Source organism: Aquarana catesbeiana, linkage group LG04, assembly GCF_042186555.1.
Source record: "Aquarana catesbeiana isolate 2022-GZ linkage group LG04, ASM4218655v1, whole genome shotgun sequence".
NCBI classification, from domain to species: Eukaryota; Metazoa; Chordata; class Amphibia; order Anura; family Ranidae; genus Aquarana; species Aquarana catesbeiana.
In genome coordinates this window covers 387,200,528-387,344,706 of record NC_133327.1, presented here as the reverse complement: position 1 = coordinate 387,344,706, position 144,179 = coordinate 387,200,528, and the positions used below count along the sequence as shown (strand labels likewise).

The 144,179-nt window shown below is 42.8% G+C and overlaps 1 long non-coding RNA gene across 1 annotated transcript; it reads left to right on the top strand.

Annotated features, from left to right (window-relative positions):
* Window positions 1–50,332: 50,332 nt before the first annotated feature.
* On the top strand, window positions 50,333–116,328 carry LOC141141524 (uncharacterized). Its single transcript, XR_012244116.1, has 4 exons — window positions 50,333–50,493; window positions 55,309–55,423; window positions 115,402–115,427; window positions 115,615–116,328. It is a non-coding gene; the product is annotated as an uncharacterized lncRNA (long non-coding RNA).
* Window positions 116,329–144,179: the final 27,851 nt, after the last annotated feature.

The window sequence follows — 144,179 nt, the reverse complement described above, 5'->3', positions numbered from 1 at the left end:
CTCTCTGTCCAAGGATCCACTCAAAGAGAGACTACGTCGAGAGGGACCCGGAGTCTCAGGGTCGGCCCCTTCAGTGACTAGAGGATTGAATGTATTGTCGGAATCTGTTTGTTCAGAGATTCTTGAATCACCTTTCTGACCAGAGCTTCCACTTGCTGGTCCCCAGCTCCTCTTTCTTTTACAGCTCGAGAATAACATATCTCGCAGAGGGATTTACTCTCTGGGACCTGAGCTCTACATCCCCAGCAAGCTTTTTTCTCAGAGTGGCTGAAATAGCAGTAAGAATGGTGTCCAGAATCAGATTTTGACCCTTCTTTGTGGTGTCTGGAGGATGATCTAGGACGTCTAGAACTTGACGTTGAATGATGGCATTGCGACCTAGACTTGTCAATATCTTCGCGTGCCAAAAATTGAGGTTCAGACCTAGAAGGGCTGAGGGAAAGAAAAGGGTTAACCTGCTCCTGAAAAAAAAATCGATCCTACCTGCGGCATAAGGGTTGGCCACTGGGGGGCGGTGACACATCCATAGCAGCAGAATCAAAAAAAACGAAAACAAACAATTAAATCAAGGCAATGAGCAAGCAGGTTTGAGGAGCACAAAGAAAAACCCAATCCACTAAACAGATAAGCAGCATAACCCGTACCTTATACAGCAGAGACACGAACATGGGGAAGTAGCTGCCTAAACCTGCAAAAACAACCCAAGGAATAGCTGTTTCTGACAGCTATTTAAATCTGCCTCCCGTTGATGATGTCATCGCGTCTACAGCACACCCACGCTGTGTCTGGCCCTGCTCTACGGTGCTTGCGCGCATGTGCGACCACCGCCATCTTGTCCCGACCACGCACGCGCAAACCAAGCCTCGCTCTCGATCGAGGCTTTGCAGATGCACAGACAGGACGTGAAGCTGCGGACTGGAACGCAGATGCGTCCCAGCCGCCATGGCCAGAAACCAGAGCAGATCTAGCAGACAAACAGACACAAAAATACAGCTGCCATGTAAAGAATGAATACATACATTACCACCACGGCACGAATGCGATCCGTCCTGGGACTGGGAGCTTGTAAAAACGCCCACTGCACGACCGGGGCATTTTAAGAAGGGGCCTCCTGCTAATAGCTGGGACATTTGGCCATGTTGCCGCTGGCTGGTTAGTAAGATCTTCAAGGCATCACTTTTTATCATCCGTGTATGCCCTGCTAATAGCTGGGGAAGCTGGACTCCAGAAAGAACACCGCCATCACTATTATTCATGTGCAAACCACCAGGACTGGATCAAGAACTTTGTAAGGTAAGACTACACCTTGGTCCTAGGAGGAGGACAAAAAAGAACACGGTCTCAGACTAGAAGCAAAGATTTATGGGAGTAGGTTCCTATGAGGTATGAGAGGCGGGATTAACCCATACGTAGGCTGCCATTGAGTCTGTCAGGAAAAGGGATTTTCCCTCACTTCTCTTTGTGTCTCCAGCACTGGAAGTAATTGGAAATTTTCCCAATGCACAGACAGCAAAAGAAATGATAGAGATCTAAATAATTCCCTATTATATCCAAAAATATCTGGCATTAGAAACACTGTTTTGCAGTGCTGCAATATTTTTTGGGTTTATTGACAGAGGTTTTTTTGAAGGATGTACTGTATGTATTTTTAAGAGTAACAAAGCTTTCATGGAGACTGCAATGTGACAATGAAACTACACCCAACACACACCCTTTATGTGGTGTTGTATAGCATAAAACACAATCACTTCATTGTTTAATCATAGTGTGGGTTTAGCTGTATTGTTTATAGTTTTTTATGCTGATAATAAATCCTGCAAATGGACCCCAGCTTTCCAATAAGAGGGGTTTGCTGTTCCTTCTGCAAAACACAGGCTCCCTTGTCCCTCCCATATGATTTGCTGGTGTTCCATTAGCCCTTTTCACAGGTTGCAAATCCCTTATTTCGTTAAAAAAGCATAAAAAAAGGCTTTTCACAATTACAATACAGTAACATTCAAACATTCTGTATTTTCAAAGAAATATCTCATTTTTGGTTTCAAAAATCTATATAAATGAAAATATATAGCACTTCTGATCCTAATCTCTTAGGGTGAGATTTGTGCCTAAGAGTTTTAATGCACCTGCGGAGGAATTGTATTTAAGAAATCTGACAGCATTCTGTGAACTGAAGCAGAAGAAAGAAAATATGGCTGACATTCTTGGGCAAACAGATGGATCGGCACCTGTCTATTATTCTCTAACAAACAAAAATATCCCTCAACAATTTAGTAAATTCATACACAGAACTGCCGACTGCTCTCGCATGAATAGCATCTGTGATTTTTTTCAAAGCACAGAAGCATATGAGCAACATCCATATTCTTTTATGTATGGGTAAACATGCATCTGAATGTGTAGACAGCATGGCTGGAAGTGAAAATACACATTACTCTTATTTTATTATTCATGAAAGCCATAAACACGAAGATTTTCTGCAGCTTTGTGTGCACGGGTTAACAAACATGCAGAATGAAATCATAAAAAGATATTTGGATATAAAATTTACACTGAACAGAAGGACTTTTAAATGTAAATCCCATATGTGAAAATAAGTCAAAGCATTGCCTTACAGTATATGTTATCTGTATCATACTGCAGCAAAATATGAATGCCCCAAGCAGCCTGGTGACTTTTACAGGTTTGCAAAATATTAAACAGTATTTAAAGGGACATCGTTTTTCATGCCTAGCGTCACATTTTTTGGGTTCCATTAACATAATATTGAAAAATGAAAGCTGAACTTTAGCACCACCCCGCCTATTCATCTTGTCCAATCAGAGAACAGCTTGCATTCAATGACCAAATCTAAAGTGTTACCTGAATGGTGCCCATGCCAACAAGCAACCTCCTGTGTTCACAATGCAGCAACGTAGCCATTCAGCACAGGGTCAGTGAAGTCAGTGAAGTTCACTGCAGTAGTAGTACCTACTACACCGATTTACAGCTTCCACGGAGATCCTACAAGAATGGCATATACAGTACTTTATACATACTTATGTAGCGGGCACCTACTTTTAGGTAGGTGACCTTTCTTGGTAAATTTAGACAGGCTGATGCCATTACAACAGGTCTGTTTTGTTAATTTCCATATTTGAGTGACAGGTAGTTTATGTGTTGGTCTCGGCCAATCATTAATCTGCTTGGTAATCCTGGGACTCTCATATAAATGCGGGTTACATGGTACCCGGGAGAGAGTTCGAGTCCAGTCCTGCTCTGAGAAGGGGGAGAGCCAGCCTGGCTCCCGGAGGGGAGGTTGGAGGTTTTCCCCTCCGGGGAGCCAACGGAGCTTCACCTTAGCGAGAAGGGTGGAGGTCCAATCCTCATGGAGGAACAGACGAAATCTTTCAGCATGTAGCCGTGGATGTCGTAGGCCGCCCCTGCGGGGAGGGAAGCGGGCCACAAAGAGGAACTAAGAATCATTGTGGGTGAAGTAGCAACAAAACGGAAGGAAACTGGGTGATCGATCGTTTATGAGTGGCACATGGACTATTGATCACGTGAGTGAAAGCCCAAGGGAAGGGTACTACCAGAGACTGAGGGTTGTTGGTGCACAAGTCAGTGAGATGGGCAGTAATGGCCTATGACTTTGAGTTCAGCGTTGCCCCGGGATTCCAATCAGTCAAGCGGGAGGAGTTATTCAGAGTGGTTCTCCTTTAGCTTAATTTGGAAGTACCATGTCGGTGGGAAGTAGTAGTAAAGAGGTAGCGGTGAAGCTGCAAGTACACATATAGAGATATGGATCGTTCCTTTTAAAGTCATCCAGATGAAAAAATTATTCAGAGTGAATCTTTATCAACTCATTCTCTATCAAATCTACTTCCATCTTCCCTGATCAAAGAGATCGTTTAAAATGATTTCCTGTCTATCCGCAATTGTTCATTGATTTTCCTGTAAGAGCCATTGAAAGATGACAATGTAACAAAAGAGCATCTCAAAGGAAGTCCTTCTCCCATCCCAGTTTATGTTGATGAATAAAGCATTAAGAAAAAGCACTAAGGACTGTGACTTTTAAATCTATGGGCTGAGAGGATTGAGTAGTAAACGTGAATTACGGATATAGCAAATATTCACCCACTCCTTCGGGGGTAAACGCTACACTTACATTGTTCCAGGCTACACCAATGTAAAAATTGCCATACCTAAAATACATTTAACAACGAAACAACATTTAAAGAACAAAAATGTATTATTATTACTGTAGATGTGGTGGTTGCTCTGAGTTTTTTATTTTTTAAGGCTTTTTTCCAGTAACACACTTATTTTCCTAGGCAACAGTCACTCACTGTACTGTAAGCAGTGTTATCACCCTAGGAAAGTGTATAAGGACTACAGAACAACTCCATGATCAAAAGAGCTGGCACCTTGATGTAGTGCAGTAAAAAAAAGCTTTTTAACTACTTATGCCGCAAACCGCTGTAGCTGTACGCTGGTACTTTGACGCTATATACCGTTGTTATGCAGTGCTGTGTTTTGGCCTAGGCCAACAAGGCCCAGGCCTAAGGTGGCACATTGCAGGGGGGGTGGCAAAAAGGTCGCCCCCCCCCCACGAAAAAGGGAATCATACCCTGCTCCTGACTCCCACATGCAGGGCCACCATCAGGGGAGTACAGCTGAAGAGAGCAGTGGCGTTGCGGGTGCGGAGGGGGCCAAGAAGCAGTTTTAGTAGGTACTGACAAGCCCCCCCCTTGGCAAAGCGGTGACTCTCTCTGCTGTGCCCAATCATGGGGAGAAAAACAGCAGGCAGGAAGCTGGGCGGAGGCACCGCAAGCCCAATTACAGCCGATCTCTCTCTTCTCCCTTTGGCTGACAGAAGAAAGGGGAGGGGGGGTGAACAAGGGAGATACACAGACAGCCTGCAGCTCACCTCTCCCTGTCACAGCTCTGCTGCTCCATTTGCCAGAGAACTCAGCAGCAGCACTGTGACAGGGAGAGGCAAGCTGCAGGCTGTCTGTGTATCTCGTCTGCTCGCACCCCTCCCCTTTCTCCTGTCAGCCGAAGGGAGAAGAGGGAGAGCGGCTCTAATTAGGTTTGCCACGCCGCCCAGCTTCATGCCTGTTTTTTCCCTCCCCATGATTGGCCACAGCAGAGGGCCAATCAGAAGACACTGGGGGGGCGGCATCATGGGAAATGTAGTCCCTGAAGATTTGCAGCCCCAGTGTGCCCGCAGACACCATGCTACAGCCCCCTGCATGCATGCACTCAGCTGTGAGGGGGGAGGGCCCAAACCCGGAAAAAAGCAGAGGAGTTGAGTGTTACAGGAGGAGAAAAAGAGAGCACTGTGCTGGGGGAAGCCAGAGAGGGAGCCACACTGTACCCCTGTTCCTGTACCACCAGAGAGCCACGCTGTACCCGCACCACCAGAGAGGGAGCCACGCTGTACCCGCACCACCAGAGAGCCATGCTGTACCCGCACCACCAGAGAGGGAGCCACACTGTACCCGCACCACCAGAGAGAGAGCCACGCTGTACCCGCACCACCAGAGAGGGAGCCACGCTATACCCACACCATCAGAGAGGGAGCCACGCTGTACCCGCACCACCAGAGAGGGACCCACGCTGTACCTGCACCACCAGAGAGGGAGCCACGCTATACCCGCACCACCAAAGGTTCCAGTTTCAAACGGCCCCACTGGAAATTTGGCTATATATATATATATATATATATATATATATATATATATATATATATATATATATCTTTTGTGGCCCCCAACGAATCCCTGAACACAGTGGGGGCCACAAAAGATATATACTCGTATTTATATGTATTTATATGTGCCTTGGAGGGAGCAGGATAGAATACATACAGTGAGAATTTACTATTTCCTGTTTATATGGCGGCCTCTGTAATAGGAAGTCCTGTCTCCTGGGCTGCCATTGGACAACTGTTCTGTCTATCATGGGAGGAGGGACTTTGTATTAAAGAGGCCACTGAGAAAACAGGAGATTCTCTGTATGTAATCTGTTGATGCTCGTTCCACCCCCCTCCCTGTCCCCTCCGAGGCTGCAGATGGGCATTGATCAGGCTGCACTGATGGCAATAGTATTCATGGCAATGGTAAGGCTGCATTCATGCAATTGTGAGGCTGCATTCATGCAATGGTGAGGCTGCATTTATGCAATGGTGTGGCTGCATTCATTTCAATGGTGAGGCTGCATTCATGCAATGGTGAAGCTGCATTCATGCAATGGTGAGGCTGCATTCGTGCAATGGTAAGGCTTCATTCATGTCAATGGTGAGGCTACATTCATTCAATAGTGAGGCTGCATTCATGCAATGGTGAGGCTGCATTTGAGGCTGCATTCATGTCAATAGTGAGGCTGCATTCATGCAATGATGAGGCTGCATTCATGTCAATGGTGAGGCTGCATTCATGCAATGGTGAGGCTGTATTCATGTAATGGTGAGGCTGCATTTGAGGCTGAATTCATGGCAATGGTGAGGCTGCATTCATGGTAAGGCTGCATTCATGGCAATGGTGAGGCTAAAGATGCATTCATGTCAATGGTGAGGCTGCATTCATGCAATGTTGAGCCTGCATTATATGCAGATATATCCAAATAACATGCCTGAGCTCATCTCTTCACCACATATAGCCACAAAGGCAAGAGAATTCTTGTTGGGCAGTCTATTAGTGCTCGGATGAACATACTTAGACCGAATTTTAATGTTTCAAAGAATGTCAGGCAAAATGGCTGGCCCTCACGCATGTTCACTTCATCAAATATGGCCCTCTTTGAAAAACATTTGGACACCCCTGCCCTAGGCCTTATTGACCACCACAATGAGCTCCAACGCTGGGCCTCCGGTTCCCCCCAAAAATAGAGGGGGTGACACCATTTTTTCCGCATCAGGTGACACCAACCCTAGTGACGCCACTTTTTCAGAGCCCAGTGCCACAACAAATTCTGTCACTGAGCTTCGTTAACTGGCCAGACAGGGGTGCGCTAGCATGGGCACCCAGGACATCTGCTGCCTGGGGTCCCACAAGCGGCGATCGGCTTTCCATAGCAGCCGCACTTCTCTCCCCACTGTCAGCCACACACACTGCTTGGCTCCTCCTCCTGCTTGGCTCCAATGTTCTAGTGTACACAGCCAGGAGGAGGAGCCACAGAGGAGGGACATTCAGTGCAAGAGCCGCGCTGCTGCTCTGAGGTCTGTGTATAGTTTACAGTGGAGGGAAACAGAGTAATCGGGAAGGGGGTGGCAGAAAACAGATGCACACATGAAGTGATTGGGGGAGGTAAGGGGATATGTGCTGGGTGCTTTGAGAGGGGAGAGGATATTGTTGTAATATGTTCACCGATTTATGTGGGATATTATATTATTATATATATGTACACATACAGTACAATATTGACCTAGCAGAAACTCCCTCCCAGGGTACTAGTATATCAAAGGGAACTTGTTGATGTTAATATGCAAGAATACAGATTAGGAATGTAGGCATTCCAGGACTCAAAAGGGTGTTCAGGTGGTATATGTTATCCAATTACACTTATCAAAGGGGACTTGTTGATGTTGATATGCGGGAGTGCAGATTGGGGCGGTTTATGACTGCAGCTGTTCACGGCTGGGGGTTGTTGTCTGTCTGAAAGACTAAAGCATATCAAAGGCCTGAATGGAAACGGCCAATCAAATTGCTCAGCCATTCAGTGTCTAGTGAATATAACATGGCGTTCAGTCTATAGTTTATTCATGTCTGTGTGTGACTATGAAGGCACAAATCTAGGAAAAATGGGACTCTAAATTATATTTACTCTGTTGGATTTTTGTCATCTGTGGACTTTGGACTTTGTTCTGTGTTGGAAGTCAATGAAGTGCATCTCTCTGGAAGAATTGGGTTGCTGCGGAAGAGTACTTACATCATCATATAACTACTAATTAATCATCTACCCACGATACCCACTAAATATAATATATCACTACATTGGTGCCGTTCAAGGGACCAGAAGAGCATTTTCGGACTTAGTAACAGAAGTCGGTGGTGACAACAATCCTGTGAGGTGGACAGAAGTCTGATAAAGAACCAAGAGCTGTGCTGTGACTCTAATGTCTGGTTGTGACATAAGAGAGTCTGATCTACAAAATTAAACAGGTTGGGAACCCCAGAATTATTCACTGGAGACTGGAAATGACAACAAAAAAAGGACTGTGTCGTGTACCAGAAGACCTGAACTGGAAGCTGAAGGAGTAACTAATGCGGAAAGTAAAATATTTCTTTTTTTTTTAATTATTAGTAATATAGTCAAAATGCTTACTCAGTGTGAAGCTAGTGTCAGTTCTGATAAGGTTAACAGAGAGTCTGATCTACAAAATTAAACAGGTTGGGAACCCCAGAATTATTCACTGGAGACTGGAAATGACAACAAAAAAAGGACTGTGTCGTGTACCAGAAGACCTGAACTGGAAGCTGAAGGAGTAACTAATGCGGAAAGTAAAATATTTCTTTTTTTTTAAATTATTAGTAATATAGTCAAAATGCTTACTCAGTGTGAAGCTAGTGTCAGTTCTGATAAGGTTAACAGATGAGTATTAAAACGTATTAAGCGCCATGGCGGTCCATATGAAATTCCAGAAAAAATGTAAGCAGACGTGGACTATGATGAAGGGATTTTTAGAGAAAAATGTTTTTGATAGCAAAATTTCAGAAAGTAAAAGAAAAGGTTGTATTGTGCAGGGCTTGTTATCTTGCTGTTTAACAATGGAAAGTTCTTTGAATGGTAAGGTTGAGGAAACTGCGCAGTTAGAGAGTGCAGTTGATAATAGCAACAATGTTTGTCAGAGGTTACAAAATCAATCAGAAACTGAGACAGTAAATTTAAAATTGCATGCAGTTACCATTGGGGGAGGTTTGCTTGAGAAATCGAAACGTTGTGATGAATTATTAGAGGAAAATAAGAGATTAAAATTAAGAATTATGGAATTAGAGAAGAGATCTCAAGAATGCAGATATGCATCAAATCTTGGATTCAGCAATCTGCAGCAAAATACAAACACAAGCTTTCTATCAAATGAAACAGAACCTCATATTAAATTTGATAATTCATTGCCAGCTGCACCCACTGTGACCACCATAGTTTCTAACAATAAAAATAATACAGGTGAAGTTCAGCTTGTAATGAAGCCTTTGAAACCAAAAGAATTACACGCAATTCTTAAAGGAATAGGAATGGTTCCATGCCATGATTTAAACAGATTTTTAAAATGGTTTTGCGATGTGCAGCAGGTCAGAGATATGTACAATCTCAACCCATCTGACTTAGAAAGAGTTTTGCAACATTCTATAGGAAGTGGTCTTTGGATGAGAATTAAACAAATCTGTATTCAGCCTCTGAGGACAAGGGACATATTACTGGCATTATTATGTGTTTCGTATGGTGTACGTTCTGATGTTACAATTCATGGGAGGATCCAACAAATGCAAAGTGAATCCCCCTATGAATTGTCACACAGGATAGCAATTATTATGGAATTATTGGTCGGTAATAATCTTGCATTTGAGCGTGGGGGCTTGATACATATGAGTATGTTTCTAGATGCGTTGCATGAAGATATCAAACAAAATATTTTATTAGTTACCCCAAATCCTCATGATTTAAAAGACGTATTGTTGAGAGCAGACCATTTATGGAGAAAGTCAAATGAGCAGGCTGTCAAAATTGATTTAGCCACATTGTTTAGGACAAATACTGAACATAAAGATCAGAAGATAATATCCTATGATAACACCCAGAGAGGAGACACCGGGTCAAATATAGGTGATAATTATATGAAAAACAGAGCTGACCAAAATAATAATAAGAAAAGGTCCAAGACCTGGATACTGTTTTCTCAGTTAAAACAGAAATATGACCACCTGAAGATTAAGTATGACAAGATGAGAGGGGAACGTGATAAATTATTAGAGCAGTTGAGGGGGGTACAAGATGTACATTCTACAGATCTGTTTTTGATTGCAAATGACACTTCTCTAGCAGTGGGGGTGAATTAGCTTTAAACTGTAAACGTGTAAATAGTGCTTTGCTTTAACTTCAAACAACGTTTAAGGACCTCACTAAGGAATTTTTGTTGGAGAGTTTTTTGTCTGTCAGATATTTGTCCGGAGATGCTCGTTTGCACTAGAAGTATCTGACATTGCTGGCTAGTGGGGGAGAAACGCTGAATAGACAATATATCACTATTCAAGGAATTATAAAGAATTCATGGACTCTCTCAATATTCATCAAGCAATGGACCCTTTTTTTTAATATTCAAAATTTTTTTTAAATTTTTTTTTATTTTCTTTTTCTCTTAATTTTTTATTTTCATTATGTTTTATTTCTTGAACTTTATCTTAAAACCAAAGAGAAGCATTTAAACCTAAAATAATTTTCATAACATCTGTACATATTACATAATGTGTATTGATAAATATATTTGGGATCTAAGGTGAGATGCTGCACAATGGCTTGGCATAGCATAAATTATAGTATGTTGGGTGGTTTTCCTAAATTTATAAGAGGGGTGAGTGAAATTCATCACTCCAGTCATGATTTGAAACTTTGTTGAATCAGTTGTTTAAAATATGCTAAAGGCTATGACATATATGGATGAAAAAGACCTTTCTACCTTTCATGGTGAGGATTCTGGCAAGAATTTCCACTGCCGCTTTGTCTGGACAGAAGATCTGATAAACACTGATGTCAAGCTGATTTTATCTGAACCATCATGTGGGGGTATATGTATATGTTGGTATACCATTCAGGTGGAATTATTGGAATTATGGACTGAATGATCCAAGTAACTGCTCTATTGAAGGCAATGAGGAGTCGGCCTACAGCAAATTACAAAAGAAAATTGTGACTGGCAATCAACAAATTCAGGTACTTGACAGGTACACAACAGGTCATCATTATTCAAATACGAAATGGAAAGAAGCAGATGTGAATTGTAAAATGCTTGTAAGATGGACTCATGAATGTCAAGTGCAAGGAAATAGTTTGCAGCACAGTTTTTTACTGCCGTATCCAAACCTTTTGATGGTTCTTCTTACCATAAAGATGTAAGTAGAATGTTTGTGTAAAAGCATATTTAAAAATGAAAAGTTTGAGCCTGGAGATGAGAGAATCCTGGACTTATGTGAATTGGAGCTCCCAGAGCATACCAAGTTTACTTTCGGGGAGATGGTGAGAGATGTGAAGAAGTCAGACCGAAGAATGGACTGTGACATCAGCTTGTCTTTGTGCAATATTCAAGATCTTGATGTGATATAATAAGGCCTAACAGCTATATGGGCCACTGATGTTTACCAAATCCTTTTCCAGTCATGGTCTAAAAGTTATATTATCTAATATTATCTAATAACTTTGTGGGGATATTGTAAAGGCTGTTGAAGAGAGATGTAACCAGTTTCAACTTCATATTTTATATGAGCCATTGTAAAGCATTCAGTACCTTAAATCTTAATGATATTTTTTGTTGTTTGATTTATGGGTCAGTTCTAGTAGTTAGAACCGACCCAAGTAGGGGTATATGTTGTAATATGTTCACCGATTTATGTGGGATATTATATTATTATATATGTACACATACAGTACAATATTGATCTAGAAGAAAGTCCCTCCCAGGGTACTAATATATCGAAGGGGACTTGTTGATGTTAATATGCAAGAATACAGATTCGGAATGTAGGCATTCCAGGACTCAAAAGGGTGTTCAGGTAGTATTAATCTAATTACACTTATCAAAGGGGACTTGTTGATGTTAATATGCGGGAGTGCAGATTGGGGCGGTTTATGACTGCAGCTGTTCACGGCTGGGGGTTGTTGTCTGTCTAAAAGACTAAAGCATATCAAAGGCCTGAATGGAAAGGGCTAACCAAATTGCTCAGCCATTCAGTGTCTAGTGAATATAACATGGCGTTCAATCTCTAGTTTAGTCTTGTCTGTGTGTGACTATGAAGGCACAAATGTAGGAAAAATGGGACTCTAAATTATATTTACTCTGTTGGATTTTTGTCATCTGTGGACTTTGGACTTTGTTCTGTGTTGGAAGTCAATAAAGTGCATCTCTCTGGAAGAACTGGGTTGCTGCGGAAGAGTACTGACATCATCATTATAATAACTACTAATTAATTATCCACCCAATATCATATATCACTACAGGTATATGCTAGTGGGGGGGTCTGATCCTCCCCCCCACCACTAGCCCATGTCTTCTCCCCTCCCAAAGCACCCACTACATATCCCCTTACCCCCCTCTCTCCCCCCAAATGAAAAGATGCCGCATCCCTCTCTGTGCTCCTCCTGCGGTGTCCCTCTCTATCCTCCTCCGCTGCATCCCTCTGTCCTCTTTCCGTGGCGTCCCTCTGTCCTCCTTCCATGAAGATGACAGGGCGGATCTTAAAAAGAAAGGGGTGTGTCCTTGACAGAAAGGGGTGCGCGGGTTTAGTCAGGCCTAGGGCTGCACAAAACCTGAATACACCACTGTTGTTATGCCAGCAGCTAGCTACCATAATCCCTGAATTTTCAGAAACAGCAGGCAGTCCTCTTTAAGATAAAAGTGGTCTCTGTGGTGGATTCGCTGCAAGATTACTTTTATCGGGGCGGGAGAGGGGTGTCCTCTCCCCTGACAGGCCTGGAGCCGAGAGAGGGCAGATGGCCCCCACTCGGCTCCATAACATTGGATGATGGAAGCGTCATCAAACATCACTTAAAGGGGAATTTTTTTTGTTTTTGAAAAAAAATTAAAAATGTATTTTTTTATTTGAAGGGACCCCCACAAGTGTCCTGAAACGCGTCGGGCTGAATGTCTACAATTGCCATGCACTAACGATCTCGTTTTTGTAAACTTGTTGTTTTTAACCTACTTTATTTCTGGTGATGTTTGCACCCAAATAATTTTATATTTTCTTCTACATATCAATAAATAAATTATTATTAATACAATTTTTGTTTAGACCCCCTTTTCCTTGTTAGCTTCAAAGTCCTTATCACTTACCTGGGGGGATATTTGCTCCTTTACATATTGAATTTGGGATTGGCAACCTCCAGCCCCCTTTTTGGTGGATCTATATAGCTATTTATTAAGTATTGCAACGACCGCCATTTGATTCTCTAGGGTGTCTGAGAAAATATATATATAATGTTTGGGGGTTCTAAGTCATTTTAATGTCTGAGATTTGAGTGTAGCATTTTTAGCTCACTGCAGAAAATGAAAAACTCACTGGACCACTTCACCCCTGGAAGATTTACCCCCTTTCCTGACCAAGCCATTTTTTGCAATACAGTCATGCGTTATTTAATAGAGAATTGCACAGTCATGCAACGGTGTACCCAAACAAAATTTATGTCCTTTTTTATCCCCCATAAATAGAGCTTTCTTTTGGTGGTATTTGACCATCTCTGCGGTTTTTATTTTATGCGCTATAAATGTAAAAAGTCCAACAATTTTGAAAAAAAAACTATATTTTTGACTTTCTGCTCTAATTATTTCCAATAAAAAAAAATGTAAAAAATTGAATATATTCATCAATTTAGGCCAATATGTATTCTGCTTCATATTTTTGGTAAATAAAATCCCAATAAGGGTATATTGATTGATTTGCACAAAAGTTCTAGTGTCTAAAACTATGAGATATATTTATGCAACCTTTATTTATTTATTTAGTTTTTACCAGTAATGGGGGCAATTAGCGATTTATAGCAGGACTGCGATATTGCGGCGGACAAATCTGACACCTAACTGACACTTTTTTGGGAACCAGTGACATTATTACAGTGATCAGTGCTAAAAATATGCACTGTCACTGTACTAATTACACTGGCTGGGAAAGGGTTAACATCACTGGGAATCACAGGGTTAACTGTGTGCCTAAAATCTGTTTTCTTACTGTGGGGAAGGTGTTTTTACTAGTGGAAGGCATGGATCAGGGTTCCTGCTTTACAAGGATCCATGCCTTCTGTACTGACAGAATGGCAATCCGCCTTGTTTGTATAGGCAGACTGCCATTCTGCCTTAGTACAGAATAATCAGCGGGTGCTCCGCTGTGTAGAATGACAGCGGAAGCGAGCCGCCGACACTGCGCACTCGCGCCCATTACCTGGAAGTGCAGGATCATGTATATATACACGTGATCCTGCGCAGCGTGGCCACCCTGTAGCAGTAAATGTGCTATGGAGCGGTCAGCAAGTGGTTAAATATATTTCAACAAAGGGAGAAAATACGAGAAGTTTATTGTTAGAATTTACATACACTTTAAGCAGTCTTTTTGCAGCTACTAACATCACTGACTACTGATTGCTAAAATGTAATGTCAAAGATGTTGCTTCCTGAAGCCTCATTTTTGATATTTTGCAGAGTTTGAAAGCAGCACAAACAACAAAGAAAAAGCAAAGTTTCACAATCATTGCATAGCTCTTACATTCTTATTTATGTTTTCTACTAACACTGCTAAAATTTCATTCTGAAGTCACGTACAGAGAAATGGTGACTTTCATCTTTTCAGAACTTTGAAACTCATGATGTGGAATTTACCAAAAGCACTTTCCAAATGTCAAGTGACCAGAATGATTATATCTGGGTTCGCCAATATATAAACAGCTTTGTCAGCTTTAATGCCAGGATAGTTTTCTTCCAGCATACCCATCATTTAATTCTCTGATTTACCTGTGTATTGATGAGCTGTAATAACTATGTTCATACAGAATCTACTTATGATCTTGACCATCATACAATGATGTAATAACATACATAATAACATATGTCATGTTTATACATTCAACCTGTGAATCTCTGTGTTTCTTTTGTGTTTAGCTTGGTGCCATTAGCATGCCTTAAGCACATGCCGACCAGCGCATGACGATATACGTTGGTATACGTACAATATATGTTGGCACAATGGCACGGCTGAGCAAATGGGCGTACAGGTACGTCCCATTTAAATCGCGGCATTGTTGGCATGCCCACCGCGCACTCCGTGACCGTGTCCACGGGCCCCGCAGACTCAGTGTCCGCTGGGGGCCTGCGATCGTGTCGCGGAGCAGAAGAATGGGGAGATGCCTATGTAAACAAGGCATTGGTGATGGTGGTTAAATGCAAATGTTAGGTCTTTTATGTCACCTATAGTCCCAGGGCTTTTTGCGTGTTACAGTAATGAAAAAAACTAGTGGTCAACTTGCCACATATCAGAGGCAAGTAGAACAGCTTTTCTCAGCTGCTTGGCAGCAGAAGATGATGTATAAGATCACATACATAAGTACAACAGAGGTCAATGCTGTTTCCACTTATGGGAAAACAGTTACTGAAGAGCAGGAAGATCAATGAACTACAGGAGCACTCACCAGAGCCATCACAATTCAGAACTACAAGATATCTGCCATGGTGGGATATGGTAGTCAGAGGTAATTCATTCACAGATAGCAGGGCCGCGCTCTTCTTAAATTGTGCAGCGAAGATCCCCTGCCCGCTGTCACAGAGAGGGATTAGAAGGGTGCAGGCAGGTTTTCTTTGGTGACATGTTACATGTTACACCCTACAGGTAACATGTAACATGTTACCAAAGGTGAACTTATCCTTAAGTGCTGGGTCACACTGATGGCCGTGGAGGAAATCGAATGTGATTCAGACAGGAATCGCATTGGATTAAAGTTCCAATCAAATGCGATTCTTTGCGGTGTGTATTGAGCTCATTCATTTTGTATGCCTCAAATCATACCGCAACCACATGAAAAAAGGTGCATGCACCTTTTTTTACTGCACTGAAATCAGATTGCATGGGTGCTCACAGTCAATGATCGCCGCCATTACTAGTAAAAATAAATAAATAAAAATATCCCATAGTTTGTAGACACTATAACTTTTGCGCAAACCAATCAACATACACTTATTGGGATTTTTTTTAACAAAAATATGTAGCAGAATACATATTGGCCTAAATTGATGAAGAAATTTGATATTTTCAATTTTTTTATTGGATGTGTTTTATAGCAGAAAGTAAAAAAAATTGTTTTTTTTCAAATTAGTCGGCCTTTTTTTGTTTATAGTACAAAAAACAAAAACACCGCAGAGATGATAAAATATCACCAAAGGAAAGCTGTATTTGTGGGGAAAAAAATTACGTAAGTTTTATTTGGGCACAGTGTCGCACGACCGCGCAATTGTCATTTAAAGTAACGCAGTGCCATATCACAAAAAATGGCCTGGTCCGGAAGGGGGTAAATCTTCCGGAGGTCAAGTGGTAACTTAACATTGGCGCCCGCAGCGGTTTGCATGAGCAGAGTGTGATTGTGAAACGCACAAGAATTGCTATGAATTTCACACGGCATCACTGTGAGACGAGAATTAATGTTGCAAATGCAGCATCCCTTGGGATGCCTGTTTTGATCGTTCGGAGACACTTTCCCTGCTAAAACAGGCTTTAACCCTATTCACTTAATGTGACGGACTAAATCCAAAGTAAAACTGGATTTCCACCACTGTTCTAGACCTTGAAACAGGAGAGGTTAAAAATAAAAGAACAATATGTTGTGTAGTTGGGTAACATTTGAAAGTATTAGTATAGTGGATTATAATATGGCACACTTTGGGGGTTATTTACTAAAGGCAAATCCACTTTGCACTGCAAGTGCACTTGAAAGTGCACGAAGTGCAGTCGCTGTAGATCCGAGGGGGACGTGCAAGGAAAATAAAAAACAGCATTTTAGCTTTCACATGATTGGATGATAAAATCAGCAGAGCTTCCACTCATTTCAGATCTACCCCTTAGATTTAGAGCGACTGCACCTCCAAGTGCACTTTCAGTGCAAAGTGGATTTGCCTTTCGTAAATAACCCCCTTTGTCTATGTTTACAACAGAGAAAGATGTGTTTGTGAACATTTGCTAGTGCCATCTTGCTAACTATTCAGATGCAGTTACGTCATTTTACTTAATTATTAGGAAGAATTCCTGGTAAAGCTGCCAGTATTGTAATTTGTGTTTTTCTACCAAAGTGGTACTTAAATCTAGCCAATATTTTGGCAGGACATCTGTCTTCTGTAAGTCTGAAGATGGACATTTTAATCTTCTGCTATCCCTTTGCAACAATTATGCTATTTCATTAGCTGCTTTCTGTTTTAGCTGTTGTAATAAAAAAAAAAATGCTAAATAACATTGACAAGGTTTTCTGGCAAAGTTAGATCACCACAATGCCAAATGCCATCCAGATATACAACACCTAATCAGCTGCCAAACTGGCACTCTTAAATCTTATGTTGAAGTACTGTATATATGAATATTTTCCTAGAATTATTAGTGCTATTAAATTGCTTTCAGTATATACAGTTATAAGATCAATATACTGTAAAACACTCACTACATGATGAATTTTATGCATGTTTATAAAAAGACATCTGCTCAGTACAAACTGAGAAAGGCTTTCCTGTTTAAAAATATAACTTATTTCAAATCATTGATTTTTTTTAAACAAATATCATGTTAGCTGCTGATTTGCATTAATAATGTCTTCCTGCATTAGAGAAATCAATTGACCACAAAATACCACTAAATATAATGCCTCTGATTTTAGGCATTGTAAAAGTATTTTCTGTAAATTTAAAGCAGAACTAAACCCTCCTACCCTCCTATCCTTTTCAGCAAAGGAAGCTGCCATCTTGGCTTTGACTGATTTGCAATTGCAATGATGCTGCACATGTGATCAGTAAAGCAGCCATTTGATGGTTTGGCAGTTTAGATTAAAACACAAGCAAATTATTATTATTATTATTATACAGGATCTGTATATATATATATATATATATATATATATATATATATATATATATATATATATATACATATATAACAGTAACAGTGTTATATATATATAACAGTACAGTTACAATACAATTCAATACAGGAGGGATCAGAGAGCCCTGTTAGTTAGAGCTTTGACAGTTAGCATCCCCAGTATGCCAGGATTATACAGAAACTGTTTTTTTAAACTGTTAGGCCCCTTTCACATGGGGTGGACACCGGCAGCAGATCCACCAGCTGATGGAGAGCAGACAAGGACACAGCTCACTGTTCTCTATGGGCGATCAGACTGCCTGTCTCTTTCCATGCAAATGTCACCTGATCTGAACAACTAGACATATGGGGAAATGGATCCCCATCCATCTGTTTTTAGCAGACCGGATCAGATCGGATGCCTGCGGGTGTCAGCGGACACATGTTTGCTGACATTCACCGCTCCATAGAGAAGAACAGAAGTTCCAATCGGGTCTGCCTGAAAATCTGACAGGCAGACCCTATCGGAACGTCCATGTGAAAGGGGCCTTAAATTGATGAGTTTAGTTCCTCTTTTAAAAAAGTGACTGCTTATTAGGGATGAGCCGAACACCCCCGGTTCAGTTTGCAGCAGAACATGCGAACAGGCAAAAAATTTGTGCAAACATTGTTAAAGTCTATGGGGATGCGAACGTGAAAAATCAAAAGTGCTAATTTTAAAGGCTTATATGCAAATTATTGCCATAAAAAAGTGTTTGGGGACCCGGGTCCTGCCGCAGGGGACATGTATCAATGAAAAAAAAAGTTTTAAAATTGGTCATTTGTTCGGGAGCAGTGATTTTAATAATGCTTAAAGTGAAACATGTCAGGTCACCTAGAGGCTAGGTGACAGATGCACACCGTTGGGATCAGGAGTGCACCGCAAGGTAGTAGACCCTACGGCTGACTGCTGCAGACTGAACCCTGGGAGGTCCAGGAAGCAGGTCTACTGGATCACTGACACAGATCCCACTGGGAGCTAAAGCATAGATTCCCCAGGGCACGGAATCTAAGAGCCAGCAGGTGTTCACCAGAACCTTTGATGGTAAGGATGGACTGTGCTGCAGTCTGGCTCCAGGTCGCGGCCCCCAGGGTCTCACAGCTCACGCTCACGGTAGACTACAGGAGAAGAGGAAGGAGGCAGCAGGCTGGAACAACAAGGAAAGTAAGGGACAAACCAAGGTTGGGGCCACAAGCAGACAAGGACAACAGAGTACACGCAAAGGTTCAGGGTCACAGGCAAACAGGGATGGTCGGGAACACGCCAAAGGTCAGGGTCAGGAGCAGACAGGAATAGTTAAGAACAGGCCAAAGTCGGTAACAGGAATCAGATGTAGGAAACACAGCAAGTACACACAGTGGCTAACACACAATGGTTGATCAGCACTGCTGGCTTGCAGTGCACAGGTTAATATAGGGTTCCCTGATAGGGCCTGGGGTGGGGCCATGCTTAGAGGAGAGGTTACAAAAGCAGTCAGGTGAGGGTCAGCTGGTCTCTAGAGATGAACACATGGAGACAGGTATGCTGATCAACAAGCTCTATTGCATAACCATGACAAAACAATAAAAATGAAATATTCCTTTATATATCGTGCCTGGGGGTGTCCTTAGTATGCCTGTAAAGTAGCGCATCTTTCCCATGTTTATAACAGTACCACAGCAAAATTACATTTCTAAAGGAAAAAATGTCATTTAAAACTGCTGTTAAAACGGCTGTAATGTATTATTTGATCCTGGCAAAATAGATAAAAACACCAAAAATACCAAAAAAAATGGTGTGGATGTTCCCCCCCCCCCTCCAAATCAATACCAGGCCCTCCAGGTTTGGTATGGATATTAAGGAGAACCCCGCACCAAAATTTTTTAAAAAATGGTGTGAGGGTCCCCCAGGCCCCCCAGGCACTATATACTCTGAACAGCAGTATATATACTGTACGGCCTGCCCTATATACTCTACAGAAAAACTGGGCCTTAGGTGTTGGTGGTACCAGAACTTTGTAACCCCTCACAGTTACTCTTGTTGGGGCAGGAAAGGGCCCTGCTGTAAAATACTATATCAAAAATTGAAATGACATGGCCCTGTTAAATAGGGGCAGAAAAACTGGGCCTTTGGTTTTGGTGGCACCAGCACACTGTAACCACTCACAGTTACTCTTGTTGGGTGCAGAAACGGGCCCTGCTTAACTATTATTTCAAAAATAGTAATTACATGCCCCTGTTAAACAGGGGAATACAAATTGGGCCTTTGGTTTTGGTGGGGCCAGAACACTGTAAGCCCTCACAGTTAATCTTGTTGGGCACAGGAACGGGCCCTGCTGTGAAATGTTATATCAAAAATTGTAATTACGTGCCCCTGTTAAACAGGGGCAGAAAATTTGGGCCTTGGTTTTAGTGGTGCCAGAACACTGAAACCCCTCACAGTAATGCCCCGTACACACGGTCGGATTTTCCGATGGACAATGTCCGATCGGAGCGCGTTGTTGGAAATTCTGACCGTGTGTGGGCTCCATCGGACATTTTCCATCGGATTTTCCGACACACAAAGTTTGAGAGCAGGCTATAAAATTTTCCGACAACAAAATGCAATCGCGTCAATTCCGACCGTGTGTGGCCTGTTCCGACGCACAAAGTGCCACGCATGCTCAGAAGAAATTCCGAGAGGGAGCAGCTCGGTCTGGTAAACTTAGCGTTCGCAATGGATACAGCACTTTCGTCACGGTGCAATGTCAAAAATGGTTTAATACAGCGCACTCTCTTCTTCTTTATAATGTGAGAAGAATTAAGTAGTTTTGCTGCTCATATTCACACAGACTTCTCACAAACTTATTTCTTTATTATTTATCGGGATTCCCTTAATATATTTTGATTTGTCACATCTGACAAAAATCTGTTTGTGTTGTTTTTTTTTTGTTTTTTGTTTTTTAAAGGCAGATTTATTTTTTATTTTAGGTTTGTATTTTTTCAAAGGCTGATCTTTGTTTTATTTTATTTTTAGTTTTACTCCAGAATATTTTTGTGTGTTTTGTGTGTCAAGTTACCACAACACCATTATCTTGTATTATTTAATCTCAAGGAGATTGTTTGGTGTTGGTGTCCCTTGTTAATTTCACATTGTATTTTTGAAATGTACCTGAATCCTCACAAACTGTCCTTTTAGAAGGAAAACACACATAGGCAAGTATAATTGAAACCAAAAATCCTTTATTAAGGGATCAGAACCAAACAAAGAGGGAGGCAACGCTGGATAAACAGGAGAAATTAGCGAAGCCTTGGACCCCAGGGCAGACATCAATTCTTGAACATCAAAATTGGTGGCCTGAGGAGTCCATATGTAAGGGAGTGCAGTCTGGTCCAGTCTGGTCCAGAAGTCCAGAAGTCCCAGAGATCCGGAAAGCAGCAGATGACATCTGTGTCCCCAGGCTGTGGTACTACAAGAGGCTGCATCGTTTGGCCGACCAGACTGAACCCAGGGCCATCACTTTCTGGTCTTCCTTCCACACTTCCTTCCTGGCTGTGGCTCTGCTGCTGGAGATGTGGCAGGAGGAGGAGTAGGACCTGGAGGAGGAGGAGGACTAGTAGGACCTGGAGGAGAAGGAGGAGGAGGACCTGGAGGAGGAGGAGGACCATGTGTGAGGTCACAAAGGTGGGTATCAGATGTTATTTGGGCCCTCAACCCCTTATTGAGAGCCTCCAAAATTAATGACTCACACAGTCACACAGTGAGTTGTTGGTCCTCCTCCATCCGCTGCATTTTACAGGCAATTATGCCAGCAAAGTCCTCCTCCACAGTGTGTGGTGCTCCCAGGGCCTCTGTAGCCTTCCAAAAGAGGCCTATGGCAGCCTCCTCTAGGATACTCCTCCTCCTGGCACTTTCTCTTTGCGGGTGTAGGGGAGGGACCTGCATATCAGGCAGCCTACTCGGCCCGGCCACCTCCTGGCTGAGACTTCCCTGAGTATGAAAAAGGGACATGGTTGTAATATTTTGCATCATCAATCACAATCATAAATTAGTACTCCAAACTAACATCTAGTTAACATCATTGATTGGACAACCTGAAATATTTAGAGGAATGCTATACCTGGCTCAGTCTGGGCTCCTCCACATGTTGTTACCTGGAAGGCCCAGGTTGGGCGTCAGAAGCCTCAGCTGGAGGGGAAGGAAGCGTGGAAGGAAGACTGGAGAGTGATGACCTGGGTTCAGTCTGACCTGCCAGAAAATGCAGCCTGTCATAGTACCACATCCTGGGGACATAGATGTCATCTGCTGCTCCGGATCTCTGAGAATCCTGGACTTTCTGGCGCTCCCTTACATATGTGCTCCTCAGGCCATCAATTAGGATCTTCAAATATGTGATGTCTGCCGTGGGGATCACCTGCTTCACAATTTCCAACAATTGAACCAGCGCTGCCTTCCTCTTTGTTTGGTTCCTATAATGTGGGTGGTTGATCTCCCACAGACAAGGAAGCTCCCTGAACATGTCAATGAATATTGCCATGAAGTCTGTATCATTCAAGATATCCATTTTAACTGCAAGACACAACACAAGACAAACCCTAATGTCAGCCAAAACTCTCCTAATCTTGTTACAATATAGGCCTCAATCTAGAAGCAGTATAGGCCCAAGTTTGTCTCTTACCTTCGTTATTACGATCGGCACCTCCAATGCTCCTTCCTCCGCTCACAGATCGTACGTAACACGCACGCGTGTTACGCTTTATACACACTGCGCATGCGTGTAACTCCGCCCGCCCCTGACATTCTTTCTAGTCTATTCCCCGCCCCTTTTTGTTCCGTGCAGTGGGTAAAGAGCACATGGCGGAGTCAGAGCAGGTGCGTGCTAATTATAGCAACGAGGAGGAGGAAAGCCCGGATCCGGAAACGTTCCGATCCAGAAGGAGACGATTTAAGGCCACAAATATGTCCTTTGAGGAGATGTTGGAGATGGTCGACATCCTGAAGAAGGCCAACTATGACGGGAAGTATGGACCTTACCCCAACCCCAATATCAGAAAGGCCAAGATCATGGCGAAAGTGGTCAAAAGTATGCACCTGAATTTCGGGGTACGACGATCGAAAGATCAGCTCAGGAAGCGGTGGTCGGACCTAAAATTAAGAGAGCCCGAGCTGTACAGAAAGGTCCGGAGAGTGCTGCAAAAAAGTAAGTAGTTGTCCTGTGTTCCTATTCTTTTTGTCTTTATTACGTTCGTGCTGCTCCATATGCTTTTCTTAAGTGTTGTACAGTTTAAAATGGCAACTTTAATGTTCATGGGCCCATTATTCGTTCGTATCAAACATTTTTCTTTCGGCCTATAAAACACCATTGTTTAGGCCATATGCATTTGCCAACATTTTTTAGGGCCTACTTGTATGAAAAATATTTGGTTGTGTAGATGGATTTGTTACTAGAATGAAATGCAAACTAGATTCTGTGTAAGGAGAGGACACTCAGCAGCTGCTTAGACATCTGGACGCTGGAGCACTAGTGTGGGACACAAGAACACCCTTTTTATTAGGGGGCCCACACAGGTGCTCCAGTGTATACTATAGGGGGGTCTCCATCTGTGAAGCTTGTACAAAACAGGTAAAGTATTGAAGCTTGACAAAGGACAATAAAAATGCTACATCTTGGAACTCTGCCCAAATAGACAATTGTACCCCACTTCCAAGCAATGTTTCATCTTTAGATTTCGGCCATCAAATATCTGTGTGCTAATTATACCATTTTTGTTTTACATAGGGGAGAAAAGACTCGGAGGACACCCCTCATCCGAGGAGACCACAGACCCCCCACCTCGGGAAGAAGGGGAAATACCCCCAACCCAAGATGTGCAGGAGGAGGAAGAAGACGTGGTGGAAATTGACACCACAACAGGTGAGTGTCTGTGACCACAGGCTCAGGTAAGAGATGGATGCCGGCAGATTTTTAAAACCTGTTTTTGTTTGGTTTCTCTCTTTTTAGGTGATCGTGATGTTGTAGATCGAGATCCTTTCACATCAGAAAGTGCCCAGATCCTGATCGGGGAGATCATGGGGTGTAATTTAGAATTGGAAAACCTCAAGAAAAAAATCAATGATGTTATTCAAGAAAATAATAACATCATTGATGTTTTGGGGCTAATTTAAAACCCCTCAAAATCACTTTTTTTTTGTGTGCTACAATCTTAAAAATGTTTTAGCGATGTTTAGAAAAGCCAAATTTGGAGGATGCACACAGTGTGCCAACATGTGCTATCTGCCATCACGGGAGATCAATGGATGCATTTTGGGGGTGCAACCCCTTCCTCAATAATAAAGTAGCTGTGAGGAAGGGGTTGCTCCCCCAAAACATGTCCCTTGATCCCCGTGATGGCAGCTAGCACATGTTGACATTCGTAAATTGGTGTGCATCTTCCAAATTTGGCTTTTCAAGGGGTGACTTCACCCCATCTGAACGCAATATCAAACACAGTTCCTAAATACTCATGTCTGATATTGCCTTCAAGTTTTACCATATGTGAACTTTGTAAGTTCAAGATTTTTGTCTTTCTTGTTGGTTTTACACATGCCTGTTTTATCTTAAATGGACATTTCTATTTTTGATAATGCCACCCCAAAAATTGTTATACAAGGTTTTAAAAACCTTTTCTAAATGCACGTGTGATTGTGCAGGTATTAAAAAGATTGTTATCAAGAATGTGTGGATTATTGTCTCAACGCTCCAACACTTTTGTGGTGATGTAATTGCTGTTTTCTGTGAAAATGGGGGTTATTTCCTAAGGGCAAATCCTCTTTGCACTACAAGTGCAGTTTCAAGTGCACTTGTAGTGCAAAGTGTCTACGCCTTTAGTAAATAACAGCCAACAGTGCTTTGTATAAGGTTACACAATCACGCCATTTTCAGGACTCCCCACATTGCTGTCAGGGTCAGCTAAAACAAACACAAGCAGTAAATGTCACCAAAGATTAGCTTTTTTTTTTTATTTGATAAAGGCTTCACAAATTGTCTGGCATATTGATGGCCCCCCTACCCGCAAAGAACTCAAGGTATCTTAACCGGACATCACGGGCACTCAGGGAGGGCAAGCCAGGACGGCCACTTTCAAGCACCGTCAGGGTTGTTTCATGTAGAATTCCGGCCTCAGGCCCAACTGAGCCAGCATAGTTGGCAGAATGTTGGCATAAAAAGTTATGTAGAACACAGCACGCCAGGATTAGATGATTAAGTTTATACTCCGCCATATGGATGGGTGTCAGAAATAGGCGGAACCGGCTGGCCATGATTCCAAATGTGTTCTCCACCACTCTTCTGGCTCTGGCCAGCCGGTAATTAAAAAACCTCTGTTCCGGGGTGAGGGTCCTCATCGGGAATGGCCACATAAGATGGTCCCCCAGCTCAAATGCTTCATCCGCAACAAAGTCGAATGGGAGTCCTTCCACATTGTCTTCTGGAGGTGGCAAGTCCAAGCTGCCATTCTGGAGACGCCTGTAAAACTCCGTCTGGGCGATGACTCCACTATCGGACATCCGGCCATTCTTCCCCACGTCCACATACAGGAAATCGTAATTAGCCGACACCACCGCCAACATCACAATACTATTGAACCCCTTGTAATTATAATAGTACGACCCCGAGTTGGGTGGTGGGACGATGTTGACGTGTTTCCCATGAATTGCCCCTCCGCAGTTAGGAAAGTCCCACCGCTGGGCAAAGTGGGAGGCCACAGTCTGCCATTCCTGTGGCGTGGAAGGAAACTGTTGAGGAAAACAAAAAAAATTAGTATTTTTGCACATAAACATGGCAAGCAGATTAGACACAAACATTCTTGGCCAACCTCCAGATAACATTTATTAAGGGGAATTTTACAACACCAAAGTATAAGGTACACCTATCATATTCCCCCTCCCCCCCGTCTCATGGGCCATTTCTAACATTATAGGGGGGGGGATCTTGGACTGGTAACCCTCTCCACTTCATTGAGAGATGATTGCCTAAATACAGGGTATTACTTGGAACAGCCCCTCCTTAGTTACATTATTGGCAGCCCACTGGACAGGTAAGAAGTGTCATACTACAACGATATAAATACACACTGTACACATTTGAGCACATTTGGACATTCTGCTATTACCTATCAAGATAATAATAGGATACAAAAACTTTAAACAGTACCATTTGAAAGTACTACATGCTTTGGGTAATTCATCCATACATCTGACCACAAAAGAGGTGGGTATAGTGTGTATGGGTTTGGCAAAGTCAGCAGATAGATGATTGAGGATAGATAGAGAATTGGTATCAGCTGACTTAGCAGTTGGGGGGAGGGAGGGTTAATAAAAATGATTTGGGGACACTACAAAAAAAGCCTCTGGCACTCTGCCTGAATTTAAAGCACAAATCACATTTCAAAACATTTTAGGGGGTGTTTGGGGTAAAGCACTACTATGGAGCTGACAAAATACATTGTTAAGTGACTACATGAGGTGAATATAGGGCAGGAGAGCATGCTGGGGAGGTAAGTGAAGGCAAATATGTATGAAGAACTAAAAAAATAATTACATAAAATTCCAGCATGCATGAGGACAAAGGGGACATTCACAGCATATTACAATCATGGTAATTTGGGAATGAGGAGAGAAATACAATATATTAGCAAACATTATATACAATAACATGTGATATTAAAGGATAAAAATCTTACTTTCATATATTCCTTCTGTAGGACCTGGATGATGGCAGAACAGGTCTCCGGGATAATGATACCCAGAGCCTGGGGGGAGATGCCTGTCGAGAACTTGAGGTCCTGCAGGCTTCTCCGTGTCACCAAGTACCGCAGGGTAGTGACGAGCCTCTGCTCCGCAGTGTTGGCTTGCCTCATGCAGGTATCCTGCCTGCTGATATAGGGGGTCAGCAAAGCAAGCAGACGGTGAAATACGGGGTCCTTCATCCTGAGAAAGTTCCTGAAATCATCAGGATTATTCTCACGGATCTCACGGAGCAAAGGCATATGAGAGAACTGGTAGCGCTGAAGCAACCAATTCTTGGTCCATGAACTCCTCCCCACCCTGTTCATGGACTGGACTTGTGTCAAGGTCAGGACCCCAACACCAAGCCCCCACACAGCACAAACTCTACGAGGAGTACGTATACGCAACATGGCTAAAAAACGGTCGGCTGCTCAGAACGAAGTAACAGAACGCACTGAAGAACAGCAAGGCCTGTGAAGAGCGACCTGAAAAACAGTAACGAACGAACAAGAACACAATGACTAAGTCACGCGGAACTTGCTTGCACGCACTGAAGAGCAGATACAAACCCACAAGCACAAACTGAACCGCAGAAAACGTTCTGAAAGCCACGAGTCTGAAAAAGCACGAATCGTCTCTCACCACACTTTTACTAACACGAGATTAGCAAAAGGAGCCCAAAGGGTGCCGCGCTTGGTTCTGAACTGGCCTTTTCTAGTCTCGTCGTACGTGGTTGACGTCACTGCGTTGTTGGCGATCGGAAATTCTGACAACTTTGTGCGACCGTGTGTACGTAAAACAAGTTTGAGCCAACATCCGTCGGAAAAAATCCTAGGATTTTGTTGTCGGAATGTCCGATCAATGTCCGACCGTGTGCACGGGGCATTACTCTTGTTGGGCCCAGGAACGGGCCCTGCTTAACTATTATTTAAAAAATAGTAATTACATGCCCTTGTTAAACAGGGGCAGAAAAAATTGCGCCTTGGGTGGTGGTGCCACAACACTGTAACCCCTCACAGATACTCTTGTTACGCGCAGGAACAGGCCCTGCCGTGAAATATTATATCAAAAATTGTAATTACATGCCCCTGTTAAACAGGGGCAGAAAAATTGGGCCTTTGGTTTTGGTGGCAGCAGAGCACTGTATCACCTCACAGTTACTCTTGTTGGGTGCAGGAATGGGCCTTGCTGTGAAATATTAGATCAAAAATTGTAATTACATGCCCCTGTTAAACAGGGGCAGAAAAATTGGGCCTTGGGTGGTGATGGTGGTGGCACAACACTGTACACCTCACAGATACTCTTGTTGGGCACAGGAACAGGCCCCGCTGTGAAATATTACATCAAAAATTGTAATCACATGCCCCTGTTAACCACTTCAATACAAGGTACTTATACACCTTCCTGCCCAAGTCAATTTTCAGCTTTCAGCGCTGTTGCAATTTGAATGACAATTGCACAGTCATGCTACACTGTACCCAAACAAATTTTTTATCATTTTGTTCCCACAAATAGAGCTTTCTTTTGGTGGTATTTGATCACCTCTGCGATTTTTATTTGTTGCGCCACAAATTAAAAAAGACTTAAAATTTTGAAAAAAAATCAAGGTTTTCCTAGTTTCTGTTAAAAAAAAATTGTAAATAAGTAAATTTTCTCCTTCAATTATGGGCACTGATATGGTTGCACTGACAGGCACTGATAAGGTGGCACCGATGAGGTGGCACTGATGAAGTGGCACTGATGTTAGGCACTGGGATGCGGCACTGATGGGCACTGATAGGCGGCCCAGATGGGCACTCATAGGTGGCACTGATGGGCACTCATAGGCAGCACTAATGGATACTTATGGGTGGCACTGATGGGTACTTATGGGTGGCACTGATGGGTGGCACAGAGGTGCACTGATGGTCACTGATAGGTGGGCACTGATGGGCATGGATGGGCACTGAGAGATGGCACCAATGGGCACTGATGGGTGGCACTGATGACACTGATGGGTGGCATTACTGGGCATCACTTGTCTGATCTGCTGCATAATGTTGCCAGTCAGTGCCCATTTGTGAGTACTGATTGGCATATATTTGGCATATTTTTGTATATGTGGATGGCCATGGGGTACGTACCTGGCCTAGTTTCTGTTAAAAAAAATTGTAAATAAGTAAGTTTTCTCCTTCAATGATGGGCACTGATATGGCTGCACTGATGGGCACTGATAAGGCAGCACCGATGGGCACCGATGAGGTGGCACTGATGAGGTGGCACTGATGATAGGCACTGAAAGGCGGCACTGATGGGCACTGATAGGTGGCACTGGGATGCGGCACTGATGGGCACTCATAGGTGGCACAGATGGGCACTCATAGGCGGCACTGATGGGCACTCATAGGCAGCACTAATGGATACTTATGGGTGGCACTGATGGGTACTTATGGGTGGCACTGATGGGTGGCACAGATGTGCACTGATGGTCACTGATAGGTGGGCACTGATGGGCATGGATGGGCACTGAGAGATGGCACCAATGGGCACTGATGGGTGGCACTGATGACACTGATGGGTGGCATTACTGGGCATCACTTGTCTGATCTGCTGCATAATGTTGCCAGTCAGTGCCCATTTGTGAGTACTGATTGGCATATATTTGGCATATTTTTGTATATGTGGATGGCCATGCGATACGTACCTGGCCTAGTTTCTGTTAAAAAAAAAATTGTAAATAAGTAAGTTTTCTCCTTCAATGATGGGCACTGATATGGCTGCACTGATGGGCACTGATAAGGCAGCACCGATGGGCACCGATGAGGTGGCACTGATGAAGTGGCACTGATGATAGGCACTGAAAGGTGGCACTGATGGGCACTGATAGGTGGCACTGGGATACGGCACTGATGGGCACTCATAGGTGGCACAGGTGGGCACTCATAGGTGGCACTGATGGGCACTCATAGGCGGCACTGATGGATACTTATGGGTGGCACTGATGGGTACTTATGGGTGGCACTGATGGGTGGCACGGATGGGCACTGATGGTCACTGATAGGCGGGCACTGATGAGCATGGATGGGCACTGAGAGATGGCACTAATGGACACTGATGGGTAGCACTGATGACACTGATGGCTGGCATTACTGGGCATCACTTGTCTGATCTGCTGCATAATGTTGCCAGTCAGTGCCCATTTGTGAGCACTGATTGGCATATATTTGGCATATTTTTGTATATGTGGATGGCCATGGGGTATGTACCTTGCCATCCACATGTTGGGGCTTCCCTGGTGGTCCTGGTGGCTTCCCTGGTAGTCCAGTGTAAACAATAAAAAATCAGCACAGACCCCCCTGTCAGGAGAGCCACTGATCGGCTCTCCTCTACTCGCGTCAATTAAACAGGGGCAGAAAAATTGGGCCTTGGGTGGTGGTGGTGGTGGCACAACACTGTAACCCCTCACAGATACTCTTTTTGGGCACAGGAACGGGCCCTGCTATGAAATATTACATCAAAAATTGTAACTACATGCCCCTGTTAAACAGGGGCAGAAAAATTGGGCCTTTGGTTTTAGTGGCGCCAGAACACTGTAACCACTCACAGTTACTTGTGTTAGCGCAGGAACGGGCCCTGCTTAACTATTATTTCAAAAATAGTAATTACATGCCCCTATTAAACAGGGGCAGGAAAATTGGGCCTTCGGTGGTGGTGCCACAACACTGTAAACCCTCAGAGACAATCTTATTGGGTGCAGGAATAGGCCCTGCTGTGAAATATTACATCAAAAATTGTAATTACATGTCCCTGTTAAACAGGGGCAGGAAAATTGGGCCTTGGGTGGTGGTGGGGGTTTCACAACACTGTAACCCCTCACAGATACTCTTGTTGGGGGCAAGAACGGGCCCTGCTGTGAAATATTACATCGAAAATTGTAAATTACATGCCCCTGTTAAACAGAGGCAGACAAATTAGGCCTCGGGTGGTAGTGGTGGTGCCACAACACTGTAACCCCTCAGATACTCTTATTGGGCGCAGGAATGGCCCCTGGTGTGAAATATTACATCAAAAATTGTAATTACATGCCCCTGTTAAACAGGGGCAGAATAATTGGGCCTTGGGTGGTGGTAGTGGTGCCCTAAACCAAAAATATTGTTGGAAGCTAGCATCATCAAGATTGAGGAGGAATAGTATAGTCAGCATAGGCATTCTTCAAGGGATACTACATCCATAGCAAATTCAATCAGTTATATCAGCATCAAGTGCTTGGTAGCTGCTGATCCAAGACTGATTCATTTTTATGAGCCTATCAACGGAGTCTGTGGACAGGCGCACTCTTTGATCCATTACAATCCCTCCAGCAGCACTGAATGTGCGTTCAGAAAGCACTCTGGATGCAACACAGGCCAGTAGCTCAATTGCATATTGAGCAAGTTCTGGCCAGTGGTCCATCCTCAAGACCCAGTAACCCAGTTGATGCTCTGTTGGAAATGTCTCCAAGTCTGCTCTTGCTCCTAGATATTCCTGCACCATATAATGCAGACACTGGCAATGGTTGCTTGAACCAATCAGACCTTGGCGCTGAGGACTGAAAAATTGTTTAAAGGCATCGGTCAGCCGGCCACCTTCTCCACCACTCTTCGTCTGACTGAACGAAAGCCTCGGCAACACGTTGTCCAGCACAAGGAAATGGTAACCTCCCAGGAAATGCATTACACAAACCTTTCTTCAAGGCCTCCTGAAGATGTTTCATCCTCTGCTCCCTCTGCGAAGGCAGGATGAGTTCTGAAACTTTACCCTTGTAACGTGGATGAAGAAGGGTTGCCAGCCAGTAATGATCCCTCTCCTTCATACCACAAATCCTAGGATCCTTTCACAGGCTTTGCAGAATCAATGAGGCCTCTGAGTTCTCTGGGTCACTAAGGATCACATTATCTGTAACTACCTCCTCCCAGCCACATACAACTCCTTGGGTTTCTGGGGACTGAAAACCATCCCTTGAAAACTGCTGCTGAGTGTTATCCTCTATATCCATGCTGTCACAATCTTCCTCTTCTTCCTGTGTGTTTTGCTGGCCCGCAAGAATGCTTTCCTCTTCCTCACGCCTTTTTGCCTCAAGTGCCCTGTCCATGATTCCACGAAGTGTGTGCTCCAGCAGGAAGACCAGCAGGACAGTGTCACTGATGCATGCATTGTCACTGTTCACCATCCTTATGGCCTCCTCAAATGGTGACAGGACAGTGCATGCATCCTTGATCAGTAACCACTGGCGTGGCGAAAAGAAGCCAAGCTCCCCTGACCCTGTCCTGTGCCATACTCGCTCAGGTACTCATTGATGGCCCTCTGCTGTGTGTGCAACTGCTGCAGCATAGCCAACATTGAGTTCCACCTGGTGGGCATATCACAAATGAGGCGGTTGGTGGGCAGGTTGCATTCCCTTTGAATGTCAACCAGCCGAGCACTGGCATTGTATGACCGGCAGAAATGACCTCAGACTTTTCTGGCCTGCCTCAGGAGATGTTGTAAGCCTGGGTACCTGCTCAAGAACCGCTGCACCACCAAATTTAGGACGTGTGCCAAACAGGAAACATGGTTTAAGTGTCCCTGTCGGAGGGCGGAGAGAAGGTTGGTGCCATAGTCGCATACAACCATTCCTGGCTGAAGTTGGCATGGCATCAACCACCTCTGAGCCTGCCCCTGAGGAGCTGATATAATCTCTACCCCAGTGTAGCTCCTGTCCCCTAGGCAGACCAACTCAAATACTGCAAGGCATCTTTTAGCCTGACTGCTTGCGTAGCCAAACGAGGCCAAAACATTGCCTTCCACATGCCGGTAGAAAGCTGAATTGGCTTTCCGTGAAAAGAAATGGCGTTTTGGAACCTGCCACTGAGGTACAGCACATTCCACAAATTCACAAAAGGGGGCAGAGTCTACCAGCTGAAAAGGCAGCAGTTGCAGTGCTAGAAATTTGGCCAAGCTAGCATTTAGATGCTGAGTAGGGATGAGCCGAACACCCCCCTGTTCGGTTCGCACCAGAACATGCGAACAGGAAAAAAGTTTGTTCGAACACGAGAAAACCGTTAAAGTCTATGGGACACGAACATGAATAATCAAAAGTGCTCATTTTAAAGGCTAATATGCAAGTTATTGTCATAAAAAGTATTTGGGGACCTGGGTCCTGCCCCAGGGGACATGGATCAATGCAAAAAAAAGTTTTAAAAACGGCCGTTTTTTCAGGAGCAGTGATTTTAATAATGCTTAAAGTCAAACAATAAAAGTGTAATATCCCTTTAAATTTCGTACCTGGGGGGTGTCTATAGTATGCCTGTAAAGGGGCGCATGTTTCCTGTGTTTAGAACAGTCTGACAGCAAAATGACATTTTGAAGGAAAAAACTCATTTAAAACTACCCGCGGCTATTGCATTGCCGACAATACACATAGAAGTTCATTGATAAAAACAGCATGGGAATTCCCCAAAGGGGAACCCCGAACCAAAATTTAAAAAAAAAATGACGTGGGAGTCCCCCTAAATTCCATACCAGGCCCTTCAGGTCTGGTATGGATATTAAGGGGAACCCCGGCCAAAATTTAAAAAAAAAATACGTGGGGTTCCCCCTAAATTCCATACCAGACCCTTCAGGTCTGGTATGGATTTTAAGGGGAACCCCGCGCCAAAAAAAAAAAAAAAAAAAGGCGTGGGGTCCCCCCAAAAATCCATACCAGATCCCTTATCTGAGCACGCAACCTGGCAGGCCGCAGGAAAAGAGGGGGGGATGAGAGTGCGGCCCCCCCCTCCTGAACCGTACCAGGCCACATGCCCTCAACATTGGGAGGGTGCTTTGGGGTAGCCCCCAAAACACCTTGTCCCCATGTTGATGAGGACAAGGGCCTCATCCCCACAACCCTGGCCGGTGGTTGTGGGGGTCTGCGGGCGGGGGGCTTATCGGAATCTGGAAGCCCCCTTTAACAAGGGGACCCCCAGATCCCGGCCCCCCCCTGTGTGAAATGGTAAGGGGGTACAAAAGTACCCCTACCATTTCACTAAAAAACTGTCAAAAATGTTAAAAATGACAAGAGACAGTTTTTGACAATTCCTTTATTTAAATACTTCTTCTTTCTTCTATCTTCCTTCATCTTCTGGTTCTTCTGGTTCTTCTGGCTCTTCTGGTTCTTCCTCCGGCGTTCTCGTCCAGCATCTCCTCCGCGGCGTCTTCTATCTTCTTCTCCTCGGGCCGCTCCGCACCCATGGCATGGGGGGAGGCTCCCGCTCTTCTCTTCATCTTCTTCATCTTCTTCTCTTCTTCTTTTCTTCTCTTCTGTGCCCCTTTACAGGCATACTATAGACACCACCCAGCTACGAAATTTAAAGGGATATTACACTTTTATTGTTTGACTTTAAGCATTATTAAAATCACTGCTCCTGAAAAAATGGCCGTTTTTAAAACTTTTTTTTGCATTGATCCATGTCCCCTGGGGCAGGACCCAGGACCCCAAACACTTTTTATGACAATAACTTGCATATTAGCCTTTAAAATTAGCACTTTTGATTTCTCCCATAGACTTTTAAAGGGTGTTCCGCGGCATTCGAATTTGCCGCGAACACCCCAAATTGTTCGCTGTTCGGCGAACTTGCGAACAGCCAATGTTCGAGTCGAACATGAGTTCGACTCGAACTCGAAGCTCATCCCTAATGCTGAGCATGTGAATGGCTGGGACCAAATTTCTTTTTACGGTTCAGCAACTGGGGTAGTGAAATTTGCCTGCTAAAATCAATTGGTGGTGTACTGCTAGCAGATTGGCTGCAAGTACTTGGGGCACCTATTGCTATAACTTCATTCCTCTCAGTGTTAGATCCCAGATGAGGAGCAAAAAGTAGTCTGCCTTTTTCTTTGATGTGGGTCTTTCAAGTGCTGTTGCCAATGGACTGCATGGCAGGTCGTCATATGTCTAGTCAAGCTTGTGTTTCCCAAGCAGCTGGTGTTCTGGCCATGCTTGATCCGCTTCAGACAAAGGTTGCAAACAGCAACGGTGTGATCTGCTGCACACGTGTCGAAAAAGGCCCACACCAAGGAACTTTTAAAAGTCAGCAGGGAGTCAGCAGCGCCCTGCACCTGCGGAGCTCTGCGGTGTGCTGCAATAGGATGGCTTCCCTTAAGCTGCCCCCTAGAGGACATCTTGCCTCGTTGGAGTTGTGCCTCCTCCTCCTCCCTTTCCTTCTCTCTTCTCTCAGGCACCCAAGTACAGTCAGCGACCTCATCATCCCCTCCCTCCTCATCACTGGAGCAAACTTGGCAGTATGGGAGTGACAGTTTCTTGCCCTTATGTGGCACCCCCTCTCTCTAGGCTCATGTTACTCCCTTTCTCAACCTGGGAACCAACATCAGAGACTTCAAATCTCTGCACATCCTCCAGCAGCATGTACCCGACACTGTGGTAGAATATTTCTGGGGACTCCTCCGTGCATGGTGGTGGAGCTATGGAAGGAGTGACTGTGGACAAGGAGCCGGTGGAATAGGCCACTTTGGCAGCTGCATTGGAAGGCAAACTACTCTGAGCCTGGGTGACAGAGGATAAAGAGGATGAGGACGGCTTTGTTATCCACTCCACCAACTCTTATGCATGTTGTGGCTCAATAACACGGCCAGCAGCAGCAAAAAAAGGACATGCGTGCCCCACGGCCACCTGCAGAGGATGCACCATGTCCATGACCACCACTGTTTACTGTAGACACAGAGGCTGCTTGCCCTCTTTTAGTGGCCTGTGAGTGTCTGCCTCTCCTTGGTGGCCTTCCGGACATGATGTATTTTTTGTTTTGCAACACCACACTATACTGTATTATATACTGTGTACACCACCAAAAGTGTATTAGAAACTGTACACACTGTATTAGATACTGTGAACATCACCTGAACTGTATTAGAAACTGTACTACGGCTTCACTGTATTGTATACTGTGTACACCACCAGAAATGTAGTAGAAACTGTACACACTGTATTAGATACCGTGTACACCGCCTGAAGTGTATTAGAAACTGTACAACAGCTGTACTGTACTGTATACTGTGTACACCACCAGAAGTGTAGTAGAAACTGTACACACTGTATTAGATACTGTGTACACCGCCTGAAGTGTATTAGAAACAGTACACCACCGAATGCACTGGGCTACAAAGAATGCAGAATATATATATATTGTATATATATATATATATATATCAAATACAATGGCACTAACTAAATAAGCTGCCTGCTTAATCTAACTCAAGCTATCTCTCTGTCCACGCCAATAACAATACACACTGCCACCATTTAAGCAGCCTTCTATAGTGTGGGGCGTGGACGTAGTCCCCCTGAGCCATAATTGGCCAAAGGCACCCTGCCTTTGGCCAATCAAGGCTCTCTCAGCAGAGCCTGCTGTGATTGGCCAAAGCATGCAGGTCAGGTGCATGCTTTGGCCAATCATCATAAAGCAATGCACTGCGATCTCACAGTGCATTATGGGGCGCTTGAATTTCCCGCAAATGCCCCATAATGCTCGCTGTTCTGCGAACGGGTGAACACACGATGTTCGAGTTGAACTTATATGTGTAATCATGAACCATGATAAACCATCATTTACAGCAGCTCTAGTGCACCCACCTCTCTGTCAACAAAAAAAACCCTGAAGAAGCTACCATGCGAAACGCATTGGCCTGTGTCTCTTTTCTCATACCTTGGTCCTGAGTGTTTATCGTGGCTCATGATTACACATATATGTGACTATGGAGGAAATTGTTCACCTTGTTGTAGGGGCTGTTTACGGGTGTATACAGAGTTTGCTGTTTTTGTTACACATGTCTTAAATGATATAAGACATTGTTATGTATTTAATAAAAGCTTGGTATTTTTATACATCACTGTGTCAGATAGTATTCCATTAGGAGGTTTCAGCATTTAAAAAGTCCCATTACTCTATTCTCTTTGTTCTATTTACCCCGGGATGTGGTGCTGTATTTTGCCTGATATACATTATTTTAACAAATCTGTTCTTAGTGACACTTTTTGGGAACCAGTGACATCAATACAGTAATCAGTGCTAAAAAAAATCCACTGATCACTGTATAAATGACACTGGCAGGGAAGGGGTTAACACTAGGGGCGATCAAAGGGTTAACTGTGTCCCCTGGGTGTGTTTTCTAACTGTGTGGGGGATGGACTGACTGGGACAACACAGAGATCGCTGTTCCTGATTACTAGGGAACAGACGATCTCAGTGTTCTCCCCTGTCAGAACAGGGATCTGCCTTGTTTACATATGCAGATCCCTGTTCTGCCCCTCTGTGGAGCGATCGCAGGTGGCTGGCACCCACAGTATCTCATGCACAAAACAACATACAGGTACGTTGTTTCACGCAATAGAGCCGCCCTGCCGCAGTATATATGCGGTGGGTGGTCTCTACGTGGTTAAAATGGAACTTTAGTCAGAAAATGAAGTCCTGCTAGATTACTTCAAGCTGGCCCTTTTTGCAAGTATAGTTATGTAAAACATTAGAAATAAGTGTCTATACTGTTTAAAATCCAGTAATACACCGTCTCACCCTGCTCTGCACATGCTCAGTTGCTCTCCATTTTTAGGCACTTTTAGGCACTGCTGAGTTTGTAGAGGCCCATCTGCTGACAGACCTAAAGTTGAATTAAACCCTCCTATCCTTTACAGTCAGTGAAGCTGCTTCTGTTTGATCTGCAACTGCCATGACGGTGCTGCACACGTGATCAGTTATGACTCCAGCCATTTGATGGTTTGACAGTTTGGTTGAGGACACAAGTGACAGTTAGCAATCTCAGCATTCCAGAAATGGAACTGTTTTTTATAAAATCGTTAAATCAATAGGTTGAGTTCCCCTATGATTTATTGCTGTTCAGGGGCTCTAGTCTTCAGCAAAATGGCAGCCTTCGGCAAGAAGAAACAGGAGCAATGCTGGAGGCAATTTACAGCACACACTCATTTTGGTAGCACATATAATAATGTGGAATGTATGTTCCTTGCTAAAGAACATTATTTTTTCTAATAAGTTGCTATGGGTAAAAATCCTCTTTAAATATTTTTTTTCCCCTCAGTAATTAGAATAATGTTTACAAATGCAAAGTCAGATATAAGAAATGTATTTATATGTGCTGATGTACATGTCCGTGTACCTACCAACTACTGAAATTTCTCCTAATAAAAATGGACACTTACAAAGACTGGATCCTTATCAAACATGTTATGGTGTAGACAGACGATAATCATGTAAAATAGATGTAAACCCAGTCACTAAAATCTCATATAATAGTTAACATGTTAAATTATTCAACCTGTCGTCAACCTGTTACAAACGCATCAATTGGAGGCTATAAGCATTTGAGTACTGCCATTGTACAGACATGTTTTACTTGTAGTCATCATGATAGCCTGCCAAAAGCAATGGTATGCATCTACTGGAGTGCATACATGTAGTTGTAGATAGGAAGTGGTGATCAGCAGCACTGTAGTTTAAAAAAGGATGCAAATACTGTGTTATGAAAACAGTATTAACTATGAGAATAAATATGGCAATTGCTAATCACATACAGTGCTTGTAAAAATCATCCAGTCAGTATTTACATTTGATGCGTCATTGAGCATCATAGCAGGCGAGACATCTGCTTCTCCTCAGATAAGCTGCTGGCACTTACTGCAATCTTCTTAAGGCCTCATGCGCACAAGTGTATTAAAGTACTCCTATCTATGCTGGATCTTTCTTTTGAAAATCAAGTGTAAAAAAAAAAGAAAAATGCTCATTAGGGGCATTTATGTGCATTTACAGGTGTATTGCATTTTGCATAGATTCATTCTACTTGCCAGAATAATAATTTATCCTGGCCACTGGAATAAATTTAAATGTACACATGTAAATTAAACTCATAAGCTCCTTTTCAAAAGCAACCTATGGGCATTTTTTTGTTTATACCTCTAAACGTTGCCCTTAAAATACTGATCTAAATGGCTAATGTGCATGGCCACTCAGGCTAATATAGAACTGTGTTTTAGCCCGCGTTCACATCGGGCCATTTTGACATGCGATTTGACATGTCAAATCACATGTGAAATCGCTGGCTACTGCCGGCAATGATACCGCTTGGATCGGTGCGATGTAGATTTTGCAGCGCTGCATCGATTCCCAAAAGTAGTTCCTGTACTACTTTTGACGTCTTCGGGGGTGATTTGAACAGACATCGGTGCATGTATCCGCACAGATGTCTGTCAAATCGCCCCCGAAGTCGGACTGTATTGCCAGTTTGAAATTGTGCGAGTTCAGCTGAACGATTTCAAACCCGCCCTCAATGTGAACCTGGGCTCAAGGTATAAAGAAATATTCCATATGCCTGTACAAATGAAGATAAAGGTGATTGAATTCTGTGATATGCCAGATCCCTAGGACATAAAGACAGTCAGGGGTTCCCCTATTGTTGGGACTTTTCAGGCACTAATTTGTATACCAAGTTATAGGGTGGAGGAAGCTATATTTTTTTAATATCATTCTCGCAGTTGGTGTAATCTATGGCTGTTCATACCATGCTGTTTTTGCTTCTTTTATCCAGTAATTAAAAGTGCAAATGTTGCTGCGCCTATACCCTCTGTGCTGTATGTATTAAACCATTAACATAGAAACTTTATACCATGATTTGTATATCATTAAAGTGCTTTTGCATGTATAACTTCCTTAAAAAAAAAGCAAATTAGTGCCTTAAAAGTCCCAAAAATAGGGGAACCCCCACTGTCTTCATATGCCTGTGCAGATGCTGTTTTTTATGCCTGTGTGCATAAGGCCTATGTCTCTGTAGGTGGGTGTTAGGGGTGCGTACACAGTCAAATATATCTGAAATGGTGTTATTGGTCATTAGTAATGAGATGTTTATAGAGCCTATTAAACCAAATGTGATGTCACGTTTGCAACACCAAGGGTAACATGAGCCTGCTAGTGCTAGAACATCAGCAAAATATTGCCTTGAGCCCCAACATCACATACAGTATGAAATAAATAGGGGGGGGGGGTTCTTTGTATTCCTCCTACTTAAAAAATAAATATGTACTATCCTGTCTGTTCCTATACTGGGTCATTCTGTTAAAACTCTGATAATATTAATGGTGATATTATGAATAGCTATAATAATAAATACAATGCTCACGGAAGCAATGGTCTTATTGGTTTACAAAGAGAGTAAAACACTAATAAAGAAATCTAAAAGAATATTACAGAATATATAGAAATAAAAGAGAGAGGATATGTTATGGAAGTCTGTCCTCAAAGAAGAAGAGAGCGATTGTAGTTGACCCTCACATTTTTATACCCCGAAAATGCGTTGTTAAGACAACAGCCACATTCTCTCCTTGTTCTTCTCGGCTTGCTCTCCACCATCTTGAGCTCCAAGCCTCGTTTTGGATTTGGTCTCCCTGAGCGGTTGACGTCACGCCCGGGAGTCCTATGCTCACTGATTCCTATTGTAGGTTGTTCCGGCTGTCTTCCGACCCCTTCTCCACCTACAGCTGGCTAGCCGTGCTGCTGCACCTCTGGTTAGTACCGGAGACTCAGTTGAGGCTACACATCGTCTCCCAGTCCCTACATGAGTTGGCTTAACCTTCCCCCTTCTTCGCTTTTGTGGATCTTGTAGGGGTGCATGAGGGTTTCACCACTGCAGCAAATCTTCAATAAGCTAGTCCATCTCTGGCCGCCACCATAAGGTACCACCGCAACAGTGAGCAAGTTGATTGTGATCTATTTAAGCGTGGAGAATTTTAACTGTTTTTTTAAATCAACTTCAAATCAAATCAATATATGGTTTATCTTATTGAATTTTGCCTGGCTATCTGTCCGCACTAGACTGGCTCGACCAGTGCTCTCTTCTATGGTTGCCATTGACTGTTTGTATTTACATTCACACCTCTCCTGGTGTGCTCACCCATATGGCTGCTTATTGAGCACAAATAGGACACTGAAATTGTTCCCAATGCCACAAATGTCCCAATTTCCACGCCTTTTTTGTTGTTTTCAAGATGATTTCAAGCAGATGGGCTCATTACTGTGCTGCTTCTCCTTTTGCTGTCCAGTTACAAACTGGGGTAGGTTCAAGGAAAGTGGGTTGAATAATGTTGGCCATCAGACTGAGGACATCTAGCTGCAGTAAAATGCACTGCAGGGGAAATCTCTAGATTAATATTTACAGTTGCAGCTAAAGCTGAATTTGTTATGTTATCACTTAATGGACTGATCATTTTATCCTGTTATTTTTTAGGGGATTTAGTGTCAGTTGCTTATGTACAGTTTTGCGCTCCTGCCACACAATTTTCAAAGGTACACATATTTTTTCACAAATTAAGATATACGCCTAGGTTAATTCCCCCTGGAGATAGACCAAGGGTGCTCCAAAGCTCACAGTGTCTTCCTGGCACTTAAAACAGCTTGAGAGCATAATATGAAGAGCTGGCAACTCGTCCTCCCACTAAAAGTACTTTATTAATAGAGGGTACAGTGTGCAAGTTACAGCAGCTTACGCTTTTTGGTAAAACCTAAACTCATATGCTGCTGTAACTTGCCCACTGTGCCATCTATTAAAAGTAATTTTATTGGGAGGATGATTTGCCAACTCTTCATCTTATATACTCTCACACATATTTGTTATCTGTTCACTTAATACTTTTACATTATAAACATCCGGTAGGAATTCTTATGCCGCGTACACACGGTCGGACTTTTCGTCTACAAAAGTCCGACAGCCTGTCCGACAGACTTCCGACGTACTTTCGGCGGACTTGCGGCAGACTTTCTTACGAACGGACTTGCACACACACGACCACACAAAAGTACGACAGCCTAGTACGCGGTGACGTACACCAAGTCCGACGAGACTATAAAACGGAAGTTCAATAGCCCGTACGACACCCTTTGGGCTCCTTCTGCTAATCTCGTGTTTATCTCGTGTTAGTAGAAGTTTGGTGAGAGACGATTCGCGCTTGTGAGACTCGTATTTTTCAGTTCGTTTTAACTGTTGTTCAGTCTGTGCTTGTGAGGTTTGTATCTGCTTTTCAGTGCGTTTGGTCAGTTGGCATTGAGAAATCTTTGTTTTATTGGCCGCTCGTTCCTGATTTTCAGGTCGTTCTTCACAGGCCTTGCTGTTCTTCAGTGCGTTCTGTTTAGTGCGTTCTGACCAGCCGACCGTTTTGAAGCCATGTTACCTGTACGTAATCGTCGTAGAGCTCGTGCATTGTATGTGCTTGGTGCTGTAGTTTATTCTTCAGCCCAAGACCAGTCCATGAACAGGGCGAGGAGGAGTTCATGGACCAAGAATTGGTTGCTTCAGCGTGACCAGTTCTGTCACATGCCTTTGCTCCGTGAGATCCGTGAGAATAATCCTGAGGATTTCAGGAACTTTCTCCGGATGACGGACCCCGTTTTTGACCGTTTGTTGGCTTTGCTGACCCCCTATATCAGCAGGCAGGATACCTGCATGAGGCAAGCCATCACTCCGGAGCAGAGGCTGGTCGCTACCTTGCGGTATTTGGCCACAGGGAGAAGCCTGCAGGACCTTAAGTTCTCGACAGGCATCTCCCCCCAGGCTCTGGGGATCATTATCCCAGAGACCTGTTCTGCCATCATACAGGTCCTGCAGAAGGACTATATTAAGGTAAGATATTTTTCTTTTATTAGCATCACATGTTCTTTTATGTAATCTTTGATAATGTGATGTATTTCTTGCTTCAAACACTACTTACCATCATTGCAATATAGTGTGAATGTCCCCTTTTTATCCTCACACGCTGGAATTTTTTACTGTTATTTTTTGTCATGCATGTATATTTTCCTTCAATAACCTTCCCAGCATGAAGTGATGGGAACATATCCACCTAGTCTACTCATTTGGAATGTATTTTGTTTGAGTGTATTTAGTGTGCTGCTAATGAGCAATTATCTAGATTTCACAACCCCCCACCCCCCCCCCCCCCACCACCTAAACTCACTCCAAATAGTGTGCTGCTAATGAGCAATTATCTAGATTTCACAACCCCCCCACCTAAAATCACTCCAAATAGTGTGCTGCTAATGAGCAATTATCTAGATTTCACAACCCCCCCCCCCCCCCCACCTAAACTCACTCCAAATAGTGTGCTGCTAATGAGCAATTATCTAGATTTCACAACCCCCCCACCTAAAATCACTCCAAATAGTGTGCTGCTAATGAGCAATTATCTAGATTTCACAACCCCCCCACCCCCCCCCCCCACCTAAACTCACTCCAAATAGTGTGCTGCTAATGAGCAATTATCTAGATTTCACAACCCCCCCACCCCCACCCTCGTTAAAATTTGCTGGAATGTTCTGTGGTGTTGATTTGTCTAAAGCAAATATATGTTGCACTTTGCAAAATGCATGTGCACTCTACAAGTGCATTTGTTCCAGTGCTTTAGTAAATGAGCAGAAGCTCTGCTGATTTCCATCATCAAATCATATGCAAGCCTCAAAGTGTTTTCATTAATTGCCCTTGCATGTGATTGTGTACTCCTTGCAACATGAATGCCTTTTTACATTACCTCATTTACTGTAAGCTGGTTAGCAACTGCACCTGCAGAGTGCGACAACTGCAGTCTTGTAGCCTTTTTAGTCCCTAAATTCCTGCGTGTCCTAAAAGTAATTTTTTTTAGGGATTTCACAACCCCCTAAAATGTAATCAATGTTCCATCAGAGGGGGTGAGCAATCTTATAAGTGTGCCTTTCCATATTAGTTATTCCAGAACAATTAAATTATTGAATGTTATACTGATGCTGGGGAATAATGTTTTTAATTGTCTAATTTTCTTGCAATGTTAGCTTCCAAATTAATTGATTTTGGTTTTCTTGTTTGATTTCCCAGTTTCCTTCAACGCCACAGGAATGGCAGACTGTGGCATCCCATTTTGCCAGCCGTTGGGACTTTCCCAATTGTGGAGGGGCTATAGATGGGAAACATGTCCACATTGTGCCACCACCCCATTCGGGGTCATATTATTTTAATTATAAGGGGTTCCACAGTATTGTTTTAATGGCGGTGGTGTCGGCACACTATGATTTTTTATATGTGGACGTGGGGAAGAATGGCCGGATGTCGGATGGAGGAGTATTTGCCCAGACGGAGTTCTGCCAGCGTCTCCAGAGTGGTGGCCTGGGATTGCCACCTGATGAGGATAACGTGGAAGGACTCCCCTTTGTCTTCATTGCCGATGAAGCCTTCGCTCTCAGCAAGCACCTCATGAGGCCATTCCCCCAAAGAACCCTCACCCCGGAGAGGAGGGTTTTTAATTACCGGCTGGCCAGAGCTAGAAGAGTGGTTGAGAATGCGTTTGGAATTCTGGCCAGCTGGTTCCGCCTGTTTCAAACAGCCATTAATTTGGCGGAATACAAACTTAATTTTATCGTTTTATCGTGCTGCATTCTGCACAACTTTTTAAATAAGCATTCTCCAAATTATATAGGCACAGTTGGGCCTGAGGCCGGACAAATAGAAGCCAACCTTACAGGCCTGGATACTGTCCGTACTGGCTTGGCCCCCCAAAGTGCCCGTCAAGTTAGACAGCAATATGTTAATTATTTTATGGGTAGGGGGGCCATTGCAATGGGCCAGGATATATAATTTTTGACAATAAAAAAATTATTGATGAAATCTTGCATTATATTTATTGCTTGCCTTTCTTTTGGGCTGTCTCCTAGGTTATGGTCGAGCAGTTGTAGTGCCAACTGTATTGTAATTTTAAATGTCTAAATAAGCTCCATTGCCACTGTAAACAACTTTTTTACAATTATAACTAAAATGATACTGAGCCTTGAAATAACAAACCACACATTTATTTAATTCCTATAAGGAGATGTTTTTATTAATGGTTGTTATGCATTCCGTTCTGCATTTAGTATAAAATGTTCATAGACAAAAATAGAATGATATCTTAATAATGTAGCAAAATATAATTATATCTAAATATTTATACCTAATCCACAAAAAAATATTTTTGGCTTTTTGATTTTCACAAACAGGCTTTTTTTTTTGTTTTGGGAAAATCAAGTTTTGTTTTTTTTTTTTTTTTTTTTTTTTAAAGCAATTTTTTGGTTTATGTTTTTTTTTTTTATCAAGTTATTTTTGTTTTTATTATTTTTTTTTAATAAAGTTTGTATATTAATTTTTTTTGGTTTTTTAAAATCACGTTTTTTAATTTTTTTGGTTTTTTAAAATCAAGTTTTTTAATTTTTTTGGTTTTTTAAAATCAAGTTTTTTATTTTTTTTGGTTTTTTAAAATCAAGTTTTTTATTTTTTTTGGTTTTTTAAAATCAAGTTTTTTATTTTTTTTGGTTTTTTAAAATCAATTTTTTTTTTTTTTTTTTTTTGTGTTTTTTTGAAAATCAATTTTTATTTTTTTGTGGATTTTTGAGGTATTTACGAGAAACAGCCCTCCTTTTTTACATTAGGTTAAACAGCCATTTATGTTCTGCCAAAAAAAAAAAAGAGAAGGCCCAGAATGGGGTCAGCAAAACAGGAAATGAAGGACATGATTGATGTTTTGGGGTTTAAAAAAGGGCATTTATATTCGACCCAAAACATCAATCATGTCCTTCATTTCCTGCTGCATACGATCCAGCCGATTCCGCATTTGATCGATCTCCCCATTCCAGGCCATGATTTGAGCAATTAGCCGTTGGGCACTGTCTGTGGTGAAATAGTCACTTGGACCTAAAGTGGAATGAAAAAAAAAATATGTTTAGAAATATGCACACATAAGTTTACCTTACCATAAAGCTGGTGTCTCAAACACTGACCTGGTGGGGTGCCCATGTCGCATACTTCATGAACATCCTCGGGGGTGGCGCTGTTGCTTGACTCAAGCACAACCAGATCACCTAAAATAGAGTAGAAAAATTACATAAAATAAAAGGCAGCCATGCATAGATTACCGTAAGCTGGTGTGTCAGACACTCACCTGGTGGGGTGCCCATGTCGCCCACCTCTCCTTCCTCCACATCCTCAATGGGACTTGGGCTTATTTCCCAATCATGTTTTGCTTGGGGTGGACTGTCTTCTGGTTGTTGGCTGAGTGATTTTTCCCCTATGTGAAACAAAAAATTAATAATCTAATTAGCACACAGATATTTTAGTACATAGTAATTTTCCAACATTTGTAATGAAGTGGTTTGTGTAGAGTTCCTATTTTACCTCAATATTTAAAATTAGAAAGACATATCGGATAGATAGATATCAATATCTCAAAATATAGTTAATAATCTTTTGATCTCTCTCTATATCTGGAACAAAATCTCTAAATATCTAACTAAATGTAAAGCCAAAAAATTAAGATAACTTCAAATCTTCAAAAAGAATGTTTTACATTTCTATATCTATCTATCTACCTATCTCTATATTTCTCTCTCTCTCTATATATTTCTCTCTCTCTCTCTCTCTCTCTCTCTCTCTATATCTCTATATCTATATCTATCTCTCAATATATATATATATATATATATATATATATATATATATATATATATATATATATATATCTCTCTATAGTTATATATATATATATATATATATATATAGTTATATATATATAGTTATATATATAGTTATATATATATATATGTATATATATATATATATATATAGTTATATATATATGTATATATATATATATATGTGTGTATATATATATATGTATATATATATATATGTGTATATATATGTATATATATATATATATATATATGTATATATATATGTATATGTATATATATATGTATATATATATGTATATGTATATATATATGTATATATATATATATGTATGTATATATATGTATATATGTATATATAGATATATATCTATAGATATGTAACGAGGTTTCTTAAAAGATCGTTTAAAACGATGAACAAAAAATCGGATAGGAAGGAAAAGCACATGGAGCAGTATACAAGGTAATAAACACAAGAGAAAAACACGACAAGTACTTACTTTTTTTAAGAACTTTCCGGATACGTCGGTATTGATCCGGCTCCCTGAGTTTCAGGTCAGACCATCTTTTTCGCAGTTGATCTTTGGAGCGCTGGACCCCAAAAGATGCCTGCAAAGTCTCCACGACCTTCGCCATTATTTTGGCCTTGCGCAAATTTGGCCGTGCGTACGGCCCATAATTGCCATCATAGTCGTCTTTGTGAAGAATGGCCACCATCTCCACCATCTCTTTAAAACTCATATTAGAGGCCTTAAATCTAGGCCTCATAGATTTCGCAGACGTTCCAGCCTCCGGGCTGTCTCCACTACCTGAGGTCGTCAACATTTCAGGTGTCTCCGCCATTCTTTAACTCCACTACGCGCCGTAACAAAAAATGGGCGGAGAACATGAGTTAAAATCGAACGTCAGGGGCGGGCGACGCAGGCGGAGTTTCACACATGCGTAGTGTATAAAGAGGGGCCTTGCGCACGTGTCGTACGTACGTTCTGTGCGTCGAATTAGGGGGCGGAGAACATGAGTTAATTTCGAACGTCAGGGGCGGGCGACGCAGGCGGAGTTTCACACATGCGTAGTGTATGACGAGGGCCCTTGCGCACGTGTCGTACGTACGTTCTGTGCGTCGAATTAGGGGGCGGAGAACATGAGTTAATTTCGAACGTCAGGGGCGGGCGACGCAGGCGGAGTTTCACACATGCGTAGTGTATGACGAGGGCCCTTGCGCACGTGTCGTACGAACGTTCTGTGCGTAGGTGATAGTGGACCAGGACGTTACAAAACGAAGGTAATTTTAAATATTTTTTTGGGGTTTTATGGTCATGACTTTGTAGCAAGCGGCCTATATGGCTTGATAGATTGATGAGGCCTACATAGGGAGAAGATGATGAGGGGTTAGCCGAAACCTATAATAAAAGTGTTTTTTGTCTTGTGACTTCATCTTTTCCAGATATAATGAATCCCCTATTTAAGGATCCAGAGTTCCTTACATCTTTTATTTCCAAATATCGAGAGATGAGGAATTTGTGGGAGGTGAAACACCCTCAGTATTATGCTAAGCATGTGAGGAAGTCAACGCTGGAGAGACTTCTGGCCTTTGTCCAGGCGACCATCCCGGAAGCAACAATGGAGACATTGCTCAAGAAAATTGGGGGCTTGAGGAACATGTATAAGAGGGAGCATAAGAAGATCCAGGAATCAAGGAGATCAGGAGCATCAGCAGATGATGTTTATGTACCCAGGCTGTGGTACTATAATCAACTACGTTTTCTGGATGACCAGAATGAAGCCAGGCCATCACTTTCAACCCTTCCCTCCACCCTTCCCTCCACCCCAGCAGAGGCTGATGAGGAGCAAGCTGGGTCTTCCATCCTGGATGAACCAGATATGACCATCTGGAGTCAGGTAAATTATTTTAACAAATATTTACTGTACTAATATTAATGATGTTAACTGGATGTTATAATTGTCTAAAATAATTTGGCACTCAAAATTGGGTATACATATCAATTGACAGTAGTGGCTAAATATGTTTGGCACCTGCTTGAAATAATTAGGGTGTCTGATTAGACTCTTTTATTAAAGAGAAGTATTCACATTGAATTTGCTATTCATGAGAAGCAAACTGTGTGTCATTGATGAACCCCAAAAAATATACTCAAACTATTGTCCTTTTTTTATACACAGGATGAGTCCATCCAGGAGGAATGTGGGGAAAGTGGCAGGCAGGAGGAGACCAGGCCCATGGACAGCCTGGAGGAGGCCGGATTCACCATCATCCTGGAGGAGGCTGGGCCCAGTGTCAGGCAGGAGGTGGCTGCTCCCAGTGAGGTGGCTGCTCCCAGTGAGGTGGCTGGGCCAAGTGAGGTGGCTGGGCCAAGTGAGGTGGCTGGGCCCAGTAGGAGCCTGACCGAATCCCAAGTGCCTCCCCTCCACCTTCCCAAAAAAAGGGCCAGGAAGGGGATGGTCACACAGGACGCATCCCTGCGCCTCATGCAAGAGGCCACCCGTTTTTTAAGGAGCCCCCCCGAAGCGGAAGAATCCTATGGCTGCTACTTAGCCAGCAGGCTTCTTCAGATGAATAGGGAGCAGCGCCTCATTTGTGAGCGCCTATTTGGGGAAACAATCCATAAGGGGCTGCAGGGCACGCTAACACAAAACACCCAACTACATGAGGCAGCCCCCCCTCCTCCTCCTCCTCCTCCTCCTCCTGCCACAACTGAAACACCAGAGCCACAGCCTCAAAAGAAGGCTACAGGGAAGGCTGCAGGGCAGCGTGGAGGAAAGGCTGCAGGGAAGAGAAGAAAATGATGACCTGGGTTCAGTCTGGTCTGACAGAAGACGCAGGCTGTTGTAGGACCACAGTCTGGGGACATCTAGATCATCTGCTGGTGCTGTTGATCTCTGGGATTCTTGGACCAGATTGTGCTCCCTCTTATATGGACTCCGCAAGATCCCAATTTTCTGGTACACCGACTTTTTCCAGCGTTGACTTCCTCTTTATTTTATTTTGACCATGAATAAATGGATCATTTTTTGAGTTTAGCAAAAGACTTTTTATGTTTTTTCTTTGAAATCATTGATTTTACACACAATGTTAAATTAACAAGGGACAACAATCTCATTGAGTTAGAAAAAAAACACACCAAAAATACATTACTAATGTTAATAATGTTCAAGTGGTAAGTCTTGAAAATCCAAAAATTTACGTAACCAAAAACGGTGCTTTGGGTTAACTTTATCTAAAAACTAAAAAATAATCACTATAAAAAAAAAAAAACAGAATAATGGGTTCTTTGTGGTAACTTTACAAACCTAAAAAAAAAAAAGGGGAAAAAGTATTATTAGTATGGAAACATTGTTTTTAAAATGCATACTATATCATTCATGAGATCAAAGAGAAAAAGAATCCAGAAATCAGTTTGGGAGAACTCTGATTATGAACAGCAAAACACCTTCGTTCTTTATAGAGCCTTCGTAAAGAAGAAATAAAATGCGCTGCATTCAACGATCACAGATTTTGCAGCGTGATGAATGTGCTACCTACAATACGAACACTAGTTTTACTAGACCGAGTGCTTCCGTTTAGTTTTTGCTTATGAGCATGCGTCGTTTTTTTGTCCGTCGGACTAGCATACAGACGAGCGGACTTCGGGGTCCGTCGTACTTACGACGTAAAGATTTGAAGCATGCTTCAAATCTAAAGTCCGTCGGATTTGAGGCTAAAAAAGTCCGTTGAAAGTCCGGAGAAGCCCACACACGATCGGATTACCAGCCAGCTTTAGTCCGTCAGCGTCCGTTGGACTTTTGTAGACGAAAAGTCCGACCGTGTGTACGCGGCATTATGCTTACATTGTATCTGTGTGTAGGTAATTACTTTACTATATTATTGTAAAAATTGTTGCTTTGACAAACATTTGTGCAACTATCATGCGATGTAAAAATTAACATTACAACAGCAAAATCCTTTAATTCCATAGGTCAAGATCTGCTGCTTGAGGCAGTGTCTGGCAGTTAAATGGTTAATTTACTCGGTAGAAAAGGCATGCAGCTATACTGGAGGCTCAACATTTTTTTTTCTGTTTATTCTTTTTTTTCTCAAAGAATAGTACCAGCAAAACAAAAGATCGCACCTAGGAATTCAATAAATGAAACAATGTATGGCAGCTCGGTATTCAGTTCCACCCTACATTTATTTTTATTTACTTTTTTAAACTCAAGCAGTGTAAAAACTCAGATTTGACTTGGTATCAGCCTTTTTCAATCCTTTGTATGACAGAGTGCAGACTGAAAGAGAGAAAAGCAGCACAGTCTATTACAAGTATCATGTGCTAGCAGAGAACATGCTGATATGTATGGGGAGAAAGTAGAGTCTCGTCTCAGAACAAAATGGAAAGCAAAACAGATTTTTTTGGGGGCAGGTATAACAGCTCCCATATATGTAAGTAGCTGTTTGTCTGGAGATAAGCTTTAATGTACAACTATCATTTTGTAGCACCTGGCATCAAAAAACAGGGCATGTGGCCCTAATATTTACCTGCTTTGAGTCATTTTTAAGTTTAGAAATATATCAAACAACAGATTAGTCAAACAGGGTATAGAGTCTAAAGTAGGATCATGGCATGCAGTTAGTAAGTAGGGTTTTCATGTACCTAGTATATACTCTGCACAGTTGCTATACATGATCAATGCTTACATTTGTATGCATTTGGCCAATATACACATTAAAAAAAAGGCATTTTAAAACTTGCATTTTCTATGCTTTTGTACCAAACTTCTATTTGAAGTCTTATTGCATTGCATTATTTAGATGTTAATATATTTTAAGAAATATCTTGTGCATGCTCCATTTACGCTTTATTAACTAGAAATCATTCAGCCGTCCAGGTTTCTTGTTACATGCCACTGCAGTGATCATTGATCTAACCAGTGTGCTGCAAGACTAGCAGTGCAGTAATAGAATATTGATCAAACCACTCTCCATGCTTTCATTTCCCATTGGGTGCCATGTTACAATTATTGATTTTTTCTTTTTACTGAGCTGATTTGTAGGTTTGTAAAATACTGTATATGGAATACATATTAGGAAAGTAAGAGTATGATCATTGGAAAATAGATCATTTGAAGCAATCCATTCAAGAAAAAAATGTTCATACCAAATATTAGGAAGGTAAGGATGCTCCATTCCAAAAGTAAAAAGATTAATTGTACCACTTCATTGGTAATCTAACTGTTACAGAACAGTTTATACACACTAGAGAAAAATAGAATAATTTCACAGATTGCCTGGAATATGACAATAATTATTTAATAATTATACTTTATTCATGATGACAAATATGACCTGGTCTGCAAGTATAAAAAAAAAAGTATATTGTATCCGAACCACACAGTTAAAAATGAATGTATTAAATAAAATTTTGTATGACTGGGATTACTTTTCTGCACCCTAAAGTGTTTAAAGTGATTGTAAACTCTCTAAGAAAAAAAAACCTGTAAGACAAAGGCATAATGAGCTAGTATGCATCGCATACTAGCTCATTAAAAAATACTTACATCAAAATGAAGCTGTTGCAGCGGTCCCCATACACCGCTGTGAGCGGCGACATGGTTCCCGGAGTTATTTCTGGTGTTGTGATTGGCCAGACGCGGCGAAGATGTCATGCACGCAGATGCAACCAGTCACGGCACAGCTACTGAAGAAACAGCACGGGCGAGCCATTTCTTTAGTGCATGCCGATGACGTCAGCACATGCGCCTACAGTGAATATCTCCTAAACAGTGCAAGTTTAGGAGATATTCACGGTACCTACAGGTAAGCCATATTATAGGCTTACCTATAGGTAAAAGTGGTAGTAAAGGGTTTACAATCAATTTAAGCTAAATAGAATATTATCTGCAGATTCACCACTCATCCTACAGCAGTGACTAATCTTAAAACAGGAAGCTCTTCCACAGAGGCAAATTTTCACATTATTGCACAGAGCTGGAAGAAATACACAAGGTCCAGGAAGATTCAAGTAAGAATATGCATGTCTCTTGTATTTAGAAAATATTTGCCTATCCCGAAGTTCAGTTTTAAAGCATAATATGCAAAAAGAGATGAGAAACTTGAGGCTTCGGCACTTAGAAATTGCGGGAACGCCAGCCATTCAAACCACATGCATCAAGGCCATTGTACAACCTAGGCTGGATGGATCAATCAGTGCAGAACTCCTCAGGTTCCATTAAAAAAAACTGAAAGCTGATAGCATAGGGAATAGAAAAGCCCAAAGAATGTTGTGTTTGTTTCCGATTTGTATGTCCTTTATATCTTTGGGCAGTACGTTTAACTGAGCAGTTCTATAAAAACAATACTATCTCATGTTAAATTGTTATGCAAAAGACAAAGGACTTTAATTTGCTGGAAAACCAAAGTGTTTCAAAGTATGTCACAAAGTATGTCACAAAGGTGGCATTAGTCCACATGGTTGAATACTTTGTGAACGTCAAGGGATCTTAAAAACATTAGTTTTAGTTTTAGCCTACTGAATGAAGTTAAGGGCTCTTCTAATATTTTCTTGTGCCTGGAGTGTCATTATAAGCCCCAGCTTTTCAGAACATATCAAGTAAGGCAAGAATAAAGATAATTAAATAAACTTATATCTTTGAGCAAAAGATCCAAATTAATTAATGATATTGATCTACAGCTTATTTTTAGGAGAGTATAGTATTCTGACAGCTGTGATATTATATTGAGCTCTAATATATGCCAGTGTTTTTTGCTAATAAAGAAATAGGTTTATTATGGGAAATTTTGGAAGCACTAGCTGCCTTTTCATCTAATAAATAAGCCATGGAGACTCCAGTTTGCATGCATGATATTTGGAGAGGAGTTAGGCTGTTTTCACACTGAGGCGCTTTACAGGTGCTATATCGCTAAAAACAGCGCTTGCAAAGCGCCTGTAAAGAGCCTCTCCTCTCACTCCAGTGTGAAAGCCTGAGTGCTTTCACACTGGAGTGGTGCTCTGGCAAGACGCTAAAAAAGTCCTGCAAGCCACATCTTTGAGGCGCTGTAGAAATGGTGTATACACTGCTCCTAAAGCACCCCTGCCCATTGAAATCAAGCTGCAGGGGCACTTTGAGGGCGCTTTTAACCCTTTTTTGGCCGTTAGCAGGGGTTAAAAGCACCCCAATAGCGGCCAAAAAGTGCCGCAAAAACTACGGTAAAGCACCACTAAAAATAGCCGCCGACGCTTCCAACGCCCCAGTGTGAAAGTAGCCTTACAGAGACTTTTCTCCATTCCAATATTACTTAGATTAGAAAACATGCTTCTTGTGAAGTAGCGGATACACTAGGTACTTAGAGCTGATCACCTGTTGGTAACCAAGCACATGACATTATCCACTTGCTTACTGGGCACTTCCTGCCCAGGCCAATTTTCATCCTTCAGCACTTTCACACTTTGAATGACAGTCATGCAGCACTGTATCCATTTTAAATTTTTATCATTTTTTTCACACAAATAGAGCTTTCTTTTGGTGGTATTTAATCACCACTGGGTTTTTTATTTTTTGTTAAACAAACAAATTGAAAATATTTTTTTTTTCATATTTTGTTATAAAATTTTTCAAAAAGGTAATTTTTCACCTTCATTAATGGGCACTGATGAGGTGGCACTGATGGGCACTGATAGGCTGCACTGATAGGTTGCACTGATAGGTGACACTGATGGGCACTGATCAGGAGGCACTGATCAGGCTGTACTGATGGGTGGAACTGATGGGCCACTGATGAGGCGGCACTGATGGGCACTGATAGGTGCCACTGATGGGCACTGATAGGTGGCACTGGTGGGCACTGATAGGCAGCACAGAGAGTTGGCACTGATAGGCGAAACTGATGGGCTCTGATAAGTGGCACTGATGGACACTGATAGGTGGCACTGATGGGCACTGATAGGCACTGGTAGGCAGCACTGATAAGTGACACTGATGATGAGGCACTGATGGGCAATGATTGGCAGCACTGATGGGCACTGATAGGTAGCATTGGTGGGCACTGATTAGCAGTACTGATGGGCACTGATAGATGGCACTGGTGGGCACGGATTAGCAGCAACGAAGGGCACTGATTAGCAGCACTGGTTGGCACTAAGGGGACTGATGTCCCTCTAACAGAAGCCGGTTAACAACTTTCTTCTTTTTTTCACGATGACAGCGTGAGGGAAAAAAAAGGCCGATAACCGGCTTCCGTTTACTTCCGCGATCAGCTATCATTGGCTGACAGCTGATCATGTGGTAAAGGGCCCGTTGTGAAAGGCCCTTTACCTCAATCAGTAATCAGCCGAGTCCCAGGGGGGCGCCGGAAGCACAAGAATGGGAGGACGTACATGGACACCCTAACAGTATTTTAAGCCCACGCTGTAGCTGTCTTTCGGCTATAGTGTGGGCACCAAGTGGTTAAAGGATAAATTCACCATTTAACAAAAAATAATAAATGCGTTTTTTTTGCAGGTTTTTTGTTTTGGGAGCCTGTAAAGCAGTGGTCATCGACCCTGTCCTCAGGGCCCACTAACAGGCCAGGTTTTATGTATTACCCTGGGGAGATGCAGACTAGAATACTGCAATCACTGATATCACCTGTGATGTATTTCCGTTATCTTGCAAACCTGGCCTGTTAGTGGTCCCTGAGGACAGGGTTGATGACCACTGCTGTAAAGCATTGCACCAGCAATCAGCAGACCGCTGATGCCATGCAGGTCTGCTGCAGACAGTCAGCGTTTCTGTTTGCTTGTACCTCTTACAAGCAAGCAGATACTTACTGACAGGAAGAATTTATGAACTACCACGGCGCTTAACAGCGCCGTGGTAGTTCATTGAAAACTACAAGCCAACAGCCACAAAGGCAACAAAAAAGTAAAAATCACCACTGCAATAGCCACATACTGAAACAGAGGATCACCAAATACATGGAATTATCCCCACTCCTTAATCCCTATACCTCCTGATTACATCAGGTGTGGTCTCTTTGAAGGAAAAGCATTTGGAAAAAAGTTGAGGATGGCAGATCCTCACAGTAACCTTCTATAGAGACACCAGGATTAAAGGAAAAATAAATACTTTATTCAAAACAATGTAGCAAAAAGTAACATTAAGATAAATATACCACACTACCACCAGTGCAAAAGATAAAAAAGACAACATTATCAATGTGGATACATGGAGCTGTTAGCAGCACACCGCAATCATGCATGTCTTTCATTCACACCACCAGGATATGTCTCTTGGATCGGGGAATGAACGGGCAGATCAGGTGTCAGGTGCCAGTAGGTCCACTCAATGAACACAGGAGGAGGTATAAGAAAACCATCATTGCCAAACCTTGAAAGGTAAGATCTTTACTCACTGTTGGTGAAATGGCACATTTGCTTTCACTGTGTCTGTCAGTCCCATATTAATGCAGATAGTTCAGGCAAATAAACAGTTTGTTGTTTCCCAGCTAGTGTAGATCCATATCTAACGGCTATAATATCAGCACGGGTGTCTGTATAAGCAGCTCTCCGACCACGGAGATTATGTCACACTGACATGTTTCGCCCGCCAATGAGCGCAAGCTTCTTCAGAGCAAGAAGGGGCTGGGGGAGGGTGCCTTAAATACCCATTCATATAATGTTGTACTTGCGTATGACATCCAGATGTCCTCAGCACACACTCCTCAAATGAACACTCATCACATCTGTAACATACAGACACAGTATTTCCTGAAATAAAAAAAATAAATTGACTATCCACTTTGTAATTGTGTGTATATATATATATATATATATATATATATATATATATATATATATATATATATATATATATATATAAAAGGACACACAACTATACCAAAAAATAATATACACATATATAATATAGTGCAAATGGATCAAATGTACTAGGGGACAATGATCAAACAGATAGAAAGAACCATTCCTCGATGTACCCCGGCCATAGTCTTCTGTGGCTGGAGGTACATCGATGATGTCCTCATGGTATGGGATGGGACTGATGTTCAGCTGTCCCTATTTATGGAAGAACTCAATACTAAAAACAGGAACATCTATCTAACCTTCCCATGCCATACCAGTACGCTGTCCTTCCTTGATTTACAGGTTCCTTTGAAGGAGAATAAACTTGATACTAAAACCTTTTGAAAAAAGACAGCCTCAAACACTTTGCTTCAGGCCAAAAGCCATCATCCCCCCCTCCCTGATCAGAGAAATACCTGTTGGGCAGTTTCTTCGTATTAGACGTAACTGCTCTACAAATGACAATTTCCGTCAGGGATCTCAGGAGATGTATACAAGGTTCAGGGAGAGGGGATACTCTCATCAATGTATTAGGAAGGCCAGAAAAAGGGCATTTTCTTGTGATTGATTGGAGCTTCTCCAAACGACACAGGCACAGGACCAGAAGCAGACATACATCAATTCACCAGAAAGAATGATCAGTGGAACCAGGTGAAAACTATTTTGAACCAACATTGGCATGTGCTTACCAAATCACCACGCTTGGGTGAGATTGTGGGCCCATACCCTCTGGTGGTAGCTAAACGTGCCAAAAATCTGAAAGATAGCTTGGTCCATTCAGAGTTAAGATGGACACAGACTACTAATTGGCTTACTGAACTTCCGCCATTGTGTGGAATGTATCCATGTGGTCAATGTGCTATCTGTGGTTATGTAGATAGGATGAATGTTTTCGCCAGTTCGGCTGGGGAAAAACTATTTAAGATCCGTGATTTTTTAAATTGATCTACTACATGAGTGGTTTATATGCTCACTTGCCCGTGTGGAGAGGCCCATATCGGCAAGACTATGTGTCAGGAGGCACAGGCCGCCTCCGTCCGCCGGGATCCAGGGCGCATGCACGGTGGACTCGCACTACGCCGTACACCCGTTCGCGGCCCGATGGTGCGGCGCGCGCAGGTGCACGGCGGTCCCCGTGTGCGCGCCGTGGCCGTGTGGGTGCCCGGCAGCACGTCACGCTGACGCGCTCGCCAGAGGGCTACATCTGACGGCTCCAGCACCCAGTCGGGTTGCTGGTTTGTCGTCAGCTGTGCCCTGTTCCCTGTACCTGCTGTTGTCCCTATTATACTTAGTGAACCTGTGCTGAACCTCTGCCTGATAAATGGACTATACTCTGCCTGCCTGATACCCCTGACCTCTGCCTGATAAACGGATACTCTGCCTGCCTGATACCCCTGACCTCTGCTTGATAAACGGATACTCTGCCTGCCTGATACCCCTGACCTCTGCTTGATAAACGGATACTCTGCCTGCCTGATACCCCTGACCTCTGCTTGATTAACGGACTTTGCCCTGCCTGATATCCCGGTTCTGACCTCTGCCTGATTAACGGACTCTGCTCTGCCTGATACCCCGGTTCTGACCTCTGCCTGAATTACGGACTCTGCCCTGCCTGAAACCCCGGTTCGGATCTAACTTCTTGTATTTGCAGTTTCTCAGTACCCAACGGCTACCCGGACCTCCCTCCGGCCTTTCGGGAATCCTGCTACTACCGGAAGCCCTTGCCTCCGCGTGCCCCCAACTCCCTGTATCACTTCCAGGGGTTCGGGTGCGCGTGGTCGTAAGGGCGAGCCGCTCTCGGCATCTTGGCCTCGGTGAGTATAGTCTTGACAGTACAAACCAGCCAGATGTCCGAGGCCGACAGAGCGCGCTCTCCTTTGGAGATCCTGTGTCAGCAGGTTTCCACTCTGGCCGACTCCGTTCAGGAACTACAGGAGGGGTATACTCAGATTGACAACCGCCTCCAACAAATTACTGGGGTACTCCCTCCTGCCGCTGCAGCTCCCGCACCCAGCAGTGAAGGTCCGCTTCCTCAGGCCACCACCAAACCTACAGTTGTCATGGCGCTTCCTGAACCTAGGGTCCCTACACCTGAACGGTTCTCAGGGGACCGTAAAAAATTCAGGGCTTTTAAGAACGCATGCTCTCTCTACTTTGCCCTTCAGCCCCAGACGTTGGCATCGGAGATCGTCAAGGTAGGATTCGCAATCTCACTACTGTCAGAAGAACCTCAGGCCTGGGCCCAAGGCTTAATGGAACAGGGAAGTCCTGCGTTAAACTCCATAGATACCTTCTTCGAGAGTATGTCCAAACTCTATGATGACCTACAGCGGATGGCCACAGCTGAAGCCATCTTACACCACCTGTCCCAAGGGAAGAGACCAATTGAAGACTATACGGTAGAATTCCGTAAATGGGCGGCCGACACAAATTGGAACGAGCCGGCTCTGCGCTACCAGTACCGTCAAGGCTTGTCCGAACTCCTCAAGGATGAACTAGCCAGAATGGAGACTCCTGATTCCTTGGAAGAGTTAATTCAGGCAGCTACAAAATTGGACAGGCGCCTGCGGGAACGTCGCTCGGAGCGGTTCCAGGGTCCACGCCCTACGTGGACGCCATTCAGAGCCTCACTCATGCCGTCACCATCTCCTACAACACCTCCCGAGGCCGAGCCCATGCAGCTTGGCCTGGTCCGAGCTCCACTAACCTCAGAAGAGAGGCAACGCAGACGGCAGTCCAACTTGTGTCTCTATTGCGGGGGAGCTGGACACTTCCTGCGCAGCTGTCCAATAAGGCCCAGTAAGTTTCTTCAGCCAAAATTGATGAATTTCCAAGACAATAATGCTCCAAAATCTTACGTGATGTTGTTTGTTTCTCTGCAGCTACCGGAAGGGGAGTCTCACCTACCCGCCATCATTGATTCGGGAGCTTGTAGCTGCTTCATGGATGCAGCCCTGGCCCGCAGCCTACGTATTCCCTTGCAAACGAAAGCTCAAGGTCTACAAGTGCATCTGGCTGACGGGTCTCTTCCTAGTTCGGGCCCAATCACCCAGGAGACTCGGCCTATTCTAGTAACCACTGACTCCGGGCATCAAGAGCTCCTACGGCTTGACCTCATTCACTCTCCCATTTTTCCAGTCATCTTAGGCCTGCCCTGGTTACAGGCTCATGATCCACAGATCCAATGGAGCACTAAGGCGGTATCCTTCTCCTGTCCGTATTGCTCTGAGCATTGCCTCCCTTCGATTCCAAAAGTTTGTGCTACGGTTACTGTTCCGTCAGACAAGCTCCAGCAGATTCCCCCCGAATATCTTGAGTTCCAAGAGGTCTTCAATAAACAGATGGCCGACCGCCTACCACCTCATCGGCCTTATGACTGTCCGATCGATCTGCTGCCGGGATCAGTGATTCCGTTCGGTCGTATTTTTCCCCTCTCAGAGACTGAACTGGAGGCTCTCAAACAATACATCAATGAGAACCTAGAAAAAGGTTTTATACGTCCCTCGTCCTCACCTGCCGGAGCAGGGATATTCTTTGTCGGGAAGAAGGATGGATCCCTTAGACCATGTGTGGACTACCGGCAGCTTAATAATATCACCATCAAGAACAGGTATCCACTGCCGCTTATCCCGGAGCTTTTCCAACGATTCAGATCCGCCAAGGTCTTTTCCAAATTAGACCTCCGGGGTGCCTATAACCTTGTTAGAATCAGAGCCGGGGATGAATGGAAGACGGCCTTCAGGTCCAGGTTTGGATACTTCGAGTACTTGGTGATGCCATTCAGGCTGTGTAATGCTCCAGCCACTTTTCAGCACTTAGTCAATGATATATTCCCGAGAATACCTGGATGACTTCCTTGTTGTCTATCTAGACGATATACTCATTTTTTCCTCCACGATTGAGCTACACAAGGGGCACGTCAAAAAGGTCCTTACCATATTGAAGCAGCACAAGCTTTATTTGAAAGTGGAGAAGTGCGAATTCGAGAGATCAGTGGTACAATTCCTGGGGTTCATCATATCAGCAGACGGGATCGCAATGGATCCCCAAAAGATACAAGCCATTCAGGAGTGGCAAGCTCCGTCCGATAAAAAAGGGGTCCAACGGTTCATAGGATTCGCCAACTTTTACCGGAAATTCATTATCGGATTCTCGGCCATAGTGGCACCCATCACCCAGCTAACCCGCCAGCACGGTTCCTTCCGGTGGTCCGAGGCCGCACAAGTGGCCTTTCTAAAATTGAAAACCCTGTTTAGTTCTGCTCCAATTCTTCGCCACCCCGATCCTTCTCAGCCATTTGTACTGGAGGTGGACGCCTCGGAAATTGCAACAGGAGCAATTCTTTCCCAAAGACAAGGGCCCAAAGCCATCCTTCACCCCGTTGCATTTGCATCCCGGAGACTCAGCCCACCGGAATTAAACTACGACGTGGGTGACAGGGAGCTGCTGGCCATAAAATTCGCTCTAGAAGAATGGAGGTATTTGCTTGAAGGCGCATTACACCCAGTGATGATCTTTACAGATCATAAGAACCTTGAGTACTTACGGACAGCAAAGCGGCTAAAACCTAGACAAGCTCGTTGGGCTCTCTTTTTCTCGCGCTTCAACTTTCACATATCCTACAGACCTGGCACAAAGAATGGAAAGGCAGACGCACTCTCGCGGATGTTCTCAGCAGATTCCCAGACTCCAGAACCTAGTACAATCCTCTCTTCTCAAAACTTCCTTGGGATGGCACAGGTGGACTTGATGTCATCCATCAAATCATCGTCTAACTCTTGTATGGAACCAGAGATACAATCCTTGAAAAGAAATGGAAATTTTTTTTGGATCTGTGGGAAAATTTTTGTTCCTCGGGAGACACGGTCACTAACCCTTAAAATGTGCCATGACCATAAACTCGCAGGGCACTTTGGAATAAGGAAGACGTCCGAGCTGGTCTCTCGCTCTTTTTGGTGGCCAGGGTGGAGACGGGATTGCAAGGAATATGTGGCTTCTTGTCCTCTATGCCAGCGGAACAAAGGTCAAAACGCCAAGTCTTGGGGTCTACTAAAACCCCTGCCCATTCCAGAACGGCCACGGTCTGACGTATCCATGGATTTCATAGTGGACTTGCCCGCCTCGGGGGGTTTTACCACCATTTTTGTCGTGGTCGACCGTCTCTCCAAGATGGCCCATTTTCTGCCCATGAAGGGCACTCCTTCGGCCTTGGAGACGGCCAATATTTTTCTGAAGGAAATCATCAGGCTCCATGGTGTACCAAAGAGTATTGTGTCAGACAGGGGTGTACAATTTACGTCCAAATTCTGGAGGGAGCTCTGCAAAGCCCTAGATATCAAGGTCTGCCTCTCATCAGCTTACCACCCTCAGAGCAATGGCCAAACGGAGAGGACGAACCAGACCCTAGAGCAATACCTGCGGTGTTTCTGCTCAGGATCCCAAGATGATTGGGCAAGTCTTCTACCATACGCGGAGTTCGCTTATAACAATTCCGTCCACGCTACTACCAACCAAACGCCTTTCTGGGCAAATTGCGGATTCCACCCCACGTTTCTGTCCAACGATGTTCCTGAGATAGCAGTCCCTGCAGTGCATGACAGAATAACCTCTTTACAAGTTAATTTCCAGAGGATTCAAGACATGTTGCAAAAAGCCCAAGCGGATTACAAGGAACAGTATGACCGGGGCAGGAGGGAGAACCCAACCTTTAATATAGGAGAGGAGGTCTGGTTGTCCACCACCAACCTTAAACTATCCGTGCCTTCTCGGAAACTGGGGCCCAAGTTCATTGGTCCTTTTCCCATCAAGAGGATTATCAACCCTGTGGCTATGGAGTTAGCGTTACCAAGAACGTATAGGATCCATCCTGTCTTCCATGTGTCCTTGCTGAAGCCCGTGGTGGACAGCACTTTTCCAGAAAGAGGAGAACTTCCTACTCCACCAATTAGGGTGGATGGGGAGAATGAGTTCGAGGTGGAGTCCATCCTTAATTGTAGGAAGAAGGGCAGACAACTGCAGTATTTGATCCAGTGGAAGGGATACCCACCTGAGGACAATTCTTGGGAACCCGCAAAGAATCTGCATGCACCACGCTTAATTCAAGCTTTCCATCGAGACCATCCGGAATTGATGTCCAGCCTGGGCGTCCAGTGTCCGCCCTTAGGAGGGGGGCACTGTCAGGAGGCACAGGCCGCCTCCGTCCGCCGGGCTCCAGGGCGCATGCGCGGTGGACTCGCACTACGCCGTACACCCGTTCGCGGCCCGATGGAGGGCTACATCTGACGGCTCCAGCACCCAGTCGGGTTGCTGGTTTGTCGTCAGCTGTGCCCTGTTCCCTGTACCTGCAGTTGTTCCTATTATACTTAGTGAACCTGTGCTGAACCTCTGCCTGATAAACGCACTATACTCTGCCTGCCTGATACCCCTGTCCTCTGCCTGATAAACGGACTATACTCTGCCTGCCTGATACCCCTGACCTCTGCCTGATAAACGGACTATACTCTGCCTGCCTGATACCCCTGACCTCTGCCTGATAAATGAACTATACTCTGCCTGCCTGATACCCCTGACCTCTGCCTGATAAACGGATACTCTGCCTGCCTGATACCCCAGACCTCTGCTTGATAAACGAATACTCTGCCTGCCTGATACCCCTGACCTCTGCTTGATTAACGGACTTTGCCCTGCCTGATATCCCGGTTCTGACCTCTGCCTGATTAACGGACTCTGCTCTGCCTGATACCCCGGTTCTGACCTCTGCCTGAATTACGGACTCTGCCCTGCCTGAAACCCCGGTTCGGATCTAACTTCTTGTCTTTACAGTTTCTCAGTAACCAACGGCTACCCGGACCTCCCTCCGGCCTTTCGGGAATCCTGCTACTACCGGAAGCCCGTGCCTCCACGTGCCCCCAACTCCCTGTATCACTTCCAGGGGTTCGGGTGCGCGTGGTCGTAAGGGCGAGCCGCTCTCGGCATCTTGGCCTCGGTGAGTATAGTCTTGACACTATGCGTTAAAAATAGGAAAACACATTGGCAGTATTAGAAAGAAGGACAATTAGAAAATACTCTATCTATATGCTACAGATGTATCTCACCGACAGTGAGTAAAGATCTTACCTTTCAAGGTTTGGCAATGATGGTTTTCTTATATCTCCTCCTGTCTTCATTGAGTGGACCTACTGACACCTGACACCTGATCTGCCCGTACATTCCCCAATCCAAGAGACAGTTGAGTTTCTCTGGGGAGGATTTCATTGTTTGTATCATCTACCTGAGTGCAGTTCCAGCCTTTTCATTGCACAATTACATCGCTGATCCTGCAACAGTGATCCATCCAGGCTTTCATTTTCTGTGACACCCACCTTGACAGGCATTTCCTGTCCTTGGGGTGACCATTTAATGACAGATCCATGAACAGCAACCTATACACAGTTTTTCAGCAGTGATAACCTATTTGCAATCTTCACTGTGCAATCTGTGCTTTACATCGTTCAGCTCAATTGAAATTCAATCCCCATCCTGGTGAAATACATGCATGATTCAGGTGTGCTGCTAGCAGCTCCATATATCCACATTGACAATGTTGTCTTTTTTATCTTTTGCACTGGTGGTAGTGTGGTATTTTTATCTTAATGTTACTTTTTACTACATTGTTTTTGAGTATTTATTTTTCCTTTAACCCTGGTGTCTCTATAGAAGGCTACTGTGAGGATCTGCCATCCTCAACTTTTTTCTGCTGGGACTCATAGTTTCCAATTCACAGAGGACTGTGAATGAGTGATGCGGGTGGGCGGAGCCCCGCACGGCCCTGAACGTTTTTTTTCAAGATGCCTGTCCACTGTCACTGGGGAGGGGGGGAGAGGGGAAATGGCTGCAGCTGCTGGAACATGTAATACGGGTGGAACATGTAACTTATTCTTTAAGTCTTACTGTTGCACAGTAAGGTTAGATAGGCTCGTGCCTGTGTGCTATCTCCAAAGCTCCAGTGTCAAATGTTACTAGTCTTTTTAGGGGTACAGTTAGCTTATAAGTTATTTAGTGTAGTGCTGGTAGATTTTCAATCTACTGCTTATAGGTAAATTTAGTGGGCTATCTGTTTATACATAGTCAGATTTGCCTCTGTTCCAGCTTGGCTGAGTTGCATATAGTTTCACACTGTGCCTGTGGTTGTCATTGTCACCATGGGAAAGGTAACACGCTGAAGTGTATGAGTGCTCCTCTGTCCCAGAGATAACTCGGTGAAGGTGGTCCTCCGAGTTGCATTCTGGGAGAGGGTATTTATGGGACAGATGCCATGTTTTAGGGTTCGTTTCGTTCCACCTGCTGGCCCTCCAGGCCGACAGGTATGTGCTAGGAGTACTACCTGGTGGTCCTCCGTCCAGGTGACCCACGTTGCTGCAGTGTGTGGGTGGGCCTAGAAGCCTGTCTGGGGCCTACCACAGCAGCAAAGGAATGGTCCTGGGCTGTCTGTCCTAGATGGAAGAAGCTGGACAACTGAGAAGATCCCGGGGGGGACCTGTCATGGAAGGATCATGCAGAGTGCTGGTCTGGAGAGGGGCCTGGTGACTCAGTTGGAGGACGCATCCTAAAGTAATCCTACCACATAGTACTGCCGGGTTGGCTTAAAGGTTCTAGTGCTATTGTTGCTGTTCATCGTAAACCATTACATCCTGTGGCAGAGGATCGTACGGGTTTTGTTCCAATCAAGTCTGTGGCAGAGACTTTTGTTCGTGCTGCGTACTGGCTGCTAGGTTAGTGAGAGAAACTGATAAGAAATATGCAAAGAATTACAGGTGATATCGACATTTGCCTTGTTCCTTATATGCTCTTTTTCTAGCTAAAATGGCGCTGACTTATTGTTTATGCAACCTGCTTTGTTCCGACCAACACCTACAACAATATTTAAAGAACTAGCAAAAGTTTACCACAATAGGAAGTATTGTGAAAGACACGCTGGATTTGACAATAAAGCTGACAATGCACCATAAGTCACCAGTGTGCCTTAGCCAATGGCAGCTTGCCAAATACTGCTATAAAATAGCATGTGTAAAGGGTTCCTGTATGACTCTGCACGGAACTCCTTGCTGTGAGAGTTCATCCATATGTATCGATACATTTGTAATAAATCTGTCTTCTAATCAACATGACCAGAGTTGACTGATCAGTGAGAGAATGGAATTTTACAGACATTATGGTCCTTTGAGCCGGAAGTAAGGATTAGGCGGTGGATCGAATGGTTCCGTCCAAAATATCGGTGAGTATCAGACTCCCTCTCGCCGAAACCTAGGTCCTCCCACCTAAGTTAAGTGGTAAAAAGAGGCTGGTCGGCTCTGGGATCCACACCTGACTTCTACTCCTGGACTTCTGATCCAGTCCTCCGGGTCTGTGAAAGGTAAGACAGATCTTTTCTTTTCTCTTCTTTTCTCTTCTACTCGAGGTGATTTGGGTTTTTATTGAGTATGCCGACACTGTAGTTGATTGTATAAGATCTAGGTGACACAGGGGCCGAAGACAGAGGGACTTGGAGACGTTGCCTATGGTATATAGACGTAGCCCGCTGTCTGAGACAGATTACAAAAAATGTAAGGTACCGAAAGATGATAGATGATAGATGGTTGATAATTGTTGTGAATAGTGACTACAAGTAATCTGGATAGATTACAGAGAGTTACAGTGGCCATTTCAGGTTTTCTTTCTAACTGAGTGGTGGTTGGGACAAAAGAGGAAGTGAATGTACGAGCAGGAATCAATCTAACTTGATCAGAAACACTTCCCCCATAGATCGATTGTTTTTCTCTTTTTCTCTCGAGAGCAATATTTCCTGCACTGTTCCTTTTGCTGCATTTGTTAAATCATGAGACTAACTCTCGCTCTTTCTTCCTCATGTTTAACCTTACTGCTAACTTTATGTGTGGGGAGTCTTGATATTTTTGCTTTTCTTATATTCTTATTGTTACCGTGATCCAAGGGTTGCTAGTCTGGTGGTTTACAGGTTGATAAAAGCCCCACTTTATGATCTGTCTGGCTGCAAACTTGTGATTAACAAAAAAAAAACTGGACTCGCCCACTCCTCCCCAGCCCCCTCACAGACACCTAAGTGCACTTCCTCTTTTGTATGTGTGTGTGTGCAAAAAAAAAAAATTTCTGATCAGAAGACTAATAATACTGTTCGTTTTGACCAACTGTACTTTGTAGTAAATAATATATATATATATATATATATATATATATATATATATATATATATATATATATATATATATATATATATATATATATATATATATATTTGTTTCCTGTTTGGAGAGTTTGGACTTTGTTTGCTGTTTTATATGGATTTTGGCAAAGTTTGAGAGTAGAATTACCAGTCTTGTATTCTAAACTCAAGGAAAAAAAAACAGAGACATGGGGAATAGTTTCTGTAAAAGAATGTCTTGTGCCTTATGCTGCTGTTGTGTTCCTAATGTGCCATTAGAAGGAGATAAGAAATGTATGCATAGCAAATAACCAAAGTCTGTTAAATATTGTGCTAAGTGGGAAAGGAAGTTGGGATTCAATAATAAACTAACTGTGAAAGGTTGTCAGGAGTTGGTGGATAAGCTTAAATTGTTAGGACCCAAAGATAAAAATAAATAAATACATAAATGAAAAAAAGAAGTATGGATTAGAAATGGCAGAATACTGCTTGGAGCACGATAGAATTAGAGTAGAAGGAAGGAGAACAAAAGAGAAATGCCAAGCCCAACTGCCCCTAGTGGGCAAAGAGGTAGACAAAATGGTCAGCCCCTAACTATGACTGTTTTTAGACCATGGACTGAGAGTGACGTGCAGAAGGCTACCGAGCATATTAAATATCCTAAGTTTGGGGCCCCAGAAATCATTGAAAATATGGAAGGTCTCTGGAACAGTTATAGGCTAAACGGGGTCAAAGTAGAAAGGGCCTTAAAGCGGGGTTCCACCCATATTTTGAACAATATCTGTATGTATTCTCTTCCTTGCCTAGATGCTGACATGCCGTTTAAAAAAATTTAAATCGCCGCAATTACCTTTTATTTTTCTATTCTTCTTTGCACTTCCTGGTTCTCCTCCCGTGGGAGTAGGCATGTTACTAGCCGATCCCAGACTCCTGGAAGCTAGTCTCAGGCTTCCCAGGATGCCACTGAGCATGTGCGGGAACGAGAGGTGAATGCTGGGAGCACAGCATTCACCACATCCAGGAAATAAATGCTTGTGGGCTTCAAATGCCCACAATGAAGATGGAAACCGCCTGCAGTGAATAATATAAGTCATTCTTTCTGACGAAATCTGACACAGGCGGACATATTACACACAATATGTGAGTATGTAATGCTGAGAAGAAAAGTTTGTGAATGAACTCAAAAAAAAAAAAAACGATAGATAGGTGGACCCCCGCTTTAAGAAGGGTTCTAGGATCAGATTGGGCATCAGTAAAGGGAAATTGGGACCCCTGTGTAGCCAAAGTGCCCCCTCGACAAAGAGGGGAACCACTGGCCCTTGATAGCCAAGATTTGACAGACAGATTGACTGCCTTCTATCGGAGATGCAATAATGAACTGACTGGCAAAAGATTAATATGACTGTACAGGAAGACAAGGAAAGTGTCAGTGATTATCTAAATAAACTACGAGAAGTTTTTAAAGTGTTCTCTGGGCGCCCCGAAGCTGAGGATGTGAATAGTGCATATCAACAACAGCTAAAGATAGCTTTTGTTAATGGATTAAAACAGGATCATAAGGATTACATTGTTAAAAACATGGTTACTTACCAAACTGCATCAGTTTTAGATGTTTTGCAATATGTTAAGCATTCTGAGAAGTATTTGAAAGCGATGGAAAAAAAAATGTGAAAGTAAAGCTTTTTGTGCAAGGTGATGAAGGAGATACCCCCTTAAGCCCCTGCAATACCCCTCTTTTTCCTGTTAAGAAGGCTCCGCCTTCCACAGGCTGGAGAATGGTACAGGATTTACAAGCTGTTAACCAGGCAGTTATACCAAGGGCATAAGGTAAAAAAAAACTAAACTCCAGTTGTGGAAACAGCAGGTCAAATATTAAGGGTATAATATCTCAAAAGAAGGTCAACACCTGGATGAGGAGAGAATTTGAGTCCTCCTCCAGGTGCTGAAGCCAGAAACAAAGAAATAAATGATGTCTTTTTTGGGCATGACAAATTTTTGTAGAGCTTGGATCCCCGGGTATTCAATACTGACCTAAAACAAGTCCTTTCTAGCTCATCAATACTAGCCTTACAAAACTATGACAATACTTTTGACACAACCTCACTTAACAATACAGAGATGTACTACATTAAACCCATCCACACTAATACCACTTCCTACTGATGGTCATAAACATGACTGTACTGCTGTACTGCTGAAAAGGTACTGCCATGAAGCGTGTACTGCTGTACTGCTGAAAAGGTACTGCCATGAAGCGTTTAGAAAGATGTACCGTTATCTAACCCTGACATGACACTTTTTGTTGATGGCTCCAGTACGAAAAATCCAGATGGCACAAGTGTAACTGGATATGCAGGAGTGACACATGACAGAACAGGAAATCATAGAGATAGATCATACAGTCCTTACTGATATACAGCAGAATGTATCCCCTTTGGAGAAACAATATTGGAAAACAAAAGGTTGCACAATAATAGATAACACATCACCTGAAGGAAAGCTGGAATTGCCAAAATCCTTATTTAGGTATGCAGCAGTATTGACACATGGAGTAACTCATGTGTCAAACAAGGATGACTGAGATGTCAAATAAGGTATGTACAGCCTATGGCTTCACTAACTACTAAAAAAAACTTTTTGCTCTCAATGGATTATATGTGCAAGAGACAATGCTCAGGGAGGCATAAGACCACAGAAAGGGAAGTTCCCCACACCGCAATATTCATTCCAACACATTTGCATGGATTTTATTGAATTAGACAAATGTGAAAAGGAAGAAATATTGTTTGGAAATCATTGATGCATTGACCAAATGAGTAGAGATATTCCAGGAAGTGCTGACGCCTTAACAGTATCCAAAGCCTTACTAAAAGATATCACGATTTGGGATACCAGAGAAGATTTATAGTGATAATGGTCCACATTTTGAAAATCAGACCATAAAACACCTAACAGAAGTGATGGGTATAGAAGTAAAGAATCACTGTGCATATCACCCTCAGTCAGCAGGGCTCGTAGAAAGACATAATGGGATATAAAAGAGCAAGCTAAAAAAGGCTATGGAGGAGACAGGGAAAAATTGGATGTACTGTCTCCCACTAGCTATTTTAAGCATGCACATCACCCCCACTAAAGAGGGGCTGAGTCCATTTGAAATGATGTATGGTAGACCTCATAAAAGACCTTTATTACCAAATGAAACCCACACAGAGGAAGGGGAGAGAACCTTAGCAGAATATTAAGGTTATTAAAACAGAAACAAAGTAACCAAGAGTGTTCCATTCCAGAAGGAGAGCCCATAGGAGAAGACAAAGTACAAATCAGAGACTGGGTCCTCATCAAGGTGATCAGAAAGAAGCATTGACACTCCCCTAAGTGGGACGGGCCATATCAAGTACTGCAGTAAGAATTGCTGAAAGGACTATCTGGATTCACCAATCACACTGTAAAAAGGTAAACATAGGCAGAGTAGGGACAGAAAGATTGAAGGAGGGGGAAAGTCCAACTACAAAGGGAGGCAGATAAAAGGTCTGCTTGTCTCAACCTTGGTGAAGAAAAGGCCCTATTTAGGCCCCCCTCACTTCACATAGGATGGTAGGGATTTTGTTCCTCGTGGGAGCATTGGTGACTCTAGGAGAGGCCTCTATATGTGGAGGTAGGAGACACGGGAGGATAGTGGAACCAATCAATTGGGAAGAGACAGGAAAAGCATTGAACCTCACCTTTGTTGAAGGACCACCAGTACTATACAGGTGGATTTCTGCCAGATGACAGATTGTGGAGATAAGGTAGAAGCAAGCAAGTTAACCTGGGCAGACAAATACTTGTGCTACCTGGCTGGAACTACCGGGTGTACTACTTGGGATTCAGTCATGTGGACAACTGCAGCCCAGGATTGGGGATATGAGATCCCAGCAGCAGGAGATTTAAAGAATAGATTAACCATATCTAAAAGCAGCCCACTCTCCCTGTACAGAACCAAAGAATTGCAATATATTATTGATTTCCCTGAAGGACCCCAAACTAGAAGATCAGAGGTTATACCATGTAGGAGCTTGGATATCAGGAACTGACCCTTTGGGAAAATTCTTCCTTGAAGTCAAACCAAAGAATGAGACAAATAAGAAGAAAGAATTAGATAATGAGGACCGACTTACAGTAGAGGTATTAGGACCCACAGCGAGATTCACCAATCTCATAGTGGAAGAAGCTATAACATTAGAAACAGGATACCAGGATTAGAATGAATGGCTTGAATGGTTAATCTATACTGCTAACATCCTTAAAAAAAAAGAACTGCTTGGTCTGTGCAGGGGCCAGACCCCAGCTGGCTACAGTGCCTTTTCCCTTAAATAACAATACAGATCCAGATGGTTTAGGGTGTATGCTAAAGCTATATCAAAAAACATACAAACCTGACACCAACACTCCCTGTCACACGTTAAGTTTGTTGTTTCCCCAGGTTCAGAAACTTCAGATACCCCCTGCTCTCACGGAATACCCTGACAACTTTACTTGTTTTGCACTTCCGGGGAATGAGAGTGGCACAGATTTGGGGTCTTTATTGGTTGACTACTGCATGGATAGGATTAACAACATTGTAAAAGGAGAGGGTGACGACTGGGTTGAGCATGACACCCAGAGGGCAGACGTCTGATGGTTATGTGGAGATAAGAGGCTCAGAGCGAGAATCCCAGCCAATTCCCGAGGGGATTGTACCTTGGTACAGCTGGCAATGCCTCTGCGCTTACTGTCAGAGTCCCCTTGGAAGAAGGGTCACCGAAGGAGCAGAAGGGACACCTCTCCTGCAGGGTATTTTGACCCCCAGATCTACATAGATGAGATTGGGGTTCCGCGTGAAGTGCCAAGCAAGTTTAAGGCTAGGAACCAAGTGGCAGCTGGATTTGAGTCTCTTCTCTGGTGGGTGACAGTAAACAAAAATGTTGACTGGATTAACTATATATACTATAACCAACAAAGGTTTGTAAACTACACCAGGGATGCAGTTAAGGGATTGGCAGAGCAATTAGCCCCTACCTCTCTGACGGCATGGCAGAATAGGATGGCATTAGATATGGTCCTAGCAGAAAGAGGAGGGGTCTGTAAAATGTTTGGTGGTATGTGTTGCACCTTTATTTTTAACATTACAGCTCCTGGAGGAACCGTGACTAGAGCCCTCGAAGGATTGACAGCTTTATCGAATGAATTAGCGAAAAACTCGGGTATTAATGATCCATTCACAAATTGGCTTGAAGGTTGGTTTGGGAAATGGACTGGACTTGCCACCTCATGTTTGATCTCTATTGCCGTGGTTTTAGCCATCTTAGTCATTTGTGGATGTTGTTGTATTCCCTGTATCTGAGGACTCTCTCAAAGATTATTTGAGACAGCCATGACCAGGATAATGTACCACACAGTTCCCCAAGGAGAAGATATCTATGAAGATGCGAGTACTCCTCTCAATGAAGTAAGGTCTGAAAACCCAGTTGTGGAACGGACCTGCACTGAAGTAATAAATTGAGAAAGCAAATATAGATATCAGAGGAGGGAATGATAAGAAATATGCAAAGAATTACAGGTGATATCGACATTTGCCTTGTTCCTTATATGCTCTTTTTCTAGCTAAAATGGCGCTAACTTATTGTTTATGCAACCTGCTTAGTATCCAACCAAACCTACAACAATATTTAAAGAACTAGCAAAAGTTTACCATAATAGAAAATATTGTGAAAGACACGCTGGATTTGACAATAAATCTGACAATGCACCATGAGTCACCAGTGTGCCTTAGCCAATGGCAGCTTGCCAAATACTGCTATAAAATAGCATTCGTAAAGGGTTCCTGTATGACTCTACACAGAACTCCTTGCTGTGAGAGTTCATCCCTATGTGTCGATACATTTGTAATAAATCTGTCTTCTAATCAACATGACCGGAGTTGACTGATCAGTGGGAGAATGGAATTTTACAGACAGAAACCTATCCAGGTGGGCAAAGATTCAACTCTAAAGAGAGAGTACATTCATCTACAAGCTTTCAATTCCTAATACTACACTAAGAAAAGGTATTTGAGCTTCCCTGCAACTCTTCTTCTACCTCTTTCCTGCTACTTCCTTCAATTTACGTTTATTAAAGCATTGGAAAACATACTCACGTGTCCGGTGCCTACAGTGTCTGGTATTAAACTCAACGGGACCCTAGACCCGGTTCTGGTGAAATAGAGGTAACGAAGGTGATGGTAACAGCCCGCTTTAAACCAGCAGCTCCACCGAGAGTTATTGCTACATGTGGGGGCTCGTCCGGGATTGTTAGCCGTCAACCTCCCGCAACCCTGAGAAGTATTTCACTGGGAGTTTACATTGGAATATGTTTCTGGACTTTGTCAATTTTTGGAGAGAAGGAGGGGTTAAAGTGCAGGACTTTATTTCTGACTGCGTAGGCTGTGGGTGAGAAGTAAAAGCCTGGGAGCTACGTGATCAGAAGAACAAGTGGGAGGAGCCTAACTTACTTGTTGCCGCGTGGGACGCATGTGTGTGTGTTTGGCGCTAGAGGAGAAGAGAGGCCTCGTGATCGTGCTGAGAAGATCAGAGTACAGCTTTGTCTTCTTTTCCGTTGATACTGCCAACTATGGGACCTAAGATGTTCCCTACAAGTAACGCTGCAGGTGCTATGCTGACCGGAACACTGCTGACAGATACCGGCATTCATCTGAAACCGCAGGGGAGGTTTGTTCTCTACACAGTTGGAGATATTGAAGGACTGGGCATGCTTTGCCACAAATGTGAAGGACTGGCCATACATCTCCGTCCATTTGTTCGTTGTTTGTAGTGCAGAGAATATTTGTTCATAGTGGAGCAACCTATTATGTCGCCCCGTGCTTATCGGGTGGACTGGGCTACAGGTATTGCCACAGTGGAAGCTGCTACCATTGCTGTTGGAGAACAACAGACCGTGATTTCGCCTGTTGCTACCGAGAGTGTTCCTGAGGGAGATACCGCTGTCACTACTTCATCAGCGGACATTACTTTCATTTCCACGTCTACTACACCTATCCCCGTTGCACCTGTCCAGAGGAAGGTGGGATATGTAAAGGCTTCCCGTGGCCGTGGTCGAGGCCTACCCCAGAGACTACCTGAACTGGAGCCGGAGAAATACATGGATCCACGTCAGGAACGGGTGAGAGATCAAAGGGGGACATATCTGGGACTCTTTGTAAATATTTGCCAGCAGAAGAGTTGAGAGACTTGGAGATAGATTCCATGTCAGATCTCTCCAGTGATGATGATTTGTTTGAGACAATGTCACAGGAACTATTGTGGGCCCAGGGCGAAGATGTTGCTTCTGCCTTGACTTTCTCAGAGTGGACAGCCATGGATTCTGGGAAGACATCACCTTGTGTGGAGACGCACAGTTCTACCAAAGAGACATTGTCTAAAGTTGCTAATTTGCTTCCAACACCCGTCGGGTTTATGGTGAGTAAATCACCGAACTCTTGTGTGCCTCCTGGTTTGGGAAAAAATAGATATTTGCCTAAACTTGCACGTTTACAGAGAGTGCTTACCAAACGTGTTGCCACAGAATATGGTCTGGAGTTTCCCTATGTTACTCAGGAAATTATGCAGGAAATTGAGGCCAACCGGGAACTGTGGTACAGTGAAGCTGTTTGGAACTATTTGTCTGTACCAAAACCTTTCCGGAAAACTGGATATTCTGTGGCCATGGACGAACGCTTCAGTGGATGTTTCCTACACTGGAACTATGGTCGGCACATCTATGCTGACAAAGTGGTCATTTTCAGACCAGGAAAAGATGATATTGTGTACTTTATCACTTCAGTGGATAAACTGGGAAAGAAACTGACATTGCCAGATCCTCGGTTTTATTGGTGATTATGAACAAAAGAACTTTGGGGTGTATAGTTAGAGAGTGTCAGTGTTTAGAGATCTTCGTGCTCAAGAGGTAATGTTCATCTCAGTGTTTCTAAATCCAAAGACTCTTTGCTAGCTGGATTTTCTTTATTGAAAGGATGTGATTTGCTTAAAAAATAAGGGATGGACTTCTCAAGTTACTTCAGTTCGTTTTATTAAAAAGAAAAAGATATACGGGAAGAAAGTGTCATTCTTCTTTTGGAATGAGACTTTGCTCCTGATCTGTTTATTGAGGGTACTGTATATATTTAGTGTGTGTCTAACTTTGTTTTTTTTCAGGAATAATTGGATCTCCTATCAAGCTGTTAGGCTTTTCAGCTAGACAGTGGGGTTGTGACAGTCATAATGTGATCTTGTTTGCGGATGGGAACATGTTGTTGTATAAGTGTTGAAACTGTAATATCTCTATACTGTCTTTTCTTCTTTCTTCCCCTTCATGCAAGTTTTAAGTTCAAATACCTACTCTCAGGCTTGGGAGTTATTTTGACAGACGTTGAGGACAACGTCTATTGTGGTGGGGGGAGTATGTAGCGCTGGTAGATTTTCAACTACTGCTTATAGGTAAATTTAGTGGGTTATCTGTTTATACATAGTCAGATTTGCCTCTGTTCCAGCTTGGCTGAGTTGCATGTAGTTTCACACTGCGCCTGTGGGTGTCGTTGTCACCATGGGTCGGTGTTGGAAAGGCAATGCGCTGAAGTGTATGAGTGCTCCTCTGTCCCAGAGATAACTCGGTGGAGGTGGTCCTCCGAGTTGCATTCTGGGAGAGGGTATTTATGGGACAGACGCCATGTTTTAGGGTTCGTTTTGTTCCACCAACTGGCCCTCCTGGCCGACAGGTATGTGCTAGGAGTACTACCTCGTGGTCCTCCGTCCAGGAGGCCCACGTCGCTGCAGTGTGTGGGTGGGCCTAGAAGCCTGTCTGGGGCCTACCACAGCGGCAGAGGAATGGTCCTGGGCTGTCTGTCCTAGATGGAAGAAGCTGGACAACTGAGAAGATCCCAGGGGAGGACCCGTCATGGAAGGATCATGCAAAGTGCTGGTCTGGAGAGGGGCCTGGTGACTCCGTTGGAGGATGCATCCTAAAGTAACCTACCGCATAGTACTGCTGGGTTGGCTTAAAGGTTCTAGTGCTATGTTTGCTGTTCATCATAAACCATTACATCCTGTGGCAGAGGATCGTACGGGTTTTGTTCCAATCAAGTCTGTGGCAGAGACTTTTGTTTGTGCTGCGTGCTGGCTGCTAGGTTAGTGAGAGAAACCTATCCAGGCAGGCAAAGATTCAACTCTAAAGAGAGAGTACATTCATCTACAAGCTTTCAATTCCTAATACTACACTAAGAAAAGGTATTTGAGCTTCCCTGCAACTCTTCTTCTACCTCTTTCCTGCTACTTCCTTCAATTTACGTTTATTAAAGCATTGGAAAAGATACTCAAGTGTCCGGTGCCTACAGTGTCTGGTATTAAACTCAACGGGACCCTAGACCCGGTTCTGGTGAAATAGAGGTAACGAAGGTGACGGTAACAGCCCGCTTTAAACCAGCAGCTCCACCAAGAGTTATTGCTACATTAGGCTGATGTTTTATGGAATATTTTTACAATTTACTTTATACAGTGGGGATGGAAGGTATTCAGACCCCCTTACATTTTTCACTCTATGTTATATTGCAGCCATTTGCTAAAATCATTTAAGTTCATTTTTTTTCCTCATTAATGTACACATAGCACCCCATATTGACAGAAAAACACAGAATTGTTGATATTTTTGCAGATTTATTAAAAAAGAAAAACTGAAATATCACATGGTCCTAAGTATTCTGACCCTTTGCTCAGTAATTAGTAGACGCACCCTTTTGATCTAATACAGCCATGAGTGTTTTTGGGAAAGATGCAACAAGTTTTTCACACCTGGATTTGGGGATCCTCTGCCATTCCTCCTTGTAGATCCTCTCCAGTTCTGTCAGGTTGGATGGTAAATTTTGGTGGACAGCCATTTTTAGGTCTCACCAGAGATGCTCAATTAGGTTTAAGTCAGGACTCTGGCTGGGCCATTCAAGAACAGTCACGGAGTTGTTGTGAAGCCACTCCTTCATTATTTTAGCTGTGTGCTTAGGGTCATTGTCTTGTTGGAAGGCCCAGTCTGAGGTCCTGAGCACTCTGGAGAAGGTTTTCGTCCAGGATATCCCCGCACTTGGCCGCATTCATCTTTTCCTCGATTGCAACCAGTCGTCCTGTCCCTGCAGCTGAAAAACCCCCCTACAGCATGATGCTGCCACCACCATGCTTCACTGTTGGGACTGTATTGGACAGGTGATTAGCAGTGCCTGATTTTCTCCACACATACCGCTTAGAATTAAGGCCAAAAAGTTCTATCTTGGTCTCATCAGACCAGAGAATCTTATTTGTCACCATCTTGGAGTCCTTCAGGTGTTTTTTAGCAAACTCCATGCGGGCTTTCATGTGTCTTGCACTGAGGAGAGGCTTACGTCAGGCCACTCTGCCATAATGCCCCGACTGGTGGAGGGCTGCAGTGATGGTTGACTTTCTACAGCTTTCTCTCATCTCCCGACTGCATCTCTGGAGCTCAGCCACAATGATCTTTGGGTTCTTCTTTACCTCTCTCACCAAGGCTCTTCTCCCCCGATAGCTCTGTTTGGCCGGACGGCCAGCTCTAGGAAGGGTTCTGGTCATCCCAAATTTTGTAACCTTGGCCAGATCTGTGCCTTGCCACAATTCTGTCTCTGAGCTCTTCAGGCAGTTCCTTTTACCTCATGATTCTCATTTGCTCTGACATGCACTGTATGCTGTAAGGTCTTATATAGACAGGTGTGTGGCTTTCCTAATCAAGTCCAATCAGTATAATCAAACACAGCTGGACTCAAATGAAGGTGAAGAACCATCTCAAGGATGATCACAAGAAATGGACAGAATACGAGTGTCACAGCATAGGGTCTGAATACTTAGGACCATGTGATATTTCAGTTTTTCTTTTTTAATAAATCTGCAAAAATGTCAACAATTCTGTGTTTTTCTGTCAATATGGGGTGCTGTGTGTACATTAATAAGGAAAAAAAAAATGAAGTTAAATGATTTTAGCAAATGGCTGCAATATAACAAAGAGTGAAAAATTTAAGGGGGTCTGAATACTTTCCGTCCCCACTGTATGTTGCCTTTATTTTACATATTAACATTTTAGCTGAATTCACGCACAATGTTCAGTTGCTGGAGCGGTAAAGCGCTGCAGTTTCCTCTCCAGAAGCTATTGCTTTTTTGTTTTGTATAAACTTTATTTGAAGTGTACAAAATGTACACTTCATTCATGACAAAGTAAGGCAGCACGCTGCACTGCCCTACATTGCCATATGATATTCTCTCTCTCTCTCTCTCTTCCTCTCCCTCTCCCTCTCCCTCTCCCTCTCCCTCTCCCTCTCTCTCTCTCTCTCTCTCTCTCTCTCTCTCTCTCTCTCTTTTTAGCCCTGAATATAACAAATAGATGCATAAAACTTTTAACATTCCTTAACCACTTCAGTCCCGGAATGTTTTACCCCCTTCCTGACCAGAGCACTTTTTACAATTTGCATCTCTTTAACTGGTAATTGCGCGGTCATGCAATGCTGTACCAAAACAAAATTTGTGTCCTTTTTTTCCCACAAATAGAGCTTTCTATTGGTGCTATTTGATCACCTCTGCGGTTTTTATTTTTTGTGCTATACACAAAAAAAGAGCGACAATTTAAAAAAAAAACAATATTTTTTACTTTTTGCTATAATAAATATCCCCAAAAATGTTTTTAAAAAACAAATTTCTTTATCAGTTTAGGCCAATATATATTCTTCTACATATTTTTGGTAAAAAAAAATCGCAATAAGTGTATATTGATTGGTTTGCGCAAAAGTTATAGCGTCTACAAACTATGGGAAAGATTTCTTGAATGATTTTTTTTTTACTAGTAATGGCGGTGATTTGCGATTTTTAGCAGTATTGCAACATTGCGGCGGACAGATCGGACACTTTTGACACATTTTTGGGACCATTGACACTTATACAGCGATCAGTGCTATAAAAATGCACTGATTACTGTGTAAATGACACTGTAGGGAAGGGGTTAACACTAGGGGGAGATCAAGGAGTTAAATGTGTGTTCCCTCCGTGTGTTTTAACTGTATGGGGATAGGACTGAGTAGGAGAGGAGACATTTCACTGTTTCTACTTACTAGGAACAAACAACATGTCTCCTCTCCTCTGACAGCACAGGGATTTGTGTGTTTACACACACAAATCCCCGTGCTGGCACTCGTGCACGTGATTGTGCGTGGCTGGTGGTGATCGTGACCGCTGGTGATCGTGACCGCTGGCCACGAGCATCGAGTCCCCCACCGTGCAGCGGGTGCACATGCGCCCCTTCGGCTGCACGCACGCGCCCTCTGGCGGCTCTTAAAGGAACCCCCCCCTCTCCCCCACACCTGCTGTCATGTTTATTATCGGTGTGGATGTGTAAAGCTCCGCCCACACAGAGGTTTCATTCATTCACAGTGACCTGTTAATTAATAAACTGCAAGCTCTGTTTTTCAATGGACTACATGCACACTGATCAGCACACTCGTAGCCCATTGAATCTTTCTTCAGCTTCTATTATTATTATTATACAAGATTTATATAGCGCCAACAGTTTGTGCAGCGCTTAACAAAATAAAGGCAGAAATTACAGCTACATCAGAGGGCCCTGTTCATTAGAGCTTACAATCTAAAAAAGAAGGGTCAATTGATACAAAAGGTAATAGCTGTGGGGGATGAGCTGATGGAGGAAGTAAAACAGTGTATTAGTTAAAAGCAGGATAGGCTTCTTTAAAGAGAAGGGATCGTCTAAAGATGGATAGATTAGGGGACAGTCGGACAGATTGGGGTAGAGAGTTCCAAAGGATGGGAGAAGCTTCTAACTAAAAGCTCATATGGCAGTACAAGAAAAAAGCTGGAGGGAGAGTGTTCAGGAGACAAATATTGCACCCATGATCCACTGATTGCAGGTGTAGTACTTTGCAGGCTCCTGTGAAAAAAAAATTATAAATGCACATTTTTTTACCTGCAAAAATATGTCCATTTATTATTTTTACTTAAAGGTGAACTAAGACATTGCATAAATGTAAAATTTTACATTATGACATTGTCTATTTGTATGGTCTTACTGTGTGATGTCTGATGACCTTCTACCAAGAAAAAGGTCTGCTATTACATTTTTATTGACTTATTTTCTTCTTACTTTACTCTGAAGATGCAAATGTAATGTTCTGCTGGCATTGAAAGCAGACAAAATTGTGAAAATGTCAGCATTTTTTATCATTGTTTTGAAAGATATTGCTGATTTATTTTGTAATATCTTTTTTAGTATGATGAAATATGATTTGTGAGTCATTCAGTCTCCACATATCCAGACTACACTTCATTGAATCAGCACTTTATAACATATATGTTAGATTATGATCACACCAAGAAGTCTGAATTCTGAATATAGCCTGCAACATAAAAATGTCTGTCTATGAATAGGATGAGTGAACATAAGAGCAAAATGGAAAGGCCTTCCCTTCCCGTCTTTTCGGGCCAAATCTTTTAACCAACTGCAAAGTATCTTAAAGGGGTTGTAAACCCTTGTGTTTTTTCACCTTAATGCATCCTATGCATTCTATGCCCCCCTGTTTTACTTACCTGAGCCCCTTCATCTCTTTGGTGGGGACGCTCTCTCCCTCACTCCATGGGGCCCTGGCTCTTGATTGGATAGATTGATAGCAGCGCAGCCATTGGCTCCCGCTGCTGTCAATCAAATCCAATGACGCGGGCGCCAGGGAGCAGGGCCGAGTCCGGCATTTGTGTCTGTGGACGCAAATGCTGGACTCGGGAGCGTGCCCGCAAGGTAACCCCCTCAGGAAAGCGCTTCTCCTAGGGGGTTATCTGATGCAGGGAGGAGCCACGAGAGCCGCCGGGGGACCCCAGAAGAGAATCTTCGAGGCCACTTTGTGCAAAACGAACTGCACAGTGAAGGTAAGTATGACATGTTTGTTATTTAAAAGTAATAAAAAACGATCCTTTACAATCACTTTAAAGCCTAAAGACAGGTGTGGATAGACAGACGTTGAAAAAGGATGATTTATGCAGATTAACTCTTTCACTGCCTAAGCCTTTCTTTTGCACACGTGTTAAATTGCATATTTTAGGTGTTACTAATCCCACAACAGTAAAATCAGTCTGTATATGCAGGAAAGCATGCTTGTTATACTCACTGTGGAACCTAAGGGGTTAATCATTTGCATTGTGTATAAAGGCTATTTGATTCTGTCTCTCTAATCCTCCTCTTCTTCCATTGTCTCAAAAAAAAATTACCTGATATTTACAGCGCTAGTGGATGGGCTGCACATGCTCAGTTTGGTGTGTATTGCTAGAGTTTTTTTTTTCTTGGGAGGGTTCATGTGATCAGCACAGGTCCAATCAGCACTGTCCATACATGTCCAGACAGAGGATCACTGCAGTATGAAAACTCCTCCTACAAGGTTTACTACGAACTTATAGAAGTCACAAGACTGATATATACTGTTGATGAGAAAAGGTATTTATCAGTTTATATTTACTAAAATAATAGAATTTACATGTTCTGTGTACTGTGGGAGACCAGATATAGTGAATGCAGGTTCTGGATTTAGTAACACTTTAAGGCCTGCAGATTACTTAAATTATTATTATTAGTATTATTCAGGATTTATATAGCGCCAACCGTTTGAGCAGCGCTTTAAAATGTTAGGGTAGACAGTACAATTACAATATAATTCAGTACAGGAGGATCAGAGGGCCCTGTTCATTAGAGCTTACAATCTAGGAGGGAGGGTCAAGTGATACAAAAGGGTAAAAACTGTTGGGGATGAGCTGATGAAGAAAATTAAAGTACAGTTGTTAGGTGGATGCAGGATAGGCTTCTCTGACGAGAAAAGTTTTGTAGGGTAGGGAATTCCAGATGATGGGAGAGGCTCAGAAGAAGTCCTGGAGGCAAGTATGGGAGGAGGTGACGAGAGAGCTAAAGAGCAGGAGGTCTTGGGAGGAATGAAGAGGACGATTAGGTTGGTATTTTGGGACTAGGCTAGTGATGTAGCTGGGGTCAGAGTTGTGGTTGGCTTTGTAAGGTATTGTTAGTATTTTAAATTGAATTTGTTGGGGGCGTGGCCAGGCAGCGCATGTAGCAGGATGCACTTTTCCTCAGCTCCGCCGAAAATCCTGACAATTTATCCTCTGGATCACTCATCCGACCCGCTGACACCCCCGATCGGAACCGCACACTGTCCGGGCCGCAGCCGACCCGCTCACCCGATCGATTTGCGGCTGCAGAACATGCCAAAATGGGGCAAGGATGGTGGCGGCCCACCCGCAGCTCAGGCCCAAGATGGCGCTCTGCCACAGAGATCCCAAAAGGAGAAATACAAGGAGGCTGCCCAAAAGCTCCTGTTTGGCAATAAAACATCAAAAGAACTACCATCACCCACATCTGACCTTAGTGAAGAAGAAGGAAGTCAGCTGGAGATGGATAATACTATTCCACTGGAGGATGGCACTGGATCCCCTTCTGACTGGGCCGCAGTGAGTACAGTTACACATTCCCATCAGGGCACTCAGCCATCAATCCTGCCCCCGGATAATGCTGAACCCACTCTCAGAGATATACTCTCAGTAGTAACTATATTCAACAGGTCCATCTCAACCCTGACTGATGAAGTTAAAGGTGTCAAAGCTGAGATATCCTTTGTGAGACAGGACATGCAAAAGCTAAGAGAGCGCACAGCTGCAATAGAGAGCAGGATCAGTGTAATTGAAGATGATCTAGTACCCATGCGGAGAGATTTAAAGTATAACTGCCATCTTACAGATCAGCATGCAGCACGCTTAGATGATTTGGAAAATCGCATGCGCCGCAACAATGTCCGCGCCTTAGGATTCCCAGAAAGGATAGAAGGTAAAGACCCGGTCACTTTCTTAGAACAATGGCTCCTCACCACATTAGGAAAAGAAGCTTTCTCTACACTATTTGCGGTGGAGAGAGCACACAGAGTGCCATCTCGCCCACTACCCCCTGGCAATCACCCTCGTGCTTTTCTGTTTAAGCTCTTAAACTACAAAGACAGAGATGCCATTCTTGCTAAAGCCAGAACCATGGGAGGTAAGCTGAATATTGAAAACTCCAAAATCTCCCTGTTTCCGGATTTCTCGGCTGAACTCCAGAAGCAGCGAGCAAAGTTCATGGATGTTAAACGAAGATTAAGAGACCTTAACTTGCCATATGCGATGCTATATCCTGCCCGCCTCCGTGTGGTTGCACTCGGGGAAACTCGCTTTTTTGAACGCCCGGACATGGCGGCTCAATGGCTAGATCGTGAAGATAGGGCCCTTAAAGCTGCCAGACCACAAAGAGATGTCCCTGCTTAAATGCTAAGTCCTTGATATGCAATTTCCTGACAAGACCCGGTCTGTTTTTGCTGGGATGGATGCCTGGGCCGTGAGGAGGTTTTAAGTTTTAAGTGTGCTGATTGCGGTGGACAGTCTCTATACTCATATCCGATGTTCAGGCGGCAGAGGAGTACTGTTTGTTTGTTTCACCCTCCCCCCCCGTTTTTTCCCTTGCTTTTTTTCCACATTTTTGATTACAACTAAGGAAGAAATACATGCCTACCGTAGCTGTGAAACCCCTACGAGAACTAGCCTACTGGTTAACTAGGAGTTTTCAAGGCTTTTACCCCCCCCACACCTGTTGTTTCGGAAAAGTTAACACTGCAGCCGTGTGGCTGTGCGAACTGCTGACCTTTAGAATTATGCCATACAGAGCAACATGCATTAAGCCAAAAATTTACTGCCTGCTGTACTTATACACTAACCTGCTAGAATATTTTTCTTTGCCTTGCAACATGATCTCATGTCTACAGATACCTAAATATTTTCAGAAAGGAGAAATCAAGTATGATATGGGGAGTGGGGGTTTCTCCCTCCTCCTAGATGCTATGATATTGTATAACCTAAGAGGTCTGATGAGAATTATGCTGGCCTGGTCAATGATTCTGAAACAAGATGGGGATGACTAAATTGACCATTGTGACTTGGAATGTCAGAGGACTGGGAAATCCAGGAAAGCGAGTGGCGGTCCTTAGACATCTCAAGTCGCTGAATGCGGGGGTGGTCTGCTTACAGGAGTCCCATTTCTCTGCAGACCCCCCTCCCAGTTTTAGCCCACGATTATACACAAACCAGTTTCATGCAACCCACTCCACTTACTCCAGGGGAGCAAGTATACTGATCAGGAGGGATGTTCAATTCAATTGCATTAGAAAACGCATTGACCCGGCTGGCAGATATGTCTTTCTTTTATGCACAATTACAGGCCTAAAATGTATTCTTGCTAGCATTTATATACCCCCACCGTATAACTCAGAGATTATCAGACACCTGGCAAGTTTTATGGCCCAATACCCAGAAGTACCCTTACTGGCAATGGGGGATTACAATAATTTTTTGAATTTTTTTTTTCATAAGGATAAGTTTCCTGTACCTACTGCTAGTACATGTCAGGTAAAAGGTAGTACCCCCTTTGCCAGAATACTTGAAGAATTGGGGCTGATAGATGTCTGGAGGTCTAAACACCCTAACGATAAAAAATACTCCTGTCATTCAGCCTCATATGACGGATTATCTAGAATAGATTTGGGCCTTGGGAATGACAAAATGCTTCACTTAATAGAGTAATCAGGATATGCAGATAGGCATATATCTGACCACTCGACCTTTTGGGTGACCATTTCATTACCAAGCAGGTACAGACGTCCACTATGGAAACTTAATCCCTTCTGGCTCTCGCTGTTCACTGAACCAGATCCTATAAGTGGTGCGCTCAAATGGTTTTTACAGGATAATATCGGTACGGCTAAGTTGGGGGTGGTCTGGGAGGCAGCGAAGGCCTTTTTGAGAGGACAACTTATTAAAACAATATCACAGATTAAAACTAACACCAAGGCCTGGGAATTGTTGGTACGGAGTAGAGTCACTGAAACTGAAAACAATTATATTAACGACCCCACAGGAGACACTAAGCGGGCATGGCTGGGTGCACAGACAATGTCTAGGCAGTTGGCGTTGCAGCTGGCGGAGAACAAACGTTTTTTTCTGCAACAATCACACTTTGAGGAGGGGGAGACGACTGGTCATATGCTTGCAGTAATGGCACGGTCTCAGCAATCATCCTCCCTCATCTCCGCCATCTGTGACACACAGGGCGCTCTAAATTGCTCTACTCCTGACATCCTGGCGGTTTTTGGTGACTTCTATGCTGACCTTTATACTTCTAAAGTTACACCAGCTGACAGTACAATAGAAGATTTTTTAAATAGCTGTGAGCTCCCCAGTCTGCCAATAGAAGATAGGACCATGCTTAATGCCCCTTTAACAGCAGAAGAACTAGACATTGCCCTATCTCAAACTAAAAACAATAAATCGCCAGGTGTAGATGGTCTCCCATCAGAGATATACAAACGCTACGCTGACTCCATGCTTCCCACACTACTGAAAGTTTATAATGAGGCACTAAGAGAGGGCTCGTTGCCAAGCGTGATGAATGAGGCGATCATTATCGTTATATTAAAACAGGGCAAAGATGCGAATTCCCCTGGATCCTATAGGCCCATTTCATTGCTCACGTCCGATATCAAGCTGCTGGCTCGGATGTTAGCAAACAGATTGGCCAAAGTAATTCATAAAAGAGTACATAGAGACCAATCCGGGTTCATCCCCACGAGATCCACGGCCCAAAATATAAGACGACTATTCCTGAATCTACAACTCCCAGTGGACAACACAGGTAATAGGGCAGTTTTTTCACTAGACGCAGCTAAGGCCTTCGACAGTGTCGAGTGGCCTTATCTGTGGAAAACGCTGCAGAACATGGGACTGGGAGACACCTTTATTAGATGGATACAACTTTTGTACGCCGCGCCCACTGCCAGGATACGGATTAATGGGGAACTTTCAGAACCTTTTCCTTTATTTAGAGGCACCAGACAGGGGTGCCCATTGTCACCCCTACTGTTTGCCTTGGCCCTAGAACCCCTGGGAGCAAAAATTAGAGGTGAAGCTAGAATAGTAGGATTCCAAAGAGGTATGAATAAAGACATAGTGTCCATGTACTCAGATGATACCCTGCTATATTTAGGGGACACAAAAGATACACTACAAACAGTCATGTCTCTCATTAAGGAATTTGGGGAATTATCAGGCTTTTCCATTAACTGGGATAAGTCAGTGTTGATGCCGCTCGACCCCTTGAGTACTCCATTGCCCCTAGGTGCAGAGATGATACAACAAGTCAACTCATTCCGCTACCTGGGGATTCAGGTAGACCCCTAACCCAGCCACTTATGTTGACCAGAACCTAACACCTAAATTCCGTGAAAGGAGCAGGGCCTGGTGTAGACTGCCCTTGTCTGTTGTTGGTAGAATTAATCTTATTAAAATGGTCTGGGCACCGCAACTGTTATATATTTTTAATAATTCCCCGGTATGGATCCCTAAAAAATGGTTTGACAGAATAGAGACCCAATTCAGAGAACTCATATGGAGGAAAAAAATAGCGAGGATAAAACTATCAACATTACAGCATGGCAAAGAGGAAGGGGGACTTGCAGTCCCTCATCCCAGAATGTATTATTTAGCGTCCCAATTACAACAACTAGGAGGATGGGGCTTGCTGGATCCGAAAGACCCGATTCGTAGACTTATAACACTAGAAGACAGCAATTACTCAGCGCTGGCAACTTTGGAGGCGGGATTCTTGCATTTAGACCCGGAAGCTCCTACGATTAAATTGTTGATCTTACTTTGGTCCTATGTCAAGAAACGAATAGGCATCACAGGCTTTCTATCCAGCACGCCTCTCTGGTGAAATAGACAACTGAAAGAAATACAAAAACTAAAAGGCTTCCAGAGTTGGGAGGAAGCAGGCATCAAATATATCTCACAAGTATACCAAGATAACACTCTTAAATCATTTCAGCAGATTCAAATAGAGTTTGAGATCCCAAATAATAATTTTTATAAATATATCCAATTGCGTCATGCCTTACAAATCCAGAATAGAACTGTCAGGACCCAACAAATAGAACATCCGATTATACAGGGTGTCTTTATGGAAGAAGTTAAAAAAGGCATGATATCTAGATGTTATAATACTCTTATAGCACGAATACAAGATCCCTCTAGAATACCATGCAGACAGCGGTGGGGGGAGGATATAGGAGAAATGGATGGAGACAGTTGAAATACATGCCTTATGAATGCCCCCCTGGTATCAATATCTGCATCCCAGAAACTCTCACACCTCTACTTGCTACATCGGGCGTACAGAACCCCCCTTCAACTTTATAAATGGGGAATTAGGGATTCACCCCTGTGCCCAAAATGTGAACGTGATCATGGAGACTTGCTCCACATGACATGGAAATGCCCCAAGTTATTCAGATATTGGAAGGAAGTACTGGACACGATTTCGGAAGTATTTATGATACCTCTTGAGAGAACTCCAATGATCTGTTTACTGGGGGGAATAGACGAAGAGTTAGCACCCCCACCAACACGTATAGCGCTTATTCGTTTAATATACACAGCGAGAAGACTGATTGCCCAGTGGTGGATCACCCCGCGAGTTCCCACCAGGAGGCAATGGATAGACAGCGTGAACAGGCTCCTAATAAGAGAAAAAGCTACTTACCAACATAGGAAGGCCCCACAAAAGTTCCTTTCAATATGGCAGGCATGGTTAGACGTTCCTGGTTTGGCCCCACACCAATTAATTAAAGATAGGTTACTCTTGGGTTGATGTAGACTCGATTACTGTATGGAAACTGTACACATGCAAAGCAGCGGGAAATATAAGAAGGGACATTCCCTGTGGGATATATGGCAGTATATGTGATATGGTACTGTATGGCAAGGTTTTGCTCTGTTCTGTTTCTATCGCTCCTTCTTTTTCTCTCCTTTCTTCTCTTTCTTCTCCTCTTTCTCTTCTATTTTACTTTCTCTTCCACCGATGAAAATTACATTGAATTAAACATAACGGATTTAAAACATGGCTGACGGAATTATATTGTAATAGAGTTGATTTCAATGCTACTGTTAAATGAACGACATGTTTTCTATTTTTTATACTTTAAGGTGAGCAGAGATCACTAGAGATTTCAGCATATAAGGGTAACATTATTATAGTTGGTACTTGCTCAAATTGTACTTCATTTGGATATATACTCCTTGTGAACTACATTACATGTTAGATCTATTATTGTTAAAAGATAATGGTATGATAGGTTATATTCCTGATAGAATGTAACCGGAACCGTCTTATAATAATTTTAGGTAGCTGATAAATGTTTCCATTAAACACTATGTGAGAACTTCGAGATATGTATATGCCATGTACTTTTACCTGTATGCTATATGTATGCGTTTCTTATGCGCAATAAAAACCTTTCTGATTAAATTTAATTTGTTGGGTGAGTGGCAGCCAATGGAGGGATTGGCAGAGAGGGGTAGCAGACGCTGAGTGGTTTGTAAGGTGGATGAGTCTGGCAGCAGCATTCATGATGTACTAAAGGGGGAATAGCCTATTTAAAGGTAAACCAATAAGGAGGGAGTTGCAGTAGTAGAGGCGAGAGATAACCAGGGAGTGAATCAGGAGCTTTGTAGTTCATTGGCTATCAAGGGACATAGTTTGGAAATGTTGCGGAGGTTGAGGCGGCAAGCTTTGGAAAGGGATTGAATGTGGGACCAAAAGGAGAGTTCAGAGTCCAGGATAACACCTAGCACCATGGCATGTGGGGATGGGTGGATGGTTGTGCCATTGCTCTTGACAGAGAAATCAGGGGAAGAGTCACGTGGGGGAGGAAATATTCTTAGAGTTTTAGAAGAGCAGTTTCTGTGGAGTGTTGAGGGCGAAATCCAGACTGAAGGGGATCAAGAAGGGTATTCTTAATGAGGTGGTCACTCAGTTGGTTGTAGACAAGGCGTTTAAGGAGTTTAGAGTAAAAAGGGGAGCAAGGAGAGAGCGTGTATATTGTTAAGATTAGTAGGGTCCAAAGATGGCTTTTTAAGTATGGGGGTGACCAGTGCATGTTTTAGAGCATTGGGGAAGATGCCAGAAGAGAGGGAGAGATTGAAGATGTGGGTTAGAGAATGCAGGATAGAGTCAGAGGGTGACTGTAGTATTTGAGAGGGAATAGGGTCCAGGGGACAGGTGGTTAGGTGGGCATTAGAAATTAATTTTGCAATTTTGTCTATAGTAGCAGGTTTGAATAAGGGAGTGGAAATTGTACCTGTTGACATGGGGTGTTAAGTGGGGGAGATATCTGTAGTATATGGATATCTGTAATTCATCACAAATTGAATCAATCTTTTTTTTTTAAGTGACTAGCAATCTCCTGGGCAGTGAGTGAGTTAGTGGGTAGAGGCAGTGGAGGACAAACTAAAGAGTTGAAGGTAGAGAAGAGTTGACAGGGACTGGATGAGAATGTGTTAATGAGAACTTTAAATAGGTTTGCTTGGCAGTGTGGAGGCAAGAATTGTATTTTTGGAAGGCAGATTTGTATAGGTTGAAGTCTTTGAGAGACTTAGTCTTATGCCACAGATGCTCAAGAGCATGGCTACATTTTTTGAGATTTCTGGTGTCATCTGTTTGCCAGGGTTGTAGGGGTCGAGGCCTGATTCTGTGTGTAGTGAGGGGGCAAGCTCATCCAGGGTTGAGGACAGGGATGTATTGTAGACAGTGACTTGCTTGGGGCAGGACAGGGGTGATATTTTGTCATAGAGGTGGTCAGTAGCACAATGGAGAATAGAAGGGTTGAAGTGGCGAAGGTTTCTACAGGTGATGGTTAGGCGATTGGAGGGAATCTAATAAGGCGGTGATCAGAGAGAGGAAAAGGATTGTTGGAGAGGTTGCATGGGGTGCATAGGTTGGAGAATACAAGGTCAAGGGTGTTGCCATCAGAATGAGTAGAAGCCTGTACCCATTGCTTCATGGAATCAACAATAAGAAAAGGAGCCAATGTTTGAGCTTTCCCGGGGATCACTGTCACATCCCATGTAAGGAAGAAAACCAAAAAAGGAGGGTGTGCCCCAGAGGGATAATAAGGACAGTGTATCACCGGGAAACCAAGTGGCTGGTGCAGAGAATCAGATATACAATTTTGTTAAAATTAATAACAACGATTTTTATTGGTTACAAAGTGTACAAAACATTCTATAATATAAAAGCAAAACAAAAAGAGGTAGAAAAGACAGTAATCAAACATAATCAAACTGCTAAGGTGCTGTCATGCAACAACCCAGGAAATTCAAGAATTTCTTTGCTGGGGTGAAGGTACGGCAACACGTGATACTCTACATGTTTCGGAATATAGAAAGGCTCAATTCCTTCTATACTGTATATTTCCTTCTTCAGGAGTTTCAAAGTAGCAGTTTAGATAAATTAGAAGGAATTGAGCCTTTCTATATTCCGAAAAGGCCCGCCATCAGACCAGCGCTTACCCCATCCAGGTGATGGCAGTGAGCTGTGGGATGGGCAGGTGATGGCTCCTGCATCTTCCATGGTTCCCGTACATCTCCTCCTCCATCCCGCGGGGCGTGGGGCACGCACACCGGCAGTAATACCTCCCCTTGCGGGAGGAGGTCCAGCACTTACGGGCTATTGGGTCCTCTCCTTCTGTGTCTCAGTGTGGGCAGCAGCGGCGGCGGAGGAGTCTGATCCTCCAGCTTCCTCCTCTGTGTGTCTCTTTTGCCAAAGTGATGGGCATCCAATAGGATGCCCGGCACTTTGGCCAATAGAGCAACAGGTCTCACTGACCTGCCTCCTGATTGGCGGGGAGGCACTGTGGTGTAAAAATAGTGAAAATTAATTAGCTATGGTCACACAACAGGGTGGGATCAGGGTGCACTCTCTGCGCCCCAAGCCCACCCTTTTTTGAAGCCTATCAGAGCCTCAGGCTCTAATCAGGTGCTTAAAAAAAAAATACCCCCTCCCACGCTGCCAAAGGAGTCCATGCATCCGGCATCCTAAAAGAGGGGGGCGGCGCCCGTGTGCCCACAATGCACGGGCCGCCCCTGCTTCAGGTCAAATGAGGAGGTTAGACTAAGAAGTTTAGAAGTAGCAGGAGTGTTTGTATTAACAGGGATGTTGAAGTCAGCGAGAAGGATTGTGGGAATTTCAGAAGAGAAAAAGTAGGGTAGCCAGGCAGAGAAGTCATCAAGGAAAGTTGATAATGGTCCAGGGGGCAATTTTTAAGGAAGTTGGAGAGAATAGACGTATACAGTAAGCTTCAATTGATGAAAGGGACAGAGAGGGAGGGGTGTGAAGAACCTGGAAGGTGCTCTGTGGGGATAGGAGGATTTCCACTCCACCTCTCTTGCGTCCATTAGATCTAGGGAAGTCCAGAGAAGGCCACCGTGGGAAAGGAAAGCAGAAGGAGTGTCGGATTCATGAAGTCAGGTTTCGGTGACAGCAAATAGATTAAAGGAGGTTGTGACAAAGAGGTCATGAACAGCGGTGATTTTGTTGCAGACAAATTGGACATTCCAGAAGGCACAGGAGAATGGGAGGCTGGTTTTGGAAAGAAGAGGAATGGAGACTAAATTGCATAGATTACGACTACTGCCAGAGGATGTGTGGTGATGGCGATGGGTACAGTTAAATAAGGGAGGCCCAGGGTTTGGGGCTATATCTCCAGAGGTTAGGAGAAGTAGAACAGTAAGGGAGGTAATATGAGAATACGATTTATATGAGGGAACATGCCTCAGCATTCCGCATGTTTTATTAACATGTGGGATTAGAACTAGAAGGATGTGATGAGTGGAGTAATAAGGAGAGGCCAGAAGTGAGGGTGATATGTACAGATTGCAGGGTGGAGAAGTGAGGTGAAGAAAAGAGAGTGGAGAGAGACTGTGAAAAGGAGAGGTAAAGAGTGCATGTTTTTAGAGAGGAAGGAGAGATGATTTGGAAATTAGGTCATCTGAAGTCTGATTTTTTGTAAATCCCCATAACATGTCTTGAAAGCATACGCCAAATAACAAAATGGCGGCAGTTGGAATTTTTTTTTTCACACTATAAATTCGCTAATGTTTTCAGTAGAAGAATACACGCAAATTAATTTTGGCACACAAAAACACAATATTATATCCATACATATCATTTTTGGTAAACTGGATCAAATACATCAGGCCCTAAGATTATGAGCACCCATGAAACAGGTAAACATTATGGTACTCAAAATTGTCCTTAAGAGACGCTTTTAAAATTTAAATTTAATTTTTTTTTTTTAATTATTCAATTAGTCTTTAATTATTTAAACATTTTCTGTTTTATTTATAATATAACATTATTCCTAACAATAAGCCCCATATGTGATAGCAAATCGCAGGCGACAGATCCCCTTTAAAAACACATCAGGAGTCTATTACACTGCTAATGTCCTCTCTGTGCTCTGTTGAAATTGATTGAGCACATACTGTGCTGGATCATGTTCTTCCCTGGGTGAAACGGCCAGGGTTTTGTTTAATAAAATTGAAGGAAGAGCAGCTGCCCTGGGCACTGTGGTATCATGTGAGGTGGGGGGCGCCTCGAGGAGATTGGGGGGGAGGGGATTTGTGTTGGAAGGGTGAATTTAGGGTTGCAGGGGGTAAGTATTGTTCTAGGAGGGGAAATTGGGGGGGATGCTAAGATTTGTGATCTAGGGGTATTTGTGTTGGGAGGGGGGATGGGTGGAAGGGAATTTATGCTAGGAGGGGGGATTTGGGGGGAATTTGTGCTGGGGGCGAGGGGTTTGAAGTGGGGGGAAGAAGATGTGCACTAGAAGGGGAAATTTTAGGGGTAGAAGATTTGTGCTAAGAGGGGTGAACTTTTTTGGGGGGGCATTGGAGCTGGGGGGACAAGGATTTGTACTGAGAGGGGGGATTTTTGCTCGGGGGTAAGCATGCAGATTAGTGCTCCGCGTTTTTGTGGGGAAATTTTGCTGACACATAATGCTCATACATTTTGGGGGGGGGGGGGGGCGCAGTTTGGATTGTTCGCCATGGGCTCTAGGTGACCTTGCCCCAGCACTGCTTAGAGTTAAACACTTCCATGTTCATAATACCCAGGGATCTCCTGAGGCTCTCCTTCCTGACATGTGCAGTGGAACTCAGGCAGGTGAGCCTACAACACATGGAGAGGGGTTAAGGCGGGGGGGGTGCTGTGTTTCTCAGCATGCAATAGTGATCGGGAAGATTCAGATACCCAAATCATTTTTACAAGAAATCTGGCAGTTGGGAGAAAAGATGCAAACAAAATCCCAGCTGCCAGGAGTATGTTCACATGCCTCTGCTGACATTGATGGCAGCAAAAGAGTTAAAACCTGTACTAAAATTCCACATAAAATTAACGTATAGTCGTACAGTTTTAATATTCCAGAAAAGCTATACTATAAACACATTTTTGTTATTATATGAGTATATATTGACTTAGCAACACATTTTTTTTTATTTTATAGTTCTTGTTAAGATTTTAAAATAAGCAAGTAAATAGTAAGTAGACACTACAAGGTTACAGAAAATATCACAGTAAAACAAGGCATGTGGCTTCAGATCAGTTTTTCTGGAAAATAGCAGAGAAGAGATCTGCAAATATTTGGGATTTTGTTTAAAGCGGAGATGAAGTTCTGCTGTATGAAGCAGGCAGACTTTTACTGCAGAAGCGACTTACACTGTGGCTTGTGCAATAAAATGCCCCTACCTGCCTGCTCACTATCTTCTCCAGCACTATAAACTGAGCTGCTCGTGCACAGCTCAGCTTACACTGCTAGGGCAATTTCTGAGTGCTGGGATGACTAGCTCCTGTGCATGCGCAGGAGTGATGTCATCACCCCACCAACCAATGAAGAGGCCTGAAGACTGGCACACAAAAGAACATGCTGGTGTCTGTGAGGGACCATTGGACAGGTAAGTATTCACCCTTTAGTTTGGCTTTAAAGTAAACCTATGCGTTTTATGTGTATTTCCAGCACCAAGTGTGTGATCTGCTGCAGGTGTCAATATATTCCTAACGACACCCCAAACGCAGATTTCAAACACAATGCATTTGCCTGCACCAGATTGCATGGTACCGCAGTACCATGGACCAGATTCCAGTGCAGTTCAGTTGTGAACTGTTTCCTAGACAAACCCTGTTTATCAATGTATCTATAAGCATTGTGGGCAAATTTCACAACACAGTTATCAAAATCTTAGCTTTGTTATGGAGAGCAAATCTTGGCATGATGCCAGCCCTACAATGTAAGCATCCAGCAGGTGTGTCTGAGCTGTTGGACACTACATATGCCCCTTTCACACTGACAGACCAATTGGTCAGTTTTTCAGGCAGACGCTATCGGACCATCCATAGCTCTTTATGGAGTGGGGGATGTTATCGGACATGTGTCCGCTGACACCTGCCGACATGCGATCCAATCCTGTCTGCTAAAAACAAACGGATGGAAATCCGTTCCCCATCTGTCCGCCAGATCGGATCGGATGACAGTTGGATGGAAAGGGACAGGTGATTAATTTCCATCCAACCACCCCATAGAAACAGCGGGCTGTGTCCGTGTCCACTCTGCATAGCGGAGTGGACACGGACTAGTCATCCGCCTGCTCAGCGGGGATCTGCTTCACGGAGTAAGCCCCATCTAAAGGTTTAACTTTGCATTAAAAGCACCTAGAGAGGTCAAGAATGCTGTACTTGATGCGTCTTTTAATGCATGTTAAAAATATGTGAATAGTTTAATGTCCATAGTCTGGGCACAGGTGTACTTTAAAATGTATTCCTTTATTCCTCATGCATACCACGTTACCGTTTTTAATTTGTAGTCATGTAGATGTATTATCACATCTCTAGGTGGTACATTTAAACTTAAGTTTAGATCAAAGGTTTGATAGTTTTTCCATCACATTCAGTCTCATTTATAATCTGAATCATATTCCATAAAAATATTTTTTTTCAAAAGTACCCATATCTGTAACAAACGTAGGAATTCCTCAAATGTTTAAATTATTGTGCATGATTATTTTTTTTATATCCTACTGAAGTTCCTCCATAGCCTGATTTAATCCAGTGCTATAATTCCATCAACAGCCATATTCACTACAGTGACTAGCCCTTCCTGCTTAATCTCCATTTCACTACTTGTGTCATGCATTGGATATATACCCAGTGCCATCTTAAGAGCATTATAGGCCCCCAGGCAATACAGAGCACTGGGGCCCTGTCTACACAATCACGCACAATTGCCCATCAAATGCAGCTTTACTGAGCTATGTACAGCTTGCAGGGTTCTGGGGTGAGCTAAGTACAGAGTGCAGGGTTCTGGGGTGAGCTACGTACAGAGTGCAGGGTTCTGGGATGAGCTACGTACAGAGTGCAGGGTTCTGGGATGAGCTACGTACAGAGTGCAGGGTTCTGGGGTGAGCTACGTACAGCGTGCAGGGTTCTGGGGTGAGCTATGTACAGCGTGCAGGGTTCTGGGGTGAGCTACGTACAGCGTGCAGGGTTCTGGGGTGAGCTACGTACAGCGTGTAGGGTTCTGAGCTATGTATAGAGTGCAGGGTTATCGAATGAGCTGTGTACAGAGTGTGCAATGATGGGGCAAGCTGACACATGGCACTGGAAACCCCCCCCCCTCGGAGGAGCCTGGCAGCCCCAAACTCTCCACCAAAGTCCTCCCTGGAGCTGCACATTGCTGATCTGTCCATATATTGGGCTGACAAGTGTCTGGCCAGCTTGGATCCAATGTACCCCAGGTGCAGAACAGCTCTAGCAGTGATCAGAGCCACCTGGAGAGCCCTGTGGTGCCATGTCCAACTCATCCCCTGTCCCCCAGTACAAAGCCAGGCGCTCACAAAACCAGCATAAAAAATAGTATAACTGGCTTTGTAAATACTGCATAGTAGTACTTAAAAATCTTGCAATAAAGCAGTAGTTACAAAGCTAATTAAATAAAAACCCTTAACTTTTTTGCATATAATGGTCTGCCCTACAGCCTGAGCCAGGTGCATGGCTGCTGAGGGGGGAAGGACTGAGAGACAGGAAGTGCACACAGCACATCAATCAGATCGATATGCAGTGTACAGAAAAGTCTGGCCATGAGCCTGCTTTCAATAATTAGCATTACAATGGTAATTACCATTTCAAAAGGAGAGCTGCCTGGGGAATCCAACTGCTTTGGTGCACACTGAGAAGTGCAGAATGGGCGCTGCAGGAAAAGAAGTGGGCGGGAATAACGGTGGGTATGAACCAGCTGCACTGCTCTCCATGTATGCAGCTGCTGGCCGGCTTTTATGTGTGACTCTCGTGTGCCACCGGGTTGCTGACCTGACAGAGCCTCTCATGGGGCCCCGGGCCCCCCACTGGCCAGTCCACCCCTGGTCTCAGCAGACAGTCGGCTCCTTGGGCAGTTGGGCTTGAGGCCAGCTGCCTTGCAGTTGGTCCCTCTGGCTCTGTCCTGCTCTTTGGCCACGACCCGTGCTGCCAATGCCTGGCACTCCACAAAGAGACTCCCAGCCCCTCCTCACACAGAGAGATCACTCCGCAGCTCCCAGCCCCTCCTCACACAGAGAGATCACTCCGCAGCAGGAGTCAGGACGAGTGGGCAGCAACGCGCCCCGCCTAGATCTACACAGATGCTACAGCCTTGGCTGGAGAGACTGAGCAGAGCAGTGCAAGCGGAGTCATCAATATTATTAAAAAAAAGTCAGCAGCGGCCAAGCACTGCTCGCATACTTCCCACACAGCGGGATCAAGGGTGCAATCCGGGACTGTTGGGAGGTATGCGGCAGGCCAGTCCGGCCCTGGCTGGGGTCGCTCGGCAGGTGGGGCCCCCCAGGCAGGCGCAGCCCCCGGGCAACTGCCCAGCGTGGCCATGCAAAAAAACGGCCCTGTATATACCTACCAAAAGCAAGCTCTTTAACAGTAGATGCTGTTCCATTTCCTCTTTTTCACCCCAATGCCCTTTTTCTACTTCCTCTCCTTGTGGCTTCAGGTTGTGTGCTACATTTCTCCTTTTGTCTCACAGAAAGAATAACTATTTTTTAGAGATGGATACCGACTGGCAGCTGGTTTGGAGCCGAGAAGCAGTAATTATTTTCATGTAGCTGAAATTAACATATTTTTAGTTACATTATACTATATGTTTTTATTTGTTTTGTTGGTGATGAACAGTTATACCTGAAAGACCCTCCTATTACTTAGCTATCAGAATCACAAGTTAGCCTAAAACGTGTAATGTGCATTAGCCACTGAATACAAATTTAAGTATATCATTTAGTAGACATTACTCACAGAACATCTGCACAGGGGATCAAGGGGACAAAAAAGTAGTAAAATGCATCACTAGTTTCCTTACGGTGCTTGGTAATTAAATGTCAAAGAAAGTGATCTTAACTCTAAAAAGTATATCTAAAGAAATGGCTTATACTGTATAATAAATACATGACCACTTGTCGTTAAAGCAATTTGATGTTAATGAACTGAACAGCAGAGTATGGCAATTGTCTATAACAAAGAGCTAACAGCACGGTATCCAACCCTAACAAAATGGACTAGGAAAAATATAATAAGCAATATATTACACATGGTAACTTTTTCTACATTTCATGTTGCAGCCATTCACTCACAAACAATCTTGCCTACAGGGGGTTTCACTGCACAGCAAAAAGTTATGTTTTTAGAATTGCATTGACATTAAACAAAGTGTCTCTGGCTGAAAACTTGTATAGTCATTCTAGGAAGATTGGCTTGTAGCAAACTGTGTACTTATAACTTTACAAAACAATTTAAAGGCCTTCTTAAGGGAAACATTTAAAATCAAACGATTCTAGTTTTTCCTAGTTTGCAGAAATAGGAAGGTGACAGTTATTGTTGCTTTAATTGTAATTCCATTGCAGAGACATAATTCTTAAACTATTGATATATATTCACCTACAATGACCCTACTCTGAATATGGAAATAAAGAACTACTGCTAAAAAAAAGCATGCTGTTGCCATTAGCAACTGACCAACACAATATTTGACTGGGTTTAATATGTAATGTGTAGCCATGCCCCTGTAGGGGCTGCTGAATATTGTGGTTCATCCATCACCCTGCCCAGCCCGGCATCCATCTCTCAGGCACTCAGAGACATAGAACAGTCCATAAGATTTGTTTTTTTGTTTTTTTATTGAGGGGATTGAACTTGGATGGGAAAGGGAAATTATGGGATGCCCAGAAAGATTCAGTATAACTTACTTGGGGTTACCATATAAACTCCTGTATATACACTCCAGTCTTCTGTCCATCACAACACTTGCTTAAGACCTCTTTCCCTTACTTCACTAATAGTGATGAGCCCGATTTTCGTGTCGAACATAAGTTCGACTTGAACAGCGGGTGTTTGCCTGTTCGCTGCAAATTCGAAAGCGGCCGGAACACCGTTAAAGTCTATGGGACACTAACATGAAAAATCAAAAGTGCTAATTTTAAAGGCTTATATGCAAGGTATTGTCATAAAGAGTGTTTCGGGACCTGGGTCCTGCCCCAGGGGACATGTATCAATGCAGGTTTTTGTTTATAAAAACGTCAGTTTTTTTGGGAGCAGTGATTTTTTTAATGCTTAAAGTGAAACAATAAAAATGAAATATTCCTTTAAATATCGTACATAGTATGCCTGTGTAGGGGTACCCTTCAGGTCTGGTATGGATTTTAAAGGGAACCCTGTGCCAAAATTTTAAAAAAGTGGCATAGGGGTCCCCCCAAAATCCATACCAGAACCTTATCCAAGCACGCAACCTGGCAGGCTGCAGGAAAAGAGGGGGAGACAAGAGAGCGCCCCCCCTTCCTGAACCATACCAGGCCACATGCCCTCAACACGGGGAGGGGTCTTTGGGGTCTGTTGTTAAAGGGGGCTTCCAGATTCCAATAAACCCCCCATCCGCATACCCCCACAACCACCGGGCAAGGGTTGTGGGGATGAGGCCCTTGTCCCCATCAACATGGGGACAAGGTGCTTTGGGGTCAGACCCCAACGCACCCTCCCCATGTTGAGGGCATGTGGCCTGGTACAGTTCAGGAGGGGGGCGCTCTCTCATCCCCCCTCTTTTCCTGCAGCCTGCCAGGTTGCGTGCTCGGATAAGGGTCTGGTATGGGTTTTGGGGGGACCCCTACATCATTTTATTTTAAATTTTGGCGCAGGGTTCCTCTTAAAATCAGGTCTGGTATGGATTTTGGGGGGACCCCTACACCTTTTTAATTTGGCACAGGGTTCCCCTTAATTTCCATATCAGACCTGAAGGGTCTGGTATGGATTTTAGGTGGACCCCCACCCAATTTTTTTTTATTTTGGTTCGGGGTTCCCCTTAATATTCATACTAGACCCAAAGGGCCTGGTAATGGACTGGGGGGGAACCCATGTTCTTTTTTTCAATGAGTTTTATCTATATTGCCCAGATCCGACAATTCATTACAGCCGCGATCAGTTTTAAATGACAATTTTTCCTTTAGAAATGTAATTTTGCTGTGGTACTGTTTTAAACACGGAAAAATGCACCTCTATGCAGGCATACTAAGGACACCCCCCAGGCACAATATTTAAAGGAATATTTCATTTTTATTGTTTCACTTTAAGCAATAAAAAAATCACTGCTCCTGAAAAAACTGACGTTTTTAAAAAACAAATTGCATTGATACATGTCCCCTGGAGCAGGACCTGGGTCCCCAAACACCTTTTATGACAACTTGCATATAAGCCTTTAAAATTAGCACTTTTGATTATTCATGTTCATGTCCTATAGACTTTAATGGTGTTCGTGTGTTTTGCCAAATGTTTTGCCTGTTCGCATGTTCTGCTGTGAACCGAACCGGAGGGTGTTCAGCTCATCCCTATTCACTAACTCAGCCAGGCCTCAGTGAATTACCTTTTGCGGGCAGGTGCCTCGGGCCCCTATGATGTAGAAATAGTTCCAGTGCTAACTATCCTCAACTCGGCTACTGATCCCAGTAAACCCTCTTCTGGCCCTGCCAGCCCTCTTGGCTGCAGCTGCCTCTTTCCACTGTCCTTCCCACAGTCCACTCTTCTGGTTCTGCACCCATTTCAAACTGCAAACTCCCAGTTCTCTGAGGTGTGCCTCCCCAGTCCTCCCAACTGTGCTTCACTCACCAGCCCTCCTGGCTGCGACCTGTTGTCCTCTCTGGAGTCTCTTAGCAGTGCTCTCTCCTGCTGGACTCTCTTTGCTCTCTCATTTGCCTCTCCTCCAGGATCTCTTCTCCTCCTGGCTGCACCCGAGCCCAGGTCCAAGGTCACCCCCACCCAGACTGGGGAGCTCCCTGTGGGCCCCTGACAGCCTCCACACTCTCTCTCACTCCAGCTGTTCCACCTGACAACTCCTCCCCAGCTGGGCTGATCCTGGGTATTTAAGGAGGCCTGCCCCCTGCACATCCAAGTTGGGGATTGATCAAGGCCCCTCAGAATACCCCAGGCAGCTTCACCTCTCCTCTCCTCCTCTCTTTCTAGCACCTTATAGAAAGAAGAGGGAGGTGGCAGTGATGCTACCTGTGAGTTACCCATCCCTACCCTGAGCCACTCCCAGCCTAGAATGAAAGCAAACAGGCCTAACCACCAGCTAGGCCTGCCTAAATTTTCCTACTCTAAAGAAAAATCTAACCTCTAGCACTTATCTAACTAGAGAGTGGTACATATGAATACCAGCCTACATACTAGTCAGTAATCAGTCCATAAGATTTCAATATACGTCCCTACAGAAATAAAGTGATATATTGATACACATGTCCAAATAATAGTGAGTGACTGTACACCCAAGTGCGCCTTCCATCATATAGATACAAGATGTGCCCTTACCAGATAGCACATTATATGAGTCTAATCATGGAATCACACATCATAAAGGATCCATCCACTGGAGGTAGAGAAGGGTAGCGTCACGGCCATTGGTGCTGGTCAATCACTCTTTCTCATGGAGGTTTATGTAAAAAAGGCAAAAAGTCACCACGTAGTGTAAAACCAGGGTGGTTTTATTGAAAAAATGCCATTAAAAATGACCACAGGTCCAATACAATGTAACAAGTGGATAAAAAGGTTCCCACATAAAAATCTGCAGATCAGAGTAGCGTGGTATCGCTGGACATAAACTCCACCCTACTAGTTTCATCATAGATGATGTCAGCAGGGCATGGTGGAAGACACCCTTGGGTGTATGGTTGCTCACTATTATTTGGACACGTTTTGCAACAATATATCACTTTATTTCTGTATAGACCTATATGGAAATCTTATGAACTGATTACTGTCACTTTATTTCATTTCACATGTTATATTATTATTTTTGTATTTAGTGCAGCAATTGTTGTTTATATGTATTTTGACACAATTTGATCTGTTGTGTATTTGCCAACAGCTTGCTTTTTCAGGACAGGTTTACACTGGTACGACACGACAGTCGTACGACTGTGGATCTGACTTTGCCCTGCGACTTGAAGTCCGACATTCGTCCGACTTCAATGAACGGAATCCGACTTTGATCCCGACAATACCAGGCACTTTGTGTCTGGTATGAATCTTTAGGGGAAACTCTACGCCAAGTTTAAAAAAAAAATGTCATGGGTTTCCCCCTCCAAGAGCATATCAAGCCCTTTGGTCTGGTATGGATTTTAAGGGGAACCCCCACGCTCCCCCCAAAATCCATACTAGACCTTTATCCGAGCATACAGCCCGGCAAGTCAGAAAAAGGGGGTGGGGATGAGTGAGCACACCCCTCCTGAATCGTACCGGGCCATATGCCCTCAACATAGGGGCTGGGTGCTTTGGGGCCACGCCCCTTATGACATCACCACCCCATCATGCCCTGGATGATGATTTCATAATGGGCGTGGCCTCTGGGTGATGTCCCGCGGTGACTCCGCCCCATGCCAATATAAGTAGTGGCACACCGCACACCCAGCATTAGAGTGGGAGAGAGCATCATGTCAACATTGAAAGAAGAACAGAGGGAGAAGACAGTGGAGAAGGAGCGTCAAAAGAGCGAGAAGACAGTGGAGAAGACCCGACAGAGGCAGAAGACAGCGGACAGAGGGAGAAGAACCAGAGAGCTAGAAGACATCAGCAGACAGCAGAGAAGATGCAGAGAGGGGAAAAGAACCGGCAGAGGCAGAAGACATCAGCGGAGCAGGCTGGAGCTGCCTTAATAAATTACTTTAAAAACCTGTGTACTGTGTTTTATTTTTGACACTTTTTTCAGGTGAATGGGTAGGGGTACAATTTACCCGATACTCATTCACATAGGGTGGGGGGCAGGCATCTTGTTAAAGGGGGCTTCCAGATTACGATAAGCCCCCCGCCCACAGTCCCCAACAACCAACGGCCAGGGTTGTCAGGAAGAGGCCCTTGTCCTCATCAATATTGGGTGCTTTGTATATGTATATATGTGTGTGTGTGTGTATATATATATATATATATATATATATATATATATATATATATATATTTTATGTGTTCATTGGTCAGGGTAATGTGGTTATCTTACCAATGAGCATGGATAATACTATGTTTTTCCCCTGGCCAGGGATCTACAGGACACCGCTCCGCCATCTACCTCTTGGCTTGCATGACAGACTGGGCGATATTATCTGCTGCAATTTCCACACCAGCTGTCTGTTTAAACCACTGCACTAAATCTAACAAGTGCCATACCCATTATGCAATTTATGACATCTGCAATATCCTGAATTAATCGTTTATCAGTGTCCTGCATACTATCTGTCCTTTGCAATTTTATATTTTCTGCCAGGTCCTTCCATCTGCCCCCTGCAGCTACATATGGTAGTCTAGGTCTGAGGCTCTGCTGCGGGTGCCCTGCGCCTGTCCCTGGTGACCTACAGATTGAATTGTGGCGTTATAGGTAACAAACTTCTGTCCCTGAGGAAGCCATCACTGGCGAAACATGTCGGACATCTAAATACCTACCTACGGAACTGGCCGCTACACTTTCAAGGCCAAGTCTCGTAACAAATTTCGCTACATAATTGTTTTTAAACACATCTGTTTATGATGCACACCCTGTTTCTGTGATAATTTTTAAGAATTTTTTGTTAATAAAATATTTTTGGTTTTTATCTTAGTGTAACGTGTATGTTCTGGTACCGCTATAATCCCTGTACTTCCTCTTCTCAGTTTGATTTTTCAATCTATTGGGATGAGGTGCCGTATCATATCAAGGGTCACCCAGCCATTTTCAATCCTATGTTTTTAGGACACAAACTATAGCTAGGGTTGTACTTACTATGGATGACAACAAAGCAGACCCCCCCAAAAAGAGAATAAACTGGACCATAGGGGTCTGCTGGAAGAGAAGGTCATTAAGGTCATTAATTTTAAGGTCTAGATTTATTGATAAAGGGTATGATAAAGGAACACTCAATGGAATCATTCAAAAACTGGGAAAACGGGATAGAGATCAAGTTATCTCCAATGGCATTCATCCAGATAGGTTAACACAGTATTTTGGTCTAACATATTTTACGACTTACTCCTGCCAACATCATGCCATTAGGGGCATTTTTAAGAAACACTGTCCGGTTTTGATGAATGAACACATTTTGTGCCCACTGTTACCTAATAACCCCAAGGTCATTTTTAGGGGAACTAATAATCTGAGGAATAGGGTGGCACCAAATGTAATAGATCCACCATTGAGGCCTTAATTTTTCATGGAGATGAAAGGGTACTATTTTTGTGGAAAGTGTAGGACGTGCCATCTTAACATCTTGACTGGTAGGAAAGTAACTAGTTTTAATTCTGCATGCACAGGAAAGTCGTATGATATACAATCTTTCATCACTTACTCAACACAACATGTGATGTTTTTAATCTGGTGCCCTTGTGGCCTTGATTATGTGGGTCGTACCACATGGGCCCTAAGTATCAGGTTAGGGGGAATACATTGCAAACATTATAAAGAGTTTCCCTGGACTGTGTCCAAGCACTATGCCCTTAAACATGATAAAAATCCCACAGGTACTATTTTCATAGCTCTTGAGAAATACATCCCCCACTGGAGAGGAGGTGACCCTAAGAGATCTATTTCAAGGGCAGAAACAAGTTGGATTTACTGGTTAAAATCCTATTCCCCCATGGGCCTGAACATTGAATGGGACATTCATTGTTACATCAACAATAGTTGAAACTGTATTATTGTTTACTCTTGAATGTGAAGTCGTTTTTCATGTATATGTTTTTAGTTAGTTTGGCTATTTTGGCTATCATGGCCTAATCCACTACTATTACTTTCAATTCAATACGATTCAATCTTGAATTGTTAACCTAGGGGGATTCCTTAAAATGAATGTAAAAGGGGGTCTTCATTTTTGACTACACTAGTTTGATTATATATTTACAATTTTAATTCTATACAGCGTATCTATAAGTGTTAATGGGGTCATATTGAGGATTAGGATGTTGCATTAGTCATAGCTTCAAATGAGGTTTGAGGGCCTTTTTTGTGAGATTATATAATAAATTAGAATACTCCCTGGTGTGAATATGTATTTTATTTAATTTTTAAACATTTATTTTGTGAATATTAATATTTAATTTGTACACAGATTGTGCCTACTAATATCCTGGGAGGATGTTTTAGTATGTAGTTTATAATAAGAGCTGTGTCTCTGGATGCATTTATGTCTAAATGTTCCTTAATTCATTGTCAGTGAAGTGCTAATTGGTAACCGTCCACTAGATGGTGTGGGGAATGGGTTGGCTGTTATAGCCAATGTAATATCTTGAGGAAATACTAGTCAGCTTGGCGATGGGGACCTCCTCCTTTGGATAATTGATGGTCCAATCATGTGGATCCTCCCGGGCCCTTAGAGGTATGTATAGGCGTGGTATGAGTGTGTGTGCATGCCTCTGATGACGTCGCGTATGACAAAACGCGTAGGTCGGAGACACGTACACACGCTACCATGCATGCGCGATTGATGGTCGGCCATCATGCTTCCTGGAACCATGATTGTATTACCACATGCTTGTTTAAGCCTACCCAATATGAGTGTCACTCTATTTTTAACAATAAATAGCTTAAACGATATTATGCCATGTGGATTATTCTTTATTACATGCTTTGTGATTCATGGCCACCCCGGAGGGTAAGTCATTGCTTCCTGGTCTGACTCGTTCATTGGTTGTCGCATATGGGATGACGGGTGTGAATGTACGGAATATCTTGATCCTTTGGCTTGGATACTGTAAATAAGTGCATTTGACCACTCTTATTAAGGGGTCACATGTCCTCTGGTAAGTACGGCTGCATTTACTTTGATTGGTTACACATATTCCTACCTTCATCAAACTCATGGTTGGAGGGACTTCTTTCCCATCCTGAGTGTTCATCTATGTGCAATAACATTAACTGTTTTTGGATGCCCAAATGGGATTTCACATATGAACTTTTTCACTTATCAATTTTTGTGTATATATATATATATATATATATATATATATATATATATATATTTTTTTTTTTTTTTTTTTTATTGGATTTATGCATTGATCTGTACCCACACATTTGAATTTAGCGCTGCACTGATTTTTTACATATAAACTGGGATGGGTAGAAAAAGTTTTTTACAGTAGGGTATGTACTTCTATTTCCTCATTGAGCCCTCCTGGCACGAGGGTACCCAAGGAGTATATTCAGTTCGTTTCCTGCTGGCACAAACATTTGAAACATTCAGCTGAAGGGAGTGATTAGGGAATGGCTTCAATGGCCCAGACTTTTAAACCAGCAGTCGATCTGTTATGATGTTCAAGGAAGTGATGGGGAACACTGTGCTTATTGCGACCTTTTTCTATGAAACGATTATGTTCCCCGAACCAGGCTCTAAGTGCTCTAATAGTTCTCCCAACATACAGTAAGCCACATGGACAGATGAGACAGTATACCACATAGTCAGTTGAGCAATTGTGGAATTATTTAATATGATAAGTTTTCCCATTGTGTGAGAACATTTTTTGACCATGCTCTATGAATTTGCATGTTAAGCTCAACTTTTTTTGCACTGATACATGCCCATTTTGTGGTGTTGACTTTTTCTTACTTGGTGCTATTTTACTCTTTATATTCCTGGCCGTACAATATGATACTTTAGGTTCTTTGGTGAGGGAGGACTGTAGAGACAAATCCTCCAGAAGTATTGACCAATGTTTTGACAGAATAGCCTCCATTTTCTTATGTTGGACATGAAGTTGAGTGGTGAAGCATGTCGGTTGTGATGTATCGGATGTATCCTGATGTTTAGGGTGGCAGGAAGTGGGATTGAGATACTGTTTAAAAGCTTCATTGACAAGATAAGCGGGGAACCCCTTGTCTATGAATTTTTAAGCAAGAAGGTGTCCATGAGTGATATAATCCTCATACCGAGTACAGTTTTTTCGTAGACTGCAATATTGACTCCGAAGGATGTTGTTGACCCATCTAGAATGGTGACAGCTATGATAATGGAGAAAAGAATTCCCCACTGTAGGTTTAACAATTTTTTTGTGTTTATCTGCCTTTCCTCGTGACATAATTCCTGGTCTAAGAAGGCTAGAGAGTCTTGGGCCTGAACATGGGTGAAGGATAGCCCTAATGTATTATTGTTGCAGTGCTTCTACAAAGCTCTCTATCTACTGGGGGGGCACTCCATATGATAGCAATCTTGTCAATATATCAACCATAATTTGCCCCCATAGCTGTGCCATTGATCTGTACATAGAATGTCCCATTGAATTCAAAATCATTGTGTTTCAGACAGAAGAGAAGGGCTTCCAGAATACAATTGGCTTGTCTGGGGTTGGTGTTGGGGTCTTCTGACAAGAAATGTTCTACTGCTCGCATTCCCACTTCGTGGGGGATAGAGGTGTATAGTGCCGTAACATTCATATGGTGTGAGCATATCCAATAAATGAGTTCTGTCACGAATATAGGAGGGCAGATTCTGGGCTAGTGGTTGGAGAAATTGATCTATGTGTAGCATGCTGGACTTAAACAGGGCTGCTAATAAATCTAGTTGTGCTAGGTGGTAACTAGCCTGGCTAATTGGTAGGTTGAGCCACTGATTCCTGTTCTGAGTTTGGTGTAGTCTCTCTCTTCTGCCAACAGGTGGCACTGTTGCTTTTGGCATTAGAATGATGGATTACCATAAATTCAGGTAATGGGCAACTAGGTTGTCTAAGCCAATCAGCAGGTGTTTCTTTAACTGCTGTGTATGCTGAGATAGGCAATTTATTTGGAAGATGTCAGGTGATTGGGGTTCTTCCCACCCGAGGCTGCAACCTTAGTGGGTCTGTGTTGAGAAGCTTCTGGTTGCTAGACCTGAAGCCTGAGGCCTATCCAGGAGGCATGCTGGCTGCTAGGTCCACTTAAGGCCTATCCAGCAGTTCGGTGCTCTGGAAAGGAGGAGAAGCCAAAGTTAAGCCTAAAGCCTGGGGCAGAACCGCATATGTTAGAGACTCAGCCTGAGGGGAGCTTGATCATTGTCAGAGGTAAAGGAGAAGTAGTTGCCACAAAGGGACAACCATTCCTGTTACCAGAGGCAAGTTTGGAAGGGTTGAAGTTCTGAAGGAGTACCAAAGCAGACGCTTCACTAGCTGGGGACAGTGAAGTAGTGGGAAAGCTTCAGTAGAGACACTTTGGGAAGGCAGCAGGTAGCTGTGAGTAAAGCGTGAAGTAGCTGTAAGTAAAGCTTAAAGATAAAGTACAGTGGTTAGCTGTGGGTGAAGCTCGGGAATCCAGCGGGTGGCTGAGAGTCCAAAAAGTCTAGTGAAAGATGGCGAGCTGAGCTTAAGGATCCACAGTGGGATACTGTGAGTTAAACTGGAAGATCTACAGTAGGATACTGTGAGAGAGTTTGTTGCCATAGGAGACAGCGGTTGCTACAAGATACAGATTGCTGCATTGAGCTTAAAGGCCAATGTTCTGTATTGCTGACTCCCTAGTTCTATTTTTGTCTTTGGAGTGTGCTTTAATTGCTAATGCATTTGCGTAACGGTGTCCTGTGCCCTAAACCCTCTCTCCCCAACGTTCCTGTTAACAGAAATAAAACTCTCTTTGGTAATTTTTACAAAAAGTGACTGTCGCCCAATCTTTTCACCTTGCACCACACCCACTATGCCTAGTAATCTGCACCATGAGGAGGAATGTCATTTCTCCCTGGCTCTGGGGGTCAAAATCAGGCCCTTGAAAGTCGGGGAGACCGCTACATATGTATTTGGAAAAATCACTAGTGACACTGTCCAAAGCAGCCACAATAGGGTGGCCTGGTGGATTATTTAGGTCTTTATGGACTTTAGGCAGATGGTAAAAATATGGTACCTTGTAGAAATCCTTTTTCAAAAAAGAGGCCTCAGTTTTAGAAATAATGTTTTCATTTAGTGCTCTATCAATAAGTAAGGTGGCATCCTTAGAAAAAGCTGGAAGTGGGTCACTTGCTATGATTTTGTATGTATGAGTATCGAAGAGAAGTGCCTCTTTTATGTAATCCTCTTTGTTTTGGACCACTATGCCACCCCCTTGTCTGCAGGCTTGATAATAATGAGATCATTATTGGTAAGGTTTTTCTATTCTTTGTATTCAGGTGGTGTAAGATTTGATTTTTTAAGTTCAGGTGAGGTTTGATTACATAATTTTCTAAATGATTCTTAATCCTTGTGCTGTTAAATAAATTTTAACCTCTACACTTAGGTGGCGCTACCCTTCTCTCCTCTTTTTTTCATCTTTAATGCAGAGCTGACTGTACTCTGAGGATAGCTGTCGCCTCCAATCTCCTATTTTACATGGACACATATACACTATTCCTTAACCATTTTATTATACATAATACCCCTTGATTCAGCTCTCACTTTGTGCCAGGAGATAACGTTTTTGTCTCCTCTTTAAGCTCTGCCTGTGCTACTCCCCTTTGCCTTTGGTGTTTGTCCATGTGCCACTGACCTGTGTTCCTACATCCTGATCCTGACCCTGCACCCTGATCTTAATTCCTTAGCCACCCGCCTTGTCCTACTCCTGTATGCTCTCTGCCTGTCCTGGCTTGCTCCCTGATCTTCCGAGTATGACCCTGGCTCTGACACAGCAGTGTTAATTTAGTCGACTAAAACGACTAAAACATTTTAGTCGACTAAAATGACTAAAACATTTTAGTCGACTAAAGTCGACTAAATGAATAAAACATTTTAGTCGGCTAAAGTCGACTAAATTAATACTGTTTTAGTTGAATAAAATACGACTAAAACTAAAAGCCATTTTAGTCAAAAGACTAAATGAGACTAAAACTAAAATGCCATTTTAGTCAAAAGACTAAAATGAGACTAAAACTATCAGTGTTAGCTGCTGGAAGAAGATAAGATAAGCTCTATCTATCTATCTATCTATCTATCTATCTATCTATCTATCTATCTATCTATCTATCTATCTATCTATCTATCTATCTATCTATCTATCTATCTATCGCCAAGAAGAATGCAGAAGAAAAGAAGAAAAAAACTGACCATGCTGGGAAGGATGTGCTTCAATGCCTTAGTGTGGTCAGTTTGAAATAGGAAAGCAGGGGGACTGACAGGATCACCAGGTATTTCACACAAAGGAGCAATACAAAGAGAACAGGATACCTTTTTCATAAATGAACATGGTACAACAGACACATATCAGTAATATGAAATGTTGGGGTAACAAACACTTTAACCACCTCAATACAGGGCACTTAAACCCCCTTCCTGCCCAGACCAATTTTCAGCTTTTGGTGCTCTCACACTTTGAATGACTATTACTCAGTCATGCAACACTGTACCCAAATGAAATTTGTGTCCTTTTTTTCACACAAATAGAGCTTTCTTTTGGTGGTATTTAATCACTAATGGGTTTTTTAGTTTTTGTGCTATAAATAAAAAAAGACCGTAAATTTTGTGAAAAATTGCCTTTTTCTTTGTTTTTGTCATAAAATTTAGCAAATTAGTAATTTTTCTTCATAAATTTTGGCCACAATTTATACTGCTATATATCTTTGGTAAAAATAACCCAAATTAGTGTATATTATTTGGTCTTTGTGAAAGTTATAGAGTCTACAAACTATGGTGCCAATCACTGAAAATTGAAAACATCTGATCAGGCCTTCAGTACATCAGGTGAATCTCATTTCTTGAGGTACTAACAAGTCAGAAAAGTACAAATACCCCCCAAATGACCCCTTTTTAGAAAGTAGACATTCCAAGGTATCAAGTAAGTAGCATGGTGAGTTTTTTTAAGGTGTAATTTTTTCCCACAATTCTTTGCAAAAGGAAGATTTTTTTTTTTTTTTTTTTCAAAATTTTCATATTAACTGGTTATTTCTCTCACAGAGCATATGCATACAACAAATTACACCCCAAAATACATTCTGCTACTCCTCCTGAGTATGGCGATACCACATGTGTGGGACTTTTACACAGCCTGGCCACATACAAAGGCCCAACATTGAAGTAGCACCATCAGGCGATCTACGAGCATAAATTGCACATCTCATTTCTCAACCACCTATTACACTTTTGAAGGCCCTGGAGCACCAGGACAAAGGAATTGTCAACAAAATGACCCCATTTTGGAAAGCAAACACCCCAATGTATAATCTATGAGGCATAATGAGTCTTTTGAACGGTTATTTTTTTTCCAGAAGTTTTTGGAAAATGTGGAAAAAAAATAAAAACGCATTTTTTTTACACAAAGTTGTCCATTTTATAAGATATTTCCAACACATAGCAAAAATGACACCCCAAAATACATTCTGCTACTCCCCCTGAGTATGGGGATACCACATGTGTGAGACTTACACAGCTTGGCCACATACAGTGGCCCAACATCCAAGTAGCACCATCAGGCGTTCTAGGAGCATACATTACATAGATAATTTCCTGGCAACCTATCATTTTTGAAGGCCCTTCATATTTCTAACACATAGCATGTACATACCAAGAATTACAATCCAAAATAAATTCTATTGCGGAAAGGATTAAAAAAAAAAGTATTACCTGTGCTTTTAGTAGTGTCCACAGAAGAGAGCACTGGTCCAGGCAGCAGTCAGGGATGTGCTTAGCGACAGCAATAACTATCCAGGCAGCAGGCAGGAATATTGTCTATAGTCGGCACAGCACAGTCCATAGGAATTGTCCAGGCAGAGACAGCCAGCACAGCCATAATATTGGTCCTGGTACACTGTTACCTGCAGACACACATTATTGTACCGCTCTCCAGCCCTTCATAAACATACTGCCTCTTGCTACAGCGAATTATTTGCATAGTCCAGGTAGCAGGCAGATGTGTGGTCCGTTCATGCGGCAGGCAGAGGCATGATGGCAGTAAGTCAGCAGAAGGCTGAGGGCCGCAATCGGGTAAGACCTGTGCACAGGGGCACAGGGGTAGAGGCTTCGACCCACCCAAATCTCTATGAAGCCTCCGGACTCCAGACCCTAATCCGGAAATTACAAAACCGGGAGAAAACAAAAAAAATTGTTATCTCCATCCGGAAAAACTTTTCTGGAGCCCCTCACATATGTGAGACCCCTGTGTACTATAGTAGCAGGGCAACAGATCAGTCCAAGTGGTAGGCAAAAGCATAGTCCATAAAACAAGCCAGGGTCAGTTAACATGCAAGCAGTCCAAGCGGTGGGCAGAAGAGTAGTCACAAAACAGGCCAGGGTCAGTTCACGAGCAAGCAGTCCAAACGGTGGGCAGAGGCATAGTCAAAACAGGCCAGGGTCAGTTCATGTGGAAGCAGTCCAAACGGTAGGCAGAGGCATAGTCAAAAAGCAGGCCAGGGTCAGTTCACATTGAAGGCAGTGGCATGGTTATTTTGGGGAAGCATGGAAAATGATCAGCGAAAATGGGGAAAATATGGGCTAATAACTTGGGGATGTATGATACAGTTCGAAGCATTCACCAATGCAAAGGCCAGGTTGGGAGGGACACTGGGGACAATGGTAGCTTGTATCTTTTCGAAAACCTCTTCTGCTGCACACACGACATTTTTTTTGCCGTCTTCGGCCTGCTTCCGATGGTGGAATGTTGTACAGGAAGTGGCGTTCATGAAGTCGGCTAACAGCATCAGAACGAGGTAATTCTGGGAGGGGTCTTTGTGGATAGATGAGGGACGTGACTACTTCTTCTATGAATTTTAGGAAGGAGGCGGGGCTTTCTGTGGATTTTGTGTAGATTATGTAGGAATTGTAAATGGCCAAATGGATTAGATATATTGCTACCTTCTTATACCAGAATCGGGACCTCCTTATTGACAAATAGGGCTGAATCATTTGGTCATTGAAATCCACCCCCCCCATGTAGAGATTATAGTCTTGGACACATGTCGGTTTTTCAATGGGACCTCGTCTTCGCTGAACTACAACTGCAGTGTCATCATGAATGGTGGACATCATGTGCACGTTCCTGTTATCCTTCCACCTCAAGGCCAGCACTTCATTACATCTCAGTGTTGCTCTTTCCCCCTTTTTCAGCCTTTTGTTCACAATGGATTGTGGGAAGCCCTTCCTATTTTTTCTTGAAGTTCCGCAGGCCAGGGTTTTTTCAATATAAAGGTGTCTGAAAAGGGGCAGGCTGGCATAAAAGTTGTCCAGGTATATATGATAGCCTTTTTTTAGAAGTGGGTAAGCCAGGTCCCATACAATTTTTCCAGTTGTGCCCATGTACGCCGGGCACTCAGGGGGCTGGAGCTGGGAATCTCTTCCCTCATATATGCGGAATGCATATAGATATCCCGTGGCTCTCTCACACAGCTTGTAAAATTTGACTCCATATTTGGCTTTTTTGGTAGGAATATACTGTTTTATTCCTACCGGCCTGAAAATGGTACCAGGGACTCATCCACACATATGTTCTTCTCGGGGACATAAAGTTCTGCAAATCGTTGGGAAAATGAATTTATTAGTGGGCGAATCTTGTACAGCTTATCGGAATATGGATGATTGCGGGGAGGGCACTGGGTGTTGTCGTTAAAATGAAAGAATCTCATAATCATCTCATATCGGGACCTGGACATAGCGGCAGAATACATGGGCATATGGTGGATGGGGTGGGTGGACCAATAGGTATGTCCTTCATTTTTTTTTGTAAGCCCCATATTTAGGGTGAGGCCCAAAAACAATTTGAACTCCTCCATATTCAAATCTCTCCACTCAAACGGACGGGCATAAGATGATTGGGGGTTGCTGGCAATATACTGCTGGGCATACAAATTTGTCTGGTCCACAATGAACTGCAGCAAAGTGTCGGGCAAAAACAGGTGAAAAAAATTGATCTCTGTAAAATTTTGGGTGTTGGCCTGCACACCTGGCTGTGCTGTGAAAGGGGGAATATTTGGTGATTCTGAGTTGGAAGGCAGCCATGTTGGGTTGGCAAGACCATCTGGCATATAGGTAGCGGCCCTGGCTCTTGGGGGACGTGACACTCCAGTAGTTGGGGGAGTTGAATTTCCTGTGCTGGAACTCAGGTGTGATGTGGCAGCACTGGTACTGGGCATTTGTGCGAGGGGCCTATCTCTGGTGGCAGCACTGGTACTGGGCATTTGTGCGCGGGGCCCATCTCTGGTGGCAGCACTGGTACTGGGCCTTTGTTCCTGGGGCCTATTGCTGGCGGCAGCACTGGTACTGGGCCTTTCTTCCTGGGGCCTATTTCTGGCGGCAGAGCTGGTACTGGGAATATAATCCCGGTTGCTGGCGGCTTCCTGGGTTCCAGAGTGTCGTGCCCTTTTAGCAGGGACCCATTCTTCATCCGAACCATTGCTACTCTCGATCGGCTCAAATGCCGAACTTGTTTTGGAATCAGAATGGGACTCTGATGAGAGCTCCCCGGTGCTCTCATCAGTCATAGAGAGGATCTGGAACGCCTCCTCACTTGTATATCCTCTTTTGGACATGGCTGTGTGGCGGGTAGCTGTGCGACAGGTGACAGATGGGTGGCAGGTGACGGTCACTGATGGGCTGTGCGATGGGTGGCAGGTGACGTTCACTGAGAGGTGATGGTGTAATGGGCGATGGTCACAGATAGTTGACAGGCGACGGTCACTGATGGGTGACAGGTGCACCGCTGATGGTCACTGATGGGTGACAGGGTACAGTCACTGATGGGTGACGGGTGAGAGGGCACGGTCACTGATGGGTGACAGGCCACGGACGGTGACAGGTGATAGTCACAGATTGTTGACAGGCGACGTCACTGATGGGTGACGGGTGCACCGCTGATGGTCACTGGTGGGTGACGGGTGACAGGGCACGGTCACTGGTGGGTGACGGGTGACAGGGCAGGTCACTGATGGGTGACGGGTGACAGGGCAGGTCACTGATGGGTGACGGGTGACAGGGCACGGTCACTGGTGGGTGACAGGGCACCGCTGATGGTCACTAATGGCAGTCTCTATGTGACAGGTGCACTTTTTATGGGGTGACTGTTGGGTGACAGATGACAATTGGGGGGGGCGATGGGACAGAAGTGGTGTTGGTGCAGACACTACAAATACAAAGATCTGTAACTCACTGCTCCTGGCTCTTCTCTCCTCACACTGGAAACGGTGTGTGAGGAGAGAAGGGCTAGTAACAGCTAGTGACAGGTCTTTGTTTACACTTAGTGATCGGCTGTGAATGGATCACAGCCGATCACATGGTACACAGTACTGGCCAATGGCTGTAAACTATCGTCGGTGACGAGCAGTGTTCCCGGGGAACACGCCGCCACCGACGTGCACGCGCAGCGCGCTCACGATCGCGCGCATGCGGCGTGCAATGCGGGATGTACCATTAGTGATCGGCCGTGACTTCATCACGGCCGATCACGTGGTAAACAGCCATGCGCAGTGGCTGTTCACCCCTGTCGGTGACGAGCGGTGTCTCGGTGACACGCCGCCACCGACAGTACAGGGCTGCGCGCTCACGATCGCGCGCATGCCCTGTTTAAACGGCGGACGTCATATGACGTCCACTCAGAACAATAGGCTTACCGTCCGGCCGTCATATGACGGTGGGCGGTAGGCTAGCGGTTAATCAGTACCGAACTTGCAAAAGTACTCAAAAATGTACAGTTAGGGCCATATAAATTTGGACACAGGCACAATTATTGGTTTTTTTTAGGTATTTATCAAAACATATTCAAGCTATAGTTGTATAATGGATAGGGGCTGAAAGTGCACACTCTCAGGTTTTTGTACATCCAAATCGGAGGAAGGGTTTAGGAATTACAGCTCTTAAGAATAGCCGACCCCCTATTTTCAAGGGACCAAAAGTAATTGGACAATTGAATCAAACAATCTGTTTCATGGCCAGGTGTGGGCTACTCCTTCGGTATTTCTTCATCAATTAAGCAGGTTCTAACACTGACATGCAAAGCATAGAAAAAAGTTATTTTTAATACATTTTTTACTTTCACGAGGGGCTGCCGAATACCCTATGTGATACAACAGAGTTAAGTTCTTTATATTGAGGCATTAGGGTTCTTTTGGACCATGGTGTCTCCTCTACCCCCACTGATCTCCCTCCACCCTCCATCCCAAATCCCCCTGCAGCAATTCTCTTGCGCAAACACACTTACATCCTTACTGACCTCCACACATGCTTAATGTATTACATCTCCAGAAAAGGAAAGGCACATTGGCAAAAAAGTAAACAAAAAACTTTATTCCCTATAATATATTGACCTGTACATCATTCTAGAACAACATTCGGGTCACATAACCAGTGACAGGTTTATAAAAATAAAAAAGTAAAGAGCACGTTTCCTTCCTTTTACACCAAAATTATTTAAAATCTGACATTTGTTCTTTCAGTTGAATCAAGCAGATTGAAGCCAAAGAAGATTTTCAAATGTTTGCTTATCATTGTCTGTGTGTATCCTTAGACTTTTCCATTTTGTTTTATTGTTAAAAAATAGGCATTTCAGAAATAGCATATTTGCATGGTTCAAGTTAACATAGGTGTAAAGGCTGTATGTCCAAAGGGAGTTTCAAATCATAGCATTTGCAAAGCATTTTTTTATAATTCATACATTTGATTAATTTTCAAATGATTCAGTATGCATCCTACTACTGTATCGTACTTATAGCAGATATAATTCTGCATTGCAATATGTAATGCGGGTGAGTGGATTAAATTATGGGTGTAATAGTACTGTGTATATTAACATACAGGAAGCCTTATTTGTTGTGCTGAAATGTGGAATATTTGCTAAAAGCGGTATATCGAGCAAAATAACAAGTGATAATATTTCTTTACTCAACAGAGATGGAAAGGTTTCATGCTTCTAAGGTAAGAAATTGTACCTATTGGTTTTATCATCTGATTTACAAATCTTTTTTAGAAACAAAAAAGATATTTCAGGGTGCTAAATGTAAATTTTGTTTTATTTTAGTGAAAAAAGTGATAATAACTCTGGCTAAGTTGCATTCCTGCGTGTGTCTCTTGTAGATGATATTTCTCTTGTCTTCCTTTGCAGTCGCCAGGACAGGAGGGAAAAGGGAATCTCTTCAAACTAAGAACAGCATTTTGTACAGACTGTATCGTCTCTGCTGTTTTAGTATACAACAGGCAGATTTTTCCTCAATTCTTGTTTGATCACTGGTGCATAAAGTTAGGAGAAATATCCTCAGAAGATATACAGGCTAGACAACTTTCCCATGGCCCTAACCAACCTCCAATATCGTTTTGACTAGAATCTGCTATAAGGTCACTTTAGCTTTTTACTTTTGCTACAAACATATTAGGCCCTGTTTAAATTTGGAAATTTGGAATTGTCAGCAGAATCCCCCACAGAATCATCCAAATCACGGCAAAAGGTGCGATGCATATTTGCGTTTGCGTGGCAAAATGCACACTTAAAAATTGCACATAGGGCAGCCCATCGAAGTGAAATGCACAACACATGGAAATGCGTGTAAATCATGATTTAATATACGCGAACGGGAATGCTCACTCCCATTATGCAAGATCTGAACAGTTATCATATTTAATTTGCCACAAGTGATGTGAGCTGGGAACCAGGATAGTAACCTCACCAGAGTTTCCCAAACTGTTTAAATGTTCTTTGCCTGAGACCTCCCTTTAACCAGAGATGGTATAAATATAAGATGAATATTAAGTTTTTATGTAAAAGTTTGGGGGTCATTTATTTTTGTAACAATTGCATAGAAATAAAACTTAATGTAAATATTAAGAAGCGTTCTTTTTCTTCCTCTTCTTTTTTTCATAATTGATCTTCAGTATAACCATCCAGAATTCGTTCAGTATGTTATTAATTCTTTAGCATCATCGAGATTATTACGTTTATTTAATAAGACAGCACAAAGGACTAGAGTAAACTGAAATGTGATTAATTGATTTGAGTTACTGCACTTTGTACAATATGACTGCTCTCTGGAATGGTCAGCTAAATAAATATTTTTCTGTGTGCCTACTTTAGGACAATAAGCAATATGTCCAATAATCTATAGCATACAATCAGATCTCTTTCACTGATCAGAACAATAATGTAAAGTCTAATTGGTTACTATACTTTGTACATCATCCCTGATCGTTTTACTGTCTAACATAGTGTTCTATAAATTTTAGTAATAGGTTTTATTATTACATGAACTCTATTGAAAAATCATGTTTGTCATTTTATTTAATACATTTCTATTTGGTCGAGTAAACTCCTATATATTTTTTTATTTTAAGGACGGATAAAGCATTGTGCTATGTATGTTACCTTGCAAAAAATCAATGTATTTCTTAAAAAAAAAAAAAAAAAAAAGACTGTAAAGCTTGTAGAGGAACACAGTAATTCACAATGTTTAAATCAAGACATAATGTCTTTGCCTTAGTAAGAATGGCACTTAAATGTTTCTTGGCTGCCAACAATGGTTGTGAAACATATGCAGTACAAGAATTTCCTTCTTTCTGAAAACCAGAAGCTGACCAGGCTTCTGCCTCATCAGTCAAGCTTATTGACCTCTGTCTCCATGTAGTATTGGACTGAGATATCTGCCAACTCATAGGGAGCCGCATGTCAATAGAAGAGTCACTGTAGCAAGAATTCCAAAGTGGCTGTCAGCAGAGCAGTGTACTTTTGACTACCTGTCAGTCTCTTGCATGAAGACAGTTTTCTAATAGCATCAACAATACACCTCTTTAATGACTTTTAGAAAAATGACAGTGGAGTCTTGCACGGGTCATGGCTGAAATACTAGTTTATATTTGTTGCAATTGTAAATTTTAAGGATTTGTTCACTGTTTAAAACGAAGAAAATGGTCCATTGCTGTTTAGTTTAGAATTTTCTCTCTGTCTCTTTCTCTCTCACACACACACATACATACGTATATTAAATGTGTAAACATTTTAAAAGTCTATATACAGCTTAGAGCAAAATAAAGTGCATTGCACACTATTTAAGATTAGGGATGGGCCGAACAGACCCCTGTTCGGTTCGCACCAGAACTTTCGAACACCACGAAAGTATGGACCTGAATAACGAACCCTATTAAAGTCAATGGGACCCAAATGTCAAAAATCAAAAGTGCCCATTTTGAAGGCTTATATGCAAGTAATTTGGCATACAATGGTTATAGAGGTCTGGGTCCTGCTCTGGGGGACATATATCAATAAAAAAAAAGTTTGTGAAAAACGTCATTTTTAAATGAGCAGTGATTTTTTGATTTTTAAAGTGAAAGCATAAAAATGAAAAATTCCTTCCAATATAGTGCCCAGGGGGTCCCCTTAGTCTACTTGTAAAGTGGCAGATCTGTACCATGTTTAGAATATGCTGCAGCAATAATTGCATTTATAAAGCCAAAAAATGAAATTTTTCCTGCAAGCTGCCTTTATTTTGCCCAGCAACAGCTGGGGAGCCACAATGTAGTACACTGGGAACAAGATTAGAGATTTTTTGGATACATTCTGCTGTCACTTTGACTTTGGATAGAAGTAACGGGTGCGTAAAAATTGGTCTTTGGGTGTCGGTGGCGCCTTCCCATCGTAACTCTATAGAGGTAATCTTGATGAAAGCAAGAATTGGCCTTGCTGTAAAAAATTGCAATGATATGCACCTGTCAAACAGGTGCAGAAAAATTGATTGAACACCCTCAAAGCTAGGCAGCCTCGAAGTCCTGCAGAGATTCCACATCCCAAAAAGACTTAATCAGTGACATCGGCATCAGGGGCTTCATAGCTGGTAATCCAGGACTGATCCATTTTTATAATAGTCAAATGGTCCACGGAGTCTGTGGACAGACGCGTTCTATGATCAGTAACAAAACCTCCTGCAGCACTGAATGCCTGTTCCGAAAGCATACTGGATGCAGGGCAGCCCAACAACTCAATAGTATACTGGGCAAATTCTGGCTAGTGGTCTATTCTCATGACCCAGTAAGTCAGTGGATCATCAGCTGGAAAGCTCTCCATCTCTGTTTTGTCCCCGAGGTAATCGTCCACCATGTGATGCAGACGCTGCCGATGGCATATGGAAGCTGACAACCCTGGGTGGTGAGCACTAAAAGAATGACTCACTTAGGCGGATGCCTTCTCCAACGCTCCTCTCTTGACAAACAGAAAACTCAAAACTATGTTTTTCACGACACTGTAACCTACTGGAGTCAGGAAAAACGTTCAATAAAATCCTCTTTAAAGTGTCCTCAAGAGATTTTATTTTCTGCACTCTCTGTGGGGACGGGATGAGTTCTGAGACCTTCCCCTTATAACGGTGGTCAAGGAAAGTTGCCATCCTGTAATCATCCTTCTCCTTTATGCCACGTATTCTTGGGTCCTTTCACAGGCTTTGAAGCATGTGGTTGCCCATGCACCTCAAATTTTGTCGAGGCTTGAGAAGCAGACTCCTCAGGGTCACTCAGGATGACAGCATCTGGAACTTACTCTTCCCAGCCACATACTACTCCCAAGGATCCTGGGGTTGGAAAGCCATCGCTTACAGATTGGCGCATGTCTTCCTCTTCTTCGAAGCCTATGAAAGTGCCAGAATCCTCATCCTCATCCTTCTCCCCTCTCTCCTCCTGTGTATTCTGTGACATAGGGATGATGGTGTCTGGATAAAGTGGGCCTTGAAAGGAAAGGAAGTCCTCCTCTTCCTCCTGTTTCTCCAGTGCCCTGTCCATAATGCCATGCAGAGTCTGCTCCAGCAGGAACACAACAGGGATTGTGTCACTGATGCATGCACTGTTACGGCTCACCATCCTTGTGGCCTCCTCAAATGGTGACAATACAGGGCATGTATCCTTAATGATCAGCCATTGGCATGGGGAAAAAAGCAGAGGTGGCCTGAGCCTGTCGTCATGCCATATTCGCACAGGTACTCGTTGACGGCCCTCTGCTACATGTATAGCCACTGCAGCATTGCCAAAGTTGAGTTCCACCTGGTGGACATGTCACAAATCAGGCGGTTTATGGGCAGGTGGAATTCCCACTGAATTTCAGCTAATCGAGTCCTGGCTGTGTATGACCGCCTGAAAAAGCTACAGACTCTTCTAGCCAGCTTTAGCACATCTTGCAACCCTGGGTACGTATTTAGGGAACACTGCACCACCAAACTGTGGACGTGCCAGGCATGGCACATGTGTCAACTTTCCCTGTCTAAGGGCGGACAAGAGGTTTGAGCCATTATCCCGCACCACCATTCCTGGCTCCAGCTGGCATGGTGTGAACCACCTCTGGGCTTGTCCCTGCAGAGCTGCAAGAATCTCTGTTGCGGTGTGGTTCCTGTCACCTAAACACTCCAGCTGAAGAACTGCATGGCACCTTTTAGCCTGACTCATGGAATAGCCCTTTGAACACTTAGGGGGTACCTGATGTTCATAGGACAATTCTGCAGAGGAGGGCATGGAGGTGGTGGAGGAGGAGGAGAAGGGGGTAGAGCTCACAGGTCTGGCATCATCACCACCAGCTGTATGGAGATGTGAGGGCACAACAAGCTGCAGCACCGAGCCCCGTCTTGCATCCTTTCGAGTTGCAAGCAGCGTCACCCAGTGTACTGTGAATGAAATATATTGTTCCTGCCCATGCTTGCTGGACCACATGTCAGCAGTAAGGTGGATTTTACGGCTGACTGCCTTGCCCAACAATGCCAGAACATTCCCTTCCATGTGATGGTAGAGAGATGGAACAACCTTACGTGAAAAGTAGTAGCGTCTGAGAACCTGCCGTTGTGATACAGCACATTGTGCAAATTCACAGAAGGGACAGAATCCACCAGGCTTAAAGGCAGAAGCTGGAGAGCCAACAGTCTAAACTACGTGGCATGTTCACCAATGCCAGGAGCCTGACAGACAAGATGGATGAACTAGAGATACTGTTGTACCAGGAGGATTTGGATTTCATGGGAATTTCAGAGACCTGGTTCAACAGCTCTCATGATTGGCTGGCAACCATTCAAGAGTATACCCTTTATCGCAGGGATAGAGAGGGTAAAAAAGGGGGAGGGGTATGCCTATATATCAAGAATAATGTACAAGTGAATGTGAGAGATGACATCACTTAGGGAGCTAGGGAAGAGGTGGAATCCTTATGGGTAGAGCTCCAGAGGGATGAAGCTAAGGGGAAAATAATACTGGGAGTATGCTATATGCCCCCTAACCTATGGGAGGAGGGCGAGACAGATCTCTTATCACAAGTTGGATTAGCAGCAAGGTTGGGAAGTGTTATCATAATGGGGGTTTTTAATTATCCAGACATAGATTGAGTGGAGGGAACCATGCATTTGTCTAAAGTTCTCCAGTTCCTAAATGTCTTGCAGGACAATTTAATGGTTCAGATGGTAGATGCACCAACTAGAAATAAAGTGTTACTGGATCTACTGTTTACCAACAATACAGACCTGATCTCGGATGTGGAAATACACATTTTTAGCAATTTAGGAAACAGTGATCACAGGTCAATTGGCTACAGTATAAATCACACAAATAGGAAACATAAGGGGAATATAAAGACACTGAATTTCAAAAGAGCCAACTTCCCTAAACTACAAACCTTGCTAGAAGGCATGAATTGGGATAAAATCTTAGGAACAAAGAAGACGAAGGAGATATGGGTTTGCTTTAAGAGCATATTAAATAAGGGCATTAGCCAATGCATTCCATTGGGTAATAAATTTAAAACAAGTCCTGGATGGCTTAACTCCAATGTAAAAATGCATATAAAAGCAAGGGAGAAGGCCTTCAACAAATACAAGGTTGAAGGATCATCATCAGCATTCAGACTTTATAAAGAATGCAACAAGAAATGTAAGGGTGCAATTAGGGCGGCTAAGGAAGAAAAAAGAAAGACACAGCAGAGAAGAGCAAAAAAAATCCCAAGAAATTCTTAATAGGGATGAGCTTCAAGTTCGAACAGCGAACAATTTGGGGTGTTCACAGCAAATTCGAATGCCGCGGAACACCCTTTAAAAGTCTATGGGAGAAATCAAAAGTGCTAATTTTAAAGGCTTATATTCATGGTATAGTCATAAAAAGTGTTTGGGTACCTGGGTCCTGCCCCAGGGGACATGGATCAATGCAAAAAAAGTTTTAAAAACGGCCGTGTTTTCAGGAGCAGTGATTTTAATAATGCTTAAAGTGAAACAATAAAAGTATAATATCCCTTTAAATTTCATACCTGGGGGATGTCTGTTTTATGCCTGTAAAGGGGCGCATGTTTCCCGTGTTTAGAACAGTCTGACAGCAAAATGACATTTCAAAGGAAAAAAAGTCATTTAAACTACTCGCGACTATTAATGAATTGCCGGTCCGACAATACACATAAAAGTTCATTGATAAAAACGGCATGGGAATTCCCCACAGGGGAACCCCGAACCAAAATTAAAAAAAAAAAATGACGTGGGGGTCCCTCTAAATTCCATACCAGGCCCTTCAGGTCTGGTATGGATATTAAGGAGAACCCCGGCCAAATTTTTTTTAAAAAAATGGCGTGGGGTCCACCTCAAAATCTATACCAGACCCTTCAGGTCTGGTATGGATTTTAAGGGGAACCCCGCACCAAAATTTAAAAAAAAAGGCGTGGGGTCCCCCCAAAAATCCATACCAGACCCTTATCTGAGCACGCAACCTGGCAGGCCGCAGGAAAAGAGGGGGGACGAGAGAGCGCCCCCCCTCCTGAACTGTACCAGGCCACATGCCCTCAACATTGGGAGGGTGCTTTGGGGTAGCCCCCCAAAACACCTTGTCCCCATGTTGATGAGGACAAGGGCCTCATCCCCACAACCGTGGCTGGTGGTTGTGGGGGTCTGCGGGCAGGGGGCTTATTGGAACCTGGAAGCCCCCTTTAACAAGGGGACCCCCAGATCTCGGCCCCCCCCTGTGTGGAATGGTAAGGGGGGTACCCCTACCATTTCACTAAAAAAGTGTCAAAAATGTTAAAAATGACAAGAGACAATTTTGACAATTCCTTTATTTAAATGCTTCTTCTTTCTTCTATCTTCTATCTTCCTTCGGTTTCTTCCTCCATCTTCTTCTTTTTCTGGTTCTTCTGGTTCTTCCTCCGGTGTTCTCGTCCGGCATCTTCCTCCGCGGCGTCGGAGTCTTTTTCCCTTCTTCTCCGGGCCGCTCCGCATCCATGATGGCATGGAGGGAGGCTCCCGCTGTGTGACGCTTCTCTCTTCATCTTCTTCTCTTCATCTTCTTCTCTTCATCTTCTTCTCTTCATCTTCGTTTCGGGCCGCTCCGCATCCATGATGGCATGGAGGGAGGCTCCCGCTGTGTGACGCTTCACCTCTTCTGACGGTTCTTAAATAACAGGGGGGCACCTGGTGACCCCACGCCATTTTTAAAAAAAAGTTGGCACGGGGTTCCCTTTAAAATCCATACCAGACCTGAAGGGCCTGGTATGGAATTTAGGGGGACCCCCCACGTCATTTTTTTTAAATTTTGGTTCGGGGTTCCCCTGTGGGGAATTCCCATGCCGTTTTTATCAATGAACTTTTATGTGTATTGTCGGACCGGCAATTCATTAATAGCCGCGAGTAGTTTTAAATGACTTTTTTTTCCTTTGAAATGTTATTTTAATGTTAGACTGTTCTAAACACAGGAAACATGCACCCCTTTACAGGCATACTATAGACACCCCCCAGGTATGAAATTTAAAGGGATATTACACTTTTATTATTTCACTTTAAGCATTATTAAAATCACTGCTCCCGAAAAAACGGCTCTTTTAAATGACTTTTTACCTTTGAAATGTCATTTTGCTGTCAGATTGTTCTAAACACGGGAAACATGCGCCCCTTTACAGGCATACTATACACAAAATTTAAAGGAATATTACACTTTTATTGTTTCACTCAAAGCGTTATTAAAATCACTGCTCCCGAAAAAACGGCTGTTTTTAAAAACTTTTTTTTGCATTGATCCATGTCCCGTGGGGCAGGACCCAGGTCCCCAAACATTTTTATGACAATAACTTGCATATAAGCCTTTAAAATTAGCACTTTTGATTATTCATGTTCGTGTCCCATAGACTTTAACGGTGTTCGCGTGTTCGAACTAATTTTTTACCTGTTCGCAAGTTCTGGTGCGGACCGAACAGGGGGGTGTTCGGCTCATCCCTATTCTTTAAGTATGTAAACAGTAAAAAAGTGAAGACACACCATATTGGCCCCATAAAGAATGAGGAAGGACATCTGGCTACAAAGGATGGGGAAATGGCGAAGGTATTAAAATGATTCTTCCCCTTGGTCTTCACGAGGGAATCGGGGGGGCTTTAGTAACCAAAACCGCTGTGTTTATCCTCATGACACATCACAGGAAGCACCTCCATGGTTAACATAGGACAGAATAAAAAATTAGACTTGGGAAACTTAACATTAATAAATCACCGGGACCAGATGGCTTGCATTCGAGGGAACTCAGTCAAGTAATAGCCAGACCATTGTTCCTAATTTTTACTGACAGTCTACTGACTGGAATGGTACCAGCTGATTGGAGAAAAGCCACTGTAGCACCAATATTTAAAAAGGGCCCAAAATACATCCCTGGGAATTACAGACCATTTAGCCTAACTTCAATAGTATGCAAGCTCTTGGACGGGATAATAAGGGACTATATACAAGATTTTAGTAATGAGAACGGTATCATTAGCAGTAATCAGCTAACCTTCTATGAGGAGGTGAGATGCCATCTACATAAAGGAAGGCCCATAGACGTGAGGCATCTGGATTTTGCAAAAGCATTTGACCATAGGGTGAATACATGGATTGAAAACTGGCTACAAGGGCGAGTTCAGAGGGTGGTGATAAATGGTACTCGGAATGGTGACGGGTGGATAGTGGGATCCCCCAGGGTTCTGTGCTGGGACCAATCCTATTTAATTTGTTCATAAACAACCTGGAGGATGGGGCAAACAGTTCAATCTCTGTAGTTGCGGACGATACTAAGCTAAGCTTGGCAATAACTTCTCCGCAGGATGTGGAAACCTTGCCAAAAGATCTGAACAAATTAATGGGGTGGGCAACTACATGGCAAATGAGGTTTAATGTAGAAAATGTAAAATAATGCATTTGGGTGGCAAAAATATGAATGCAATTTATACACTGGGGGGGAGATCCTCTGGGGGAATCTAGGATGGAAAATGACCTGGGCTCAGCAATGGTATGCAATGCCAAGCTGCTGCTAACAAAGTAAACAGAATAGTGGCATGCACGGGGATCAACTCCAGAGATAAAAAGATCATTCTCCCGCTCTACAAGACTCTGGTCTGGCCCCACCTAGAATATACTGTCCAGTTCTGGGCACCATTCCTCAGGAAGGATGTACTGGAGATGGAACGAGTACAAAGAAGGGCAACAAAGCTAAAAAAGGGTTTGGAGGATATTAGTTATAAGGAAAGGTTGCGAGCACTGAACTTATTCTCTCTGGAGAAGAGACGCTTGAGAGGGGATATGATTTCAATTTACACTACTGGTAAATTGACCCCACAATAGGGATAAAACTTTTTCGCAGAAGGGAGTTTACCAAGACACGTGGCCACTCATTAAAATTAGAAGAAAAGAGGTTTAACCTTAAACTACGTAGAGGGTTATTTACTGTAAGAGCGGCAAGGATGTGGAATTCCCTTCCACAGGCGGTGGTCTTAGCGGGGAGCATCAATAGTTTCAAAAAACTATTAGATAAGCACCTGAACGACCACAACATACAGGGATATACAATGTAATACTGACATATAATCACACACATAGGTTGGAATTGATGGACTTGTGTCTTTTTTCAACCTCACCTACTATGTAACCATGTAACAGCTTTGACAAGCTTGCATTTAGACGCTGGGCATGTGGGTGGCAGGGACTGTATTTTTTTCCGCTGCAGCAAATGGGGCAGAGAAATTTGCTGGCTACAGTCTACAGCTGGTGGTGTGCTGCTGGCAGAGGTGCTGCTAGGACCTGGGACACCCTGTGCTATACCATCATCCCTGTCAGTGGAGGCTGCTGATAGGTAATGACTCGGTATAGCAGGGGTAGACTGAAGTGGGTAAGGAGGAGGAGGAGCGACAGATTTGCGCCCCTTTTGTGTGGCTGTTAGGTGCTCTTGCCAACGGGCTCAGTGGTTGGATGTTGAATGCCTTGTTAAGCATGTGGTACCCAAATGGCTGGTGTTTTTGCCACGTTTGATGTGCCTGAGACACAGTTTGCAGATAGCAGCAGTTCGATCTGCTGCAGATGTGCTGAAAAAGGCCCAGACAGCTGAGCTTTGAGGAGTGGGCTGGGAGATAACAGCTGCAGAATGTGATTGTCATAAACTGGTGTGACCAGAACTGCGTGGGCAGCAACAGAGGGAACCAAGTGCATGTAAAGTGAAATAATGTAGTTTATTAAGGAAAGTGAATACAAATAAAACACACCTCCAATACCAAACAGTGAACAACAATCCAACAACCAAACAGTGAACCACAAATAACAGACTAAATAAGTATATACAATAGATGGGAAATACCAGAATCATAAACGTAGCTAGGCCAGGGTTATGCACGGGAGATCAGCAGATGGGGGCAAGGAGCAAACAGGACAGGGAGAAGGTGGATGGGATCAGGCTGCAGGGCAAGGGTCAGGATAACAGGATCATAGGAGGGACAGGTTCAGGTTCAGATTCAGGTACAGAGTATCACAGGTACAGGACAGGGCTCAAGGACAATACCAAGGCAAGCGTGTGAGTGTTTGCCGGGTATAAATACACATCTCCTGCAATTAGCCTCAGGTGACACCTGATCACAGGAGATAATGTCGGCTCCACACTGCCAGGAGACACCCGCTGGTGGACACCAGTACTGCGGCCCAGGATCAGACAGTGCCACCAGCAGTTGAAACCTTTCCTGACAGTTCCAGACTGCCAGGAGACACCCGCTGGTGGACACCAGTACTGCAAGCCAAAGGTCTGACAGTGCCACCAGCAGGTGAAACCTTTCCTGACAGTGATGGAATAGGGTGGCTGCACTCTACTCTTTCTTGATGTCGGCCTCCTTGGGGTTATGCCACCTCACCTTCAGTTTCCTCCTCTGCTCTATCTGGCACCCAAGTCACATCAGTGACCTCATCATCATCATCTCCATCTCCCGCATCATCATCATTACCACTGGAGACAACATGGCAATACGCTGCGGCTGGGGGAACATGAATGCCAATTTGTTTACCAGTGTTCTCCAATCTCTCTAGGCTCATGTTCCTGTCATCCTCAACCTCAGAACCAACATCTGAATCCAGTAATGGCTGGACATCATCAAGGAGCAAGTGGCTGATGCTGTGGTCAAATAACTCAGCTGACTCCTCCATGGCTGATGTTGGGGCTATGGCAGGAATAGATGTGGACAAGGAGGAAGGTTTATCCACTCTGGCAACTGCAGGGGACTGCACACTTGTCTTTGCTTGTGTGACAGAGGATGAGGAGAATGAAGAAGGTTTAGTAAGCCAGTCCACCACCTACTCTCCATGCTGTGGCTGGATATCTCACTAAACAGAGGAAATGATGCCCTGCCCAAGGACTGACCACCACGTCTACCTTTGCCTGTTGACACATTTGTTGCTGGCCCCCTTTACAGTGCCAAGGGAATGTCTGCCTCTCCTTGTTGTCCTCCCAGACATTATTGGAAGGGAGGGGGCGGTGGTTATAAGCAAATGTAAAGAAGAAGTGAAAATCTGTACGTAGATGCACTTTAGTAAAGTGGTGTTTGGTGCACTTTAATTTGAGTACTCACACTACATAGACACTCTCCACGAATACACTATAATATACTGCAATATAATGTGGCAAACTTACAGTGGCGCACAGAACTATATGGCATTTAACTTGCAGTAACGCACACAGAAGTAAATGGCATTCAATTTTCAGTAACGCACACAGAAGTAAATGGCGTTAAACTGGCAGTAATGCACACAGAACTATATGTTGTTAAACTGGCAGTAACGCACACAGAAGTAAATGACGTTAAACTGGCAGTAACGCAATTAAATAGACAGTGTTCAACCATCACTACACTGACGCTATCTGAACTGTCCCTACTCTAGCTATACACTAATGTCAAGATTACTGACACGGTCTCACTACACTACACTGAAACTATCTGATCTGTCCCTACTCTACGCTAATGTATGTATGAATGACACGGTCTCACTACACTACAGTGAAACTTTCTGAGCTGTCCCTACTCTAGCTGCACACTATGCAAAGCTGAATGATGGTCCTCCTCACTACACTCACACTATCCCTAGACTGACATTAAACTAATATTCTACACTGACAATTGAAACAAAATAGCACAGTATAGCACACTAACTAACTAATAGCACTGAACAGAGCCCTGTACTATCTCTCTCCACGTCTAAATCACACTGAAAATGGCTGCCATTGAAAGAATACTTTTATACTGTGAGGCGGGAATGAGCTATGATTGGATAAAGTCATGATGACAATGTGTGACAAACACGACTCGGACAGTGCTCTGTGCCCTGATTGGCTGAAGCGTTCACTGCTTCAGCCAATCAGGGCTTGCAATGCACTGTTCAGAGCCTCAATGCATTGTGGTCGGTTCGGGGTGCCGAACAAACGGTCGAACGAGCCGTTTGTTCGGATGTTCGCAGTGGTTCGGATGTTCGCAGTCTGTGCAGTGGTTTTGCCAGAGCAGGACTGATCCTTCTCTTCTCGGGTCCCCCACCAGTGCTCCAGGCCCCTCCCTCCTGCCAAGTACCCCCGGGCTGCTGCTCTGTGCATCCATTCACATACAGAGCTATGGCTTTGCCCCACCACCTCTTTCTCCTCATTGAGCCAATTGCTCCCGCTACTGTCTCAGGCAATGAGGAGGGAGAGTCCTTGGAGAGCCGAGGCTCTCATGAACATCACTGGAACATAATGGGGCACAGGTAAGTATTAGGGGGGCTGCTGCACACAGAAGGTTTTTATCATAATGCATAGAATGCAAAAAGTATTAACCACAATCACATCAATACTAATGCCAAAATTCAGAGGTCATAACTTCTGAAGTGAATACATCTCCATTGCTGCAGCCTTTAAATAAACAGATCCTAATTAACAATTACACAAAATATGTGCAAGGCTGCACAGTGTTAATTTCTCAAAAACCAGCTGGGTGAAGGATACTAACAATTGTTCATATGGGTATTGCTTCTGTGTTAATGATGGGTGTTGTTTAATGTTTGTTTGTGAGTATCATTTTAACTGGGGAAGCATTAAACTTTGTGTTTTAATGATACTGCATTATTGGAGGCTTTCCTTTTTTCCTATTGTGAGTGAGATCTGGATACCTTAAAGGAGAAGCGATCCTGGGGAGCATGTGCATTTGCCAATAAGCACTTTTTGCCAATTATTTTTATTAGAGGCAAATCCATTTGGTGAGTGAGCCTGACATCTGGTGCATAGGGATTCACAGAGGTTAAGAGTGAGGATTAAAGTTACCTGATTTTATCGTATTTGTATGCACATTGGACACTGGGTGTTGAGAGAAAAGAATCTTACTTTAGAAAGACTTTTTTTGTATATTATTCATGCACATTCTGTTTGATTTGGGGAAATTACCACTGCACAGCTTTGCACATATTTTGTGTAATTAATATGTTTTTTTATCTGTTGCCTTATGAGTTTATGTGAAATTTCCATTAATAGCTGTAAAATATTGTAATTATGAATATATTTCATTTAGCTTGCATCTATGAAAGCCGGGCAAAAGGGCTTCACTGAAGCACTTTTTAAGAGCAGACAATGCGGGCCGAGGCTTGTATATACAAACAATGGAGAGCCAATTCCATTGTTTTACACCTACTCACTTCAAAGGGTCTCATGCTGGGATATGCATGGGAGGGAGCCCAACCCAGATTCATACTTAATCTTCCTGGGGAAATTCAAATAAATCTCCTGCCCAGAATAGTCACAAGGATTTGCATGAAACGGGGCCGACTTATGGAGTAAGCCCTCCAATCATGATCCAAGCTAGACCAGCCAATGAGACATCAGCCTGGTTTGATATACACAGACTAACAGGAAGGTAAAGCTCTCTTTCTGATAGACCAGCCAGCAGAATGGAACTTTGGTAGGGATGGGTAATTATGGGGAAAGGTATGCCCTTTTACTTGTAACTAAATATGTTTGTATATTACTGTTTTAACCACTTCCCGAGCGGCACACGCAGAATGGCATGGCTGGTCAAATGGGCATACCTGTAAGTTCCATTTGAATTCCCCGCCGTGCCATTGTGTGTGATCGCCGCAGTATACCCGCGATTGCCTCATGGAGAGGATGAACGGGGAGATGCTGATGTAAACAAGCATCTCCCCGTTCTGCCTAGTGACAGTCTCACTGATCTCTGCTCCCTGTCATCGGGAGCAGAGATCAGTGACATGCCACAGCTAGCCCATCCCCCCTACAGTTAGAAATCACTCCCTAGTACTGACTTAACCCCTCCCTGCCCCCCAGTGGTTAACCCCTTCACTGCCAGTGTCATTTACACAGGAATCAGTGCATTTTTATAGCACTGATTGCTGTATAAATGACAATGGTCCCAAAAATGTGTCAAAAATGTCCGATGTGTCTGCCATAATTTCGCAGTCACAATAAAAATCGCTGATCACTGCCATTACTAGTAAAAAAAAAGATTAATAAAAATGCCATAAAACTATCCCCTACTTTTTAAAAGCTATAACTTTTGCGCAAGCCAATCAATAATCGCTTATTGCAATTTTTTTTATGAAAAATATGTAGAAGAATACGTATCAGCCTAAAATGAGGAAAAAAAATATTTTTTTTAATGATTTTTTGGGGATATTTATTATAGCAAAAAGTAAAAAATAATGCGTTTTTTTCAAAATTGTCACTATTTTTTTTGTTTATAGCGCAAAAAATAAAAACCGCAGAGGTGATCAAATACCAAAAGAAAGCTCTATTTTTGGGAAAAAAAGGACGTCAATTTTGTTTGGGAGCCACGTCGCACGACCGCGCAATTGTCAGTTAAAGCGATGCAGTGCCGAATCGCAAAAAGTGCTCTGGTCAGGAAGGGGGTAAATTCTTCCGGGGCTGAAGCGGTTAAGAAATATACTCAGTATTCCTTCATGTAAATATTTTATCTCAACCTAATATTTTCTTCCTTGGTGTAAAACTATAGATATATGATTGTGTATTAGCTAGACTTTAACGATACTCTAATAAATGTTATTATATTTAAAGCTTTAACTCTTGGTCAAAAGAACTCTCATTTAGCCCACATCATATCTATGAGATATGAAAAATCTTAAATATAGATTTTTCAGGGTAACATATCAAAGCATGAGCACATCACAAACAAGAAAGTGCAACATTTTAGAGCCATCAGGACCCCTTTGCCAGGCACACATGTTGAAGACCTGTGGTGTGCTGGCAAATATCTACACTGTATTACCAAAAATGTGTCTTACAAGTACAAGAGCCTTCTATTATAATGCTAGAGCCAACAAAGGAACAATGGATAAAAACCAGCAAAGAATATAAAAAGAAGAGCAACTTTGGAGCATTGGACAACAAGCCTATTTGCATTCAAATACCCCCAAACAGTGGCTCTAAATTTTATAACTACAGGAAATATTTCTCCATTTTGTTGATGGTCATTGCAGATCACAATTATAATTCTGTTTCTATAGAGGTTGGTGCACGGTAACACAGCAGAAAAAAAAAGCTACAGAGTCCTTTCCTGTGTGTTAGCACCCCAAACAAAATGAATAGGTGCCTGAATACAATGTACATTAGTGTGCTACATAATGCTCATTACCATATGTGCATTAACGCAATCCATAGAAACAGAAAAGTGTGAATAGGCATGAAAACATTATAATTAACCTCTATAGCTACTGCCACTGGGAAGAAATTAATCCTCAGTTCATAGAAGAAGTACCTAAGTCGTTGAAGTCATCCTCCAAGCCAGTTCAGCTAAGCTCACCCTACACCCCTCTCTCCCCTTTCCACATTAACACTAAATATTAGTCAGCAAAAAGCCTACTTAAACTGGTTTAATATCTTACATTAAAAACAGATTTTTGTTGCATACATTTCCAAATACATGTGAAGCCATATCACTGTGTGAATGCACCTGTTCATACTGTGGTCCCTAACTTTAAAATATCTGAGCTCCCAATCAGGGGCATACTGTACATATAGGAATGCATAACTTGAGAGCAGCATACCTTGGAGATAGCACTGCTTCTTAGAAGTGACTTAACAGCCTTCCAGCCTTCTAATCTCCATGTTAAAGACAGAGCAGATGTTCTGTAAGGGAGAGCAGGGTAAACTAAGCCAGTGTTTTTCAACTCCAGTCCTCAAGGCGCCCCAACAGGTCATGTTTTCTGGCTTGCCATTATTTTGCACAGATGATTTGACTGCCTTAGTAATTACCACAGCCGTTTCATCTAAGGGAAATCCTGAAAACATGACCTGTTGGGACACCTTGAGGACTGGAGTTGAGAAACACTGAACTAAGCTACTGAGATAATGAATTTAAATTAGATCAATGTTTCTGTTGTGTACTTTGAAAATGAATTGCTCCGCAGTATCAGCAGCTACAGGGGTCAGTGAGGGTTTTGTTTTAAAGCTAATTTGTTAAGAAGACTTATAACGGAACGCTAGGAAGATATAAGAGACATAAATTAATGCAGTTCTAAAGTGAGGCATTTTTGGATTTGAGTGTAGTATTTTATTTATATTCTCACCCAAGTTAATCTCACCAAGTCTCTGCGACATGCTTTGCTTGGGTGCAAGGTGGAGACAGCCTTGAAGAATCAGAGGCGACTCATCACCTTTATATTTGTATCTGCAAAAATTATTATTGCTAAGTTTTGGAAGTCAGCCATCCTACCTTTTGAACAGCTGAAGTTTAAACTCTCCTGGATTATGATAAATGAGTGTCTGACGGCAATCTTGAAAGACAAAATGAAGGTGTTTGAAAAGGTGTGGGACCCATGGGTCAAATATTTGACCGGTGATCCTTGAACTATACCAGATTAGGATGTTTTCTGGATGGTGGGGGGTAGATTGCAGAGTTTTTTCTCCCCCCCCCCCATACCCCCTCTTCTCCCCTCCCTTTCTTTTCCTACTTTTCTCTTTCACCTTCTGTTCTTCTACTTTTTCTTGGCTTTTTTGCCTCTTCTTTTTTTCTATTACTTCAGTAGTGGTTTTGATAACTCAGGGAGAAAGATTGCTTTTGTATGAAAAATAGTGCAACTTTCCTCTGGAGGCAGAAACCCACATCTACGAAAGTATAATGAGTGTGTTAGGTGTACCTCAACACAACTGTTATCAATTTATTAATATTAAGGCTAGAAGGGTTTCATGCAATTGCATTACCTTATTACTCTTTGCTGGGCTTTGGCCCCCAGTATGTAGGAAGCCCTGTGTATAAAACAAAAATGTATACTCTTGTGCTCTTGACCAGTGCTCTGGGCTATTTCTCATGGACAATGCAACTTATTGTGCCTGTAAATCTTAATGGTTTACGCCTTCTGTCTTCTTTTTTTCATTTATTATGTATTTTGTACGTACTACTGTCATACTTTTTTAAATTTGTTTTTTTTTGTTTTTGTGGAAAAATTCAATAAAAATATTGAAATCAAAATGAATGCAGTTCTGTAATTAATTCTAAATTATTAAAGTAAGAATCCAGTGTTATGGTCCACAACTCCATTTCATTCCTTATGTAGCGTTACCCCCGTTGGAGGGTGTTTAATATGTTTCCCGGATCTTCCCTGTTCTCAACCTCAGTAGCCAGGCACACAGTATTTTCCACAGCCAAGTGTAAACTTTCTTCCGCTCATTACTCCAATAACCAGTCTAGGGATTTTTGTTTGTTTTTGTTGTTTTATTTGAGAACTTGGATAGGGAAGGGATGTAGTGGGATACTCCAAGATTCAACTAAATACAAAGAGGACAGCTTCTGAACTGTGGAATAGCTGCATGATACACTGTACACACTTGAGCAAGTCCTTTGTAGGAATAATGGATGGTTGCTCTTTGGGATATTGGCCAGTATCTCCATTCTGCTAATCCCAGTGGCTGAATTTCCAAGCCCCAAGATCTTTAAAGTCTTTACTCACAAGGCCTCTGGACAGAATGGCAGCCTCCTTACATTTCTCCAGCAGCTCTCTCCAGTGATCCCAGACAGAGCTCCAAGGGTTGACTACCCTCAGTCAGCTCTTCAGAACACTCTGGTCAGCATTTTAGCCTCCAGGCCTCCCACCTGAGGCTGCATAGGCACAGGTTCTGAGGATGGCACAGCACCCTCTCCTCAGCTGGACTCTTCCCTCCAGGACAAAACACCCTTCCTATGTGCTCACTTAATATAAATACCCTTCCTAGCATGCAGAGGGAATCCTTTGCCTGTAATTGGGTGGAATGGTATCCATATTCATGCTGCTCATCTGCATGGGTCACTCCTGTTCATCCAGAACCTTCCAAGGTTGCCTGGATACAGAGGCACCAATACAAAGGCAGTGGCACTGTGAAACACACAGGACTCCCTTGCTGAACAGTGTAGCTTTCCTGTTAAGCAGGAAAGCTGCTACATTTTACATAAGGCTACTTTCACACTGGGGCACTGGCCGAATTGATGGTAAAGCGCCACTAGTTTTAGCGGTACTTTACCATCGTTTTAGTGGCGCTTTTTGGCCACTAGCAGGGTGCTTTTAACCCCCGCTAGCGGTCAAAAAAGGGTTAAAGGCACCTGCAAAGCACCGCTGCTGAAGCACCACTGACAAAGCGTTTTGCAGGCGCTTCAGCAGTGCTGGCAATTGATTTCAATGGCATGGGCAGTTTAGGAGCGGTGTGTACACCGCTCTCACACCGCCCCAAACATGCTGCTTGCAGGACTTTTTTTCCTGTCCTGCAAGTGCACCTCCCAAGTGTGAAAGCCCTCTGGCTTTCACACTGGGGCTGCAGAAGAGGCATTTTACAGGAGCTTTTCAGGCGCTATTTTTAGAGCAAAAACGCCTGTAAAACACCTCAGTGTGAAAGTGGCCTAACAGTCTCCTGTTGAGCAGGAGACCAAACTGCACTAAACTATGTACATCCTAGCAACCTACCTAAGAGGGTGCTACACTCACAATTCAAGTCTATATTTAGTAAATTATAGCATAACAACCTAAACTATTCTTCCAACATATTTCCATAAAAATAATATGCTTTCTTTACTGTATTTATGTTAATTAGTAGAAAAGTAATTTTGCAATTATATGTTCACAAATGATTTTTCATAGTACAATTAGTTTTCTAGAAACATTTTACCAACAGTCATTCTTAATATGTCTCATTAGGATGAATTAAATCAGTTGAGAATGCATTGCTTTGTAAATAATCATCTCATTGTAAATGGTTTATGATCTGGTCTGTTAATAATAACTAAGCAATCAAGTACAAATAAATAAACAGTAATAATATACTGCCAGCAATATATTAAAAATATAGTGGAGCAGAAAATAGCATATTTTACTTTACATAAACATTAAATGTGCCTGTAAAAAAGCTTTTTTTTTCAGTGGCAGATTACAACCTTGTTGTGAAGGTTATATTGTATGTATTCCAATGCAATAGCAATTATTATTATTATTATTATTATTATTATTATTAATAATAATAACAATAATAGCAATAATAATAAAGCATGAACCTTTTAAATTTTCCTGCACAAAGCAGTATAGGAGCTTGCTGTATAAGTTATAGTTTGTTTTCACTTATATTATTATTATTGCTGTTATTGTTGTTGTTAATATTTTTAAAATATTTTTATAATTAATATTAATAATAATACAAATTATTATTTTATTATTATTATTATTATTATTAGTAGTAGTAGTAGTAGTAGTAGTAGTAGTAGTAGTAGTAGTAGTAGTATTAGTATTATTATTATTTTCACAGGACCTTTTAAATGTCTGCATTTTTTTTCCAGATGCAGTTCACAACTTTTTATATAATTAATAAAGTGTACTTTTTTAATGCATATATTATTATTACTAATGCCATTCTCTTATTTATTTGTGATGTATTACAAATTGTTAGGAAATATATTAGCACTATGAATTTTCAATATATAAATGTTCGCTTCGAAACATAAATGCTCAATACCCAACTATTTGCAAGAAAAATAAAAATAGCATGAGCTTGCACACAGATGATTAAGAAATCACATCTTCACTAAACGAAGTGAACATTCAGTTTGCAAAGTGAACACTCACTGTTCCTTGAGTAAATCAACCCCAATTACTGTTTTAATTCTTGCTATCAGAGAAAAATAAAGTAGGGAGCTTTGAGAGCAACTTTTTACAAATTAAATACTTATTCTGTTTGATTTTTTATTTGGTCATTATGCTTACCGTATGTCATTATGGTTCAAGTCTTATTTTCAAATGTGAATACAATATTAAGTAAAAGGGTTACATTTTTACAAATTTGAATGGTTTGAAATTATTTTACAGCATAGCAGTCACAGATTTCATAGTTTTTTTCCTTACATCATATGGTTACATCGACTTTAATAGAAAATTCAGATTGCAACATGACAGAGAAAAAAAGTGTATGGGGAAAATGAAATGAAAGTTAAAGAAGACATGAAAGTGATCTACTGCTTTAATTTTCACAAGATATTGCTGTAATCTGGGAATGAACTATTTTATATTCCTGAGAATGATATTATGGCAATAGTCCAAGTAGAGTCTGATTTAATAGCACTGATGTATATAAGTTAACTTTTGATCATATACGCAAAGACATTTGTAACTAAAAATGTGAAAGAGAAATCATAATGAATGTGATTTACAATTCTGTGGTAACATAATCTGTTATGCTGAAGCTGTAATTGTTACATTTGTTTAGAGAACTAAATTGATTGTCAGAGACAAAATCAGGATAGCATTGCCCTTTATGACTTGCAGGGTAATTAGAACACTCTGATCAGTAAACTGCTGATGCTGTCCAGTAAATACTGCTACAACTATACTAAAAATAACGCCCATTTATCATTCCCAGACTTAAACATCAAATTCAGTATTTTTAGATTTAGCAGATTTCTCAGGCAGGACTACATTCTTGTGCTACATGGTTCTTTGCTGCACAGCCTTCCTCCAATCTATATGTTAACAATGCCATGCTGGAATGAAAGAGAGGGCAGGGCTTAAACGTGTCAACATTTTCACAGACTCAAATTTAGGGTTATTAGTAAGTAAAGATACCTGCCATTACAAGGACCAAATCTAGCGATGCATCCAGCTACATAAAGGAAAGCCAGAATGAAAATTATAGTTTCTAATCACATTGGCCTTAAGGTGACCCTTTCCTTTGCTCATGCATGACAAAATTAAAGGGTCACTAAAGTCCTCCCATCTCCCCTACCACATGTACCCTGCACCTGGGACTGTTATCGACAGGAATCCATATCTGCTAAGAAAAGGAGCAACCAGGTGATTGCAGGAGCATACCTGAGGGTAGAGAGGCAGCAAAGGGTACTGACAGTGGAAAATAGCAAGCCAGACGACTGCAAAGCTTGCAAGAGTCTGTATGGAGGAAAAGGTATAACAGAGGTGCACAGACGCACACTAGTGTCACTAGGTGACACTGGATGCACAGGGGTATACTTGAGTTACAAGGTGCATAGGGACACACTAAGGTCACAAGATGACAAATGTTTCTCTGGGGTCCACTGGAGTTAAGGGACACACAGGGGCACACAGAGGTCAAAGACAAAGAATGTTCTAATGCTTGGGGATGTGCTGGTACAGTATGTACTGTAGAGTTGGGCTTGACTGAAGCATAGTGACACATTGCCGTTATGTGCCAAGTCATGTACAACCTTGCATTTACAGGTGGCACCAGTCAGGAAATCTGTCTCCTGATTAGTTGTGGTGTCAGTGCTCCAAGTGAAACCTAGAAGTGCCGGTGTCTGTACACCGAAGGGGAGACCCAGTACTGGATACCAAGAGAAGTAAGTGTGACATTACCAATCTTACCCTCCTCCTCTGCTTTTGTTTCTTCCTGGTTTCAATAGAAAGTAAAATAGTTTTTTTTATTTGGTGTAGAGCCAACACATCAGCTGTTGGAACCCAGATCTTTATTAAGGACTGAAACTTTTCAAATCAATCATGTATTGCAACTTGCCGGAGAAAGAGTCCAGGATTTGGCGAAACTCATATACTTGAGTTGAATTGGTTGTGGGAGTAACTAAAGGTGAAAGATGAGAAAATCAATTCATGAACAGAGGTTTGAGCAATGAAACATGGAAAGATTTTGGTAACTTAAAATGCAGAGGCAGACAAAGTTTGTAGCTGAATTCATTGATTACTGTAGTGATTACATACGTTCTGATACAATGAAGGCCAAACTTCATAGCGGGAACCTGGACACAAATGTTTTTGGTGGCTAGCCAAACTTTATCCTTGGGTTGGAATAGAGGAGGATGATTTTTTTCCCCTTCACTCATGTTCTCCAGCCATGGGGCACTTTAGATATTATATTTTACTGTATATGTATAATAGATTTTGCTTTATAATGTTGTGCTGTATCACTGTTGTCATTTTTGTAATTTATTTTGTAGAACAGACTTTCTGGTAAAGAGTGACTTGGTGTCCCGGGAGCCGCACATCAAGTCAAGATCTGCTGTATGATATGTTGTAATTATGAAAAAGAAATAATATATTTTATAATATTCTGACGGAGATGTTAAAATTCAAGTAGGCCTCAAGACAAGACAGATGAACTATAAGTCTTTATGAGCTCATATGTTTTCCAAGTTTTCAATGGATCAAATATTTGTACAGTGTGTTGAAACAGAGTATAACACAAAAATGTATAGTCTAGTGCTCTTGACCAGTGCTCTGGGCTATTTCTCATGGACAATGCAACTTATTGTGCCTGTAAATCTTAATGGTTTATGCCTTCTGTCTTCTTTTTTTTTTTTCATTTTTTGTATGTACTCTACACAGTGGAGGATCCACAACTACTGTCATACTTTTTTAAATCTTTTTTTTTTGTGTGTTTGTTTTTGTGGAAAAATTCAATAAAAATATTGAAATCAAAATGAATGCAGTTCTGTAATTAATTCTAAATTATTAAAGTAAGAATCCAGTGTTATGGTCTACAACTCCATTTCATTCCTTAGGTAGCGTTACCCCCATTGGAGGGTGTTTAATATGTTTCCCGGATCTTCCCTGTTCTCAACCTCAGTAGCCAGGCACACAGTATTTTCCACAGCCAGGTGTAAACTTTCTTCCGCTAATTACTCCAATAATCAGTCTAGGGATTTTTGTTTGTTTTTGTTGTTTTATTGGAGAACTTGGATAGGGAAAGGATGTAGTGGGATACTCCAAGATTTAACTAAATACAAAGAGGACAGCTTCTGAACTGTGGAATAGCTGCATGATACACTGTACACACTTGAGCAAGTCCTTTGTAGGAATAAAGGATGTTTGCTCTTCAGGATACTAGCCAGTATCCCCATTCTGCTAAACCCAGTGGCTGACTTTCCTAGCATAGAGGGGGTTAGCAAAGAACCAAGTCCCAAGATCTTTAAAGTCTTTACTCACAAGACCTCTGGACAGAATGGCAGCCTCCTTCCATTTCTCAAACAGCACTCTCCAGTGATCCCAGACAGAGCTCCAAGGGACGACTCCCCCTCAGCCAGCTCTTCAGAACACTCTGGTCTGCATTTCAGCCTCCAGGCCTCCCACCCGAGGCTGCATAGGCGCAGGTTCTGAGGAGGGTACATCACCCTCTCCTCAGCTGGACTCTCCCCTCCAGGACAAAACACCCTTCCTATGCGCTCACTTAATATAAATACCCTTCCTAGCATGCAGAGGGAATCCTTTGCCTATATTTGGCTGGGACAGCATCCATATTCATGCTGCTAATCTGCATAGGTCACTCCTGTTCATCCAGAACCTTCCAAGGTTACCTGGATACAGAGGCACCAATACAGAGGCAGCAGCACTGTGAAACACACAGGACTCCCTTGCTGAATAGTGTAGCTTTCCTGTTAGGCAGGAAAACTGCTACATTTTACATAAGGCTACTTTCACACCGGGGCGCTGGCTGCATTGACGGTAAAGCGCCACAAGTTTTAGCGGCACTTTACCGTCGTTTTAGCTGCACTTTTTGGCCGCTAGCAGGGCACTTTTAACCCCCGCTAGCGGTCGAAAAAGGGTTAAAAGTGCCTGCAAAGCACCGCTGCTAAAGCACCACTGACGAAGCACTTTGCAGGCGCTTCAGCAGTGCTGGCCATTGATTTCAATGGCAAGGGCAGTTTAGGAGTGCTGTGTACACCGCTCCCACACTGCCCCACAGATGCTGCTTGCAGGACTTTTTTTCCTGTCCTGCAAGTGCACCTCCCCAGTGCGATAGCCCTCGGTCTTTCACACTGGGGCTGCAAAAGAGGCATTTTAAAGGAGCTTTTCAGTAAATTATAGCATAACAACCTAAACTATTCTTCCAAAATATTTCCATAAAAAGAATATGCTTTCTTTACTGTATTTATGTTAATTAGTAGAAAAGTAATTTTGCAATTACATGTTCACAAATGATTTTTCATAGTACAATTAGCTTTCTAGAAACATTTTACCAACAGTCATTCTTAATACGTCTCATTAGAATGAATTAAATCAGTTCGGAATGCATTGCTTTGTAAATAATCATCTCATTGTAAATGGTTTATGATCTGGTCTGTTAATAATAACTAAGCAATCAAGTACAAATAAATAAACAGTAATAATATACTGCCAGCAATATATTAAAAATATAGTGAGTTTAAATACAGATGGTGCCAGACTTCACTAAAATATTTAGGAATTCATCTTACTCCTTCATACCACTCTCTTTATCAAGCCAATTTTCCCCCTATGTTCGCAGAAATTGCTAAACTCCTACAACATTGGTCTTCCATCCCAATTTCCCTTCTTGGTAGGATTAACGTTCTCAAAATGTCGGTCTTGCCCAAATTACTGTACCTTTTTGAAACACTTCCAGTCCCGGTCCCTATGTCGCAGCTGAGAAGTCTCCAGAGAAAGTGCCTTAACTTTGTTTGGAACAATGCATCCCATAGAATTGCTCAATCGGTAGTCCTTTCTCCTAGAACAAGAGGAGGACTAGCCTCCCCCGATTTTATTAAATATTACTATGCCTCTCATCTTAGAGTACTGACAACATGGACCTCAAGGAAGGCTGCAAATAGATGGGCCGAAATTGAAATGGGGATTACTGCCCCTGTACATTTATGCTATCTCTTATGGCCTTCCTCTCAGAAATTCAAACCCCAACTACGGTCTCTGTGTCTCTCCCCGATGCTTTTTACGCTTTCAATCTGGAAAAGGTGCAGGGACAAATTTAATCTATCCTCACCCTGTTCCCCTCTCCAGAATTTCCTTTTTAACCCAGAAATCCCGGACGGATTATCATACCTGTGAACAATTTCGTGGACACACGCGGAGATGTTTCAGCTGCGACATTTAGTTTACCCAGTAACACACAAACTTTTACTTTTCTCAATCCTTAAAGAAAAACACGCCCTACCGAAATCTACAGAATACTTTTACCTACAAGTTAAACACTTTTTCCAATCTTGCTTCCCCTCCTTATCCTTAGAAAATCCTACTGCTTTTGAATTACTATGTACAAATGGTCCTTACGAACCAAACCTAATCTCATCCATATATAAAATACTCCAGACAACACCCCCCTTAAATGACTCCATACACAGATACATGACTAAATGGTCCAAGATGCTAAACAGATCAATTTCACTATTAGATTGGGGTAAAATCTGGGAGTCGGCTTTTAAAGTCTCCAGATGCGTGGCACAAAAGGAGACCGCTATTAAGATAATATTTCTTTGGTACAAAACTCCTGAGTTGCTACATGCCCAAAATGCGTCTCTTTCTGATTTGTGCTGGAGATGTGGGCAGTCCGTAGGTACACATCTTCACATTTTCTGGGATTGTCACGTCCTAAGTGCATATTGGATTGAGATACAAAATATATTGCAATCACTTTTCGCCACGCCTATTCAATTGAATCCCATACATTTCTTACTAGGTCTACCCTTCCCGGATATCCCTAAATCACTACAGAGACTAGGGTCCTTTGTACTTTTGGCAGCAAAAAGAGCCATCCCTAGACTTTGGCTCTCTACCAACGTTCCCACTTTACACCACGCTCTTGCCATTGTTGCAGATATACGTAAAATGGAACATTTAACAGCAAAAATTGAAGGTAAAATTCCCCAATTCGAAAAAATTTGGAAACCTTGGGATGATTCAAAATATTGCTCAGTACCTTCCATTTCTGCTCCTTTTTGATTCCAAATTACATGTCCTCTTGAGCATCCTTGTGTTTTGAACATGTTACTGCGATAGCAATATAGATACTGTATGGATGTACTTTTGTCTTATTATACATGCCCCAATTTGGGAAGAAGCTGACTTCCACCTATACAGATATCCTCACCATGTTTCTCCTTTTTTTTTTTTTTACAATGTTTGCACTACTTATATTGTGATTGTTTCTATGCAAACTGTCATGACTTTTTGTTATGTTGATATATATTTGTTACAAAAACTTTTTGAAACTTTTTGAAAAATAAAAAATTATAAAAAAAAAAATATAGTGGAGTAGAAAAAAGCATATTTTACTTTACATAAATATTAAATGTGCCTGTAAAAAGCTTTTTTTCAGTGGCAGATTACAACCTTATTGTGAAGGTTATATTGTATGTATTCCAATGCAATAACAATTACTAATATTATTATTATTATTATTATTATTATTATTATTATTATTATTATTATTATTAATAATAATAATAACAGTAATAATAATAAAGTATGAACCTTTTAAATTTGCCTGCACAAAGCAGTTTAAGAGCTTGCTGTATAAGTTATAGTTTGTTTTCACTTATATTATTATTATTGTTGTTATTGTTGTTATTATTTTTAATATATTATTATAATTATTCATAATAATAATACAAATTATTATATTATTATTTTCACAGGACCTTTTAAATGTCTGAAATTTTTTTTCCAGAGGCAGTTCACAACTTTTTATATTATTAATAAAGTGTACTTTTTTAATGCATATATTATTATTACTAATGCCAGGCTCTTATTTATTTGTGATGTATTACAAATTGTTAGGAAATATATTAGCACTATGAATATTCAATATATAAATGTTCAATTCAAAACATAAATGCTCAATACCCAACTATTTGCAAGAAAAAGAAAAATAGCCTGAGCTTGCACACAGATGATTTAAGAAATCACATCTTCTCTAAACGAGGTAACTTTTTACAAATGCTTATTCTGTTTGATTTTTTATTTGGTCATTATGCTTATGTCATTATGGTTCAAGTCTTATTTTCAAATATGAATACAATATTAAGTAAAAGGGTTACATCAACTTTAATAGAAAATTCAGATTGCAACATGACAGGGAAAAAAAGTGTATGGGGAAAATGAAATGACAGTTAAAAAAGACATGAAAGTGACCTACTGCTTTAATTTTCTCAGGATATTGTTGTAATCTGGGAATGAACTATTTTATATTCCTGAGAATGATATTATGGCAATAGTCCAAGTAGAGTCTGATTTAATAGCACTGATGTATATAAGTTAACTTTTGATCATATACGCAAAGACATTTGTAACTAAAAATGTGAAAGAGAAATCATAATGAATTTGAATTACAGTTCTGTGGTAACATAGGGGGTCATTTACTATAGAGCTGCGGTGCTAATTAGCGCAAATTAGCGCGAATTAGCACTAATTCCTGCTAATTAGCGTGAAAACGGTATTCACTATAGCGCTGGTGAGAAAATACTCCTAAAATCAAATTTACTATAGTTCCCTGAAACCAAATAGTGCCCAAACCCTTACTCTGCTAAAACCTGGAGTAGTGCACATAGAAATAATGTTTAGAGCATGATATAATTGCCTAAATGGTACTGAAATATGCAGTATATTATTTAAAGGTAATCTGCTTTTAAACTGTGTGAAAAAGTGATTTCTACACTGAAATATCTTTAAAAGTCTGAGAAGTGAAAAATTCCCCGTTTTGGACAACTAGGTGCCAACACAAGTGAGCATGCTCAGACCTGAAAATAACTCTCATTTTAACACAAGTGTCTTTTTTACCTGTCGCTATAGTAAAAATCAAAATGAGAGCTAATTAGAGAGCATTTTTTTGAAGTGAAAATCTGCTCTATTTTAGTCCAAGTGAAGTTTCAGCCATTGATTCTAATGGAACAATTCTAACTTTCACAAAAAAACTTTTAATGTTGAGATAAAATGTATCTTTCTGTGAAATAAATTTTCCTTTGCAACATTGTTGCTTCTACTTAAAGTATTTTGATTTTAAGAATACTAGAATGTGGAATGTTTTGATGTTTTGGTAAAATATATTTTTCTCTGTCACTTTCACTTGTTACTCTCCATCTCACAACAATCTTTACTCCAAACTCACACAGGTGTCTTTATAATCCACAAACAATACCATTGCTGAAGCAAATTTAAAATGAATCACAATTTTTGTGCTTTTTAT